Here is a 129336-nt window from a genome sequence, read left to right as displayed (position 1 = left end):
TTCTATATTCTAAGTGAAGGGAAGTGCCGTTTGCCATCCCCATCAAAATCCACCCAAATTTGGCCAAGTGATAAGCCTTTGGAGAATCTGAGTTTGCACACGCTCAGTAGGGCCTTTTTAATTCCCTGAAGTTTCTGTCCACACTGAGCATGCTCCAACCCCTCCCAGCTCCTAGAAGGGACTAGAGTGCCCATGGGCCCGCCCCACAGGGTGACTGAGCGTGCTCCAGTCTGGGGCTGAGCCAGATTTTCCCTGCAATTGTTACTCCTGTCTGCTGTGGTGCCAGGCAGCAGCACACAGAGCGGGGCACCTGGCTCTCCTGTGCACTCAGTGACCCCCTCAGGTGCTGTGGGGGAGGTGCAACCTGAGTCGACTGCAGTAGCAGGAGCAATGCAGGAGTGAGGACAGGTGTAGGGTGGGAGAGTGAAGAGGTAGGGGCTGTCTTGGGGGAGGCCCTGGGGGAGGAGGATGGGCAGGAACCAATGCAGCGGGAGGGGGGCTGGAGCCAGGGAAGTGAGGGGGTGGCGAAACAGGGCTAAAGGTGAGGGTGGGAGGTGTGGTGAGTCCCCTCAGGCATGCCGTGGCCTGGCTCAGAACTGGGCGATCATAGAGGCCAGTTCCAACCTGCTGAGGGGAAGCAGAAGAGGCTTGGAGTAGCATGGGATGGGTCTGTCCCACACACCCCCACCCCCCAGTCCACTGTTTTCTTCCTCTCGTATGAGGCCAGGGCAATAATCAGGATCGTTAACAGCCCCCCAAAATCATGGCCTTGATCCCTAGTGCCCCCTGCTGCCACCAGTGGGCCAGCTCCAGTGGCTGCCCCTGCCTTCACGGGGGATTGCTCAGCATGGCTCTGCCACCCCGGGCATAGCCTGGCTTCCTGCGCAGCCCCGAGCCTGAGCGGTGGAGCCTCCTTTGGACTCAGGGTTTCACCCCCTGCCGGGAGCAGGCGCAGCTGGGGCGAGAGCAGGGAATGGGCCCCATTTTGGGCTCAGCTGTTCCACACCCAGCCCTGGGGTTTAGCTTTAACCAGCCCTGCGGGAGGCAGAGAAGCCGCAGGTGGCATCGGCCAAAGGCCAGGGTTAAACATTAGCCCTGCAGTCTGCTCTGGCCTGGGGCTGCCAGGGCTGCCTGCTGGCTCCCCTGGGGAGCACAGTGCAAATGGCCCTTGCTCAGTACTTCAGAGGTGGTGTCTGCCAGCTGGAGACCAGGGGCGCCGCCAGCCTTTTCCTGGTGGGGAGCTGAGATGGGCTAGACAGAAGGGGGGGGACTGTGCCCCTCACCATGAGGCCCTGCCCCTCTCTGTGGCCCCACCCCCTGCTACTTCTCAAAAGGTCTCCCCTCCTCCTCCCCCCCCCCCCCCCGAAGGTCCTACCCCCTGGCCAGGTTAGAGGCTGGAAGCCAGAGCCAGGCAGTTTCGGGCGCTGGCTACTCGCAGCCAGTAGGAGCTGCCTGGGAAGGGCGACTCAGCTCTGGGGCCAGCAGAGCCCTCGAGGAGCAGCAACCACGAGGGGTGGGGCCCAGGAGCCCAGGCCAGAGTGGGTTAGTCCAGGCTGCTGTGGGGAGCCCCGGACCCTCCACCTGTCCTGGGCAGTGTACCCCAGCAGGCAGGGACAGGGGCCGGGGCCTACCCTCAGGCACACCAGCTCCCACACCCAGGCTTACTCCTTCGCTGCTGCTGGAGCTGGGTGCCCAGCCAGCAACCGCTGCTCTCTCTGCTCTGCCTTCAGAGCTGGGCGGCCAGAGAGCGGCAGCTGCTGCAGAGTGGCGGGGGGATATGCAAATTTTGCAGTGACTATAGCTCTAGCAAGTCCCCTTCCCCGCCCCTCACCTAGCCCTGCCCCTGCTGGAAACACTGTTGGACGTACAAACCTCATTGCGGAGCAGTCACTAGAGGGAGACACAGACCAGCACAGCGGTAACCTGGGGGATGGTAAACTCATCCCCATCATTGCATTATCTTCCTGGGGCTGGATGGGAGCTGGGGACCTGGAGGAGAAAGGCACTATGTCCCATTCCCCTGAGCCAACTAATCCCAGCCCCTGGGGGCCACATGGGATCCAGCACCCCCAAGAGGAAAAAGACACCGTAATTCCATTTCCCACCGCCGAGCCAGCCAGGCCCCTTCCCTCCGGGGCTGCATCAGAACACAGGAACAGCTAGACTGGATCAGAGCCAGTGCAGCTAGTCCAGTATCCTGTCTCGGACCGTGGCTAGCACCAGATGCATGAGTTTAACAGTCAGCACTCTGCATTCCCAGACACATTCACCTCTCCCTCCCACCTCTCCTAGCTGCTTTATTCATAGGAACGAAATGTCTCCTTCTACTAAACATCAAAGAAGATGAGTCATGTGGACTCCTCCCCCCAGCCAGAAAGGGGTGCTGCAGGGGTTACAGGGATATAGCAAATTGAGACAGAAAAACATTCCATCCCCCTATGCAAAAAATCCCATCTTTGCCTTCCCAGGAATCTGGCCTTGCTTCCTAGAAGCAGGAGACAAATGACAAGCTTGTGGGAATACCTCCATTCTAGAACCACCCCCATATGTGAAGAATCTGGTGGGAAATAGGTTTATTTCTATTTATTCTATTATGCTGAAGTTTGGATGCAAACTGGCAGCAAATATTTCACCACAATGAAAAACAGCTGGTCTTCACAAGCTTGAGCCTAAATCATCCATCGCTGCTGTTGAGCCCCTTGACTGAGCTGTCCCCCAGTATCTATGGCCACCCTCTGAAAAGGGGCCTCTATCGTAGGCAGCGGCCTCCTGGCTACTGCACATGTATCAGGGGCTTTTTCCAATCTTGCATAGGAATCACATATTATGCAGTATTCCTCAGCTGCCTCAGTTTCCCCATTTTCAGCTGCGGTCTTGACCAAAGCAATGAAGAGTTGTGCCTCAATTTCCCCTCTTTCAGCATCAATCTTGGCCGAAGCAATGCTGAGCTGTGCCTCAGTTTCCCCAAGGCTAACATAATCCTATCCCCTAAAGAATTTGGTTAAGGATCAGTGCTGGGATGCAGGAGGCCCAAGGTCAATTCCCTGCTCTGCCACAGATTCACTGTGTGACCTTGGTTAAGTCATTTCACCTCTTCAGACTTCACTTGCAAAATCAGGATAATGATGCAGCTTTGGTTGTTTCATCTGTTTAGACTACAAGCATTTCAGACAGGGACGGCCTATGACTCTGTGCCTGGGACAATGGGCCCCAATCTCGTTTACTATGTCCATGCAGAGTCCGGCAGAACAGGCCCTGATCTCCATGACTGTCTGTACAGCGTTCTGCACAATGGAGCCCTGATCTCAGCCAGAACCTCTAGGCACTGCCATAAATACAAATAGTAAGAATAATAGATTTAGAAGCCAGAAGGGATTGTTATGATCATCTGGTCACATGCATAACACAGGCTAGAATATCTTGCTGCAGAAGAAATCATTTATCTGCACTCCATGCAGAAACTGCTCTCTCCATGGGTAAGAATCAGCAATGTGTGTCAAACCCACTGCCTTTCAATATCTTCCAAGCTCTGAAAGGCCAACACACAATCCATTATCGCCACCAGTACAGGATACTCACTGTACACTGAGCCAGACCCCAATGGGATCATCATCAACCTCCATGCGCTCTGGATTGCACCATTAGTGTATTTCCTCTCTCAAAGATGAATCGGGGTTTGCCAAAGCCCAGAACTGTAGAGTCTGAGATGGAAAAGTCCCTTTACTTTCTAAAAACTAAACCAGACATACCCTGAGGCTTATCTTCCTGCGGAAACTGACCGGGATAGTGGAATAAACCATTCCAGAATATCTCCCCCTGTGGAGACCCTATTCCAGAACAAAACTAACTTTAATCCAGAATATTTACTCTGCTTTGGAAGTCACTTTTATTGTGGAATAGAGCAGCCACATGGGGACTTATTCTGGCAGACCTGTAGCAGAATCATTTATTCCACTGTTGCACGGCTGGTCAGTTTCCTTGGGTAGATAAATTTCCAATGGGATCAGAAAAGAGCAATTTTAAAGAAAGCCAGGTACTAGCGTGGGGGGGGGGGGCTCACCCAGCTGGGAGATTGAACCTGGATACAAGGCTACTGTCTCAGGGATGCTGCTTGCAGGGGTGGCCAACTGCTGCAGCCCAACTGGGATATGGGGCAAACTCATGAAACAAAGAACTGCTCTTTTCTAGCTAAGGTACTTATGCCCCCCTCCATAGTGTCTGAGTGCCTTCCAGTCCGTAATTGGCTGAGCAGGCTATATGCAGTATTGTGGCAGGCACGTTCGCCCCAGGATAAGAGAGACACAAAGTGTGTGAGGTAATCACTTTTATGAGGCCAGCTTCTGTTGGTGAAAGAGACAGGCTTTCGAGCGTATACAGGGAAGACCTGAAGCAGAGTTCTGTGGAGCTTGAAAGGTCATCTCTTTCTCCAACAGAAGTTGGTCCAATAAAAGATAATTACCCCATTCACTCTGTCACTCAGCTTGATGGCATCTCCAGTGTCTGTCTGTCTTGGAATCACACACCCCATCCATTCCAAACTCCCAGGGAATTTCTAGGCAGTGATGGGCAGAAAACTATTAAAATGCGGGGGTGGGGATCTGAAATGGGGGATCCACAGAGCCCCGGCATCTGATTAGCACAGCCACAGCATCAAGCACCTCTCCACTTGTCTGTAGCTCATACAGCTGGTTGACCGCGCCTTTAATACCAGCACACATAACAACACCCCCATCTCAGCTCAGCATAGCCTCCCACTAGAGTTTAACATGTTGACACCCTGGATGACTGAGTGCCCAATAATAATGGTGGGGAGGGCCAGAGGGAATGGGTGGGATGCAGGTAGCCCCTGGCATGGGACGTGGCGAGAGGAAATGAGGGATTCTGGCATGGGTGGAAGAGGGGAATTGGGATACACAGAACCCCTGGCTGGGGAGGAAAGAATTGAGGTACCCTGGTATGGTGCCCACAGATCCCCTAGCATGGGAGGGGCCCACACAGTAGCAGCTGCAAAGGGGTTAATGGGCATAAGCTCTGTGAGGAAGTTGCTGACTAGCAACAGCTGAGCTCACAGGCTGCTCCTGGAAGGAGAAGCCTCCTAGGGAGAGAGCAGCTGAGCTCCCAGGGCAGCAAGACCCTGGCCAGAACAGCATCTGAGCAAGGGCCCTCCCAGGGAGCTGGAACGGGCCCAGCCTGCAAGGGGCTGCGCGGCCAGGCGACCTGAACAGACTTGACATCAGCCTGAAGGTAGGAAGTGGCCGTGGGAAGTAGCAGTGAGTGGGATGGATGGAGCTGCTTACTCTAGGGTTCCTGGGCTGGAAGGAAGTGGGAGGCCTGGGTTCCCCCTGCCACTCCTGCAGGAAGGGGAGGGCACAGCTCTGCCACAAGGGAGCTCGAGGACTCTTGAGCCCTGGGTGGGGATGATGGCTCAGGCCCATTATTTTCTTGAGGAAGGGGCTGGGATAACTAGGATAGGGGGTCTCAACTGGAGGTGGGGGGAGTCACACCTGCCCTGCCCCCCCATATTGCTATATGGGAGGGGATGGATGGTCTAGTGGTTAAAACACTAGCCTGGGACTTGGTTCAATTCCCTGCTGTGCTGCAGACTCCCTGTGTGACCTGGGCAAGCTCTGTGCCTCAGTTTCCCAATCTGTGCAACAGGGATCACAGCACTGCCCTGCCTCCCGGGGAGGGAGCGTGATGGTTCATACGTCACAGATTGGGCGGTACTCCATTACTACGGTGATGGGGGTCTGATAAGGATGGTGTCACACACAGACAGGAGGCTTCTACCCCAGGAGCCTGGAGAGCAGCGGATGCTCTGCTCAGACCGGCCGAGCCAGGTGACTGCAGCATCGGCAATGGAGGATGCTGCGCGCTGGAGATTAGCTCGTTGGTGGAGTTAGAACCGGGGGGAAAGACACCATCTCTGAACTATGCAAGGTCCCCGCAATGGCAGCCCAGTGGGGAAAGGGCAGTACTAGAAGCAGCAAAGGGTATGCACCCCATAGGGCAAAGGGGAGCACATGGGACTGACACGAGCTCTGAGGTGTCAGAGCAGAAATACGGTGAGTCCGGGGGAACTGATGCCATCCACTCCATCCCCCACCCCAATCCCATTCCCCTTCTGGGGAAATGCTGGCGCACACCAAGGGAGCGAATCCAGATCAGTGCAGGGGTTGCAATGGGAGAATCCACTCTCAGGAGCCCTTCTCCCCCGGCCCCACCCCTGGCTGGGGCTCTCAGACCCCTGCCCCTCCAGCGGCTTTGCCACGGGCAGGGAAAGGAAGGAGACTACAAGCATGGAGATCTTCCCTGGGGCTGGGACCCAGCGGGGTGTGTGACAGCCGACACACTGGGCACTGCAGTGGGGTCCGCCGGAGCTAAAGGCACAGAGCCACTACAGCTGGAGCTCGAGATCTGGAACAGACTCCTAACCTCTCTGGATGAGCACCTGTCTCACCCTGCCCTCTGCTGGCTGGGATCACAACTGCTCTTCTACACGCTGGTGGGATTCTCCTTTAGCTCAGCAGCCTGGGCAGAAGGCTCTGCTCCAGCCCCGCTGACAGGCAGGGACACCTGGAAAGGGACACTAGGGGGCCACAGCCAGGTGACACTCTGTAGTGCAACAGCCAGCGGGAGGGCAGCATGGCAACCATGGGCCTCAGGACTGGCCCATGGGACGTAACCCATGAGGAGCAGCTTTGAGGGACCCAAGAGCTGATTCTCTCTAGGGGGCTGGGAGCTAGGGGTCTTGCCCCAGGCCTTGAGCCTGGTCTGTCTCCAGCACTGAGATCCCCATGGTCCACAAAAAGAGTTAGATCCCAGGGGGAAGTGCTGGAGCAATGGGGGGCAGTTGAGATGGAAGGCTGGCCCAGTGGTTACGACACTGGCTTTGAGGGGCCTGGATTCAAGTTCCAGCTTTCCCATGTGCTCCCTGGGTAACCTTGGGCAAATCATGTAGCCTCTGGGCCTCAATTGCCCCATCTGTACAATGGGGATCACAGCACTGCTCTGCCTCATGGGGAGCTGCGAGGGTCAATACGCTAAGGGGTGCACAGGTGGTAGCTTGTGTCAACTGAGTGCACTGCACCCTATGGGCTCCATGCATCCCTCCATCTCCCCACAGCTCCCTGCTGCCACCTGCCATCCCCCTCTATTGCAGGGACTCTCTGCAAACCCCCAGTCCCTGTGTGCCCCCATTCTCTCATGCTAGGGACTCCCTGTGCCCCCCACTGGCCCCTTCCCCTATATCAGGGCCACCCATCTCCTCCCCACCTCCCCATGCCAGGGTCTGTGTGCACCCATCCATTCCCATTTTCTTCAATATCAGGTTCCTCCAATCTCCACCCCACCAGGGATCCCAGGTACCCCTATAGAGGGGTTGCTCACCAGCCAGCGAGAGTGGCTGGAGCAGCCTCTTCAGCTCCAGCACCCCCTGGCAACAGTCACTGTTAGGCTGGGGAGTGGCACCTTCCCACGCCTCAGCCCTCTGGCCAGGTCCCATCCAGCCCCACTCCTTCAGGTGAATCAGTCCCTGAAGAGTGGACAAGTCTCTACCAGGAGTCTAGCTCAGTTGGACTCGCTGGTCAGTGCTTGTGGCATAAAGCAGGAGGGCTGAAGCCCAGACACGCAATCACGGAGTCAGTGAGGCTACAGGGCCTACCCTGGAGGAAGAGTGAGACCCCTTGAGGGTCTAACAAACTGAAGGGGTTCCTCCAAGAAACTGTTTAAAAGGTGCAATGTAGCACCAATCCTGTGGCAGTTGGTGTGAGCAGTGGGATACTGAATGTATCAGTAGTATTTTGCAATACTGACTTGCTGAAGTAAAAAACAAGGTTAGTCAAAGGAAAAAGCAAGAAAATGGCATATAACTATCTCCCTAAGAAGGACATCATAAACCTGTGCTGGGAGAGAGGGTTAAGCATTGGAAAGCTCAACAAGAAGCAACTGAGTGCATGGCTGGAGAAGGATGATTGGACCAAGAACCAGATTCCAGAGCCAGTTGAAGTTCTAAGGGGGTCCAAGATCAAGAAAGGCCACAGCAGCAGCAGGGCGGCTTCAAGACCTGATTCTCCTTTCAGCAGGGAACCTTCATGACCTGGTTCCCCATTAATAGACTTGAAGTGGTGAGAATTGGAGCTGGGAGCTAAGGATCTTCAAGTAGAGCGGCAGAGACTGGAGGACTGTGCAAGGGAGGGAGCTGACCAGAAGAAGCAGCAAAAACATGAAAAAGAACACAGAAGCATGAACTGGAGATGGAGAAATGGAAGTGGGGAAAGACCTCGGGATGCCAATCCTCAGGAAGTCTAGATACTAAACAGTTGCCCCAGTTTAAGGGGATGATATAGATGCCAAAATCACTGCCTTTGAGAAGCCTTGTGATTTGAACCAGGATGACCCTGCTTACCAGCTCCAATGTCTTACCCACTAACTCAGTACCAGGGTACAATGCAGACATGTGAGTAGCTTTGTCACCCCTGCCCTCTAACCTGGGGTGCCCTTTACACAACTTTGCTACTGTAGACTCCAGTCTGGACAACTCACAAACAACAAGTCACTCCCAGCTGTGTCTGTGTGTGGGCTGCAGCCAGCCAGCCACACATGGATGATGCTCTGGCTTTCACCAGCCTTGACTATATTTCAGGGTGACACTAGCATACCCCCAGTCCTAGATTTTCCCCAGAAACGTACATCCTGTGCTGCCCAGCCCTTTCCTGGCCAACACATGTTCACTTAAAGTCCATCATTTTATTCATAGAAATGATATGCACCCACCTGCTGTCCTAAATGGAGGTTCCCAAACACTTCTGTTTAGACACACTGGATTAGATAAAGCAAGTTTATTAGCTACAGAGGGAGAGAGCTTTGAAGTGAATACATAATGAAGCATAAAAGTCAGAAAGGGTTACAAGAAAAGTAAAGATAAAACACAACTAAAGCCTCCCTGAACGAACGACGTTAAATTCACAGCAAAATTTCTCTCACCACATGCTCTCAACAGTTTTACGGGCCAAACTTCCTAGGCCAAACCCTCTCTCCCCGCACAGGTTTATGATGTCCTTCTTAGGGAGATAGTTATATGCCATTTTCTTGCTTCTTCCTTTGACTAACCTTGTTTTTTACTTCAGCAAGTCAGTATTGCAAAATACTACTGATGCATTCAGTATCCCACTGCTAACACCAACTGCCACAGGTTTGGTGCTACATTGCACCTTTTAAACAGTTTCTTGGAGGAACCCCTTCAGTGTGTTAGACCCTCAAGGGGTCTCACTCTTCCTCCAGGGTAGGCCCTGTAGCCTCACTGACTCCGTGATTGCGTGTCTGGGCTTCTGTGTAACAGCTGCTTCCTTTGTTCCTTCTGGTGCAGCAAATCGATGGACAGAGTGAAAGGAAGGAGGAGTCCCTTGGGGTGTCTGCCCCCTTTTTTATAGTCCTGTCCCCACTTTGAGATGCATTTCCAGCTGGGAACAGGCGACAGGCAGCCTGTGTGGAGTGGAACCCCAGGCTGGTTCTTTGCTAAGATGTAGGGTTTTTGGTTTGGGGTTTTTTTGCCCCTGCCCCCTTTCCTGCCAAAGAATGGCCACTTAGCAGGTAATGGCCCTGCTTGTTGACACCAGGCTGAGGCATCAGTTTGTCCTTCCTCTCTGAGGAACTGGTTTGGCCACTCCCCAGAAGACTCTGGAAAACCTACTTCTAGTCATGATCTCTGCTTATGTTTAGAACTTCCCATAGAACGTGGCTATGTATATTTTGCCATGATGTTATTGATCAGCAAATTATGAGTTTTTTCACGGATACCTCTCACGGCATGCCTTTTACAATAGGGTGTGGACTCAGGGGTACAGTCTGTCTCACTCGGTTCCAAAGCAATACAGGTATACAGCCAAACGGATGGAATTGATAGTGGGGGCCATGAACAATTTGAAAAGACTCCACTGCTTAAATCTGAAATGACACCTGAGGCTTACAGGAAAAGGTTTGGAGTGTATGCAAAAGATCAAGGTTGTGACACATATGGAAGCCACCACCCTGATGGAAGAATGATGATGGGGCAAAGATGCAGGTGTCACTACACCGGAGGATCTGGGGAACAACTTTGTAAGATATGTCCCTACAAGCTTAAAACATGGTTAGCGGACAGAAAGCCTAAGGCTGTAGTGGGAGCAGAAGGTTAATGGGAAGACATTCATGGGCTGGAGGGACTGTGGGACAGAGAGAATCCTTGCTGGTGAAACCCCATCAAATCCTGAAAGGCAGGACAACCTGAAGGAAGGTTCCAAATGGGAAGCCATTGGCCCTACCTATGGCTGAGATCCCTTGGCAGACACAGGAAGGATCAGGGTGGCTGGTCTCCAGGACATCAGCTTTGACTTCCTTTTTGGGAATGAATGTGTCACTTTAAGATAAAATTCAGCCCCTCCTCCTGGACTAGCCCAGAGTCTGAACCAAGCAGACCGGAGGTGTTAGTGACAGTGCATATAGGGAGAAGGAGGAAAGGTTAAGGTCGGGAGACCCGTAAGCAGACGGCTGTATCCAAGTGGGGCAGAGGAATGGACCCAGCCATCTCCACACAGCAGATGTGAGTCACATGGGCTCAGGCACAACTTCCCTGAGGCCTGCTGCTGTGACCAAGGGAGCCAGCCTGGGGAAGCAGAGGCCAAGCTAGGTCTGGTGGTGGCTGAGGCCCTAGCTAAGTGTGGGAGGACGTGAGCAGGGCAGGACAACTGCCAGACACATTTGCCCTGCTCAGCAGGAAGAAGCCCCAGGGAAGGGTAAAGCAGCTGGACAGCAACTACTGGACTTGGACACAACTTGTCAGGGCATGGCCATGGACCTGATGGGTGCGCCTACCCAAGACAGTCTGAATCACAGCCCATCGGGGCTGGGGACCATAAGACAGGACTCTGTCCTGAGGGTGAGGGCAACAGGTTGACCCCACCAGACGCTCACGGGGTCACTTCCTAGCCAACCTAGGGGTCAGGACACCCCGGTCTGCAGCCAGGATGGCTGACCCATGGAGGAATGTGGGTTCCCTGCCCTCATCTTTCCCTGGAAAAAGACAGGGAGGAGGTAGTGGCAGGACTCAGTTTCAAACCCAAAGGGTCTGGGGTGGCCAAAGGGCTGGGGACCGCATGGAAATTTCCCATGTGCACCCTGCTCGTGTCATCGAACAGAACAGACCAAAGGGAGGGTGTGAAACAGCTCTGCCCTGTGCTGTGAAACCTGTACGCTTGGTTAGAAACTGTGCTGTACGCATCTCGCAAGTGCCAGGTAGAACTGCTACCATGGAAATGGGCATTATGCTAGGGCGTCTCCTAATAACCATGGTGGGCTCGAACCTCCCAGGTCAAAGGGTAAAGCCGTCTTGCTCAGTTCGGCCCCCAAGGGAGGAGAGCTGTGCTGAAGTGGAAATCTTCTGTAATATTTTTATGAATCTTGTGTGCCTCAGTTTCCCTCTGTACTGTGTTGCTAGCCAGTTTGGGAGTGGAGAGTTAAATCAGTTCTTGGGGGGGCTGTGTGGGGCAGGAGGGGAGTGTGTATGTGAGAGACTTGCTGTCTGGGCCGCAATGAATAGGTTCATCAGGAAACTGGTTGAAACTGACCCAGCTCAAGAGAGGGTCCTGAGAGACAATGGGAAGCCCTAAGGACTGGACACTGGACAGCAGGCAGGGCTGTGAATTCTGCATGTCCTTGCCTGGAGCCAAAGGATTGGGAGGTGACCAGTGGAGGACCAAGAGTGGGCTTCTGGAAGAACTTGGCCCTGACTAAGGACGCCAGAGAGACACAGTGCCTGAGATGGAATTTGCTACAGCAAGGCAGGTGGTTTGCTCGGGCTTGGCCAGAAGGATTGTGCTTTAACCTTCCTTTCTTTGGGCTACCCTCAGGACTTGGAAAGCTGTATGCCAGGGGACTAACCAACCCTGCCCTGGTTGGAAAAGCTGCCCCGTGTCACTGCAAATACCCGCTGGAGTGCATCAGGCCCTGGAGAGTTACACATCCCTAAGCGGACTTCTGGCTCAGTTGGCCTTGCTGGGCAGAGCTCCCCACATGAGGCAGGAGGGCTGGAGCCCAGAGGCAAGTGAGGGTGTGGCCGGCCCTGGAGGAAGAGTGGGACCCCCTTGGGGGCTTGGTCCACTGAGCAGAGTCCTCCAAAGCAGTGGTTCCCAATGTTTTTCTCTGCCATGGCATACCTTGATACCATCATATGACTCCTGTAACGTCAAGTTCATATGACTGTAGTGTAACGTTGCGTCTATCATAGGTCACTCTTAATTTTGAATCTTGAATATTCAGGAACCAACCCATAACGAGGCTAGTAGGGTTAAAATCCAAACAAACATGGTGGCTAGCATTAGATTGCGATCTGTCATTTGTGCCAGAATTAACATTTTCAGACAGTGGAAACTAACATTAAAGCTAAATATAAGAACTCTGGACATAAGCATGCTCAGTGGAGACAACAACACACCCTTGAGAATAATATTTTGGGATGACAAGCAATTAATAATTAATCATTTCTGGTCATTCCCAAAATAGTCTTCCCAAGTACATGTCACTTTCTCCACTGTTTTTAAATGTGATATAATTAATTATAATGCCGTTCCAGGTCTGGCTCGTTTCAGCTTTTACCCTAAGTCAAAAGTAAATATAAAATTTAGGCTTGAATTGTATGTCTTTTTTTATGTGCATCACCATCAAAGGCTCATTGCAGCACATTGCATTATTCAGGGCACGTCTGTCTGTGTTTACTTTTTCTCCCTCTTAGCCTCACTTTGGGGAATGGAATGTGACGCGTGCATAGTATTTGAAAGGGGCCTTGTCCCGGAGAGCAAACGTACAGACTGCCATCCAGCTCCGATGCTCATTGAAATACAAGGGAAGGTTTTTTATTCTTACGTGTAGTTTTTTAATAAATTCCACAGCCCGCCTATTGGGCTCCCAGCTGGGGTGCAGGGCCTGCCCTCGTCAGAGACTTAGCAGCCCCCCAATGGGGTTGCCAACTGGCATTCAGGCCCCTGCTCCCTGGCAGCGCACTGTGAGGGAGAGGGGCCAGCAGAGGGGCAGGCAGACCCGGTGGGAGGGGTCTTCTTAGAAAGGCCCATAAGGGAGTCGTGAGGGAACTTCCTGCTGGCGAAGAAGGGGGGTCACCAGTTGTCAAGAAGTGGGGATCCACTTGGAGCTGCTCGGGTCCCCTGGAGGCTGGAATGGCGATGGCGATGGGGGGTGAGGGCCTTGTTAGCGGGAGGACAACATCATCACAAACTCTGAGAGAGACACAACGTGGGACCTGGAGTGAGCAAACACCAGCGCCTCCCAATGCACATCCTGCACAGCACAGCCGGACTGCACTGTCCTGTGCTACCCCACACTGCATCCCACCCCCTAGACCGTAACCCGTGCCACAGCTCCCCCTACCAGGCTTCAGGATGCTGCTGCCCACCCCAAGCAGTGCATGTAGAGCTTCCACAGGAGGGGGCACAGGGCTGCAGGGGGGCTGTGAAGGGCAGGGTGAGGGCTTGGAGCAGCCAAAGGGCAGGAATCATGCCCCCCGGGAGACAGGATGCTGGGGGGAGATTGTCCCCTCCACCCCGCAGCCATCACTGCCGCTCCTCTCATTTGCCCCTCCCCAGTCCTAGCTTTGGCTCCCTCCCCTCCTCCATCCAATCCCAAAGGAGGCAGCTCTGCCCCCAGGCACCCTGTGAAAAAACAGCCCTCCTGGGGCTCTAGAAAGTGGGTCTGAGCCTCACCCTGTTCTGGAGGGGGTGGGGGGTGGCTCTTTAGCCCAGGGACCTAGACCCTATAGTTCTGGGTTAAGGGCCCAGCACACAACTAAACACAAGGGGGAGAGCACAGAGAGGACTGCGGGGGTGGGAGGGTGTCACAGGAAGACACTGGCAGGGAGAGAAGGGGGAGATCTCTGCAGGGATGAGTCCTTGCTGTGGGGGGGGGAGCAGAGGAGGTATCCCTAGGGCTCAGTGTGAAGGGAGGTGGGGGGTCTCTAGCACCAGTGGGTGGGAGGCAGGTTCCCAAAGGCCAGTGCAGTCAGTGGGGTGAGGGGAGTCCCTGGGGTCAATGGGTTCCCCAGGGGGTTGGTGGGGTGGGGGCTGCAGAGGGTCTCTCACCATCAAAGTCCACGTGGCCGTCCCCATTGAGGTCAACGTCGCGCAGGATCTCCTCCACCTCCGGCAGCGGGACCTGCTCCCCCAGCAGGGCCAGGAGGGCATCCTTCAGCTCCATGCTGCTGATCTCCCCGTCCCCGTTCCTGTCCAACTGGGGGCAGGGGGACAGAGAATGGGGTGAGCGTGGGACCGCCCGACTGGATGGGTGCAGCCACATCCCCACCTGCTCCCCCTCCCCCCTGTGCCCATGTTCCCCTACACCCCCATACCTCACGGAAGGCGATCTTGAGCTCACGCACCCCCACCATGTGGGCCGTCTCCTCCCGCAGTTTCGGCCCCATCATCTCCACAAAGTCCTCAAAGTCCACGCGCCCACCCACTGCGGGAGAGACAAGGAAATCAGTGCCCAGCCCCCGCAATGGGGAGGGGTCCCACGGAGGGAAGTCACATCAGGGGAGTGGGGTCTCTCTGGGACAGGGGCAGGTCTCACAGGGGGAAGCAGTGTGAGGGGAGGGGGCGTCTCTCTGGGGCAGGGGCAGGTCCTATGGTGGGGGAACAGTGCGAGGGAATGGGAGTCTCTCTGGGGCAGGGGCAGGGTCCCACGGGGAGACCAGTGTGAGGGGAGGGGTGTCTATCTGGGGCAGGGGCAGAGGCAGGGGCAGGTCCCATGGCGGGAGCAGTGAAAGGGGAGGTGGATCTCTCTGGAGTAGTGGCAGGTCCCACAGGCGGAGCAGTGTGAGGGGACAGGGGTTTCTCTGGGGCAGGGGTAGGGTCCCATGGGGCAGAGGAGTGTGAGGGGATGGGGGTCTCTCTGGGGCAGGGGAAGATCCCACAGGGGGGAGCAGTGTGAGGAGGGGGGTCTCTCTGGGGCAGGGGCAGGTCCCACAGGGGGGAGCAGTCTGAGGGGATGGGGGTCTCTCTCGGGGGCCAGTGCTGGGTCCCAAGGTGGGAGCAGTGTGAGTGGACGGGGGTCTCTCTGGGGCAGGGGCAGGTCCCACGGTGGGGAACAGTCTGAGGGGAGGGGGGTCTCTCTGGGGCAGGGGCAGGTCCCACAGAGGGAGCAGTGAGAAGGGGTCTCATGGGTGGGTGAGATGCAGTGCGGGGAGGGACCCCTGAGGGTACAGCCATTCCCCACACTCACTCCTCATCTTGATGTGCTGGGAGATCTCAATGAGCTCCATCTCAGTGGGCATGTAGCCCATGGTGCGCATGCAGGCGCCCAGGTCCTTGTAGCTCACAAAGCCATCCTGGTCCGTGTCGAACTCCTTGAAGGCGTCCAGCAGCTCTGCCAAGAGGAAGAGCCAGAGCCACCCTCAGCGCTGGGGTGCCTATCCCGGGCGTCCCCCTGGGGCTCCAGGGAAACCAGCCACAGTGGGGTGAGAACTGGGTCAGAACCAACCCGAACTGGCCATCGATGCATGGGGGTGACCCCTTCTTTGGCCGCTGCACTGATGCCACCCAGCGCCCAAGACCCTGCTGCCAGGACCCCCAGGGATGCACGGTGAGGGGTTCCACCACTAGCAGTGGTTCCAGCTGGGACGCCCCCTAGTGGTCGTTCTAATTGTAACGTGGGCAATGCCAGGTGGGATATGCTACCCAGAATCCTCTGCTGCAGGCTGGGCATGCCTAGGTTTGCCCAGAGACATTCTAGCCCAGGACAGGGTCACAACTGGGAGAGTCTACAAATAAATCCAGACCCACCCCCTCAGATTGGCAGGCACTGTGCCCTTCCTTGTGTCCCTGGCCATTGACCCAGAGGGGACTGGGCATGTCTGAGAGACAGGCACAATCTATTGCCCCACCTCTAAGAGGTCAAACAGACATGCCTGGGCCCCAGTGCCCCCCTTCCAGGGGCAGGCCCCCACTCCTGCCAACTCACCATCCAGTTCTACTGGGGAAAGATCTCTCTCCTGGGGGCAGAAAGAAGAGCAGGCAGTTAGACCCCAGGAACGTGGGGAGGACCCCCCTTAGATAGGCAGCCCCGGTACAGAGCTGTTGTCAGGGAAACCCTCCCCACAAAACCCACCCCTAGGAGCCATGCCAGCATGGCAAGCAGGGTCAGGAGCCAGGGCAGGAGATAGCAGGAAAGGGCTAACTGGGAAAAACTGCCCCCATCCCAGAGCAAGCAGGGATTGAACAAGGCAAGTGGGGGAGGGCAGAGGGTGGAGCAGCCCCAAAAAGCAAGCAGGGGTGGACGACAGGGGCTCCATGCCCAGGGTGTTTCCGTGGCTCCCAGGGATGCTGGGAGCTCAGTGCTAATGCCCCCAACTGCTGCCCTTTGTAACTCGATCCCCATCATCTTCCCCACTAGCCTTGAACAGCAGGGTCAGCGCAGCAGAGCCACACGCCCCCAGCCCCACAGCACAGCCAGCACCCCACGCCAGCCTGCCTCAGCCAACTGGCCCCCTAGCGCCTGAACCAGCCAGTGCCCCCGCCCCAGGCCCAGATCAGAGCTGGCGTCCCCTAGAGGGGAAAGGCCTTGTGTTCCATTCGCTGCCCCCTGAGCCAGGCAGTCCTCCCCCACTCCAGGGCCAGATCAGAGCCAGCATCCCTTAGAGGATTTTGGGCTCGGCAGTGATATTTTATTGGAGAAATGTGAGGAGGGGTCTCATCTCTTTGAGCACACACCTCATTGCAGAGAGGGGTGATGTGAAGGGTCCAGTGGGGGAGGGGAGGCGCGGGAGGTGCTGTCAGGGTGGCAACTTCATTTAGAAGCCACAGAAGCGGGTGAGAAATCCCAGCCAAAATTAACCTGCTGAAACTGGGATTAAGGAGATTGTGGGCAAAGCTGTGATCTCCAGCCCCAACCTGGTTCAACGGCCAGCTCCCAGTGCCCCCCACCCCACCCACACTCCAGCCCTCCAATGGTTCAACCCGTTCAACCCCTGCCCCACTCCCCCCAGCAGGGCCCTGCTCCCCACTCCATTGCCTGAGAGCCCCTACTCCCCCATCTCTGACTGGCCCCGGCACTGGCTGCCCCACGCCCAGGGATAATGGGATTGGCGGTCTCCCAGGAGGGAGCTGAGAAGGGGTTATTTATACCAGCTAATCGGGGTGACAGGGTGCAGGCAGCAGGGCCGTTGTTAAGCCCCAAGGGCGCCATGCCATGCTGCAGCCCACTGAGCTGCCTGGGGGACAGAGAAGGACCTGGAGGACTGGGCTCCATCCCTCCAGGCTCTTGGCCCCAGGGAATGATGGGCACCAGTGGGGCTGCCCCATTTCCCATCTGGGAGTGGGGACCCCTGGCCCACTGGTGCCTGCAGTGCCCCATTCTCCCCCACCCCTTGGGCCCTCTGAGCCTGCCCAGCGCCTCCCCGCTCTGGAGGAGCCTGGGGGCAGGGTGCCTGCCCCCCAGCACCGTTCTGGGCATCAGAAAGCTGTACGTGCTGCACAGCCACCCTGCCCTGCTGCCCCCATCCCACCCCAGCATGCCCCCACCATGATCGTGCCCACCCAGCCATGGTCCGCCCTCCCCACCCAAACAATCCAGCTAGCCATGCCTCATCTCACCCCAAAGAGCTCCCCAACCAACACCGTCCAACTGGCCATGCCCCCACTGCCTCCCTACTGCAGCTGCCTCTCCTCTCCCAGCCCACCCCCACACAGCACTCCCCACCCCACATGCCCAGCCCTTCTCACACCACAGCCTGTCCTCTCCATGCCCACACTTGCCGGGCACCTTTTTGCCCACATTTCCCCCTCTTCGTACCCATGATCCACCCTCTTCCCTCGAGCCCAGCCCCCCACAACAATCCATCCACTCCTCCTGCCCCCACACACCCATACCCCACCACCGCACCTGTATCTCTGCTCCTACCCCCTGTGCCTCCATGCCCTGCCCCATCCCACCCCCATGTCCTCATCCCACTCTGCCCCCACGTCCTGACCTCCTCAAATCCCCATGCTGTGCCCCATCACTGCTCCCACTCCCATGTACCCATCCCTGCCCCCAACCCAGTGCCCCATGCCCCACACCCAGCACTCGCATGCTCCACCCTGGAGCCCCATGCCTGACCCTACACCCAGAGCCCCCATGCCCACCCCTGAACGCCATGCCCCGCCTCAATGCCCCATGCCCTACCCTACACCCATGCCTCCCCGCGAAGCCCAATGCCTCACCTCAGTGCTCCATGCTCCACCCCACACCCAGCACACCCATGCCCCACCCTGGAGCCCCATGTTCTGCCCCACTCCCGGAACCCCTATGCCCTGCCCCACATCCAGCACCCTCATGCCCTGCCTCCCTGGTGCCCCATCCTGCTCTGCCCCCCCCATCTCCACCCAAGGCAAGCGCACCCTGCCGAAGACAGTGTTGAGGAAGGGCGAGTAGGCCTTGGTGGCGTCGGCATGGGCATCGGCGTGATGCTTCTTGCCATGCTTGCGCCCGTGGCTGGAGTGTGAGCTGCGACGCGACTCGGAGCCGGGGCTCTTGCTGGCTTTGGGCTCCTCCTCCTCCTTAGGGGGCGCCTGGCCCCCCTTATTCAGGTCCTGCCCCTCTCTGCATGTCTCCGACTCGACCTCGTCTAGCCGCTTGTGGGGCATGGGGCCGGGCACCGGGGCGCGGCAGCCAGCTCTGGGACAGGCAGCTCCAGGTCGGGCACAGAGCAAGCGGACGGGACAGCGGGGCCTTAAGAAGGAGTCAGAGAAATCCTCTTATTTTCCCACCCCCGCCCCCAGGAACACCAGGGCTGAGGGGCAAAGCCAATTAGCTGGGATTACAGGCAGGACACTGGCAGCTCAGCCGCTCCAGCACCAGCCCCACCTGTATGAATTGCTGCCCCCCACCAGTGCCCCCTGGCACCCCCCCAGCTCCCTGTCCCTCTCCACTGCCCCCCACGGCTCCCCCTCCTCTCCTCACCCCCCCCTGCCTCCCATGGCTCCCCTTCCTCTCACTACTGCCCCCCGATCCTCTCCCCTCCTCATCCCCACCGTTGCCCCCACAACTCTCCAGCTCTCCCTCCCCACTGCCCCCTCACACTCCCCCTCCCCTCACTACTGCCCTCCTACCCCCAGCTCCCCCTCCCCTCCACCCCCCAAAACTCCCCCTCCGGGCCCCCCCCCCATGGCTCGCCCTTCCCCCTGCTTCCTCTCCCTCACCATTGCACCACCCACAGCTCCCTGTCCTCTTCCCACTCTGCTCTCTGCCCAGCTCTCTGTCTCCTGCCCACTGCCCTCCTCCATGGCTCCCCTCCACACAGTTCACCTTCCCCTCAGCACTGCCTTCCCCCTGCACTCCCCCTGTTGTGCCCATCCCCACCACTTCTGCTGCCCCCTCTCCTCCCTCATTCTTCCCAGTTTTCACAGCCTGGCCTAGAAGCTCAACCCAACCCCACACACCCCTGGGCCACTACCCAGCCCTGCCTGGAGAAACTGGGGATCCGCTGCTGGGGCGGGCGGGGCTGGCAGTGCAGGCTCCTCCCCCTCCCTGGTGTCAGAGCACCCCCTGCTGGGGCGGGCCCCCTATGTTAGAGCCACTGCCTCTGGATACTCAATGGCAAATCCACTACAACCAAGATATTCTTACCACTTTGGGTAGGCATAGGACCCACAGTGCCCAATGCTCAAATGTATCTTGTGTCAGCAGCAAGGGGTGCAGAGGAACTCACTGGGGTCCTGCAGGTCTCTCACCTCTGGCGTCTGTCCCAAGGTCTGCAATAGTCTCTCACGTCGCTCTCCATCCCTGACCAGTAAAAATCCTTCCTTAACCTCTCATGAGTCCTCTGTGCTCCCACATGCCCAACCGAAGGGCAGTCATGCGCCTGAAACCATTAACCACCACCCCCACCAACCAGTGCCGGGCAGGCACAAGTCTGCTTGTAAGGTTTCAGAGGGCTTTTGTTGTTCCTCAGGAGCTTCCCTGTACAACCTTCCTGCCCCTTCAGAAACCCTTTCCCTGCTTCCCCTCCCTGGGGTTCGTGAGGGGTGGCCCCGGATGCTTTCTAGAGTGGGGGCCACTCTCTGCTCCAGGCTGGCAGCTGCTAGCTGGGACAGTGTCTTCAGTTTATAGGGTTTAACTCCCCTGCCCAGGCCTGAGGTCAAGCTACTTTCCTCTGCTACGTGGCAGTTATAGTTGGTGTCGGCCTCTCCCACACCTGAAAGCACACTGCTTTCTCCTGCTGAGCTGGCTCTGGCTGTGCCCTCCCCACCCCGCCCAGTGGTTTCTTGGTCTTTACCATTTCCTTCTGGGATCAGAACATTGCATTTTTGCAGCAGGTTATCGCATTAACAGCTTTCGTCAGCGTTCAGCCATCCTTTCCCACCGGCCATTCTCTTTGAACACAATCCGGCACCCCCGCTTTTAAGGTACCCACCAAACCGTCTCACTCCAAACAAGAGCAGTGGAAACTACCTCAAAGTAGGGGGACCATGAGTACCCGAACTGTGGCCCCGCCCCCTCCTGCCGGGCACTATCCCTTCTCCCCAAGCCCCGTCCTTGTGCCACCCCATCTTCCCAAGCCCCCAGCCTCCACTTGCTCCTCTCCGCCCCCTTCCACTCCCCATCACTCCCCCTTATGGTTGGTAACAAGTGATGGGTCCATAGCCTCCTGACCCCCGTGATTCCAAATGCACTTTAGCAAAAGGCACAGGAGTTTTCTATTGTCCCAGTGCCACGAGATCTATCTTTCCTCCCTGCAGCTTGTCACAGTCCCTGACCATCTTTTCTCTGACCAGAGAATTCTGGGCCCCACTGTCTCCACCCTCGGCATTCTTTACCATTCACCTTTCATAAACTCCAGTGGTGGAGACCTCACAAAATTAATCAGGCATCCCTCAAGCACCTCTGTGTTAATGACAGCTGTACTAACCTGGGCTGAACAGGACATAGTGTAACACAGAGACCTGGTTGCGGTTCAAACGCAGTGTCAGCGACTCTTGGCACACCTGATATGCTCGCTACACCTAACGCACGGTTGTCACGCTATAGAGCCAAAAGGTGGCATGTACGATATCAATGGAAAAACAAACAGCTCACTGGTCATTAATATCCTTGGGTGATGTATGCCTGGGTCTGTAGAAAGAGTTATAAATATAGGCCAGAATTATGTTCTTAAAATGTGTTTGGCAAGCAATGCATAAGCCCAGTCTGCCCTGGACAAAGAAATGGGTATTTGTTTGTCTAACCAACCTCATCCTCAGGCAGAGTCAACGAAGGCACCTTTACATAAAAGGTAAACAAAGCCATCAACCTAGCGAGTGGGGGAGATAGCATCTTAGCTGTAAAGACAGAGGGTCCGGACCTCAAATGAATCAGCTGATTGTTAACAATATTACTGTATTATGAAAAGGTATCAACAAAGGTCTTTTATGAAAGCTAATGACACACTAGTGATTAATATCATTGTGAGATGTTGGTATTAACACTCTATGGGGAATTATGGATGCTCACGGATATCATGCTTTAAAATCTGAGACCTGATAAAAGGAGAAACATGTTTTCTCCCAGACAGTGGGAAAGGCAGCTGGCTACCTGTCACCAAGAAAATTAAGCAATATATGACCAAAAGCAATGAAAGCCCAATTTACATATGAGCCAGCAGGGGGATGGGGAAACCACAGAAAGAGAAGAACAGCATGAGGACATCCTGAGCCTGGGGAGAAAACAATGAGTTTAGGAAGATCTAAGGAGACAGAAGAAGCCAACATTGCATCCACCACTGGACAGACACAAGGGGCCAGAGCTCTTGCAAGCTGAGAAAGATGGGCCCTTCAACCAAAGGGGTTGACATCCCTGGGAATTGAACATAGGTGAGAAACCTGCTTAGGCAAAGATCTTTCATCTAGTAAGACAAGGGACACCAGCCCCTTGTACTTCTGTGGAAGGTCCTGACAGAGAGAGAGAGAGAGAGAGAGAGAGAGAGAGAGAGAGTCAGCCGTGGCTGGACAGAAAAAGATTGGTAAGAATACACCATGAACCAAAGCTGTAGCTCGTTAAGTCTTAGCCACTGGAAAGTGTATTTTACTTTTATTTGCTTGTAGCCACTTTGTCTTTATCCCTTGTATCTTAACTCATGGAAACCCTCTGTCTCTTTGTTAATTAACTTGCTTTACTTGTAATTTGAACAAATCCTGAGCTGTGTTTGAATTGAAGTGATTGCTAACGCCAGTTAAAGAACTAAGCTGAGCTTTTGTCTCACTAAAGGAGCACTGGACCTTCTTACTCCTCGGAGTGTTCCAGGAGAGGGCTGGACATTTCAGGGCAGATGGTTTGGGGGAAATTCGGGACTGGGAGGTGTTGGGGTCACCCTGCAAGTAGTAACCAAGACTGGTGGAGACCAGGGTGGGGCTATTGTGTTGTAGACAGGCTGCCGGAGCCAGAGCGCTGAACAGGGTGGCACATCATAGACACTCAGGGAACTGCATGCTGGCAGCCGAGCATTTAAGCAGAGCAGGGTTACAGGGCATGCAGTGACAACTTCTCGCTAGCCTGGGTTGAACCCACAAATATGACAAAGGGCTTAGTTTCTTTTCACTTAGAGCAAGTGTGTCTTATGCGCTCAGTCACCCCCATAGGTAACACATTCCCTCATACAGCGGGTCTGCGAGTGAGATTCCCAATGTGAGTGTCTGGGCTCCCAACCATGCTTCTTTTTCCCAGAGTTAAACCGGGCTCCCACCTTTCCACTGGGCTACTGCCCTTCCCTTTGCAGTTTGCACTCTCCAGATGCTCTAGCTTGCACATAATCGTCAGTGAGATTGGCTGCTTTTTGGGTAGAATCCAGCAACTTATCCCAAATGGCTTGCCTGATCTCTTCAGAACAACATGCTCAGGGACTGATTTAACTGATTAACTGATTTAACTGGGAATTGGTCCTGCTTCGAGCAGGGGGTTGGACTAGATGACCTTCAGGGGTCCCTTCCAACCCTGATATTCTATGATTCTATGACTGTTCCTGGGTGAAGAGATCAAACAGTTGGTCCTAATTCTCTGCCCCTGTCCCCTTGGCCCGTTTTCTCATCAAATCACACAATTTATACACACATTCCCTATAACTCATCTTGTCATTCATTCTGAGGCCTCAGCATTTCATCTAAACGCTTCAGGAGTAATTCACATCCTTTGCAATGCACTCTTTTTAAATTTATCATATTTCAAAGCCTGGTCAATTGGCATTTCATTAAATACATCCAATGCTTTACCCGAGAGCTTAGTAATCAACGTTGTGTTGTTCTTCTGCTCTGGAACTTTATGAACCTCACAGAGCCTTTTGAAAGTGGTAAGGAATTCCTTAATAGGGTCTACTCCTCTGTATGCAGGGCACAGCTTATCCCAGCTGGGTGTCCCTTGGGGAGAGAGAATACCTGTGGGTTGGGGGATCTGTCCACGCCTTTCCTTCTCTTTCAGCTCCATGGCTTATTGGTGGGCAGCCACTTCAAGTACCAGGGCCCACCAATGTGCTTCTTTGGCTCTTCACTCCACTTCCCATTTTGGGTATTCACACTTGCTTTCTCATTGTTCAAATTCCCATTCTGGTGTCCTCATGCTGCTTCTCAGCATCTCTTGTCAGAGCTTCTTCCTCCTTCTCCAGACCAGCTAGCTCTAACTCTGCAGTTGTTTCACTGTCACTCATTTGAAACTTCCTTTGTTCTATTTCCACACCCGAAATAAACAGAAAATAACCAAACTGTAACTGTTCTTTGATTTGTACTTGGGCATCACTGTTTTACAAAAAAATGGCCAAACAGACCAATGATCCATCTAGACCAATATCCTGTCTGCCAACAGTGGCCAATGCCAGGTGCCCTGGAGGGAATGAACAGAACAGGGCAATTATCCAGTGAGCCATCCGCTGTCATCCAGTCCCAGCTTTTGGCAGTCAGAGGCTAGGGACACTCAGAGCACTGGGTTGCACTTCTGCCCATCCTGGCTTATAGCCATTGATGGACCTATTCTCCATGAACTTCTCTAGTTCTTTTTTGAACCCCATTATAGTTTTGGCTTTCACAACATCCCCTGGCAATGAGTTCCACAGGTTGACTGTGCACTGTGTGAAGAAATTCTTCCTTTTGTTTGTTTTAAACCTGCAGCCTAGTAATTTCAGAGGGGGAAATTGCTGAAATTCATTGGTATGTTATGGGAAAGTATAAATAGCACATTCTTATTTACTTTCTCCACACCAGTCATAATTTTATAGACCTTTATCATCTCCCCTGTTAGTCATCTCTTTTCCAAGCTTCACAGTCCCAGTCTTTTCCATCTCTCCTCATACGGAAGCTGTTCTAGACCCCTTATCATTTTTGTTGCCCTTCTCTGTACATTTCCCAATTCTAACATCGTTTTTGGGATGGAGTGACCAGACCTGCACGCAGTATTCAAGGTGTGGGAACACCATGGATTTTACCAGTGCTTGAAGTGCAAACCCCAGTCAGATAGCAAGCTGTGTGTGTAAATCTTGTTTGACTACACAAGTGTGATACTTGGGGGTTCAATCCAGATCAGTAAGGGGTTTTGTCACCCCCTGCCCTGTAACTCTGGGTGCCTCTGTGTTGTGCAGCTTTGAATCAGTGCCCTGACACCAGCAATGGGTATAACCAGGGCCTCCTGCACATCCTCTCTAAGGGGACATCCTCTTCCCCACAGCCCCACAGCATTCTCCACTATGGGGTTCAGGGGGCCCTGGAGCAAGGAGGGGGCAGGATCTCTCTCAGGCCCCACCTCCCCAGACTGTGTTTAATGAGCTGCAGGAGTGGATTTACCATGAAACAACCCATGCGGTGGCATGGGGCCCCCAACAATAGGGGGCTCCCAAAATGCAGGACAAATCTTATCTGACAACCTGCCCTAGCGGTGCAGTAGGGCTCAGGCAGGCAGGCTGCCTGCATGCCATGGCCGGTGGCCCCACGCCGCTCCTGGAAGTGGCTGGATCCTGGCATGTCTCTGCACGCCCCAGGCAGCACACGGAGACCCGCTGCCCCCCTCCCCCAAGGGGTGTGCAGAGACGTGCCAGCAGCAGGGCTAAGGCAGCTCTCTGCCTGCTCTGCCTCCCTCCCTCCATGCCGCGCTGCTTCCGGAAGCAGCTGGCACATCCCTGCGGCCCCTGGGGTTGGGGGGTGTCTTCATGTGCTGCCCCGCCCCGAGTGCCAACTCCGCAGCTCCCATTGGCTGGGAACTGTGGCCAATGGGAGATGCAGGGGTGGCGCCTGCGGGCAGCGGCATGCGGAGACCCCCCGGCACCTCCCCGCCCGCACCTAGGAGCCGCTGCCAGAGGGGAGTGAGTGCCGGTCACTTTGGGAGCCATGCCGCCCGAGGTAAGCACCGCCCACCTACACCCCTCCTGCACCCCAAACCCCTGTCCCGGCCCCGAGCCTGCACTCCGCACCCAAACTTCCTCCCAGAACTCAACTCCTCACCCCTCCTGCACCCATACTCCCTGCCCCAGCCCAGAGCTCGCACCCCTCAGCAACAGACCTCCCTGGGTGATGGGGCCAACCCTGCAAGAACCTCTCAGCTGGGGTCTAACTGTGCCCTGGGGGTTACGGCAGTAGATTGGGCTTCAGGAGGCCTGGGTTCAAGCCCAGCTCAGCCAAAAACTCCCTGTGGGACCTTGGGTAGGTCCCTGTATCTCTCTAGGCCTCAGTTCTCCAGCTGCACAGAGGGAGCCAGGGCTGCTGTGGGTATGGCAAGTAGCTCACTAGATCAGTGGTTCTCAACCTATTTACCATCATGGGCCACATATACAGCTCTCTAGGTGTTATGTGGACCACTTCCACACAACATATATACTATCTGTATGGCCTGGAGGATGTCACATGGGCTGTGGCTGTGTGTGAGTTGAGAACCACTGCACTAGATACTACTATCAGCCTGGCCCTTCCAGTAGGGTAGGGCTTAGCATATTGCAGTTGGGGTCTAGCGAGCCTCCCTCACCTTGCTGTCTGCTCTGCTCTCATCATGCCCACGGTTTCCTGGCTGGAGGCCCCAGAGGGTTCTGGATCTGTGCCCATGGGGTCCCTTACTCTGCAGATGCCCGATAAGGAGCTGCTGCCTTACTATCTCGGGTGGCAGCTACCCTCTCTCCTGAGCTTAGCATATTCCCCTCTGAGCCACAGTAATAAGGGGAAACCAGTAACAGATAAAGCCAGGGTGTTGTGGGGCTCCTTCCTCTTGCACATCTGATAAACCCTGCTAGTACTTGTTCTAGGTGGCTGCTAAGCTGTTCACAGCCCCGGTTATCTGGCCTTAACAGATCTTGGCTTTTTCTGTTGAGTTGAATTTTTGACTGGGGTAGGAGATGCCAGATGGTCTGGCTAGGGAGAGGGGCTGTGACCAGAGTCCCAGGGGAGCCAACTGAATTAGGGTGAACTGCAAAGAATGGGGCAGACAATCCCCAAAGCTGGTGGATATTCCAATACTTAGATTTACCAAACCAGCACAAAACAGCTTCTATAATACCTCACTGGTTACCCAGAAGCCAACAACACAGTTCCCTTAAAGTAACCCAGCCTCAGGCCTCCACCTAGAGACCCAAAGTCAGGTATGATGAGGATTTCTGAAAATCTTATTCATCATATAAAAATGTTCTACCAATCCCAAAGGATCAGACACATTACTTCCCAGGTTAATGTATATTCCAGCTCTTACCCAAATACCTGCTACAGCCAATTCTTATTAACTAAACTAAAATTTATTAAAAAAGAAAAGAGAGTATGGTTAAAAGATCAGTATACATACAGACATGAGTACAGTTCTTGAGATTCCAATTCATAGCAGAGATGGTGAGCTTTGTAGTTGCAAAGAGTTCTTTCAGAATTAGTCCATAGGTTATAGTCCAGTGTTTATATTCAAGGTGGTCCAGTCAGGACTGGGATCTCAGTCCTTGGGATTGGTACAACTTTTTTATATGATGAATAAGATTTTCAGTAATCCTCATCATATTTGACTTAGTTCTGTCTCATTATCTTTCCTTTTTTAATAGTTCCTAACATTCTGTTAGCTTTTTCTATTGCTGCTAAGTGGCTTAATGGCAGGAGTATTTAAATACACCCAGAACTGAGAGTCATTGTGTTACCCCTCTTCCTCAGCAACAGTGAGCTTTTCTGGCAATGAGACCATGTGTCATCTCCCAGCCTGTCTGCTCTACCAGCAAACTTGTTGAGAGGCTGCCAGTCCAAACCTTGCCTTGCTGGTAACAATCAGTGCAACAGCTATAAAACTATAGAACTATAAAATCATGGATAGGTTAGCTGGGGACTATAAAATCATGGAGCAGGTCCTCAAAGAAACCATTTTGAAGCACTTGGAGGAGAGGAAGGTGATCAGGAACAGTCAACATGGATTAACCAAGGGCAAGTCATGCCTGACCAACCTGATTGCCTTCTGTGATGAGACAACTGGCTCTGTGGATGAGGGGAAAGCGTTGGATGTGATATATCTTGACTTTAGCAAAGCTTTTGACACGGTCTCCCACAGTATTCTTGCCAGCAAGTTAAAGAGTATGGACTGGATGAATGGACTATAAGGTGGATAGAAAGCTGGCTAGATTGTCGGACTCAACAGGTAGTGATCAACCGCTCAATATCTAGTTGGCAGCCAGTATCAAACGGAGTGCCCGAAGGGTCGGTCCGGGGGCCAGTTTTGTTCAACATCTTCATTAATGATCTGGATGATGGGATGAATTGCACCCTCAGTAAGTTCACGGATGACACTAAGCTGGGGGGAGAGGTAGGTACCTAGGTGTCCACAGTGACCTAGAAAAATTGGAAGATTGGGCCAAAAGAAATCTAATTAAGTTCAACAAGGACAAGTGCAGAGTCCTGCACTTAGGAAGGAAGAATCCCATGCACCGCTACAGGCTGGGGACCAACTGGCTAAGCAGCAGTTCTGCAGAAAAGGACCTGGGGATTACAGTGGACGAGAAGCTGGATATGAGTCAGCAGTGTGTCCTTGTTGCCAAGAAGGCTAATGGCATATTGGGCTGCATTAGTATGAGCATTGCCAGCAGATTGAGGGAAGTGATTATTCCCCCCTATTCAGCACTGATGAGGCCACATCTGGAGTACTGCATCCAGTTCTGGGCCCCCCGCTAAAGAAATGATGTGGACAAATTGGAGAGAGTCCAGTGGAGGGCAACGAAAATGATTAGGAGGCTGGGGCACATGACTTATGAGGAGAGGCTGCGGGAACTGGGCTTGTTTAGTCTGCGGAAGAGAAGAGTGAGGGGGGATTTGATAGCTGCCTTCAACTACCTGAAAGGGGGTTCCAAAGAGGATGGAGCTCAGCTGTTCTCAGTGGTAGCAGATGACAGAACAAGGAGCAATGGTCTCAAGTTGCAGTGGGGGACGTCTAGGTTGGATATTAGGAAACACTGTTTCACTAGGAGGGTGGTGAAGCACTGGAATGGGTTCCCTAGGGAGGTGGTGGAATCTCCATCCTTAGAGGTTTTTAAGGCCCAGCTTGACCAAGCCCTGGCTGGGATGATTTAGTTGGGGTTGGTCCTGCTTTGAGCAGGGGATTGGACTAGATGACTTCCTGAGGTCTCTTCCAACCCTAATCTTCTATGATTCTGTGACTCACATCTACATTGGTACAATAGCCCTGAGATGGTTTATGGGAAAACAAAGATTAAGTTAAAGAACAGAGGGTTAAGTCAGGGGTTCCCACTCTGTGGGATGCGACACAGTCCCGGGAGGTCTGCCGGCAAGGGTGGAGAAGGGGGATGGGGCATGTAGGGGCATTTCTCCCCCTCCAAATACCCTGGCCCTTCAGCACAGCTCCAGGGCACACAGCTCCGTCCACCTGCCCTGCCTGACAGAGGCTGCCTGAAGACCATGTGGGGGGGAGTTTGAGGGGGACTGCCTGGAAGAAAGGGATTTTTTGGGGTGGGAAGCTGGAATCGGAGGAGCAGCAGAGGTGCAGCTGGAAGGTTTCCTCCTCCCTTCCTCAGCATCTGGCTTGCAGGTAGCAGGGATGGGGAGTGGCTATTTTGCAGTGGGGAGAATCGGGGATCCCCCTACTCATGCACCAAGCTGTCCCCTCCATCTCGGTTGCCAGCGTCAGGGTGTGGGTGTGATGTTTTGAAGTGGGGGGGGGGTCAGGTATCCCCTTCCCCAGGGCACTGACCTGTCTTCTTCCCCCCTCCCATCTCTGCTGTCCGTGCTAGGAGCCACCCACCCTTCCATTGCAGGGTTCCCTCCCCAGCCATCCATCTCTTGCCAGGGTGGGGCATCCTTAGCCTGTTCTCCTTCCTGGTGCAACAACATGTTTTAGTGAAGCTGGATTTTCAGCACCAGCAGCTATCAAAAAGGTGACCAAGCAATGCTGAAAATTGAAGAGGCAATCAGGTTGAGCCTCACTAACCCTCGTCCCTGGCTGAAAAAACCTGTGCGAGGAGAGACTGGCACGTCCACCCTATTAAGAAGACTCCTGGTCCGTGAGTTATTTTTTACTTTTATTGACAATATTTGATTCTTTTCTAATTAGCAAAGAGAAGGGCTGGGTCTTTACTTACACACTAAAAAAAATTGAGCACACCTTCTAGTGTGCAGAGTTGGACAACGCTTTTGTTTTAAAAATCAACAAATAATTACACAATGTGTTTTGTTAACCATGTTGTTAACATTGTTTGGTTGCTTATTGTTCAGTTTGGTACAAACTTGTGTTTCTCCTGTTTGAACACCACATTCTGCACTCAACTGTTTTTTTTAAAGTGTAGTTGACTAAACTGGTTTCAAAGATCTTGACGCATTTCTCAGAGGCATATTACTAGGGACTTCTCTCATTACAAGTGCTTGCATTCAAATGAAGAGGAAACAGGTACATGGTTTAGTTACAGCAGGGATCAGCATCCTTTGGCATGCGTCCCCTCAGGGAAATCCGCTGGCGGGCCGGGACGGTTTGTTTACCTGCAGCGTCCACAGGTTTGGCCCATCACAGCTCCCACTGGCTGCAGTTCACCGTTCCAGACCAATGGGGGCTACGGGAAGCGGCATGGTCCGAGGGATGTGTTGTCGCTGCTTCCCGTAGCCCCCATTGGCCTGGAACGGCGAACCGAGGCCAGTGGGAGCTGCGATCGGCCAAACCTGCAGACGCAGCAGGTAAACAAATCGTCCCAGCCCACCAGCGGATTTTCCTGATGGGCCGCGTGCCAAAGGTTGCCGATCCCTGAATTACAGTGTGAAAGTAATAATTAACACTCATAATTTCACTTGAGAAGTGCTAATAAGTGAGCTGCAGGGAGAGAGGGCCCGTGCCTGCCAATGGTGTGTGTGGGGGGGGGAGCATGAGAGCAGCCAGTTTCAGCGGTGTCACTGAGCATGCTCAGTCTGCATTAGCCTGCTCAGTACAAGCCAAGCAGCAAACCAAGGAGGGGAAACGTGACCCCACATGCCCCCCACACATGTCACCATGCCTACTGCAGTTGTACCGGTGGGCATCAGGGGAAAAAGTTTGGGAGCCCTGCTTTAAGTGATACTACACAAGAGGAAAAGACAGGGCATGGGTACAAAAAAACTAAACCAAACCCGCTTCCTAGGGTCCAAACCTTTGTTTTAGCCAGTCACAACCTTTGTCTAAGGAGTTTTCTTACTCACACCAGGTTGCCAGCATCTCTAGCCCCACAAGCTAGCAGCTCCAACTTTCACAGGCTCTAAAGGCGCTTTACCCTACGTCTCCAAAGTGATGGATAACTAGGAGGTCTCTCCCCTTCTTTTTCTAGTCCAGTAGACATTTGACAAGTATTCTTTGGAGGATTTTCTCTCCTGCTGTGTGTGTCTTCCTTTGGATTTCCCATCCCCCTGCTGTCTCATATGTAATTGGGGCTTCCATTGTTTAGGGTCCAGAGTGCCCCGTGTCTATTAAGGACAGGGAGACAGCTGCCTTCCCTGCCTGCCTGGGGGGAAATCTGTTTCTCCCTTTGTTTGGTCACAGACTTTAAAGCTTAATGTCCGTGAGTATCCATGATTCAGCATGCAGGGATATTACAGACTGTGACCCAAGGTGCCCAGGGTAGCCCAAACTGAAAATGCCAGGGTCAGGGCAGACAGCCAAAACTGATGGTTAACAGTGATGTTAGATTCACCAACCAGTCACAAACTGCTCCTGATCCCCCACACTGGTTATCAAGAAGCTGAAAAAAAGAAATCACAGAGCCCCCTTTATTGCATTCCAGTTCTTTGGCTCCCAACCAGCACACAGATCTGGTAAAGCGAGAAGTTACTTAAAACTTTATTCATTATACAAAATGTTCTTCTGATCCCGAAAGGGCAAGCTGCATTACCAGATCAATACTAGTTTGGATCTTACCCAAAATACCATGCTGCCAGCCAATCCTTTAGTGTCTAAAACTAAAGGTTTTATTATAAAAGAAAAGAACGAGAAGAGAGTTGTTAAATGGTCAAAGAAATCAGATACATACATATGACTTCAGAGTCCATGTATCAGGTTCTTAGCAGCATTGGTGAGTTTGCTGACTTGTAAAGTCCCTCTGGAACACATCCAAAGCTTGGATGGGTCTATCAGTCCTTTGTCCAAAACTTCAGTTTGTAGAGAAGTGGCTCCAGAGGTGAGACGCAGGATTGAAAACAAAATGGATGTGATGCAGCTGCCTTTTTATATCCTTTGTTATGTGGCTTGTACATCCTTTGTCCCAAACACAAGCTCACAGCATATGGGCATGGAAAAGTATTTGCAGTTCCCTGTCCACAGGCATGTCCCTACATGTCCTGCTGACTCATAGGCTTGATGGGCCATCAAGCAGGTTGGATAGTCCTGATGCAAATCTGTCTGGGAGTGTCACCCAGATATACACCACAAGTTTGAGATATCAATAAAGCACACATATTTGCACGCACGATACAAAGATGATACATACATATAAACAAGCTTATCATATTTAACAAATTGTACCTTTTCCTCTGATCACTTACATCGCCTATCCGGTATAAGATTCATTGCGATTTTGTGATACTGGCATTGATAATATTATAAATGGTTACCCACATTCCATAGAGTGTCACACAGACATCTCACAGTTATATTAAACACCAGGGTGTCCCCGGCTTTCCTAAAAGACCTTACTCACTACACTTTTATAAGTACAGTGATATTGTAGGCAACCAGTTGATTCAATTGCTTATTCTTTGAGGTTTAGATCCCCGCTGGGGTGTCTTGACCCTGATTGTCACTTACCCTTTTATGTCATGATAACTGGAGACAATAGAAGCCACCGCCCAAGGCAATCAGCCACCAGAAAGAGCCTGAACTGAGTTAAGCTGTGTGGTTGAAAGGGTTTCCCTGGCTGGGATTGACAGCAAATGCAGGGGCTAGGGCAGGAGTGAGCAAACTACGGCCTGCGGGCTGGATCTAGCCGCTCAGGCCTTTGGATCTGTTCCGTGGGATTGCCACTCTTGTGGTGCCGCAGGCCCCGCGCTGCTCCCGGAAGTGGCTGGGGGAAGGGGGGCAGCAGACTCCAAACGCTGCCCTGGCCTGTGGGTACCTACCCCCGCAGCTCCCATTGGCCAGGAATGGGGAACCGCAGCCATTGGGAGCTTCGGGGGAGGTACCCACAGGCGAGAGCAGCACGCAGAGCCTGCTGTCCTCCTTCCCCCAGGGGCTACAGGGACATGGCGCTGTCCACTTCCCAGAGTGGCACGGGCCCGGGGACAGGGCAGGCAGGCAGGGAGCCTGCCCTGGCCCTGGTGCACGCCACTGCCACCCTGGAGCTACTCCAGGTAAGTGGCACCTGGCCAGAGCCTGAACCCCTCCTGCACCCCGCACCCCAACCCCCTGTCCTGAGCCCCCTGCCTGCATCCCAACCCCCTGCTGCACCCCACACCACTCCTGCACCCCAAGCCCCTGCCCTGAGCCCCCTCCCACACTCTGCACCCCTCCCTGCACCACTGCCCTGAGCCCCCTCCCACACTGTGCAGCCCCTCCTGTACCCCAACACCTTTTCCTGAGCCCCCTCCCACACTGTGCAGCCCCTCCTGTACCCCAACACCTTTTCCTGAGCCCCCTCATACACTCCACACCCCTCCTCTGCCCCAACCCCTTGCCCTGAGCCCCTTCCTACACACTGCACTCCCTCCCACACCCCAACCTCCTGCCCCAGCCCTACATTCATGGCCCTGCAAGGAGTTGTGAGCGTAGCCATGACGGGCTGAGCTCCTTGGGGCACAGGACCAGCTGGAGAGGCAGGCTTCAGGATTTCTGAGCAAGGAAACGATCAGCGGCTGATTGTTCCTGTTGGTGCAGGGGCACAGGACTGTGTGGGAGTATTCAGTAGATAAACAGGACTGCACCACGGAAATGCAGTTGGAAATAACCCTGCAAGGCCCCAAATACTGGGGGGTGGAGCAAACTCTAGGACAAACCTGGTCTCATTGCACTGCTGTCCCCCCGCCTGCAGCTGCGGTGTCTAACAGGCACTAATCGAGGGTCCTGTGGGCTGAGCTGCCCTTTGATTGCTCAATTCACAAACCCACCTGTTCCCCACTGGGATCTGATTCTCAGAAATGCTCCCTCTTCCTTTAACCCAAACCCACATTTTCCTCCCCCAAAAACCCCAACTCGGCCGGCCTCTCTCCATCACTGGTTGCTGAGCAACATGTTTTTTCTCCTCCTTTTCTCCCTTTGCTCTTGGCCCACAGTTCAGATCACTGTGCTCCCCGGGCCAGGGCCAGCTCCTTTGTTTAACCCCACACTGATCACCTGGAGTTGACCCCTGGCAGCTGATGAAAACCTTCTGCCCTGATTTTGCCCTAGGCTTTGTAGCCGGACAGCATTTGCAGCTGCGGTTTCCCACTCTCGTTGGTCCGCAGTTTTGTCTAACCACATGCCTGCTACGTGACACAGACAGAGCTGGGCAGCAAATCTTAACTCACCTCCCTCAGGACCCCCAAAGGAGAGGAGAGGAGGGGGCAGCAGACCGGGGGCAGCACCTCCAGGATCCATCTGAGATCAGTCCCCACCCCCGTGCTGGGTCCAGCCATCCTGTGAGACACAGCCACTGCCCCAAAGAGCTTATAGTCTAAACAGACCAGCCAGAAACAGGGCGGGAGAGGAAACTGAGGTGCAGGGCAGGGAAGTGACTTGATCATATTTACCCAGTAGGCCTTGGGCAGAGCAGGTCTCCTGGCTCCCAGTCCAGTGCTCTATCCACTAGGCCACACTGCCTCTTAACTCATGTTATTCCCCAACTCTCCCAGCCAAGGCACTTGGTCCCAACAGCCTGTCCCTGCTGACATGCACTCCTAACCCCGTGAATTCCCCACCCCGGGCTGGCAGGTGCCCTGTCCTGTCCACAGGGGCCATCCTTGGACTTTCACTTGACGGAGTCTGCAGCCATGGATGAAGCTAGCTGGGCAGGTGAGGACAGGCTCTAAGGCCGGATGTCATCTCTTCCCAATCCAATTGGTCCCAAGGGGTCTGTGGCTTGGGGCTGGGGCCTGGAGGCGGGCTGCAGCAAGCGCTAGCTGGACTGCCCCCGGTTGAATGATATCTGCCTCCCCACCCCACTGGCTTGCATCATGTGCCTCTACCCCCCACCCCTCCCCTGCTGCTTCCTCCCTTGCCACCAGTATAAATCAGCTTCCTGCTCCTACTGGCTCTCATCCGTCTCCAGAGACGGGGCAGCGATTGGACACCAGGCGGGGGCTCGCTTCATCCTAACCCCTGCCTGAATCTCACTGCAGACACTTCGGGTAGGTCCTACTTTATCCCCCCTTCCCGTGGGTGACCTCCCAGCCTTTGGTGGCAGCTTGCAGGGGGGTATTGAGACTAACGCTTCATGAATGGCACTAATTAGCTGGCACCAGACCCTGCCTGGCTGGCTCTGCAGCCTGGTCCTGCTCTGATGGGCTGGCCATGACCAGAGACTGTGTGACTGATGCCCAGGTGGCCCTGCCCATGGTCTCCATCTCTAGGCCGGACGGTGCATCTTGGCATCGGTGGGCACTTGGCTCCGTGCCAGCATCAGGGGGGAAAATATCTTCTCCCAGCCTCAGAGTCAGGACTTGGGGAGAGCCCTGGCCCAGGAGACAAGTTCTTCTGGGTCTCAGCCCTTTGGTGCCAGTCTGGGCAGAGGGGCACTGGGGGCAGAGCCCAAGCCCCAGTGCCATGAGCTGCGTGTCATGGCAATGTCCATGCCCACCAGGCTGTGGCTGTGTGCCGTGGTGGTCAGAGGGAGCCATCCCTTCCCTCCCTGGCTCTAGGCAGAGTCTCTCTTTCTCCCTGCCACTCCATCCCTACCCCCTCCAGTCCTGTCCCTTTCCCCAGGGGCAGTTATGGGGCCTGATTCCCCATGGGGTGACCCTGGAACAGGGCAGGCAGGCAGCACAGGGGGACAATGACTGGTGTGGGTGCAGGGATGGATAGCAGCCACCCTCCTGGGCAAACCGTCTGCTGAGCTGGCCCCCTTTCCCAGAGGAGGGGAGCAGTAGGGTCTGGGTTCCTGATTGCCCCCCTGCAGGGGTATCGGGGAGGTGCTAAGGGGTCATTAACCCCAGTAACTTCCATGGGGCGGCTCTGATAGGGCATAGGGTGAGGCCTCCGGGGCATGTTCTGTGAGCTGGGGGTGGGGGGGCAGATGGCAAGAAGCGGTCCCCAGGCCTGGCACAGATGGGCCCTCCACCCAGATGCAGTGAGGAATGAGCGGGCACTGGGTAGCCGGGGCTGGTGCCCTCAGCAGCAGCTGCAATGTCAATCAGACCTGCCCCACCCCCTCTCTGGGAGAAGCAGGATGGGCTGAGAGTGGGTGCGGGGAGAGCGGACCCAGCCGCAGACCGAGGGAAAGGGATAGCGAGATGTGGGAGAGGAATCCCCATCCCGACCCCTCCTGCTCTGGCTCAGGAAGGTGGCCCCGCCCCGAGATGGGGAACCCCTGCAAGCCACCCTTTGGCACCCTCCCCATCCAGAAGCTTGTGCCTCCTGCTGCTGCAGACCTCCCACTGCGGGCACAGGAGACCTCACTCAGCACAGGGGCAGGGCAGCCCCTGCTGTCCAGAGGGGGAAACTGATGCACAGTGCTCATCCCGCACATAAGCAGCAGAGCTGGGGATAGGACCCAGGAGTCCTGACCACACCCTCCCCCCACTCCTAACACCACAGTTTGCTCACTATTAGTGGCGAGGTCTCTCTGTTCTCCATACCCTGGGCACCCCCTCACTGGGCCAATCCCTGATTGGTAGGTCTATGCTGCCCCCAGTGGGAGGGAGGGAGGGGTCAGAACCATTCTGTACTGTCCAGTTTTGAGGTAATTAGAGCAGCCCTGAGGCTGCACAGCCTGGCATACCTAGGGCAGGTCTCAGATCAGGGCCCCGATGTGCCAGGGGCTGCACAGGGTGAGAGACACTCCCTGCCCCAAAGAGCTCATGGCTTAACTAGACAAAGGACGGCTCATCATTCCCTATGGTTGCCTGTGAGAGAGGCAGGCATTGAAGCCAGATCTCCTGGGTCCCAGTGTCTCAGCCACAAGCCCAGCTTCCCCATCACGCTGTCTGGAATGGCTTATGAGACTGTGAGTGCCAACCTCAGGGCAGGCTGTCAAACACAGAGCAGACACCCCAGACTGGTGGAGTGTCTATCATTAGATTTCACCAGCCAAGTTCCAGATGCAGTCTCCTGGATCACTATACCAGTCTTACCTCGGAGTCACAGACAGTCCCTCAGACTCTCCACTCTATCTTGCCACTCAGACAAACTGGGCTTAGTGATAAATGGTCACTAACACCAAAAATCACAGGTTGCTCCCAGTCCCAAGAGACTGGTCACTTACCCCAGATCAATTGGTACCGTAGGTCTTACACCAAAGACAACGCCCTATAGTAAACTATCTAAAGGTTTATCAACTAGGAAAGAAATAAGGGAGTTATTTACAGGTTCAAGCAAAGCAGATGTAAGCAGAGTCTGAATGAGCTCTCCCCTGACATCTAGTGGTGAACTGTGGAAAAAGAGTTCAGAAGCAGATCTCGTTTGCATGGACACACCCACCCTGCCTTGGTGCTCAGCATGATGGGATTGCTTGTGCAAATGATCATTTGTGGCTAGTGTTGGATCCGCAGTCTCCTTGTTATTGGGGCATGAGTAATAAAGGGTTGTTATCCTTGTTGTGTGAACCTAGGACAGCAGAACTATACCTGGCATACTCCGATGGAGGTTGGCCATCCCTGGTCTAATACTTAAACCTAGGTATCAGTGATTTCAGCTCTGCAGCCTGCAGTAAGACTCTCTAAATCAGCTCTTTTATCATACCATGGAGAGAAAGAAGGACAAATGATTTCTACACCCCTTAACCAGAATCCAGCATGTACAATCTCGCTGCCGCCGAGAGCTAGAGAGATCCAGAGGGGTCTCCCCCCACTGCTGGGATACAGGGCCTCCGAGGGGTTCAGATTAGAAAGATCAGTCACTGCCTTGGGGAGAAATACCTCGATCAGCTGCCAGGCAGGCAGACATGAGTCTGTCTAAACATGGAAGGAGGCACTGAGGAGAAACTGAGTCTCCAAACTAGGCTCTGCACACAGTGAGGCCCAGGGTTCCATATGTGCAGTGGCAGGGAGTTCGACAGGACCCATTCACAGTGCCGTCATCCTATGGGAGCATGGCCGCTTTGAGTGAGCATCTCCCTGGGATCCCCACGGGGACATATCCCGTGGGTAATGCATTTACAGCTATCTGTGTGGCTGTACAGCCAGGCAGCTATGCTCCAGTTGGAACCTTTTCAGATCAGCCCCCAGCCAAAATAAGACAGGCTGCAACGTCCCTAGGCTAGGACAACCTCTGCTGGCCAGGGAGCAATTTGGCCAACATGGCTATTTGAGTACCACAAAGAGAGGGCTGTGGGTTGGCAAAGCAGCCCAGTGGATCAGGACTCAAGAGGGCAGGGCTCCATTCCCATCTCTGCCACCAAATCAGTGGGTGATCTCGGGTAAGTCATTTCCCACCTCTCTGTGCCTCAGTTTCCCCTCTCCAACTGTGTCTGTCTGCGTTGTTTAAATTGAGAGTTTTTAAGGGCAGGGACTGGCCATCTGCACAGTGCCTGGTTCAGTGGGGTGCAGATCTCAGCTGGAGTGCTAGCACGATGCTATTGACAAGCATTCCTAATCCCGACTGCTACTCTGTAGGGACCCCAAAGGGACTGGCAAACCGGCTAATCCCACAGGCATCAGAGCAACAAGGGTGGCACTGTTGGACAGAAACCCCTGTGGTGCCAAAGCTATACAGGATCCATGACAGGAGCAGCTGGCTTTAATGAAGCAGCCAGGAATAGGACCCAGGAGTCCTGATCTCCCCCACCCCCAACACTCCCTTCTCAGAACATGTGCCAGCCTCTCCCTGACAGTGAGTTGGGGAAAATTCCCCCTGGAGACAAGGGTGTGATTACTGTTCCTAGCACTTGGAGAGCCTGTGAGAGACAGGCCCTCCTGCAAAGAGCTGTCAAGGTATATAGACTCAGAGTGATGAAGGGAAACTGAGGCACCAGGGGGAAGTTATTTGCTTAAGGTCACCCAGACCAGTGGCAGAACTAGGTCTCCACCTGGTGCTCTAGCCACTGGACCATGCTTCCCCTGCAGGAGAGGAAGCTGGCAGTGCCCATGTCCTAGGGGCAATGGCTGGGTGAGAGGCCCTGCCCTGATTCCTTCCATGTCCCTTCCATTGGCAGGCTGGCCCGCCTGGTGCTGCCCATGCTGAGACTGCTTGGAGGGGTGGATGGAGCCATTTAACACCTCGCACGCCAATGGGACGGAACCCTTTATACCGGCATCATGGCGAGCAGCCTTCCTGATCGGCACGCTGGGCATCGGGCTGCCAGCCAACACCTTCATCATCTGGCTGACAGGGTGGCGGCTGCAGCGCCGGGGCCTGTCCGTCTTCATCCTAAGCCTTGCCACCTCTGACTTCCTCTTCCTCTCCGTCACGGTCACGCAGATCATGGAGACCCTGCAGGGCGACAGCTGGGTGCTGGGCGCCCCCATGTGCCGCCTGCGCCACTTCCTCTATGACTTGAGCTACCACTGCAGCCTCTTCCTGCTGGCCGCCCTCAGCGTGGACCGCTGCCTGCTGGTGCTGCTGCCCCTCTGGTACCACTGCCACCGCCCCCTGCGTCTCTCCAGCTACATCTGCCTTGGTGCCTGGCTGGTGGCCGCCCTGCTCAGCATCAAGGGCTTTATCTTCGCCGACGTCGTCCTGTGGCCGGACGGCGTGCTCGCCTGCAGCAACATCCGAGGCAAATACGAATGGCCCCTGCGCCTGCTAGAGGTGCTGCTAGAGGGACTCTTCCCCTTCACCATCATGGTGATCACCCATGCTGCCACCTTGGCCCGCACCTTCCGGCGCCACACTCGGCCCCCCAGCCAGTTCTACCGCATCGTGGCCGCCACCCTGTCGGCCTATGTGCTGCTCAACCTCCCTTTCCAGATCATCCAGCTGCTCTTCCTGGCCTCCTGGGAGCACGAGGAGTTCAACAGTCGCATCTTCCCCTTCATGGTCTACTTCGGCTACCTGATCAACCTCAACAGCAGCATCAATCCTCTCATCTACATCTTCTTCGGCTCCAACGTCTGCATGGGCTGCAGCCGCTACACAACCTCCTCCCTTGCCACGGCCCTCACCAAGGAGCAAGGGAAGAGTCCTGGGGACACACCCAGCAAGTCCTTCTCAGCCTAGCCCTGCCAGCAAGGCTAAGCTCCATGGCCCAGCCCCTGCTCTGGCACAGCTCCAGTCACCAGTTGAGTGGTCACTGGCTCCCCTGACAGGGCCTGGCCACAAGGAGGGGGGTCTGTGCACAATTGTAGGTTTACTATGTAAATGGATACAAGGTGGGGCTTGGTCAGGGACAACCAGCTCCAGGTAGCCACCAGGGGAAGTCACACCAGTGCTAAGGCCCAGTTTGCCCCCATATTTTCCCAACCTAGACAAGCTCCAGCGGGGACAGATCCTCAGCAGATGCAAACCAGGCCCAGCTCCACGTGCAGGTCAATGACCTGGGAACACCAGGCCCTAGGCAAGGCAATGTAAACACTGACGTGGCTGCAGCTGCCAACCCATAGGTGCCAGGAAACACTGCGGGGAAGGGGACTCTGCCCCTTTGGGACTATTTGTGCCTGGCAATCTTGCCTTTAGGTGTGCCTCCCAGATCACTGTGTTTTAATACAGTGGCTGTTCTGCACACTACAGCTAGCTACCCAGCACTGAGGGTACAGGTGCCCCCCTAACTCTGTCCCCTAGGGCCCCTGCAGCCTGACCATTCTGACCTGCCGAAAGCAGGCCCAGTCTCCTCTTCGCACACATGACTATGACACAGAAGCTGCAGTCCAGGTGTATGCGGGGGATGGAATTAGAACCACACACCTGAATGGTCAGAATTAAGGCCATGGGGCTGCCCTGGGGATCCCCACCTTCCCACACCCACCAGGGGGCAGGTACTGCTCCCCCCTACCGCTTCATGGGGGCAGGACACCCCATAGAGGGCCACACCCCACGGCTTTAATTCTGACCCCTTGGGCCTGTGGTTCTTTAATTCTGACCTTCTGAGCTGGGGGGGGCCACACACACACAGCTCCTCCTCAGTTGCCTCCAGCAGGGTGTCCAGTGTGTGGGCCTGGCTGCCCACCAGCACCTCCTGCTAGGGACTCAGAGCCACCTTTTGCCCTCATCAGGAGGGAGTGGGGTAGAAGAGGTGCCCTGGAGATGCGCTGAGCTCATGTCAGCCTAGGGGCTCTCAGGTGAGTGACCGCAGGTAGGGACATGGGGGATCAAGGGGAGAAGGGTTCCCCCTGCTGAGTAATCTCAGCCACACTGACACAGGGGTAGGGGGCTGAAAGCTGCATCACAAGGTGTTGGAGGGGGAAGTGATTTTCTCCTACCCCCAGCCAGGGGCACGCCCACATTTCCAGGGAGCTAAGTGCATGGCAAAAGGGGGATCCATCCGGGGCCTTGGGATCCAGACTCCAGTTAGTGTGTATCTGCCCAGTGACCCCAGTAGGAAGAGAGAGGAGCTGCAAATTCATTCCTGGAGTGAAGAATGAGGAAGCAGGACAAGAACTCCCCTTTCCCACGCAGGCCACTGGCAGAAGTGATTGAACCCGTGACCTTGGGAGCTAAAAACATAAGCCTCTACTGCTTGAACTAATCTCCCTGCTCTGGGAGTGGATGGGTCACTACAAAAAGTAATTTTCCCTCCCTTGGTATTCACCCCTTCTTGTCAACTGTTGAGAATAGGCCACTTCCACCTTAATTGAATTGGCTCGTTAGCACTGACCCCCCCCACCACCACTTGGTAAGGCAACTCCCATCTTTTCATGTGCTATAATATATATTCTGCTTATTGTATTTTTCACTCCCTGCATCTGATGACGTGGGTTTTAGCCCACAAAAGCTTATGCCCCAATCAGTTTGTCTCTAAGGTGCCACAAGGACTCCTCCTTGTTTCTGCTGATTCAGACTAACGCAGCTACCGCTCAGGAACTTGCCCCTGCTCTGTTAGCTACAGGTGGAGCAGGCCCAGCAAGCTGTAGCGAAGACCCAGGCACCCCAGCAAGAGCAGAGCACCAGGCAGAACGAGCCTGAGTGACAATAGCTCCCCTCAGTCCGATTCCACTCCCCTCCTTGGGGCCGCATTCTGCCCCCACAGGCCACTGGTCACCTCCTACAGTCGCAGTTGCTGGTTCTTTACGGGCCCCTCTCAGGGCTCCTTTTACCCAGCGGTGCCAGGTTAGGGTGGGGACCTCATCTGTGTGTGCCTTCTGGGCTGCAAGGAGAGTGTGATCACCCATTCATTGTATTTGCTGTGCTGCCATGTCCAGCACCAGTGGATTTGGTGGCCATGTGGCTTGGGGTGGCCTGTACAGATGCTGCTTGGCTACCTGCTGCACCCCATATGCTAGCAAGCTTTTGCTCTGCTCTAAGGCCGCTGCGCCAGTCCAGCTAGGGACAGGGAAGTGTTAAAGCTGCTGTCACCCCATGAGAGGAACATCCTGGCCCGGGGAGCATGTCTGACAGCCCACTGCGGGTCTGCCCTCTGTTGGCCCAGGCTCCGCGAGGGGTGCTGAGACAGACCTGTGGCCGTACGTCCTGCACACTCAGCGCCCTCCCCAGCCCCACACATGTGTGTTTGTGTGATGTCGCTTGTCCTCTGGTTTTATTAAATGTGTTCCTGGAGAGGGCGTTCTGTGCTTCTTTGGGGACCCCTGCAAAGGGGCATGGAGAGCCGTATATCTGGATGGGAGCTGGTGTCCCCTGGAGGGGAAAAGCCCCGTGTCCCATTCCTTGCCCCGCTGAGCCAGCCAGTCTCCCGCCCTGGGGCCAGATCAGGGCCTCCCCCGCCAGAGGGAAAGGCCCCATGTCCCATTCCCTGGTCCCGGGAGCCAGCCAGACCCCGCCACCCGCTGGCCTCTCTCTCCCGCTGGTTTGACCGGGGGAGCCCAGAAGAGGGTGCTCCATCTCCTCAGTCCCCGGGAGGGGGGTCACAGCAGTCAGGCCCAGCCCCGCATGGGTGTCTGAGATGACAGGATCCATCCTCACCTCCCTCTGGCTCCCCTGAACTGGCCCATCCATGTGACCCATCACTCCCGGTCCTGACCCATTTCCCCCCGGCACCGTCCTGGCCCATCCCCCCCGTTGGCCCATCCCCATTCCCCGCCCCCCCAACCCCCTTTGGCCCATCCCCCCATGTTGGCCCATCCCCATTTCCCCCCCCTTCCCCCGCTGGCCCATCCCCACCCTGGAGCTGACCCCCCCGCGGCCCGGGGCGGGCCGATCTCGGCGCAGCCAGTCCCAGGCCTGGCCCGGCCCGGCCCACGCAGGTGAAGGGAGCGGCCTCCCCCGCTACTTCCTGCCGGCCCGGCGCGGCGCCTCCATCCGCCCGGCAGCGGCCCCGACCGCCAGCGCCAGCACGGCCGGTGAGTGCGGCCCCCTGGTGGGGGGGGCGCCGGGGGCCCAGCCCCGGGCTGCGGGGTCTCGCTCACGCTCCGGGCCGGGCCGGGCCGGGCCGCCGGCGTTGGTGTCCGTGCGGCGGGGTGTACGGGGAAGTGGGAAATGAAAATCCTGCGGGGAAATGGTGAAATCGGGGGGCAGGTTATAGTGTGCTTCCCACCCCCCCCCGCCCCGCCTTCTGTTTCGGCCCTCTGCCCTGAGCAGAGTTCATGGTATTTTGCCCTCCCGTCTCTAAGATGTGCCCCCGCCCCCGCCCGGCTGGCTCTGGGGCGTGTCTGATTCCCAGGGCATCGGTTTCTGCTCCGGGTGGGAATCGGGGGTGATCCCCCCTGCTCGAGAAGTGCGGGGCCGGGCTTCCCCCCGGCTGAATCCGGAGTGATCCTGCCTGGGGCCTCACCCCTGGGTGGTTCTGGGGCCAAGCTGACCCCTCTTTTTAGGGGGGCTGTTGAACGTGTGTGGGGGGGGGGGGTCTGAGCTGCATTTGGCCATCCCCATGGCATCTGACCCCCAATCAAAGAATATCAGGGTTGGAAGGGACCTCAGGAGGTCATCTAGTCCAACCCCCTGCTCAAAGCAGGACCAACCCCAACTAAATCATCCCAGCCAGGGCTTTGTCAAACCTGACCTTAAAAACTTCTAAGGAAGGAGATTCCACCAGCTCCCTGGGGAACCCATTCCAGTGCTTCACCACCCTCCTAGTGAAATAGTGTTTCCTAATATCCAACCTAGACGTCCCCCACTGCAACTTGAGACCATTGCTCCTTGTTATGTCATCTGCCACCACTGAGAACAACCGAGCTCCATCCTCTTTAAAACCCCCCTTCAGGTTGTTGAAGGCTGCTATCAAATCCCCCCTTGCTCATGTAGCCTCTGTGCAATGGGAAATACCACCCCGCCATCCCTGTTGATTTCCTCACCCAGGTCCTGTATCCTACCTTTTGTTCTGCCCCTAGGCACTGGAGGCCTTCAGGCCAGACCCTCTCTTGCCTCAGTTTCCTGATCCATTGGGGCTAATGATCCTGCCCTCACCCACCCACTCTAGAGTGCTGTGAGCCCAATACTCTGAGCAGGGACACCCACCCCCATGGCCCATTGGGCACCCTGGGCATTTAGATGAGAATGCTGTCCAAGAGGGGTGTTTGGTTTGTGTGATCTGAAATGGGATGGGGGGGGACATAGGCTGTGACCCTGGAAACCCCTGGACCATCTTCCTCTGCATCAGCATCTTGCTGAGAAGCCCCCAGCAGAGGGTGATCTAGCCAGGGGGAATGACCCTCTCCCCCCCAAAAACACCTCCTTCACCAAGATTGGAATTTAACCAGGGGGCTGTGAAGGGACCCATGTCTGTTTGTGCTGGGGACAGCGTGTCTGAGCCCTTTGCCCGCAAACCTAAAGATGATGCTTGGCTCATTGAATGGGGGAGCTGGTTGAGGGCTTCACCTTGTAAACAGAGCCCCTGGAAGGCTGGGTTTCAGCCCGAACCCAACAGGCCCCTTTGTCCTGCGAAGCTCGGGCTGATAAGGGAGGAATTCTGGGTTATTTTGTGGGGAGGTCTTGCCCTTTCCCATGAGCCTCATGCTCCTGGCTGTGCCCCAAGTGGTAGGATTGATGCTTCCCCGACATCCTGCAGATCAGAGTCGGGGGGGAGCCAGCCCCTACAGCCCGCACAAGGCTCCAGCAGCAGTTTCTAGGAGACCTTGTCTCCACTTCCCAATCCCGCCATGCTGTGGCACTGAATACTTCGTTCACTTCCTGCCCTAAACTCTTGTATAACATGGCTGTGCAGTTACAGCTGCCATGCTCCACCCCCGAGGCAGTTGCATCCTGGCATTGAGCAAGGGATCCTGTATATAAAGCAGTTGCGCTCCACCGCAGAGACAGCTGCCACTCAGCGTTGGATGAGGGGTCCTGTGCGTATTAAATCAGCTAGCGTGTCCCACCCAAGAAGTCGCTGCATTTCAGGCCTGGCCTCTCTGACTCTTGCCCCCCCAGCCATGTCGTTCAGGAAGGTTGTGCGTCAGAGCAAGTTCCGCCATGTCTTCGGGCAGCCCGTCAAGAACGACCAGTGCTACGATGACATCCGCGTCTCCCGCGTCACCTGGGACAGCAGCTTCTGTGCAGTCAACCCCAAGTTCGTGGCTGTGATCGTGGAGGCCAGTGGGGGAGGAGCCTTTATGGTGCTACCAGTGCTCAAGGTGACTGGGGTAGCGGGGGGCAGGAGCTGAGTCCTACCAGCTCATTGCACTGGTGATACTAATGTGCTTTGAGCCTCAGGCGAGATGGGAATGGGGAGAGCTGTGGTTAGCCTTGGGGTAGAGAATGGGTCTGTGTGAGGGTCTATTCCCTCCCTCCCCCCCCCCCCCCCCCCCAGTGCTGCTTCCACCTGGCAATAAGGGGGACAGTGTAGTTGGGAAGGTGATGTCCTGGAATTTTGTAGTTCACAGATGTAATGAGTTTGTTCTCAACTGCATCACATGTGCATCCCTGAAAATATGCCCCTACACCCCCCCCCCCCCCAAAAAAAATCAACAGGATTGCAAGTGTATATAGGAGGAGCCCAGGGCTGGGATAGAAGGGAGCTGCGGGTTGGGACGGAGGGGCATTGGCAGAGCTGTGGGGGGAGCCCACAGCTGGAATAGCAGGGGAATGCGGGTCAGGATGAAGGGGCTCCGGCTGTAGATTGGGGAGGAATCTCCTGTGACTCTGCCCCTTCTCCCCCAGACAGGGCGCATTGATAAGTCATACCCCACGGTGTGTGGGCACACGGGCCCTGTCCTGGACATCGACTGGTGCCCGCACAGTGACCGTGTCATCGCCAGCGGCTCTGAGGACTGCACCGTCATGGTGAGAGGGCTGGGTGCAGGGGTGGCCGTATGTGGGGGAAGGAGTTGGGGCAGGGGCAGCCAGCTCTGTCTGGATTCGGTGTAATTAGCAATCTCTCTCCTCCCCATGTGTGTCAGGGTATGCCCATGGTGGCAGGTGGAGCAGATGCCCTGTGTCAGCCAAGAAGGTTCTCTGATGGGGTGAGGGGGCACAGTGGGGTGGGCTCTCTGGGGGGGGGGAACAGGCCCCCCTCTAACCTATGTGCCCTGACAGGTCTGGCAGATCCCAGAGAATGGACTAACACAGCCCTTGACAGAGCCTGTGGTAGCTCTGGAGGGGCACTCGAAGCGCGTGGGCATCGTCACCTGGCACCCGACCGCCCGCAATGTCCTCCTCAGCGCAGGTACAGCCTCCCCCTCCCCATGATTCTGTGGGGGGGCGGGGGCAGGGCAGGGTCCTGGCAGGGGGGCAGACGGGGCTATATGTGGAGGGCTCTGTACCAGATGACTGGTGAATAGTTAATGTAAAGCCTTTTTTGTTTGTTTGCTTTGGTTTTAAATGGCTCTGAAGCAATAAACCTAACTTCAATCCCAAGAAAATTAGTAAAGGGCAGGATTATCAGATGCATAGATGAGCACGATATGTTGGGGAGAGTCAACACGTTTTTTGTAAATGGAAATGATGCCTCACCAATCTACTAGAATTCTTAGGGGCTGGGGTGTCAACAATCGTGGATAAGGGTGGTCTAGTGGACTTGAACTTTCAGAAAGCCTTTGTCAGAAGTCTCTCACCAAAGGCTCCTAAGCAAACTGAGCAGTCATGGGATAAGAGGGAAGGTCCTCATGGATCTGGAACTGGTTAAAAGAGAGGAAGTAAAGGGTAGGAATAAATGGTCAGTTTTCACGGTGAAGAACACTGAGCAGCAGGGCCCTCCATGCATCTGTACTGTGTCCAGTGCTGTTCAACATGTTCATAAGTGATCTGGAAAAAAAGAAAAGGAGTACTTGTGGCACCTTAGAGACTAACCAACTGATTTGAGCATGAGCTTTCGTGAGCTACAGCATCGGATACATCTGATGAAGTGAGCTGTAGCTCACAAAAGCTTATGCTCAAATAAATTGGTTAGTCGCTAAGGTGCCACAAGTACTCCTTTTCTTTTTGCGAATACAGACTAACACGGCTGCTACTCTGAAACCTAGAAAAAGAGAGAAACTGAGGTGGCAAAGTGTGCAGACAATACAACATTACTCAAGATAGTTAAGTCTCAGGCAGACTGGGAAGAGTTACAAAGGGATCTCTCAAAACTGGCTGACTGGGCAACAAAATGGCAGATGAAATTCAATGTTGATAAATGCAAAGTAACGCCCATTGGAAAACATATTAACTATACATACAAAATGACAGCGTCTAAATTAGCTGTTACCACTCGAGAGAGATCTTGGGGTCATTGTGGATAGTTCTCTGAAAACATCCACTCAATGTGCAGCAGCAGTCAAAAAAAGCAAACAGATTATCAGGAACCATTAGGAAAGGGATAGATAATAAGACAGAAAATATCATAACGCCTCTATTTAAATCCGTGGTATGTCCACACTACAAATACTGCGTGCAGCTCTGGTCTCCCCATTCCAAAAAAAAATATTAGAAATGGGAAAGATACAGAGAAAGGCAACAAAAATAATGAGGAATCTGGACCAGCTTCCCTATAAGGAGAGATCGAAAAGAGATAGCTAAGGGGGGATATGATAGTGGTCTATTAAATCATTAATGGTGTGGAGAATCGGGAAGTGTTACCAACTCCTTCACATAACACAAGAGCCAGTGGTCACCCAGTGAAATTAAGAGGTAGCAGGTTTAAAACAAACATAAGGAAGTGCTTCACACAACGCAGTCAAACCTGTGGAACTCATTGCCAGGAGATGGTGTGAAGGCCAAAAGTATAGGTCCATCAATGGCTATTAGCCAAGACAGTCAGGGACACAACCCCATGCTCAGAGTGTCCCTAAACCTCTGAGTGCCAGAAGCTGGCACTGGATGACAGGGGATGGACGCCTCAATAATTTCCCTGTTCTGTTCAGTCCCTCTGAAGCATCTGGCCATGGCTAGGATACTGGGCTAGATGGACCATTGGTCTGACCCAGTGGCCATTCTTATACTATCTGGAGTGGGGAGGGGCAAGGGGGATTACCCCCTTCTCTACTACCACCACCACCACCCCCGCTGTGATAATGTGGTGATCGTGTGGAACGTGGGCATAGCCGAGGGGTTGGGGGAGTTGTCTCTCGGGGTCGGGGTGTGATGGGCTGACTTACGAGGAGAGGCTGAGGGAACTGGGATTGTTTAGTCTGTAGAAGAGAAGAATGAGGGGGGATTGGATAGCTGCTTTCAACTACCTGAAAGGGGGTTCCAAAGAGCATGGATCTAGACTGTTCTCAGTGGTAGCTGATGACAGAACAAGGAGTAATGGTCTCCAGTTGCAGTGGGGGAAGTTTAGATTGCATATTAGGAAAAACTTTTTCACTAGGAGAGTGGGGAAGCACGGGAATGCGTTACCTAGGGAGGTGTTGGAATCTCCTTCCTTTGAGATTTTTAAGATTAGGCTTGACCAAGCCCTGGCTGGGATGATTTAGTTGGTGCTAGTCCTGCTTTGAGCAGGGGGTTGGACTAATGACCTCCTGAGGTCCCTTCCAACCCTGATATTCTATGATTCTGTGACTGGTCCCCCCAGGCTGTGATAACGTGGTGATCATGTGAAACGTGGGCATGGCCAAGGAGTTGGGGGTAGGGAGTGGAGGGTTGAGGGAGCTGTCCCTCGGGGTCAGGGTGTGATGGACCAGTCCCCCCAGGTTGTGATAACGTGGTGATCGTGTGGAACGTGGGCACGGCCGAGGAGCTGTACCACCTGGACAGCATGCACCCCGACCTCATCTACAACGTCAGCTGGAGCCACAACGGGAGCCTCTTCTGCTCCGCCTGCAAGGACAAGAGCGTGCGCATCGTGGATCCCCGCCGAGGGGTGGTCGTGGCGGTACGGACCCCTCTGGGGCCCCCCAGCATGGGCTGCAGATGGTGGGACAGACCCACCCTGGACCCCAGACCCCCAGCTCCAAATGATGGCCCCTGGGTTCTTCCCTATCCTGGCAGCATTGCATGGGTTCCCCTCCCCTCCTGTGCTCTGCAGACCCATTCTGCCCCCTAGCTGAGTGTGGGGCCCAGAGGTGCCCTGGCGTGGGGGCAGGGTGTTAGAAGTCTGATCTGGGGAGTGGGGGGTATTTAAAGGCACCAGCTGCTCCCATCAGTGCTGATGTGGGGGTAAGTTTGTCCCTTCCGCCTGGTGGGTGGGGGGTGTGTGAACCTGACTCCTTTACCCCAGTGGAGTTGAAGTTCCAGGGGGGTGGTAGCGGCCCCAGGACCCTTCTTGCCATGCAGCACTTGGCGTGGGGGTGGGGAAGCTAGTGGTTGGGAGGGGGGCAGTGTGTCAGTCCGTCCCTCACCCTGCTGTCCTTCCCCTACTCCTCCAGGAGAAGGAGCGTGCACACGAGGGAGCGCGGCCCATGCGTGCCATCTTCCTGGCTGATGGCAAGATCTTCACCACAGGCTTCAGCCGCATGAGCGAGCGGCAGCTGGCGCTCTGGGACCCGGTGAGCTGTGGGCTTTGGGGATACAGGGGGCAGGCGTGCCCAGGAGGGTCCCCTGGGATGGGAGGTATGCCAGTTTGCCCCCAACAGGGCTGCATGGCACCGCCCCAGTGCAGAGTAGTGATGTCCTGGCCTCCCTGCAAGGCCCTGGATTGCTGACCCAGGATCTCCCACTACCAGCAAGGCCAGGAGCCAGTCTTGCCCGCCCACATCCACTTGGGGCCAGGGATCCATCGTTGGCAGCTGTACTGGAGGAGAATAACGCTGGAGAGGGGCAGCTGGGCTCCCTGGTGGCTGCTGCCTCTGCTGGCTTCCCCCAGTCTGTCCTCCATGAGGGTGAGATCCCAGAGGTGGATTCTTCTTGACCCCAGACCTACAGACATGCTTCAGGGCTAATATCCTGGCTTTGGCAGGGCGGAGGGTTCTCCGGATGGGCAGGATCTGGGTGCGGGGCCTATCCTCTCCATCACCAACTCCTCTCCTCCCTTCCCCATCCCACTGCAGGAGAACCTGGAAGAGCCCATGGCGCTGCAGGAGCTGGACTCCAGCAATGGAGCCCTGCTGCCCTTCTATGACCCCGATACCAATGTCATCTATGTCTGCGGCAAGGTAGGGGTTCAACCATCGGGGGGAGGTCCTTCCCCTGCTGACCCCAGGCTAATGCTGTTAGGAGCAGCCTGTGGCCACACATGGAAGGGGCTGGTACCAGCTTGTGCTGATCCACACAGGGCGAGGATGGGTGGGGGCAGGTGGCACTGCCAGTGTCCATGGGGATTCCGTGGTGTGATGATGCCCATGTGCCACCCCCCATTTCTCTCTGCCTCCCTCTTCCCCCACAGGGGGACTCAAGCATCCGGTACTTTGAGATCACAGAGGAGCCACCCTACATCCACTTCCTGAACACCTTCACCAGCAAGGAACCCCAGCGCGGCATGGGCTGGATGCCGAAGCGGGGTCTGGACGTCAGCAAGTGTGAGATTGCCAGGTGCGGGCTCCTGAAACGGGGCATGTGGGGTGGGGCTGGCACTGATAGAGGGATTGGGGGTGACTGGCGGGCGGGGGATGGGGGGCAGTGATCCTGGATGTTGGGTGGGGGGGAGGTTTTTTAGGGGGGGCAGTGATCCTGGAGATGGGGGTAATCTAGAGGTGATGGGGGGGTGACTTCTGTTCCGCTAACTCCTATGCTCCCCAACTGTGCAGGTTTTACAAGCTTCATGAGCGCAAGTGTGAGCCCATCATCATGACAGTGCCAAGGAAGGTGAGTGCCTGGCACAGCAGAGGGAGGGAGGTTCTGTGTGTGGGGGGTCAAACTTTGGGTGGGGGGCATCCCTGTTCTGTGCCCCTCCTTGGTAGCAGGGCATGTGCAGAGCAGTGGCTGCAGCATGTCCGGTTGGAACGCTGCTGCTGCCCCTCAGAGGAAGGAGCTAACTCCCCCCCCCAACAAAGCTCCTTTCCAAGCCAGCGTCTTGGAGTTGGGAATCCCCAGCCTCAGCTCTTGCTGGCCATGGGGCTGCCCATAGTAGGGGGGCTGCCTCCTCCCCAGTGGCTGGGAGTTCCACAGGCTGGTGCTGCATGGCTGACCCCATGTGCGTGTCTCCCTTGCAGTCGGACCTGTTCCAGGACGACCTGTACCCAGACACGGCTGGGCCAGATGCAGCCATGGAGGCTGAGGAATGGGTGGCCGGGAAGACAGCAGGCCCTGTGCTGATCTCGCTACGCGAAGCCTACGTGCCCAGCAAGCAGCGGGACCTGAAAGTCAGCAAGAAGAACGTGCTGCATGAGAGCCGCCCAGCTCCCATCTCCAGCACCGGCAGTGCCACGCGCCTCAGTGCCACGGCTGCGCCTGCCGCGGTGCCCAGCATCAGCATCAGCACCGCCCCCGGGGTATGTACAGCATCCCACTGCTCTCCTCACCTGGGTTTGAGCCTGCTCAGCCCCACCCTGTGACACAGGTGGGAGGAGGAGCCTGTGCTGCCTGGCCCCGCTCTGTGGTGCTGCGGCTGCACCGCTGACCCGGGGCTGGGGCCGCTCCAGCCGCGATGCTGGGCCTGCGCCTTCAGAGGTGGGTCAGGCCCGGCGGGGCGGCTGGCCGGTGCTTTGGGGGTTGGGGCGCTAGCTTGGGGCAGGGGCCAGCGGCCACGGTGGGGGCTGGGCTCTGGTGGGTGCCGAAGGGGTGGAGCCTCAGGTGGGTAGGGCTGGGGGGCTAGCCTCCCCAAGTCAGTGGTTCACCCACCGTCCATGGGGTGGGGGGCCTGGGCTTTGACCCCATGGTTGATGGTCTGTCTGCAGGGTGGCGGGCGGGTGGGGGCCTGGGCTCTGGCCCTGTGGCTGATGGTCGGTCCGTCTGTCTGCAGGGTGGCGGGCGGCTGGAGGAGGTGCTGCAGGAGCTGCAGGCGCTGCGGCTGCAGGTGAAGGAGCAGGGCGAGCGCATCAGCAGGCTGGAGGAACAGCTGAGCCGCATCGAGAACGGGGATGTCTAGGGTGGCTGGTGAGGGGGAGGGGCACGGCACCACCTTCAAAGGGATTGCATAAACCAGGGTTTTGACTCTTCACCTCGGATCTGCCAGTAACCCCCCTCCCGAGGTGAGGGGGGCCCTGGGCCCCACTCCCACCTCTCCCCTTCCTGCTCTGCCGTGGAGAAACTTTTCCCTTTTCTATATGGCTGACCAAAACACCCCACCTCTTAACGGAGTGGGTGGTTCGTGTGCCCCCCCTCCCCCCTTGCCTTAGGCAGCGTTGCCCTCTCCTGGAAGCTCCTCTCACTCTGGGCAGGGTCACTCACCCCAAGAAGCTGATGTGCTGAGGGGTGGCTTCCTGCCTCTGTCTGCCCCTGGTGGGGAATGGTGCTGGGTTCAGCTCTGTCCTTTTCTTCCCAGCCCTATGCAGGGGCCCCTCTCTGCCTGCGCAACCCCCTCCTCTCCCAGCACAGGTCCTGGCTTTAGAGGAGCCAAACACTAAGCTCCACCTCCATCCACACCCCTGCTGCTGGCCGAGGTTGGGTGCAGCCTGGCCCCGCCCCCCTCTTCCTGTGCCCATGGGAACACAGGGGGCAAGATCGGTGGGTCGCTGTGCTCAGCTTTCCCCTTTAAATCAGACTTGGGTCTGCAGCTGCCACCACCATGCCAGTGCAGTGGGGTTGGAGTAGGGCACATCCCTGGTTTTATGTGACTGTGCCCTCTTTAATAGCCACGGGGGGGCAGTCATAGGAGGGACCATTCAGACCCAGCAAAGTGGCTTCTGCCTAGACGCAAATAAGGAAAAGAGAAAAACCACATGCAGAGCCCTGTGCAGGGCCAGATCTATATTTTCATTCCAAATAAAAGGTCTTTATAATAAACCCTTGGGCTGGGCGTGTCTTACTGTGCGCCTGTGGGCCCCATGCTCCAGCCACTGCACCGGGGGGCTGGGCACCAAGAGCTGCAGCAGCTAACCAGGGCCCCGCAGGGAAACTGGGGCAGAGCGGGAGATAAGCAGGAGAGCTGGCTCAGGGGCAGACAGTGGGTATATACAAGACAGGAGGGGAGACCTTTGTACCAGCAGTGGGCACCTGATCCCCTGGGAAGGCAGCACCCAAATAGCTGTGCTGAAAAGAAATGGTTTGCTTTGCCCATTTGGGCATCTGTAACTCACTGCCAGTGGACAGCACTAAAGTGCTTAGCCTGCTGCAAGGGCCTGCTCCACTGGAGAATGAAAACAGGCAGTGCGTTGCCAGAGGCAGCCCCCCTCCTGCCACAGGCGCAGGTGGTAGCGGGGAGTGCGGGGGAACTAGAGCCTTCCTGCGGGGCTGATTATCCCAGCAGTGCCCACCTGGGGGCGTGGGGCTCCTGGGGGGGCAGCCAAGCAGGGAGGCTGCAGCAGGTGCCTCCTGATTTCATTTGTTGCTCTGGCTGGGCTGTTCCCCAGTCCCTGGGAGCTCTGGCACCATTTTCCCCCTTTGGCTGACTCGTGTCTGTTGCAGGGAGAGCTCAGCTCCAGCCCTGGGGCAGATCTAGCCCCCAGGGCAGTGTGCCCCCACCAATGCGGCTGGCAGAGATGCAGTGGCTGGCAACCATGTCATCCCCCTTTCTTCCCCCTCAGGGCCATGAGAACAAGGGGAAGAGATGGTTTCCTACCCGCATGTTGAGCTCAGGGTCCTTCCTGTCACAGGCGCAGGCAGGGCCTTGCGGGGGAGACAGGAAACCAGTGGTTGGGGCTAATGAGCTGATACGGCAGCAGGGCTGGGGCAGGCAGGAAAGGAGGCTGCAGTGAGCACAGTGTGGTGCTGGGAGGTGAATTCAGGGCCCAGCTGCTCAGCCCTGAGCAGGGTCTCTAAGCAGTAGCCCATGCCTCCCTTGCAGCCATCTTACTTCCCCAGTGCAGCTACAGTTGTTTAACCCCCTGGGCAAGTCTGTCCTGTCCCTCTCCTGGACCTGTTAGAGGATAACAGCTTTCTACTGCTATCTGCGCCTGTTCTGTGCCCAGGGGAAGAGATGTGTGGTGGTGGTTTGACCGGCCTGAGAGAGGAAAAAGAGGAAATGAGCATCAGCCCCCAGCTGCTGTCTGTGGGCACCATCTGCCTTGCGCTCCCTACCTGTGGGAGCCGTTGAGCCGGAGGGGAGCCTGTGTGTGTGAGCTGATGGGATGGATATGGGATGATTGTGGGTAGTTGAGCCCCCACTTCCCCCAATTCCTGGAGAAGTTTCCTGTGCTCCACCCCAGCAATTTCCCATAGGCAGCACCTGGACGATCCTGGGCTTCCTCTGTGCCCTGCCTGTCTGCAGCTCCACCTTCTCCACATGGGCCAGGTTGGGCTGACAGAGGGCACAGCAAGTGGGTTGTACCCCATCCCCTACCAGTCACTGGTTCGAATCCCGCCCCGCTCGGGTGGTAGTGGAGTGCCCCTCTACTGGCTTTTGGACTACCTCCTTATGATGAGTTGGGTAGGCCTCAGTTCCCACACCCTCAGCCACTGCCCAAATGGGCAAAAATGCCAAGGACCAAGCCCCCTTGCCCGAATCTTGGGCAGGGAGAGTTGGCTGCCTGCTCTGGAGGTGAATGAAACCTGTGGCCTATAAACAGTTGAGGGCTCGATGCAAATCAGCTGATTAATTTGCATAAAGTGCCCCCCCGCCCGATGGGGGCTGCACAGTCCTCGGCTGCTGTTGCAGCTGCTCCCCAGTGCAGCGGGCTGGATGGGCTGGCAGGAAACGCCCGCCCACGGCTGCGCGTCTCTGTTGCTCCCCGCCAGTCGCACAGTCCCCCACCCTGCCGGGAGCTGCCAGCTGCCATCATCTCGCAATGGTAAGGGCCCTCTCTGGGGGCTGAACCCCCCACCACCACCCCCAGGGCAGGAGGGGGGGGAACTCCCCCTCTCTATCCCGGGCAGATGGGAAGCTAGAAGTTAGATAAGGTTAATGGGCTTCTTCCCCTGGCTCTGCCCTGGGCACCAGGCTGGGCCAGGTATGTTTGGAGGGAAACTAGGCAGGGGGCTGGTTTCAAGCCAGGATGTGAATGGCCTGGGGGGGCGTGGGGGGAGGGTAGAGATGCATGACACACACCGCCACCATCACCCCACCCCCCCACCCCCCAACTGGGAACTCAACAGGGGCAGGGACTGGCCTGGGTCTGTATTGGCAACAGGTGGGGTGGGGCCCTCCCCATACAGAAGCATTGGCAAAGGGGCACGGTGGCTGCCACCTGATGGCCTCATGCCCCAAAGGGGAGGCCTGGCTGGAGCTGGAACTCTAGGGCAGTGGGATGGAGTATGGGGTATCCTAACCCCTCCCCCACCCCTGCCCAGGCCCTGCTCCCAAGGTCTGACACTCAGCCCAAAATTTGCCCCCCCCTTTCCCACCTAGGTGAAGGGACCATGTACCGGGGGGGTTGCCTGTGCCTTTACTGTGCCTCAGTTTCCCCTCTGTAAAATGGGAAGGAGATCTGTTCTTGGGTCTGTGGAGGAACCAGCTGAGTAATGGCCACTGCTGACCCTGCCATTCCCTGTGCCTCACCACAGGCAAAACCATGGGCAGATGGGCAAAGGCTGCTAGGAAAACCCCATCCAGAACAGCACGGGCTGCTCTGCTAACACCAACAGGCTCCCACAAAACCCACTGCTCCCTCCCCTCCCCTCCCTTGATCACTGGTCTGCTCCTCTTCCTCCTTCCCTGGGTCTCTATTCACTGCCCCTCCCCTTGAGAGCTGCTGCCAGCCCTCAGGAGCTGCTCTGGAAGTGGGGGGGGTGGGGGGGAGACGCTGTAATCCATAGCCCTGAAACATGAGGGGAAGGTGCTGGTGCTTGTGTGGTGCCCCCTAGCTTTGACTAGAGGCGTGCAGTCTCTGTGCGGAGGAGGGGTTGTATTGGATGGGGGGGGTTAGTTGGAGCAGCTTGGCAGGTTGTGATCTGAGGTACCCTGAGCCCTGCTCCCCCCCTCCAATGTATGTGATCCCAGGACAGAGGCGCCTGTGGTGCATGAAGGCACCAGTCTGCTGCTTTCAGGGCTGAGTTCTGCAGTAGCCGGGCAGCGGGGTGTCTTGCCCTGGGACGTGGCCACGCTGTGGTGCCATAGATGCTTCAGGGGAATGGGCCAGGCGGGGAGATAACAGCCCTAGCATAGCTCAGCAGTGGCCAGGGTGGGCAGCTCCTAGTCGCTGTCGCAAAGAGAAGCTGTTGGCCTGAAGCCCAACGAGCGCCGACCTGAGATGGGCGAGCGCCAGGCGGGGGTGCTGGGGCGTTGCTCAGAAGGCAGCTAGGTGGTTGCATGGTAGAGAGGCGGGTAACTTGGAGCTTCTGCTCCTGGTTGGCAGCGGGTGAAGTTTCGTCTCCCCCTGCCCAGGCAGACCACGAGCCAGCACAGGGCACCCAGCTCTCGGCTTGACAGCCTTCGGGCCATTTCCAGTCCATGGTCTGTAAAGACTCCATTTCTCAGCAGCCCAGCGCAGTTCTCCTCCTCCCCTCGCCCCCCCCCCCCCCCCCGGTGCTGCAATGAGTTAGTGCTGGTGCCGCCCCTGCCTCTCGGGCTGGCCGCATGCCTACTCCACCTGGCCCAGCAAAGGCCCGAGCCACCTAAGACAGGAGAGAGCCCCAGCCAGACTTGCCTGCCCCAGTGAAGACAGGGCTGCTGTTCAGTGAAAGCAGAAGTGGAGCAGGGCAAAGATCAATTGCCCCCTCTGCCAAAGTTCCTGCTAGCCCAGCCTTAGGCTTCCCCCATGCGCAAGGCAGCTGCCCACGAGAGAGCTGGAGGCAGAGAGGCTTAGACAGCCTGAGGCATAGGGGCAGTGGAAGCTAAAGTGATAAAGCCCCATTAGAGGTAGGCCTTCTAGGCCCACAAGCGTTACAACAGACCCCCTGCAGCCCATTCTGCTCCAAGGGGCAGCCCCACCTCCTCTCCTGGCCTCCCCCACAGCCCTCAGTGTTAGGGGCTCCTGGGGCAGCTGCCCCTGCCCCCATCCCAAGCAGCTCAGCTTTTGGCCCTGCTCCCTTCCAGCCAGCTGGGATCTCCTGCCCCTCTGGGCACTGGCCAGGGCCCCGTGGGGCTGGCTGAGCCCCCGTGGCTGACAGTGCGGTGGGCTTAGGGGCCATGGGAGCTCAGCAGAGCAGCTGCTGGGTGACCATCCAGTCCCACCGGGCCTCTCAGCCCCTGCACTGTTGGGAGCCCCACAGGCCCAGCACGGGTCAGGAGGGGGAGCGGACCCCACAAACACACACACACCACACCCCACACACACACCCCCTTCCCTACTGCTCCATTTCATTGCAAGGAGTTCTCCCAAGGATAAATGACTACAAGTAGCAGGGGGACTACATCAAACCCCCACGCAAGAGGCTCAGACTAAATGTACATCACAAAGCCAGTCAAGGACCAGACGAACAGCCCATGGCAAAACAGCAGAGTCAAGGAGGTGTTAGCAGCAAAGAGGCATCCTTTATGTCAAACCCTAGTGAGGCTAACAGGAACGAGAAAAGCGTTAAGTGTGAAAGTGTAGCTAGGCAGGCCAAAAATTGAGCCACAGCTTGCTAAAGAAGCAAAAAATAACAGCATGCTTTTTTTTTTAAGTATGTCAGAAGCAGGAAGCCTGCAAAACAGTCAGGAGATGATAAAGGTGCTAAAGGAGAACTCAAGGAAGACAAGGCCATTGCAGAGAAGCTAAATGAATTCTTTGCATCAGCCTTCACTTCAGAGGATGTGGGGGATATCGTCCCATCCTACCCTGAAAGCTAGCCTTTTGGGGGGGAAATCTGAAGTACTGTCCCAAATTGATGTGTCAGTAGAAAAGGTTTTGGAACAAATTGATAAATTAAACAGTAATATGTCCCCAGGACTGGATCTTATTCACCCAAGAGTTCTGAAGGAACTCAAATATGAAATTGCACAACTACTAACTGTGGTATTGCTTCAATCAGCCTCTGTACCAGATGACTGGAGGATAATTAATGTAATACCAATTTTTAAAAGGGTTACAGAGGCAATCCTGGCAATTACTGGCCAGTAAGCCTAACTTCAGTATCGGGTAAATTGGTTGAATCTATAGTAAAGAACAGAATTATTGGTAGAGTCAACACAGCTTCTGTAAAGGGAAATCATGCCTTACCAATCTATTAGAATTCTTTGAGGGTGTCAACAAATATGTGGATGAGGGTGATTCTTGGACTTGGACTTTCAGAAAGTTTTTGACAAGGTCCCTCACCAAAGGCTCCTAAGCAAACCAAGCAGTCATGGGATAAGAGGGAAGGTCTTCTCATGGATCAGTAACTGGCTAAAAGACAGGAAACAAAGGGTAGGAATAAATGGTCAGTTTTCAGAATGAAGAGAGGTAAATAGCAGGGCCCCTGGGGATCTGTATTGGAACCAGTGCTGTTCAACATATTCATAAATGATCTGAAAAAGAAAGTGAACAGTGAGGTGGCAAAATCTGCAGATGATACAAAGTTATTTGAGATAGTTAAGTCCAAAGCAGACTGTGCACAGTTACAAAGGGATCTCACAAAACTGGGTAGCGACTGGGCAACAAAATGGCAGATGAACTTCAGTGTTGACAAGTGCAAAGTAATGCACACTGGAAAAAAATAATCCTGACTAGACATACAAAATGATGGGAGTCTAAATTAGCTGTTACCATTCAAAAATGATCTTGGAGTCATTGTGGACAATTATCTGAAAACACCTGCTCAATGCACAGCAGTGGTCAAAAAGGCTAACAATGCTAGGAACCAGTAGGAAAAGGATAGATATTAAAACTGAAAATATCATAATTACTATATAAATCCATGGTACACCCACAAATCTCAGAAATGATCTGGTTGAACTGGAAAACGTTCAGAGAAGGGCAACAAAAGATGATGGAGGGTCTGGAACAGGTTCCGTATGAGGAAAGACTAAAAAGTCGGCGGCTGTTCTGCTTAGGAAAGAGACGACTAAGAGGGGATATGATAGAGGTCTAGAAAATGAACGATGTGGAGAAAGTGAATAGAAAAATGTTATTTATCCTTTCCTACAATACAAGAACCAGGGGTCACCCAATGAAATTAATAGGCAGTAAGCTTAAAACAAACAAAAGGAAGCACTTCTTCAAACAATGCACAGTCAACCTGTGGAACTCATTGCCAGGGGATGTTGAGAAGGCCAAATGTATAACTAGGTTAAAAAAATAATTAGATAAGTTCATGGAGAATAGGTCCATCAATGGCTATTAGCCAAGAGGGTCACAGATGCATTCCCATTCTCTGGGTGTCCCTAAACCTCTGACTGCCAGAAGCTGGGACTGGACGACAGGGGATGGTTCACTCAACAATTGCCCTGTTCTGTTCAGTTCCTCTGATGCATCTGGCCCTGGCCACTGTTGACAGACAGGATACTGGGCTAGATGGACCATAGCCTGACCCACTATGGTAGCTCTTTATGTTCCTATTCCTTGCTCCTCAGAGCCCCCTGGCAACATGGGTGACCCTGTGCCGGCTGGCAGGGCCCTGCCTGGCTGGCTATAGTTCTGGGAAGGGCTGCTCTCTGGGGCAGGGACAAGTGGGGCCCCAGCCCTGCAGTGGTCAGCACTCTGGCCTGCTACTCTAGGGAGTCAGGCTTGGCTCACACTGAGAGGCTGAGTTTGCTGAGCTGGGCCCAGTGCCAGCCCAGGGGGCTAGAGCTCGGAACAAGTGGGGGCTGGGCCCTGCAGCTGCTGCCAGCTGCAAAGCCACCTCTCGCACCACTGCTGTCACCGGCCTGACCGCAGCTTCCTGTTACCCTTGTCAGCCGGGTGAGGCCTGCACCCCCAGGAGCCACCCACACAGGCCATGTAGCATGTGATACACACCACCCGCTGTCCACCCATCCCCGACACACGGCAGGGTGGGGAAGCCACACCAGAGCGAGACTCTCAGCCCCTGCAGGGCACTGAGAATGAGCTGAGCAGAAACCGCTCCCCTCCCCTGACACACACGGCCTGGCAACCGACTGCGAGGGGCGCGAGACCCGACAATGCACCATCCAGGCCCGCGCCCATCACCTGAGGGTGGGGGGGATAAGGCACCCCCCACACACACACACGTAAACACACTCACACACACACACCCCTGCCTAACTCCCCACCTAGTGCCAACCTGCAGCCACCTGCACCCAACTCTCCTCAGCCCTGCTAATGCCCCCCCAGTGCCAACCAAAGGCCCCTGTAAGCCGCGTGCTCCCCCAGTGCCAACCAAAGGCCCCTGTGAGCCGCGTGCCCCCCCAGTGCCAACCAAAGGCCCCTGTGAGCCGCGTGCCCCCCCAGTGCCAACCAAAGGTCCCTGTGAGCCGCGTGCCCCCCCCAGTGCTAACCAAAGGCCCCTGTAAGTCGCGTGCCCCCCCCGTGCCAACCAAAGGCCCCTGTAAGTCGCGTGGCCCCCCCCCGTGCCAACCAAAGGCCCCTGTAAGCCACATGGCCGCACAGCAGCCTAATTAGCGCTCAGGAAACCCCCAGCCCCGGACCTGCTGTGGCTAGGGGAGGGTTGATCCAAACCTGCAACAGCTGGGGCGCCCCTCCCCAGCCCCAACTCAGCCCCAGACCTGCCGCAGCCCTCCTCGCTCGGCCCAAACCCAACCCCCAGCCTGAACCTGCCACGGCCCAGGGAGGGGCGCCTCTCCCCCACAGCCCAGGTGCTGCTGTGGGACAGAGAGAGCAGGGGGGAGTCCTCTCTCCCTGCCATAGCCCCGGAGCACCTTCCTGCACCCAAAACCCCTCACCCCGGCCCTGCTCCAGAGCCCGCACCCTCCCCTGCAACCTTCTGCCCCAACCCTGAGCCCCCTCCCACACTCAGAACCCCTTGGTCCCCCCACCCCCACCACATGAATTTGTTATGTGCACCACATCACCTCCATATTGGTGCACATAACGTAAGATGGGTGGGAAAAATTAGAGGGAACACTGCTGCCAACCCACAGCCCCCTGCACCCACCTTGGGCTCCCCACATATACACCCTAATGACCCCCCCCCAGTGCCAACACACAGCCCCCTGCACCCAGTCCTGGTCTGCCTGCACACACCCAGCCTAATGGGTTCGCTGGGAGCCTCCCAGAATCAGGCTCTAGCTCCTGGAGGCTACTGAAGCCAAATCAGGAGATTTTTGGCCCCTAAAAGTCCAGCTGCACAACGGGGCTAAGGCAGGCTCCCTGCCTACCCTGGGTCTGCACCTTCCCAGAAGTGGCCAGCACATCTCTGTGGCCCCTTGGGAAGGAGATCAGGGGGGCTGTCCCTGTGCTGCCCGCTCCCCGAGTGCTGACACCGCATCTCCCATTGGCTGGGAACTGCGGCCAATGGGAGCTGCAGGGGCAGTGCCTGCAGGCAGAGGAAGCATGCGGAGCCCCCTGCCCACCCCACAGGGGCCACAGAGACATGCCAGCTGCTTCTGGGAGCAGCTCGGGGCCAGAGCAGGCAGGGAGCCTGCCTTAGTCCTGCTGCGCCACTGACAGGGAGCCTTCTGACAAGGTAAGCGCTGCCTGGCCGGAGCCTGCATTTCTCACCCCCTCTCACACCCCAACCTCCTGCCTCAGCCCTGAGCCCCCTCCCGCACCCAAACTCCCTCCCAGAGCCCACACACCCTCCTGCACACCAACCCCCTGCCCCAGCCTAGAACCTCCTCCTGCATCCAAACTCCCTCCCAGAGCCCGCATCCCTCACTCCCTCCTGCCCCCCAACCTCCTGCCCCAGCCCAGTGAATGTGAGAGAGGGCTGGGGAGAGCGAGGGACAAAGGGAGGGTGGATGGAGTGCCTGGGGCAGGGTGGGGAAGGGGTGGGGAAGGGGTTGTTTGGGTTTGTGTGATTAGACAGTTGGCAACCCTACCCTCCAGTGTCAACCCACAGCCCCCCACACCCAAACCTGACCTCCCCCTCAGCTCTGCCTAACATCCCCCCATGCTATCCACAGCCCCCTGCACCCAACCCTGGGCTTCCCACCTCAGCCCTGCCTAATGCCCCCCAGTGCCAACCTGCAGCCCCCTGCACCCAACCCTGAGCTCCCCACATATACACCCTGTCTAACGCCCCCCCCCCCAGTGCCGACCCGCAGCCCTGTGCACCCAACTCTGAACTCACCACACCCTAACACCCCACTCCATCCCCAGCACCCACCTTGGGCTCCCCCACCTCAGCCCTGCCTAATGCCCCCCCAGTGCCAATCTGCAGGCCCTGCACCCAACCCTAGGCTCCCCACAAACACCCTGCCCAACACCCCCAGCCCTTGTTAATCTAAGCTGAGATTCCCTCAGTACTTCAATCAAAAACACTGTTTTAAGTAAAATATAAACCAGATTTATTTACTACAGAAAGATAGATTTAAATGATTATAAGTAACAGGCATAGAGATCAAAGTTGAATACATAAGAAATAAAAAAATCTCACAGTCTAAATTCTACAGAGTAAACAAGATTTGAATCAAGCAGTTTCTCACCCCACTGGACGTTTCAGGCAGTTTACAGTTTTTATTACACGGGGGAATTTGCTTCCCAGCCTGGGACCAATCACCCCCGTTCAAAGACTTTGCTTTCCAAACGAGCTTCCAGGTGTTGCGATGTGGGAGGAGAGAGGCCAAGTGGTGATGTCATTGACCCTCACTTAGACTTTCTCTCCAGGTGCTAGAAAGATCCTTGCTGCGACATTGCGGTTAGGCAGCCCCCATTGCGTACGTGCCCTCTCTGAGGAGGCTCTGGGAGAGTGGATTCTTCTTGGTGTGCCATCAACTCGTATCTGGCTGGTCCTGATGTAAATTTGTCGTCAGTTGCTCCTTTGTTGCCACTGAAAGGCTGGCTGTGTGCGTGTCCCGCTTACCACATATTTCAGTACCAAACATACAGTAATACTTCATAACTTCACATGCCATGATAGTACAGACAATCCAACCGAATAGCAATGTTCAATGGATCAAGACTTTATAAATGATACCGCAAAAGGCATACCTTTTCTAAAATATCACAATCACCACACAGTGGTGAATATGGGGGTCCAGGGTGCTACTTTGAGGTAGTTTCCCCTTCCACACAGTAGAACAGGTTTATTATGGTTTCTCTGCTCTAACAAGCTCCAAGTCTGTTTATAGGTATGAGCTGAAAAGCAGCATTACCACAGAGCTTCTTAACACATGGTTTGATCTTATTTACCACTCTGAGCATGTTCAAAAGCTTTTCCCAAAAATCATGCATATTGCACCTTTTCATCAAGCTTACCATCAGCCCCAAATTCTTTATCACAAGGTTTACCATTAGCATCAAAATTTTTATCAGGAGGTTTAAGAGCAGCACCAAACCCTTTATCACAGATGGGCGTTTACAAGTAGCTTTGTCATATCCTGCCCTCTATTTAGACAGTCTGGTTTGTTCAACACCCATTGTGTCTTTCAACTCCTTCCTGAACCTTAGCATGTGTTCAGTTACTGGCTTTTCTTTCTCTTCAGTATGGGTTCTCAATCCATTCATATCTTCGGGGCTTTAGAATCATAGAATATCAGGGTTGGAAGGGACCTCAGGAGGTCATCTAGTCCAACCCCCTGCTCAAAGCAGGACCAATCCCCAACTAAATCATCCAGCCAGGGCTTTGTCAAGCCTGACCTTAAAAACTTTTAAGGAAGCAAATTCCACCACCTCCCTAGGTAACGCATTCCAGTGTTTCACCACGCTCCGAGTGAAAAAGTTTTTCCTAATATCCAACCTAAACCTCCCCCACTGCAACTTGAGACCGTTACTCCTCATTCTGTCATCTGCTATCACCGAGAACAGTCTAGATCCATCCTCTTTGGAACCCCCTTTCAGGTATTGAAAGCAGCTATCAAATCCCCCCTCATTCTTCTCTTCCGCAGACTAAACAATCCCAGTTCCCTCAGCCTCTCCTCATAAGTCATGTGTTCCAGTCCCCTAATCATTTTTGTTGCCCTCCGCTGGACTCTTTCCAATTTTTCCACATCCTTCTTGTAGTGTGGGGCCCAAAACTGGACACAGTACTCCAGATGAGGCCTCACCAATGTCGAATAGAGGGGAACGACCACGTCCCTCAATCTGCTGGAAATGCCCCTACTTATATATCCCAAAATGCCATTGGCCTTCTTGGAACAACGTCACACTGTTGATTCATATCCAACTACTTGTCCACTGTAACCCCTACGTCCTTTTCTGCAGAATTGCTGCCGAACCATTCGGTCCCTAGTCTGTAGCGGTGCGTGGGATTCTTCCGTCCTAAGTGCAGGGCTCTGCACTTGTCCTTGTTGAACCTCATCAGATTTCTTTTGGCCCAATCCTCTAATTTGTCTAGGACCCTCTGTAGCCTATCCCTACCCTCCAGCGTATCTACCTCTCCTCCCAGTTTAGTGTCACCTGCAAACTTTCTGAGGGTGCAATCCACACCATCCTCCAGATCATTAATGAAGATACTGTACAAAACCGGCCCCAGGACCGACCTTTGGGGCACTCCACTTGATACCAGCTGCCAACTAGACATGGAGCCATTGATCACTACCCTTTGAGCCCGACAATCTAGCCAGCTTTCTATCCATCTTATCATCCATTCATCCAGCCCATACTTCTTTAATTTGCTAGCAAGAATACTGTGGGAGACCATGTCAAAAGCTTTATTAAAGTCAAGGAACAACACATCCACCGCTTTCCCCTCATCCACAGAGCCAGTTATCTCGTCATAGAAGGCAATTAGATTAGTCAGGCATGACTTGCCCTTGGTGAATCCATGCTGACTGTTCCTGATCACTTTCCTCTCCTCTAAGTGCTTCAGAACTGATTCCTTGAGGACCTGCTCCATGATTTTTCCAGGGACTGAGGTGAGGCTGACTGGCCTGTAGTTCCCAGGATCCTCCTTCTTCCCTTTTTTAAAGATGAGCACTACATTAGCCTTTTTCCAGTCGTCCAGGACCTCCCCCAATCGCCAGGAGTTTTCAAAGATAATGGCCAATGGCTCTGCAATCACATCTGCCAACTCCTTTAGCACTCTCGGATGCAACGCATCCGGCCCCATGGACTTGTGCTCGTCCAGCTTTTCTAAATAGTCCCGAACCACTTCTTTCTCCGCAGAGGTCTGGTCACCTCCTCCCCATGCTGTGCTGCCCAGTGCAGTAGTCTGGGAGCTGACCTGGTTCGTGAAGACAGAGGCAAAAAAAGCATTAGCTTTTTCCACATCCTTTGTCACTAGGTTGCCTCCCTCATTCAACAAGGGGCCCTTTGCCTTGACTTTCTTCTTGTTGCTAACATACCTGAAAAAACCCTTGTTGTTACTCTTAACATCTCTTGCTAGCTGCAAGTCCAGGTGTGATTTGGCCTTCCTGATTTCACTCCTGCATGCCCGAACAATATTTTTATACCTTCCCTGCTCATTTGTCCAATCTTCCACTTCTTGTAAGCTTCTTTTTTGTGTTCAAGATCAGCAAGGATTTCACTGTTAAGCCAAGCTGGTCGCCTGCCATATTTACTGTTCTTTCTACACTTCGGGATGGTTTGTCCCTGTAACCTCAATAAGGATTCTTTAAAATACAGCCAGCTCTCCTGGACTCCTTTCCCCCTCATGTGATTCTCCCAGGGAATCCTGCCCATCAGTTCCCTGAGGTTGTCAAAGTCTGCTTTTCTGCAGTCCAGGGTCCGTATTCTGCTGCTCTCCTTTCTTTCCTGTGTCAGGATCCTGAACTCGACCATCTCATGGTCACTGCCTCCCAGGTTCCCATCCACTTTGGTACTCCACAGTCTGGTGAGGTAAGGATGTAAGGGGATTCTGCATTTTGGCTGGTCCTGTGTCAGCTGTCTCCCAACCTCAATATGTCCATATGCAAGAAATCCATCTCCTCTTCTGGTTTAAAAACATGCAAACTGGATGAGATGGCATCTCTATCTGATGGCTTTGAGCAGACCCAGACATCTATTCAGAGTGAAAGGAAAAGGAGGAGTTGTAGCACCTTAGAGACTAACAAATATATTTGAGCAAAAGCTTTCTTGGGCTAAAGCCCACTTCATCAGATGCATGCAGTGGAAAATACAGTAGGAAGATGTACACACAGAGAACATGAAAAAATGTGGGTTGCCCTACCAACTCTTAACGAGATCCACTGATTATCACTACAAAAGTTTTTTTTTCTCCTGCTGATAATAGCCCACCTTAATTGATTGGTCCCGTTAAGAGTTGGTATGGCAAACCCATTTGTCATGTTCTCTATCTTCCTACTGTATTGCAAACAAATAGATAATGATGTGAAGAGTGTAAAATGGTTGGGTTTCTACAATTTCCAGTTCTTGTAGCTCCCTTTAGCCTAGGAATGGACTAAGGTTAAGAGATTTTCTCTGTGCTCATTTTAAATTTGCTTCCAGTCTGAGTAGTATAACTCACCATATAACTACAGGTTTCAGAGTAATAGCTGTGTTCGTCTGTATCAGCAGAAGGAGTGAGGAGTGCTTGTGGCACTTTCGAGACTAGCAGGTTTGTTGGGCATAGGCTTTCATGGGCTGGGGCCTGCTTCATCGGATGCATGCATTGGAAAATACAGTAGGAAGATAGATATATACAGAGAACATGAAAAAATGGGGGTTGCCATACCAACTCTTAAAGAGACCAATCAATTAAGGTGGGCTATTATCAGCAGGAGAAAAAGAACTTTTGCAGTGATAATTGAATGAGCTTGTTAAGAGTTGGTATGGCAACCCCCATTTTTCATGTGTTCTCTCTCTCTCTCTCTCTGTTTATAATCTTCCTACTGTATTTTCCACTGCATGCACCTGATGAAGTGGGTTTTAGCCCAAGAAAGCTTATGCTCAATTAAATTTGTTAGTCTCTAAGGTGCCACGAGTCCTCCTTTTCTTTTTGCGGATACAGACTAACATGGCTGCTACTCTGAAACCTATTCAGAGTAAGTCACAGAAAGGGTTGGGGTGGAGGGTTTAAACCTTGGTGGGATGGGAGAATCCCATTTTGCCCCTGGGAAGAAAGTGGGAGGCTGGGCACTCACCACCCCAAAACAATTCTTCTAATCCCCATCCCAAACCTTCAGTGAAACTAGACGAGCCCAAAAGGTGCTATCATAGTAATTCCACTGATCACCTGAGAAATGAGTGCCCTGTGCGGGGAGGAAGCAGGCAGCAAGGAGCCCTTGTTGATGCTGCTGTCCTCCACACAGGAGCCTCTGGGGCACCTGGCTCTTTTCACACTGATTTTATGGGACTGGCCTCTGCAGACGCAGGCGTGGAACACATAAAGGTTGTCAAAATTAATGGCAGGGAAAATGTAGGATGGGAAGATACAGGTGCAGAGATTTCCGTGGTTAATTTGAATGTAATTCGAGATGATAAGACATTGCCAGGACAGATGGCAGAGCTTTTATTAGTAGGAGGTTTCTAGACTCTTGTGCCTTTGGCTATAAGGCACATTGAAACTGATGGGTTAGAAAGTGCATTAAAGGTGGGAGTAGTGGATGATATCCCCATTGACATGGTTACTGGCAATGATTTTTTCCATATAGCTCAGATTGTTGTAGCCTGGAACAAGAAGGAATATTTTGCTGGGTCCCCAGGGGGAAAGGGTATAGTCCCAGAACCTGCTGAAGGAAAGGGAGAAAATCTCTTTGAATCCTCTGTAGCAAAGGGAAGTAATATGATTCATGGGGGGTTTTTTGGGAGGGGGGATTGAGACCAGCTCCTGCACCACAGCTGAAGGCAGCACCTCTTCAGGAAGGGAGAGGGGTGGAATGCCTGGCACTGAGAAAACTGTTCCAGCCATTAGCTGTGAGCCCTTTGCAGCTATACAAGGGATAGATTCTGCTCTAGAGAGCTTAGAGAGATGTGTCCAAGAGGGGATGCCAGAGAAGGAAAATGGGGAAAGAATAGTGGGAGCACATGGATATTGCCTCACTGGTCACTTGAGAGAGGATGCCCAGGACTGAGTGGCTGATTCAGCATCTGTGCACCCAGGCATGCTGCCTGTAACTTAGGTTCAAAGAGGGGACTGTGTAACTGGCCTTTCAGAGCATAGCAGTCACATAGCTAATTTCTCAGGGAAAGGGGTGATGGAGGTACTCCAATCCAGGTCCCAGTTTTTTAGGACACCCATTTTAGGACATTTTAGGACACCCTAAAGCATCCTGAATTGGCATTTCATTGGAGTATTAAGAGCTTTACCAGTTAACTTTTCAATTGGGGACGGGGGACAGACTTTCTTGTGATCAGGAATCACATGAGCTGCACACAGGCTCTCAAAAGTAGTAAAATATTCTGTGATATCACCCATCTCCTTATGTGCAGTACATAACTGCTCCCATTTGTGGATTTTGGGAGAGATGGGAATCAGTGGGGTTAGATGATTCTGGTTCTGCTTTTCTAGCAAGTCCAGTTGGAGTTTTCAATCTCTAGCCTTCCTCAGCCTCCTTGTTTTTCAGCTCTAGAGTTCCTTGATGTCCTGTGTCCCCTCTGGCAGCCTGTTTCCCTTTCTCCTTTATCTCCGGTTCTTTCATTTTCAACCGATGCTCAGTTTCTCTCTTTTTCTGCTACCTGTAGTCTGTACAGCTCTAACCTGGCAACTGTATCACTCACTCATTTTTATGCCTTTCTGCTCCTATTTCCCTTTCCCAAAATATGCAAACACAAAATAATAAACTTGTAATTCTTTCTTGACCGCATAAAGTCTCACTTAAAATCTCTACACCAGTGTCAGAAGTGCAAATCTTGGTCAGAATAAGCTGTGCATTTCATCCTGCTCATTGTGTCACAGAGACAGGATTCCTGGGGTATAACCTGGAACTTTAGGACCACTGTGCCCCCTTAACTCTATAACCTGGGCTGTTTCTCACAAGGCTATGCCAGTGACAAGCAGCAAACCCCTCCACTTACTGTGACCACTCAGCCAACAGCACGTTTTGCTCATCCAGCTAAACTGTATGAATGCTCTCTAAGTCACTCATGAATTGTACAAATCACCCTAGCCTCCAGCTTGCACCCCAGAAATATAGCATCTTACACTGCTCAAGACTTCCTTGGACAGTGCAAGCCCATTAATTAGCTTGCCACTCCAACAAAGGGTAGTGGATATGCACCAGCCCGTTAACCTGAGATTCCCCCAGCACTTCAACCAAAAACACACTGTTTTAGGTAAAATCTAAAACAGATTTATTTACTACAGAAAGATTTAAGTGATTATAAGAAGCAGGCACAGAAATCAAAGTTGGTTATGTAAGAAATAAAAAAACCTCGCAGTCTAAATTCTACAGACTAAGCAAGATTCGAATCAAGCAGTTTCTCACCCCACTGGATGTTTCAGGCAGTTTACAGTTTTTATTACACAGGGGGAATTTGCTTGCTAGCCTGGGATCAATTTCCCCCATTCAAAGACTTTGCTTTAAAAATGATCTTCCAGGTGTTGAGAGGGGGGAGGAAAGAGGCCAAGTGGTGATGTCATTGACCCTCACTTAGACTTTCTCTCCAGGTGCTAGAAAGATCCTTGCTGTGACATGGAAGTTAGACAGCACCCATTGCATATGTGCCCTCTCTGAGGCATGTCTGGGAGAGTGAATTCTTGACAGGACCAGCCAGACATGTCTTGGTGGCCTGATGTAAATCTGTCTTGTCAGTTTCTCCTTTGTTACCACTGAAAGGCTGGCTGTGCACATGTTCCACTTACCACATATTTCAGTACCAAACATATAGCAATACTTCATAACTTCACATGCCATGATAGTACAGACAATCCAACTGAATAGCAATGTTTAATGGAACAATGATACTTCACAAGGTGTACTTTGCATAAAATATACCACAATCATATCCCAGTAGTGAATATGGAGTCCAGGGTGCTGTGTTACAGCAGCACAAAGCGATTGTGTTGAGCATGGGGAAGGGGAATCCATGCAGTACGAAGGTTCCAGGCATGCCCACAAGCCTGGCACACCTGCAGGCAGTCATTAATCTCCTCGCCTTCCCCTCCTCCCCCAGCACTCCGCCATCCATGCCCCACAGGGGCTGCTCTCTGCAGGGCCGGTACTCCTGCTGCTTCCGGGAGCCGTGCTGGCCTCAGGCTCCAATCCAGACAGCAACTCCGTGACTGTGGTCCTCCTGGTCTTCCTGCTCCTGCTGCTGCTCCTGGTGCTGGCCCTGGCCTGGCGCAAGTTGAGCCATGATTCAGATGGCAGATATCACCCACGCCACCTGTGCCAGCCACACCGCCTGCTGGCAGCCCTGGCCAGGCACTGGCATGAGCTGCGAGGGCAGGTGCCCCCTGAGAGGCACTGGCAAGGCGAGGACGAGGACGAGGAGACCCTTCAGCGGGATGAAGAGGAAGGTGGAGGAGGGCAGGAGCAGCAGAGTGAGGAGGAGGGCACTGCTGTGCCAGAGGGGACCCCACCCAGCGACGCCGCCGGGGGAGCCCTGGAAGAGGCAGGGGAAGCAGATGGCGCCAGCGCTGGGGGCCTGCTCAGTGACCTGCACTCCTTCTCCGGGACGGCAGCCTGGGAGGACAGCACAGCGGAGGGAGGCAGCCGCCAGCATGTCACTGCCCTCTAGAGGAGCTGAGGGAAGGACACGGACTACAGGGGGGACTGCAGCCCCCCACTTGCTCACTGGGGAGCAGCTAGAGTTGAACAACTGCTCCCAGCCCACCCCCCCAAAGAAGCTCTCCCCTCCCTGCAGAGCTCTCCACCCCTTGCCATGGGGCTGCAATGGGGCCCCCTGCACCCCACCTCTCCCCCCCCCCCCACCACCCTCACAGCTGGAGAGCCAGCCAAAGCAAGGCAGGGAGCGCCCCCCCCCCCCAGACTCTGCATTGACTCTAGCACCCCTCCCCTCCCCCCACTGCCTGCACCAGGATATGGGGTGTGACACTGTGGCATGAGCTCCCCACTGGGGAGCTGCTGATTGGCCCACAGGCAGCGCTACAGGCACCAATAAAGGGGCAGCATTGCTCACAACCTGGCACACTCTGCAGCTTCATTTACCCCAGCGGGGAACGCAGGGGGTGGGGCTGCATGGGGGGGCACAGAACCCGCTGTGAACCACACCCCTGGAAGAAGGGGGAGGGAGAGTAACCCCAGCCTTCTGGCCTTAAGGAGGGCTCTCCAGGCCCCCCTGCCCCACAACATGATGGGAGAAGAGTATGAGGCTCTCCCACTGGACAATCCCCCGCACTGGCTACGCACCAGCTGGAGTGACCCCCACCCCCAAACACCATGGAGCAGCGGGCAAGGGGGTGGTGGCAAACTACCTCCCCTCCCCCAGCAACAAGAAGGGACGGCCACAGCACAGCCATACCCAGGCTTTAATTGGCACAGACCCAGCTGCAGAGAGGGGCTGCCTGCCCCGCAACCCACACACGGTGACATGGAGTACAGCAGACAAGCCAGCAACCCTCCTACCCAGAGGAGGCAGAGCGTGGTCGCTTCCCTAATACTCAGTACCCCACTGCCCCCCACACCCCATGCCTCTCCAGGCTCTGCTCCCCCACATACCCTGCCCCCCCCTTTCTCTGCTCCCCCAGGGTTCTGAGCCTCACCCCCCACACTGCCCCACCCCATCACCCTAACCCCCACCACACTCTGCACGATGCCCTTCTTCACACAGGCCCCCCCAGCCATGCTCTGCTCCCTCCCCAGCACACACTGACCCCCCCCCGACAACGCCCCTGCCATGCTCTACCCTGCATCCTCTGCTCTCCTCTAGCACTGACCCCCTCAAACCCAAAACATGATTTGTAGCAATAAAAACAGAGCACCAAGGAAAGGTTAAAAGCCCCGTGGGTGGGACCTGCAGCCCAGGGCCCATGGGGCCGCTCAGGACACGCCCAGCAGCCCCTGCCCTCCACAGCTGGGGCTGCCCCACCCTCTGGAATTGCAGCCCCGACAAAGCATCTCCTCCTGAGTCCATCCAGGCTGGGGGCTCCCGATACCTCCCAGCCCCACTCAGCTGTCGGGGGCTATGTCCACTCCATGGGTCACCGACAGGCTGGGCACCTCCATGGGGAGCCTCCCACTGGCCCAAGCTGAGTCTCCTGCCCAAGCAGGGGCACCATGCCTGCCACAAGCTACCTTGCCACCCGGCCCCGGCCCCCCTTCTGCTTCTTGGTGCCTGTTGATGTCTTGATAGGAAGGGGGGCCGTGCCCTCTGGTGGAGGCGGCAGCAGCGGCAGCCCTAGCTCCATGGGCTCCACCGCCAGGCTGGGCTTGAAGGCCTCGAAGGGAGAGAACTTCAACGGGCTGAAAGCAACAAGGAAACTGTGAGACCCCCACAGAGAGAGAGTGAGCCGGCCCCATCCCAACCCCCACAGGTGGCCAGGCCTGGGAACCCTGCAATCAACAGCCCCACGCCCCAATCCACAGCCCCCGTCCCACCCTCTCCTCGGGAACATTGTGATCAACAACCCCAGGTCTTGGCACTACCTCCCTGCCCACCCAGATCCACAGCTCCAAATGGCAACACCATACAGAAAGAGGTGTATCTACTGCTGGGAAAGCCCAGGAAGGGGATGCTAGAGCCACTGCCCCCTAGAGGGGAAAGACCCCATATCCCACTCCCCATCCCTGAGTCAACCAGTTCCCCTAGGCTGGCGCCAGATCAGAGCCAGCGCCCCCTAGAGGGGAAAGGAGCCCTGCCTGTTGGTCACCTCGTTTGGAAGTGCCCCATGCCGTACCTGACAGGCGTTCTGGGGCTGCTGTTGAGGCGGCGAGGGGAGCGCACCTTTGGCTGGAAGGAGAAGCCCTCCTTAATGCTCTCCAGCACCGACGGGGCCACATACGTGAAGCCCTGCAGAGAGCATGGAGGTCAGAGCAGCAGGGATGCCACAGTGCAAGCTCCACCCCCTCCGAGGTGTCAGAGGGCCCCCTGCTGGGGAGGGCAGGGTTGGGCTGTGCCAGCTGCACCCCCTCCCAGCTGAGACAGCACCCCCTCCTGGGAGTCCTTACCAGGAAGGCCTGGTTGGCACTCTCACTAATGGAGGCATCGTCAGGGCTGTCCACGGGCGTCTGACGAGTGAAGCGGGTGTCGAACTGGCTGACGTCGTCATCCGATTGCTGCAGGGCAGGAGGGAGGGGGACAAAGAGGGGTCAACCCAGAACGGGAGGGGCAGCCTGGCATCAGCGCCATTTGCCAGCGGGGAGGATGGCAACCAGGCTTGCCACATAAAGGATCTGGCTTCCCCTTTGCCATCCAGGTTTTCCTCCCCGAGGGGGCTGGGAGCTGCAGGGACATCTGGGTCCCATTCTCCAACACTGTCTCGGTCTCCCTCCCGCAATCCTGGGAAGGCTGGGCTGCAAGGAGCCCTAGGTGTGAGTGCTCTGCACTGCCACCCAGGTGAGGGTGCTGGGAGCTGCGAGGTGAGACATCTATTGCCATATGGGAGAGAGCAAGGCAGGCCTGTGCTGGGCTCAGCCCAGGCTGGGCTGGGCAGGGCAAGCAAGGAGCAATGGGTTGGCTCTCTCCTGCCATTGATGAGTGGCTCAGGGCGAGGGCAGGGCAGTACCAGGCAGGGCCTGAAGGGTGGGTCCAGCTTGCGCGCCAGCAGCTCATCCCAGTTGACGTGGCGGAAAAATGGCTGCTTCTGTAGGGACAGACATACAGGCAGGAGGTCAGAAGCCCAGCAGCTGCTCCCCCTCCCCTGTTGCCCAGCATCTGCCCAGCTCAGGCCTGTGCCCTCCCCTGGGCTCCCCATGCAGACGCCCTCTGGTGCGGGGAGTCCTAGGCCCAGGAAGGCTATGGCAAGGCTTGGCACAGCCTCCACCCCCTGCCTAGAGCCATGGCACATGGAAGGGAGCCGCCTCCTGCCACTGACTCCGGTGTGCCCATGGGTGCAGGTAGGGGAGAGAATCCCCCTTTCAGAGCGCTGTGTACTGCCCCTCCTCCACCTCCAGAAGGCACCCTCCTACCCCACCTACCTGCACATCGGCTGCGTCGCCCGTCCCGCCCCCAATCCTCTGGCTGGGGTTTCTCTTGAGGAACTGAAAAGAGAGAACGGAGTCAGGCCACCCCTCAGGGAGCACGGCCTGGCAGACATGGGGTGGGGGGCACTGTTTATATACACACACACACACACACTAAAGGGTTCCTCCCTGCCCCCACCCTGATTCCACATCTAGTGGCAGCCATTTTGGTGAAACCCACACAAAAGCCCTGATCCAAGATCATGCCCTTCTGGTTCTGGGGCTGACAGGTCGGCAGCTGTGAGGAGCGGAAGGGAAGGAGATGGCAACAGCGTCAGACAGGGGCAGGTGCCAGTAACCATCTGGGGGCAGTGGCACCTCCTCATACAGGTCAGGAGCGTGAGGGGCAGCATCCTAATGGGGGGGGAGGGAGGAGGGCACATGCAAGCAGTACCTTCTTGAGTAGATCGCGGGCGTCGGGGGTCAGGTAAGGCGGCAGCACCAGCTTCCCCTTGAGGATCTTGTCAATGGTTTTCTTCCGGTTCTCAGACGTAAAGGGCGGCTGCAAAGGAAGCACAGAGGGGGCTGAGCACCACGAAAAAGCGGGGGTCATGCTGGGAGAGGGGCATGATTCAGCATACCTCAGTGGGGCACAAGGGCCACTGAACCTAGTGCAGAACAAAGGTCTGGGCTGGGGTGGAGGGTGCAGAGTGAGGGACCGCGCTGGGGTGAGGGAAGGTGCCCTTTGGTGCAAAGGCTCATGGGACAGAGCAACAGCCAGGCCCAGCACTGTACCTGGAGAAAGGGAAAACCCTCAGCCTGCGGCTCCGGCCCCCCACCCCCATGTTAACAGCACAAGCAGAACTTGCCGATCCAGTGAGCATGTCGTACATCAAGGCCCCAAGGCTCCACCAGTCCACGGCCCGGTTGTGTCCACTCCGCATCAGGATCTCTGGAGCCCTAGGGGTGGCACAGACACCCTGAGCTGCTGGGCCAGCCACTGACCACCCCAAGGCCCCTAGGGGAGCAGTGCGAGGGGAAGGGCAGTGTCTCTGGGGCCGGGTCACACGGGGGAGTAGTGTGAGGGGAGGTGGGTGTCTCTGGGGCACCTACATGTACTCAATGGTCCCACAGAAGGTGTGGGTGACGGCTCCCTCATGGATCGACTCCTTGCACAGTCCGAAGTCCGTCAGCTTGATGTGCCCTGAGAGAGATGAGACCCCGTGGGTCAGACCTCCGGAGCCAGAGCTCTCTGGGCCCCACATCCAACCCCGCCGCCCCCGGGCTCCATACCTTGGCTATTCAACATGATGTTCTCTGGCTTCAGGTCCCGGTAGATGATGCCGTTGCAGTGCAGGTGGCCCAGGGCCAGCGTGATCTCGCTCAGGTAGAAGCTGCGGCACAAGAAGGAATGAAGCAGTCAGTACCACCTGAACACCCGCAGCTCGCGGGGGCGCTGCTCCCTGATGTGCCAGCCATGCAGCTCCCCCAGCAGAAGCAGCAGCTGACATGCCCAGTCAAACCAGGGGGATGGCTCCCACCATGCAGAAGAACTGGGCACTGCCCAGGGGAGCCAGTCAGGTCCTGGGAAATACTGTGGGCACCCCCATGGCACAAGAACCTCTTCACTACTCACAGACCAGTACAGCCCCCCTCTCCCAGGCTGGCTGGGCCCCAGCTGGCATTCCCTCTCTGCCTTCCTGTGCCCTCTCTCCTGCTTAGCTCTGCACCTGTGCATCCCATACCCGCCTCTCCTTGCTGGGACCCCCATGCTCCCCCCAGCCCATCTCTACCTCCTCCCAGCCCTTGCTTGTCTCCCGCTGGAGGAGGTTGGCTGCCATTTGAACCAGTAGCGACTGCCACTTTGTAACCAAGGATTGTGGCATTGACCATGGTGTCAGCAGGTCACAGTGAGCCTCAGGCTGCCCCTGGCAGTGTGCACAACGTGGGACGCTGAGCTGTGCCAGTTACTACGTATTGCAACCTGCTCCCATTCTCTGCTGCACACAAGCCCCTGCCTCCCTCAGGTTCTGGCGCCAGCAGGTTGGCTCTGCCTTGGTGCTCTGGCACGGGAGCACTGTCTGGCTTTAAACACAGCTCTGCACTCGGAACCAACTCAGTGATCCCTCTGAAGAGCCGCAGTCTGTGGTGTGTTTACACAATGGGAGCAGGTCGTTTCCACACAGACTTTGGTCAACACAGCAAGGGCGGGACGGGCACTGGGCTGGAGTTTAGGAGTCTACAAAAACAATCACAACACAGCCAGAGCACTGGCGGGTTGAGGGGGTGGGTTCTGTGCTCCCAGCTACTCCAGTCACTGACCATGCTGTGTCCTCCAGGAAAATGCCCTCACGCTCCAGCTGCATGAAGAGCTCTCCACCTGTAGACCCAAAACAAAGAGGTACCTGAGCTCCCCACACAGGTCCTGGCTCCTGCCCCACATCCCCCCACACCCAGAGAGGTCATGAGAGTAGAGAGGGGCCAGCTCTGGCCAGATTGCAGGCCGACAGCACTATACAGTCTCCAACAATACTGTGCTCACATAGGTCACTCACATGAAGCCTGCTCTCTCCCCTAGCCCTTGCTAGGGCCAAACCCTCCCAAGCCACCCCTGACCTCAGCCCTGCCCCATACCACTCAAGCACTCAAGGATGAGGTAGAGCTTGCCACCCGTCTGGAAGGCGTAGATCAGGTCCACGATGAAGGGGTGTTTGATGGCCTCCAGGATGTTCCTCTCAGCCTTGGTGTGAGCTGTGTCCTTGGCGTTGCAGGCGATCTTGGCCTGGGGGGAGACAGACAGAGAGAGGGGCATTAGGGTGCCAACAGGGGACATCTCCAAGCTCAGAAGCAGAAGGGCTGGCCAGCTAGTTACCTTCTTCAGGACTTTCATGGCAAAGATCTTCCCAGCGTTGGTCCCCTGCACCTTCCGCACCTGGAACACCTGTGAGGGAAGAGAGGGGACTTTAGGGAGGGCGGTTGTACAGCTAGATCCCCACTGCCGTGCCAACGACAGGCAGGCAGCTTCCTCCAGCAACTCAGGGGACCATCTGGGAAGAGATGCCCCGATGGAAACAACATGACAGTATTCAGAAATGCAGCCACAGGGCCTTATGGGAGTTGTAGCTCAGCTGTCTCATGCAGCCCCTCTGTAAGCCAAGCTCCCCAATCACACTTACTTTCCCATGATGCACTGGGGCCATGCGAGAGCCACTTGGTGCCGCCTGTCCTTCGCAATAATTGAGTTCATGATGCATCCTGGGAGAGGTAGTCCAGCTAAGGAGCCAGGGCCAGGAGGCATTTGAAGTACATTACCCATGTGGCACTACAATGGTGTGTCAGAATTGAAATTTCTGACCAGTTCTCTCCACCAGACAAGTTACCCCCAAAACAGAGCCCTAGAGCAGGCCCTGGCAAGGGTCCCAGCACCCAATCCTTCCCTCCCACCCTTCTCGTTCTCCTCCATAGGGGTTTCTGCTAGCAGGGGTCCAGGAGAGAAACAGGGGTGAGTCAGTCCCACAGTGGCATCCCCCAGTACAGACGGGTGTGTGCATAGGGAGGCACACACCCTTGCCCCCCACAGCTGGCCCCATCAGTCCGATTCCCCTGGCCCTTCCCTACCTTGCCGTAGCCACCCTTGCCCAGGACACGCAGCAGCTCGAAGCAGTGTGGCCCAATGCGCTCAGGGCCATTGTTGACGCTGCTCTCTGAGATCTCGATCTCCTCATAGTGCCCCACCGGCCTGAGGGAGATGGGCAGAGATGTGAGCAGGGAGCACATGCTGGAGACGCCGTAGGGAACAGGGAGGAAGAGCCACCCAGGGAGAGGACATACTGGACCAGTGATCAGCTGGGGGAAAGCCCCTGGGAATAGGGCAGGTTCTGGCTCCTGAGTGCCCACTCCCTCAGCTCAGGAAGGCTGGTTCGATTCATCAGCTCCCCAAAGAAAGAATGACATTTGTCGAAAGCCCCTGCCCCCACCCAGCCCCTTCCCTGGGCTACTTACTCCAGGCCATTCCCCCGCAGCTCCAAATCCATCTCCTAGGACAGAGGAGGGGAAATCAGACAAGCACACACTGACAATCCCCACAAGAACAAGGGGTCACAGGGACAGTCTGCCAAGGGGCACAGGGGCTAGGGGCACCAGAACTAGGATCAGGCACTTGGAGTGTAAGGGGGCACCAGGGCTAGGAGCAGGCAGCCAGGGGTTGGGCACGGGGCAGAGGGGTGAGGTGTGTACCAGGGCTAGGAGCAGACTGCCTAAGACTGCCAATGGGGTGTGGGGCACCAGTTTTCATGTCTGGCTGCTGGGAGGAGCCAGGCTTAAGGTCAGGCTGTGGAACAGCAAGGGGACAGGGAGACGACAGCCTCCCCAGGGGCAGGGTAAGGCGCTAGTTTCGCTGGGGTGTTATTAGTCATGGGTAACAAGGACGCTCCGTGATTGGAGTGCAGTCACCTTCTAAGGACATTGCTCATCATGCTGCCCAGAGTCACAGACTGTGGGGAGGTGGGACAAGACGCAGGGGGCCGAATCACTCACGCCCCTTCCTTGTGGAGCGTGGAAGAAAATCACATGCTACCTGGACACTGGAAGCAAGAGCAGAGGGAAGTGCTAAGGGGGGAGCGGGGGATAGGGGAGCACAAAAGCCCAGCGGGTGGGGAGGGGGGACTTCATATGGGGAACAGGTAGCAGGGTTGAGAAGCAGATTAGGGTGTCCTAGGGGGATATGGGGGTGTCCTGGGGGGAGCTGAGGAGCAGGTTGGGGGACCAGAGGTTCAGGCAGGGGATACATGGGTGCCCTGGAGGGCAAGTGGGGGGCCCTGGGAGACCAGTGTGGGGGGCCCAGCAGGGAAAAGATGGGGGCCCTGGGGGGCAGGTGGGGGGGGCCCGGGCCGAGGCTCTGTCCACCCCCCGCTCTCACCGCCCCCAGCTCGGGCTCCTCCCCGTCGCTCCCCTCCTCGGTCTCCAGGTCGATGTCGAACACCCCGGCCATGGCGCCGGCGGCAGCAGCGACGGCCCCGAGTTCCCCCAGCCAGGCCCCGCCCCCTCCTGCCCGGTGGCGCGTCACAGGCCTGCGCCCGCCACCGTCCCGGACCCCGAGCGCCGCGTGATGACGTCACCCAGGCTTCTGGGCCCCGGAGTCCCCGTTCGCGGAGGGGCTCGGGAAGGGAACGAGGAGCCTTGGGCAGCGCGGCGGCGAACGGGCTGCAGCGCGGGTCATCGGGCGCGCGGCATGGAGCCTGCCGGAGGGAGAGCGAGAGCGAGACACGTCCAGAGGCCGCGAACCGGCGGAGCAAGAGGCGGGTTGACTCCGATGCGCTATTGTCAACGGCAGGAAAAAACCTTTGGTCGGGAAGGGACCCAGCCGCGGGGGCCTCTGGGAAACGTGGCCCCGGGGTCGGAGCAGATGTATCCGTGCCCCTCCCGCCCCCTCCCGGGCTCCCCCCGCCCCCTCCCCTGTGAGTCCCTTCCCGCGGGGGCCCCTCTTGCCTCCCCCCGGGGCCTCCCCCCCGGCCCCGCCACGCCCCCTCCCTGGGCGGGGCTCGCCTTGTTTTCCAGGCACGCCCCGGCCGGGACCCCGGCCGCCGGGGGCGGGGGAGTCACACGCCTGTCTGGCCCCACGGCACCCTGCTCCCCACATGCCGGGGGTCCTGTAACACGGGCTGGATTAACTCTCCTGTGGGGCCCCTGGGGTTTGGGGTGCGGGAGGGGGCTCGGCTGGGACAGGAGGTTGGGGGGCAGGTGGGGTCCGGGAGGGAGTTTGGGTGCGGGAGGGGGCTCGGCTGGGACAGGAGGTTGGGGGGCAGGTGGGGTCTGGGAGGGAGTTTGGGTGCGGGAGGGGGCTCGGCTGGGTCAGGTGGTTGGGGGGCAGGTGGGGTCCGAGTGGGAGTTTGGGTGCGGGAGGGGGCTCAGCTGGGACAGGAGGTTGGGGGGCAGGTGGGGTCCGAGTGGGAGTTTGGGTGTGGGAGGGGGCTCGGGTAGAGAGTTGAGGTCTCGGGTGCAGGTTCTGGCTAGGAGGCGCTTACCTTGGGCTGCTCCTGGTCGGTGGTGCAGCATGGCTAAGGCAAGATGTCCAGGAGTCCAGGAGAGCTGGCTGTATTTCAAGGAATCCCTGTTGAGGTTACAGGGACAAACCATCCCGATGAGTCGAAAGAATAGTAAATATGGCAGGCGACCAGCTTGGCTTAATGGTGAAATCTTAGCGGATCTTAAACATAAAAAAGAAGCTTACAAGAAGTGGAAGGTTGGACATATGACCAGGGAAGAGTATAAAAATATTGCTAGGGCATGTAGGAATGTTATCAGGAGGGCCAAATCGCACCTGGAGCTGCAGCTAGCGAGAGATGTTAAGAGTAACAAGAAGGGTTTCTTCAGGTATGTTGGCAACAAGAAGAAAGCCAAGGAATGTGTGGGCCCCTTACTGAATGAGGGAGGCAAACTAGTGACAGAGGATGTGGAAAAAGCTAATGTACTCAATGCTTTTTTTGCCTCTGTTTTCACTAACAAGGTCAGCTCCCAGACTGCTACGCTGGGCATCACAAAATGGGGAAGAGATGGCCAGCCCTCTGTGGAGATAGAGGTGGTTAGGGACTTTTTAGAAAAGCTGGACGTGCACAAGTCCATGGGGCCGGACGAGTTGCATCCGAGAGTGCTGAAGGAACTGGCGGCTGTGATTGCAGAGCCATTGGCCATTATCTTTGAAAACTCGTGGCGAACCGGGGAAGTCCCGGATGACTGGAAAAAGGCTAATGTAGTGCCAATCTTTAAAAAAGGGAAGAAGGAGGATCCTGGGAACTACAGGCCAGTCAGCCTCACTTCAGTCCCTGGAAAAATCATGGAGCAGGTCCTCAAAGAATCAATCCTGAAGCACTTACATGAGAGGAAAGTGATCAGGAACAGCCAGCATGGATTCACCAAGGGAAGGTCATGCCTGACTAATCTAATCGCCTTCTATGATGAGATTACTGGTTCTGTGGATGAAGGGAAAGCAGTGGATGTATTGTTTCTTGACTTTAGCAAAGCTTTTGACACGGTCTCCCACAGTATTCTTGTCAGCAAGTTAAGGAAGTATGGGCTGGATGAATGCACTACAAGGTGGGTAGAAAGCTGGCTAGATTGTCGGGCTCAACGGGTAGTGATCAATGGCTCCATGTCTAGTTGGCAGCCGGTATCAAGTGGTGTGCCCCAAGGGTCGGTCCTGGGGCCGGTTTTGTTCAATATCTTCATAAATGATCTGGAGGATGGTGTGGATTGCACTCTCAGCAAATTTGCGGATGATACTAAACTGGGAGGAGTGGTAGATACGCTGGAGGGGAGGGATAGGATACAGAAGGACCTAGACAAATTGGAGGATTGGGCCAAAAGAAATCTGATGAGGTTCAATAAGGATAAGTGCAGGGTCCTGCACTTAGGACAGAAGAACCCAATGCACAGCTACAGACTAGGGACCGAATGTCTAGGCAGCAGTTCTGCGGAAAAGGACCTAGGGGTGACAGTGGACGAGAAGCTGGATATGAGTCAGCAGTGTGCCCTTGTTGCCAAGAAGGCCAATGGCATTTTGGGATGTATAAGTAGGGGCATAGCGAGCAGATCGAGGGACGTGATCGTTCCCCTCTATTCGACATTGGTGAGGCCTCATCTGGAGTACTGTGTCCAGTTTTGGGCCCCACACTTCAAGAAGGATGTGGATAAATTGGAGAGAGTCCAGCGAAGGGCAACAAAAATGATTAGGGGTCTGGAACATATGAGTTATGAGGAGAGGCTGAGGGAGCTGGGATTGTTTAGCCTGCAGAAGAGAAGAATGAGGGGGGATTTGATAGCTGTTTTCAACTACCTGAAAGGGGGTTCCAAAGAGGATGGCTCTAGACTGTTCTCAATGGTATCAGATGACAGAACGAGGAGTAATGGTCTCAAGTTACAGTGGGGGAGGTTTAGATTGGATATTAGGAAAAACTTTTTCACTAAGAGGGTAGTGAAACACTGGAATGCGTTACCTAGGGAGGTGGTAGAATCTCCTTCCTTAGAGGTTTTTAAGGTCAGGCTTGACAAAGCCCTGGCTGGGATGATTTAACTGGGAATTGGTCCTGCTTTGAGCAGGGGGTTGGACTAGATGACCTTCTGGGGTCCCTTCCAACCCTTATATTCTATGATTCTATGATTCTAAGATCCCTGTCTCCCATGGCTCCACGCTGCTCTGCTCCCCAAGGTGGCCGGCATGTGTGCTCTGCATGGTGCCAATGGGAGCTGCAGAGCCGGTGCTGGGGGCAGGGGCAGCGTGCAGAGATTCCCTCATTGCCGCTCCCCTCGGGGTGTTCTAAGACTCGGGTACCGGTGTCAGGCCCATGGCATGGAGACTTGCCACGGGCGGGATGAAAAGAAGCCATGGACTGCATCCGGCCCTGCAGGGCCCCCGCCTTAGCCCGAGGCCGTGGGCTGCAGCATCTAAAGCCCCTGCATTAATCTGGCCCTGCCTGTAACAACAACAGACAGCCTGAGTGCCAATGCTGTGAGGCCTGCCGATCTAGCCCGGCAAAATCCAGGGCCAGGGCCATCCTTAGGCATACGCAGAATACACAGCTGCGTAGGGCACCATGTAATTTGTGGGGCACCAAATTTCGTGATGCCCTAAGCAGCTGTATGCGGCTCTGGCTCCAGTGGCCAGCCCCATCCCCCAGTCAGCCCCCCTGCTCCGCCCCCACCCTGCCCCCATTCGACCCCAAGCCCCTGCCCCACCCCGCTCCACCTCTTGCCGCCCCTGGTCTGCCCCCACCGCGCCCCCATTCCACCCTTCCCCCAAACCCCCTCCCCCGAATGACGCAGCCCACGGGATTAGCGGGGGTACTGGAGCTGGCAGAAGGGGTTGGTCCTGCCCCTGCACACACCAGCGGCAGCAGCGGGAAGCAGAGCGACCTGGCACCAGCCTGCTCCGCTCTGCCAGCTCCCAGCCACATTGCTCCGCTTCCCGCCACTGGTGAGTGCGGGGGTGGGCCTGACCCCTTCCTCCAAGCCCCCTCCCTCAAGCGACAGGGCTGGGAGCTGGGGGAGCAGAGCGGGCTGGGGCTGAGTCGCTTTGCTTTCTGCTGCCACCAGTGAGTGTGGGGGGGCCCCGACTCCTGCTGCCGGTGCCAGGCCCCCTGCTCATCCCCCATGCTGCTCTGGGCCCCCCACAGCTCCTGCCCCCATGGCCCTGCAGCCCTTGAGCACAGTCACCCCCCCCCATGGAGGGGCTGGCCCCCCAGTGGAGCAGCCACTTCCCCCACGGGGGGGGGGTAGTTGCTCGGGCTACGTAGGGCACTGCCATAGGTAGGGATGGCCCTGGCCAGGGCCCAGAGGTGTCTAAGCGAGGGGTAACTGTGATGTTCCCCATGGTACAGTCTGGGTCTGAACAGCTCTGCTCTCTCAACTCTCCAACCTGGGATGCTTTGCTGTGAGAACAACCACTCCCGGTCTGCTCACGCACAGCCTCAAGCATGTAAAATCACTCCCTGATGAATTATATGAGAGCTTCTAGCCAGCCGCTTCTGAATTATATTACAGAGAGACACCAGTAAATTCCCAGTCTCAGATTTGTCCCCAGAAATGTGCATCTTGTACTGCCCAGCTCTTTCCTTCTGGGCAGTTCAAGCTCACAGAAAGTCTGTTATTTCATTCATAGAAAATGATATGCACAAACCCTCTTATCTCAAATGGAGTTTCCCAAACTGTTCAAACACACGCTGGTTTAGATAAAACAATGAAGCAAGTTTATTAACTACAGGAAGATAGATTAGTGATAAGTGATGAGGCATAAAAGTAAGAACTGGTTACAAAGCAATAAAAGGTAAAACACAAACTAATATGTAACTTAACAAGCAAAGTGAATTTAAAGCAAAAGATTTCTCTCACCGTATGCTTACAGCAGTCTGGTTGGATTCCTTCAGCGAGGACCCTCCCCCAGTTCAATGATGCTTCTTTTGTCTTTTAAGCATTATTGATAGAGATGAGGGGAGAGAGGTGATTTGAAGCCTCTGTTCCTTTTTTTTATATCTTTTCCTCCTCTTTGAGAATCATCTCCAGCTGGGGTTCAGGCGACAGCCAGGCTGTTTGTCAAGATGTAAATTTTTCACTCACACCTTTCTTCCTACCGAAGAATGGCTGATTTAACTAGGTGATAGTCCATTTGATTGTGTATACTATCATTATATGTGAAGTTATGAAGTTTTGCTATGTGTGTGGTACTGAAATGTGTTATGAGGTTGGGAGAAGCCCACAGCCATCCTTTCAATGGCAACAAAGGAGCTGCTAGTAAGACAGATTTACATTAGAACCAGCCCGTCAGTTGTTGATGACTCCTCAGAGAGGCATGTATGCAATGGGGGCTGCTTAGCACCCAAGTCACAGCCAGGATCTTTCTAGCCCCTGGAGAGAAAGTATAAGTGAGGATTGCTGACATCACTGCTTGGCCACTCTGCTCCCCCATAGAATCATAGGACTGGAAGGGATCTTGAGAGGTCATCTAGTCCAGTCCCCTGCACTTATTGCAGGACTAAGTATTATCTAGACCAGTGGTTCTCAAACTAGGGCCGCTGCTTGTTCGGGGAAAGCCCCTGGTGGGCCAGGCTGGTTTGTTTACCTGCTGCATCTGCCGGTTTGGCCGAACGGAGCTCCCACTGGCCGCGGTTCGCCATTCCAGGCCAATGGGGGCTGCAGGAAGTGGCGCAGGCCGAGGGATGTGCTGGCCACCCTTCCTGCAGCCCCCATTGGCCTGGAGCAGCGAACCGCGGCCAGTGGGAGCCACGATCAGCTGAACGTGCGGACATGGCAGGTAAACAAACCGTCCCGTCCCCGTCAGGGGCTTTCCCTAAACAAGTGGCGGCCCTAGTTTGAGAACCACTGATCTAGACCATCCCTGACAGATGTTTGTCCAACCTGCTCTTAAAAAGCCAACGGGAGGGCTAGAACTTTTTAAAATTGGGAAAAAACTTTTCCTTTGTCTGTCTGTCTGTTCTCTCGGGAGAGGAGACACAGAGCAGCAGTGCTGTAAGAAGCTTGCCCCAGGTATGAAAAAAATCATCAGATCATACCTAGAACTACTCATTTGAAACCCCAGATATGTAAGTAAATCAGGAAATATCTAGGAAGACATGATTAGGTTTATCTCTTATTTCTGTAAGGCTTGTGGATTCCTCCGTGCTAACCTCCAAATGCTTTTGTTTTGCTGGTAACCATTAAGCTGGACCTCAAGAAAACCATTCTTGATGCTTAATTATTATATTTGCTCTTTTTAAATCTAGCAATATCCTAAGTTCCAGATGTATTTTCCTTCTTTTTGTTTTTAATAAAATATACCTTTTTAAAGAACAGAATTGGGTTTTTGTGTCCTAAGAGGTTTGTGCAGATGTTGTGTAATTAGCTTGTGGCAACTGCTGATTTCCTTTGTCTTCTTTCTCAGCTCATCCCCGGAGGGGGCGGGTAAAAGAGCTTGAAGGTACCCCCCAGGGAGGAATTCCCAAGTGTGCCTTCCTGGGTTCAAAGGGGTTTTTTTGCATTTGGGTGGTGGCAGCATATACCCAGGTCAGATAGAAGCTGTAACCCTGCGGATTTAATACAAGCCTGGAGTGGCCAGTATTAATTTTTAGAATCCTTGCGGGCCCCCACCCCTTGCACTCGAAGTGCCAGAGTGGGGAATCTGGATATCCCACAACCTCCCTAGGCAATTTAGTCCAGTGCTTAAGTACCCTGAGAAGTTAGGAAGTTTTTCCTAATGTCCAATCTAAACCACCCTTGATGCAATATAAGCCCATTGATTCTTGTCCTATCCTCAGAGGTTAAGGCGAGGTTAAAACAACCTTTTATTTACCTGAAAACTGTTATCATGTCCCCTCTCAGTCTTCTCTTCTCCAGACTAAACAAACCCAATTTTTTTCAATCTTTCCTCATAAATCCTGTTTTCTAGACCTTTAATCACTTTTGTTGCTCGTCTGGACTGTCTCCAATTTGTCCACATCCCTCCTGAAATGCGGTGCTCAAATGTTTGCTTTTTTTGCTTCAGTGTTATACTGTTGACTCATATTTACGTTGTGATCCACTATGACTCCAGATGCCTTTCTGTAGTACTCTTTCCTAGGGAGTCATTTCCCATTTGGTGTGTGTGCAAATGATTGTTCCTTCCTAAGTGGAGTTCTTTGCATTTGTCCTTATTGAATTTCATCCTATTTACTTCAGACCATTCCTCCAGTTTCTCCAGATCATTCTGAATTTTAATCCTATCCTCCAAAGCACTTGCAACCCCTCCCAGCTTGGTATCATCCACAAACATTATAAATGTATTCTCTATGCCATTATCTAAACCAGGGGTGGGCAAACTTTTTGGCCGAGGGCCACATCGGGGTGCGAAACTGTATGGAGGGCCAAGTAGGGAAGGCTGGGCCCCCCAAACAGCCTGGCCCCTGCCCCCTATTCACCCTCTCCCCCTTCCCTCCCCCTGACTGCCCCTCTCAGAACCTCCAACCCATCCATCCCCCTCTGCTCGTTGTCCCCTCACTGCCCCCTCCCAGGACCCCCTGCCCCAAACCGTCCCCCCAGGACCCCACCGCCATCCAACCCTCCTGCTACCTGTCCCCTGACTGCCCCCCGACCCCTATCCACACCCCTGCCCTCTGACAGGCCCCCCCAGAACTCCCACCCCCTATCCAACCCTCCCTGCTCACTGTCCCTGGACTGCCCTGACCCCCATCCACACCCCCGCTCCAACAGGCCCTCCGGGACTCCCACGCCCTATCCAACCCCCCCTGTTTCCCTTCCCCTGACCGCCCACCCTGCCAAACCTCTGCCCCATCCAACCGTCCCCTGCCCCCCAGGACCTCCTACCCCTTATCCAACCTCACCCCCTGCCGCTGCCGCTGCTCCCTTACCATGCCGCTCAGAGCAGCCGGAGCTTGCAGCCCTGCTGCCCGGACGGAGCCAACCACGCTGCCCGCATGGTGAGCTGAGGCTGCGGGGGAACATCAGGGGAGGGGTCGGGGGCTAACCTCCCTGGCTAGGAGCTCAAGGGCCAGGTAGGACAGTCCCGCAGGCCGTAGTTGACCCACCTCTGATCTAAACCATCTCAACACCTGGAAGACTGTCTGGAAGACACAGACTTTGAGAGGAAATGCAGCCTGTATACAAAGAACTGTAAGCTGCCTATAACCTCTCTTAGGGTGAGAAACTGCTTGATTCAAATCTTGCTTAGTCTGTAGAATTCAGAGTGAGTTTATTTTTATTTCCTATGTAACTAACTTTAATGTCTATGCCTACTACATATAATCACTTAAAATCTCTTTCTACAGTTGTTAAATCTGTTTCCTATTTCACTTAAAACTGTGTTTTTGGTCGAAGTTCTCAGAGAATCTCAGCTCAGGTTAATAAGGGCTGTTGCATGTCCACTACCCTTTGTTGGAGTGGCGAACTAATTAATGAGCTTGCACTGTCCAAGGGAGTTTTGAGCATTGTAAGACGGTATATTTCTGGGGTGCAAGACTCGGGGCTGGGGTGATTTGCTGGTGCCTCTCTCTGTTTAATTGATGAGTAGCTTGGAGAGCCTTCATGCAATTTAACTGGGTGTGGGGGGCCACATGCTGATGGCTGAGTGATCACAGTGCCTAGAGGGTTTTTCTGTTTGTCACAGGCATAGCATTGTGAGAGACAGCCCAGGCTGGAGAGTGAGACGGGCACAGCAGTTCCAGGTTGTACTCCAGGAGTCCCATCACAGTGGCACAGTAAGGAGGGTGAAAAGCACAGCTTCTTGTTCTGATCGAGATTTGCACTTCATACATTGGTGTCGATATTTTAAGTGAGGCTTTAAGTGGGTTGCCTGAACACAGTCAAGAAAGAGTTACAAGTTTGTTATTTTCTGTTTGCTTATTTTGGGAAAGAGAAATAGCAGCAGAAAGGCATAAAAATGAGTGAGAGTGATGAAGTTGCAAAGTTAGAGCTGTACAGGCTGCAGGTAGCAGAAAAACAAAAAAGAGCACCAATGAATCTTGGAGCTAAAGCAGGTGGATACAGAGAGAGAGGCGGGCAGAAAGGAAGCAGTGCACGAACGAGTACTAGAACTGCAAGCCAAAGAAGCTGAGGAAATGGAAAAAGAGCAGAGGCACCAATTGGACTTGCTAGAAAAGGAGAATCAGAGCCATCCCACCCTAATGATTCCCATTTCTCCAAAAATCCACAAATGGGACCAGTTATGTCCTATATATAAAGAGACAGGTGATGTCACAGAATAGTTTACTACTTTTGAGAGTCTGTGTGAAGCTCATGTGATTCCTGATGACAAGAAAATCCCCACCCTGATTGCAAAATTAACTCGTGAAGCTCTGAATATACCCAATGAAATGCCAATTCAGGATACTTTAGATTACTGTAAATTCAAAGAAACAGGTTTGAAATGATTTCAGATAGGGTGACATTTAGAAACTTAAGACAAATGCTGGTATGAGTCATGGGGAATCTAATGGGAAAATGGGTGAGGGGGAAAGGTGTTGAAAGTTTTGAACAAATGTTTGACCTTGTTGCTCAGGAGCATTTCCTAGGCATATATAAAGATGATGTCAAACAGCGTCTATAGGATAAACACGTGCAAACTGTGGATGAGATGGCATCTCTATCTTATAGCCCTGAGCAGACCCAGGCATCTACTCAGAGTAAGTCACAGAAAGGGGGGTTTAAACCTGGTGGGAAGGGAGAGTCCTGTTTTACCTCTGGGAAGCACAAGGATGGCTGGGCACTCACTTCCTCAGAACCATTCCTCTATTCCACATCCCAAACCTCCTGTGAAAATAGAAGAGACCAAAAGATGCTGTCACTGTAATTCCATCGATCACCTGCTGGGAGGAAGAAGGCAACAAGTAGCCCATGTTAATGCTGCTGTCCTCAGCACAGGAGCCTCTGAGGCGCCTGACACTTGTAATATTGGTTCTGTGGGATTAGCCTCTGCAGAAGCAGGCATGGAACACATAAAGGTTGTCCAAATTAATGGCAGGGAATATCAGGGATGGGAAGATACAGGTGCAGAGGTTTCTGTGATTAAGCAGAGTGTAATTCAAGAAGGTGACGCATTGCCAGGACTAATGGCAGAGCTTTTATTAGTAGGAGGTTTCAGGATTCTTGTGCCTTTCGCCAGAATGTGCATAGAAACTGATGGGTTAGAAAGTGAATTAAAGGTGGGGGTAGCAGACGATATCCCCACAGACATGCTTATGGGAAATGATTTTTTCCCTGTAGCTCAGGCTGTTAAGGTGTCTGCCTGCAGCAGGAAGGAATATTATGCTGGGGCCCCAGAGGGAAAGGGTAAAGTCCCAAAAACTGCTGAAGGAAAGGGAGAAAGTCTCTTTGATTTTTCTGCAGCAAAGGGAAGAGCTGCTGGGAAAAGGTGCATCTGACCAAAGAGTAGACACTCTGAACCCAGAGAGGACAGATCACAACCATCTAGGAAAAGGAGGCTGGGAAGGTCCTAATGCTGGGAGTGGAGAACACAGGGTAACCTCAAGAGTGGAGATGGATTTCTTGTATATAGACAGTCCTGGCGTTGGGAGGCAGCTCCACACAGGGCCAGCCAATATGCAGACTCTCCCGACAGCCATACCTCACCAGACGCTGGGGTACTAAAGCCCAAAAGATACGATTGGATTGAAAACCTATACTGAAGGGAAAGAAAAGCCAGTAACTGAACATATGCTAAGGTTCAGGAAGGAGTTGAAAAACACAATTGGTATTGAACAAACCAGACTGTCTAAACAGAAGGCATAGTATGACAAAGATACTTGTAAATGCCCATCTGTGATACAGGGTGGATGCTACAGTTAAATCTCATGATAAAAATGTGGATGCTAATAGTAAACCTGATGACAAAGAATTTGGGGCTGATGGTAAACCTAATGAAAAGGTGCAATATGCATGATTTTGGGGGAAAGTTTTTGAACATGCTTGGAGTGGTAAATAAGAACACACCCTGTGTTAAGAAGCCCTATGATAATGCTGCTTTTCAGCTAATACCTATAAACAGAGTTGGAGCTTCTCACACCAGAGAAACCATAGTAAACCTTGGTTGCTGTATGGAAGGGGAAACCTAGGCATACCACCAGGGGTGGCAGGTTTGTATAATTTTTAGTGGTGCCCAGAACAGGTGCAGGAGGGGGTTTGGGGTGCAGGCTCTGGGACGAAGTTTGCATATGGGAGGAGTGCGGGCTCTGGGATGGAGTTTGGATAATGGGTGCAGGCTCTGGGCTGGGACAGGGGGTTGGGGTGCAGGATGGGGTGCAGGCTCAGAGGGAGTTTGGGGTGCATGCTCTGGGAGACAGTTTGGGTGCAGGAGGGATGCAGGCTCTGGGAGGAGGGCTGGGTGCGGGCTCTGGGCTGGCACAGAGGGTTGGGGTGTGGGAAGGGGTGTAGGGCGTGGTGCTGGGCCAAGGATGAGGAATTTGGGGTGCAGCAGGCAGGCTACCCTGGGGCTGGGGTGGGGAGCCAGAGAGGACTCCCCCCCAGCCCTCTCCCTGTTGGCACCAGCAATCTCCGAGGGGGGGGCCCTCCTGGCATGACACTCAATCCCCCTCAGGCTGCTGCTCAGGAGATCCAGCCAGGATAAGCCACCCCCCCCCCCACCCCCCGAGCTGAATCGGAGTCACCTACTGGGGGGGGTTGCCATGCACCTCCCCCCTCTGCAGGTGCAGCAGCCGCCTCAGCCTGCTCCTGGTGCCACTCCCTTGTGGCCAGCGAGGAAGAGCAGCGCAGAGCTGCCCGGGACAGCTGCCCGCTGTCGAGGGCAGGCAGGGACACTCGGGGGAGGCATGTGGGGGCGGCAGGTGGGGCCGGGGGACACTCCAGGGCAGGCACATGGGGGTGATAGGCAGTGATAGGACACAAATTTGCTGGAGTGCAGGCACCACAGGCCTATACAACTTGCTCTACCTGCATACCACTTCATTGCTTTGATGGCTAAATGTCTACACTTTAGAAAACTTTAATATCTACATTGAATTAACACCAATTGGAGAAGCAGAAGGGTTAAAAATGCTGCGAACATACAACTAGATGCTTTTTAGCAACTCCAAGAAAGCACACTTGCTAACTTTTGACATCACTAAACAGATCCACAAAGCGTTAAAAGGTACACAGACCTTTGCAAGAGCATATGGGTAACACTACAATGTTTAGCAACACTTGGGAGTTACATTGTCAAAACCTAAAGAAGAACCTTGACACACTGCTTTGCATTAGTCAGTGACTAATACTCTGGCAGTAAACTAAGGGGGGAGGTGTGGCACACTGTACCTCAAAATAGCACCTTGAACCCCCATATTCACGACTGTGATGTTTTGTACGAAGTATGCCTTATGAGGTATCAGTTAAGAAGAATTGATCTGTTGAACATTAATATCTTGTTGAATTGTGTGTACTATCACTGTATGTGAAGTTATGAAGTTTTGCTATGGGCGTAGTACTGAAATATGTTGTGAGGTTAGGAGACGCCCACAGCCAGCCTTTCAGTGGTATCAAAGAAGCAGCTAGTGAGATGGATTTACATCAGGACCAGCCAGACAGGAGCTGATGGCCCATCAAGAAGAAGCCACTCTCCCAGAGCCTCTTCAGAGAGGGCACATACACAATGGGGGCTGCCTAACCTTAATGTCACAGCAAGGATCTTTCTAGCACCTGGAGAGAAAGTCTAAGTGAGGGTTGATGACATCACCACTTGGCCTCTGTCCTCCCCATCTCATCACCTGAAAGATCGTCTGGAAGACAAAGACTTTGAACCGAGGAGATTGGTTCCAGGCTGAGAGGGAATGCAGCCTGTGTATTAAGAACTGTAAGCTGTCTGGTACATCTATTACAGTGAGAAACTGCTTGAATCAGATCTTGCTCAGTCTGTAGAATTTAGAGTGAGTTTATTTTCATATGTGATCTCTATGTCTACTACTTATAATCACTTAAAATCTGTCTTTCTGTAGTTAATAATCTGTTTCCTCTTTTACCTAAAAGCATGTGGTTTTGGTCGAAGTGCTCAGAGAATCTCAACTCAGGTTAACAAGGGCTGTTGCGTGTCCACTACCCTTTGTTGGAGTGGCAAACTAATTAATGAGCTTGCACTATCCAAGGGATTCTTGAGCATTGTAAGACGTGTATTTCTGGGGTGCAAGGCTTAGGGCTGGGGTGATTGGTGATGCCTCTCTGTATAATTGATGAGTAGCTTGGAGAGCCTTCATGCAATTTAACTGGGTGTGGGTGTCCACATGCTGATGGCTGAGTGATCACAGTGCCTGGAGGGGTGTGCTGTTTGTCACCAGCATTGCATTGTAAGAGACAGCCCAGGCTGGAGAGTTAAAGGGGCAGAGAGGTCCCACAGTTCCAGGCTGTACCCCAGGGGTCCAGTCACAATACCCCACAAGGCCTACTTCATATAAGATTTATCATAGTCCTATAGAAGTGGTGAACATAAGGGTGCAGACTCTCACAGTAAAACACCCAGATTGGGGCTGCATGAGGCTTGGAGACTAATCCCCTGTATGAGCATCATGGCTCTCCCAGCTCCTACTGACTCCAACTGGTAGGTTAGGGGCTCAGTCCCTCTAACTCTCAGGGCTGGGAAGGGTGGGTCTGTCAGTCCAGCCAACTCTATCTCCCCCTCACTGCCCCTAGCTTGGTCTTGTCCCCTTTCCTTCGACCCTGACCACACTCCCCTTGCTTTGGGACCAGGGGCAGCCTTTTGAGGGACGTTGCTCATTGCACTGCCTGGGATCACAGACTGGCTGCATGGGGGACTGTGCTGTCATGGGGATGGACCCACAGGAACAATGGGTCACTCATCCCCATTCCGGGGGGGGGGGGGTGGGAGAGGCCTGCATACACTGCCCCTGCACCACTCCCTTGCCTTCACTTCCCTGGGGTCCAGTTGCACCATCATCTAAATGTAGTCATGAGGGTGCAGTCCCCTGTACCAACTGTGATTTCCCAGTAGGGCCAGCTGTATTCAGGCCTTTGGGACCTAAACCAGCCTTTCGCGAAACACAGCATCACTTCATCTCAACAGCAGGAACCCTGCACGATAAGAGAGGATTAAAGCAACACAGGTCCTCCCCTTATCCAGATGAAGGACTTGTCTAGGGAATGAGCAAATCAGGAACAGTTAGACAGCCTTTGATGAACTCCATGCATGAACACTCGTGCTGGAATTATGGAACGTGTTCCTGCTTAGTTTATCCCACACAGGGAGTTGATCAGGAATAGATATTGCACTTTAAATTCACACTTTACCTTAATCTAAGTCAGCTTTCAAGTGGAGGCAAGCTCTGAGAGGCTTAACTTAACCAGACACCCCAACTTTAGATCTGGAGATGGGGCAGTCTGTTTCCCTATAATCCTGTCTCTCTCTCGTCTCCTGCCAGCTGAGGCAGATCTTACCCCTCTCCAAGTTCCTTTGTCTGTCCCAGCCATCCCGGACCCAGTCAATCCAGGAAGGGTAGGGATAGACTTCCCAGCAGTTGTTCTTTGCATTGTCTTTTCACCATTAGTAAATGGGGGGAGGAGAGGGGGATTCTCTCCAGCTCAGTATTTACCTGTCGGGATGGGACATCAAGCACAGCCAGTGCTGGAGAATTCTCGAAAGATGTGGCCGCTCATATAACAGCAGCCACTGCCATGTTACTGCAGGCCCTTCGGCTCCTCTTTGGAGATGCCAGGACATCAAGCTTGCTGCGTAGCTGCAGATCTATAAAATCCCAGTTCCGCTAACTCTGCTCTACAGCAGTGAAATGTGGGTGCTGAGGAAGGCTGAAGAGCAGCAGAATGATTTTCATTGTTTCCATCGGCTGCTCCATAGCAGCAAGACAAGATCAACAATAAGGAAATTCATAGTCGAACCCAAGCAACTGCCTCTATCAGCACAGGTTTCACTTTCCTGGTGCAGACATGCTCTTAGGATGGAGGATGAGTAAATTACAAAACGTGTTTACTCAGGAGAGCTGCTACATTGACAGTGATCACATGGGTGCCAAAAGCTTTGTTGGCATGACAAGATTGCCAGTGATGGACATAAATGAAAGATCTTAAGGAGCAGATTGATCTGCGTAGCACGTGATCTGCAAGGAGGCCACATCCCTGGGGATTTGCCAAGGTGATGATGTGAGGACTCTATGAGGTGTTTGCTTCTCTTGGAATGAACCACCTTTGTAATCCCAGTGAGTAACATACAATTGAATGAACAGAGGTACGTATAATATTCATAAAATAATACAGTCATCTTCCCGGGGAGGCCACAGCACCAGAGAAATCTCCCCTCCTATTCCTATCCCACAATTACTAGCTATGCTACACCCTAGCAATTTGGTGGCAGAGAATTTCATGGGGGATGATCAGAGCTCAGTTCACTCTGTGCCACTCTCCTCACCCCCCTCTGGCACCCTTCCTCCCTGTCTCTCTCCTTTTCATGATCTTTAATCTGACCCACCCCCCTCCTGCCTCTCCCTGTAACTGGATCTCAGCCTGGCAAGGGCACTGGAGAGCCAGCCACATGATACTGTGGGGCTAATGGCAAGAACAGCTGGTGTCCTTAGGAATCCACTGAGTAAGACAGTTCTGGGCAAAGCAGATCCTGCTGCTTGCGGGGGAGGGGGGTGTCTGCTCCTCCCTCTTCTCTTTAATCCTTCCCCTGGCGCATATGGGGCAAGTTTCCCGGGGAAGCTGGGGGATCTGCCCCCCTTTTAGGAGATTAGCAATCTGTCTAGAAGATATGCTGTAAATCAGATTGTAAGAGAAGATCTAGGACCTGTGTTAGGAGGAGGTGGGGGAGGTCAAGCGAGATGGCCTATTCTGGCCTAGGAGTCTGTGATTCCCCCTACTCATTACCTTGCTTCATGGGCCACAGGGAGACCAGAATTACCAGCATGCTTATACCACTCACGGCTCTGTGTTATGGCACTGACTGGCCCAGCCTCATTCTTCAGGGTTATACTTAGAGGCATTTTCAGCAGATGCCACCATTACACACTCTTCAGTAAGCAAGCAAGTTTTGACTCTTAGGAAGACGTACTGGGTGGTTGGTTGTTTTGGGTTCTGCAATGTTCTGGTAGGCAGTGATCCTGGGGGTGAGGGAGCTGCCTGAGAGGTGGGAAAGTTTGCTGTCTGCCTTGGGCTTTAACTAGAGTCAGTTTCTGGAGGCAGAGTTGATCCTTGTGAACCAGGCACTGGGGTAGGGCTGAGCCACATGGAAGCACGGATTGTCCTGTGTGCTGTTTGACCACCTCTGTTTCAGGACTCGTGTATGTAAATAAAGTGAGTTACCTTAGACTCTATCCATACTTCACATCACTGATTTCTCTTCTGCTGGGAAGATGATCTGCAAGGTCTCAGAGGTCAGCTGCCCCTAGCAAAAGAGCTATGCTGGTGCCAGGACTAGGTCACTGATGTCAGAAGGGGCAGAGATACCGTACAAAACAGTGTAGTCCTTTAGAGGAGGATTTGTGGCTGGGACAGAGCAGGATATGTTAGGGTTGGAGCTAGCATGAGCACTGACTGGTAAGAGAGAGCATCCAGTGCTGAGCCTCCACCCTGCTCCCCACAGCACAGTGTGTATGTCCCCCCCACACACATACACTGGGGCATTGGGGTCAGCACAGACTTCTGGGGACAGCGCCTCCTAGCACCATGCTGGTTCAGCAGAAGGGGAAAAAATGAGATGGGATCCACCACCCCTAGCCAGATCTCAGTCTCCTCTGCCTCTCATCACACGGGGTTAGGGAGGCTCTGTGTCCCACAGCTCCAAAGCCTTGGTCCTGTCATTAGGAGTGTCACCAAAAACCTGCTCATGAAACCTGCTCTGCACTGGGCTGGGCGCTGCAGGATGCTGTTGAAACAGGGATGCAAGACCATGCTGGGCTCTGGATGTGCAGCCTCCTCTCCCTATGGGCCACCTCTGCCCAGTGCTAGAGCCAATGCCCTTCTTGCCCCTTTGGGCCACTGCTCTGCAGGGGAAGGAGGTACGTTTAAGGTGTTGGGCATTCCCCAAAGCTGGGCATGGGGTGGCTCCCTGCTTCTGTCGCCATCCTGCTAGCATGTGAGGGGTGGTCTTAAAGCAGCAGGCTCCCCCACATCCTTCCCCAGCTGCGGGGCAGGACTCCAAATGACATGGTCTAGGTAGCCTGCCCTTAACACCCACCATACCTGGTGGCAGGTGCAGGGGGATCCAGGCTCGGGGGGGGGGGGGGGAGGGAGGAAGAGCCCCAGGGCAGCAGTGATGCAGGGAAGGATTAGGTGAGTTTGGCTTTCCTGCCCCCCCCCCACACACACACACTTCCATCCTGCTTGCGGGGGCTCCCCAGAGTTGAACCAATGGTGTTGCAGGCCCCATGCCCAGGGGGATGCCTCTGGGAAGTGAAGAGCATCCTGGGGAACCTAGCAATGCCTGGGTATGGAGGTGAAGCTGGCATGACCTGGGGTTCTGCCAACGACTGGTGAAGGCCAATGGGATGTGGATGGTGCTGCTTGCTGGCCTCCTGGCTGGGGAGCAAACGGAAGTGTGAGGATTGGGTGCCACGCAGGCACTGGGGAGACGGGCATCAGAGCTGACAGCAGTCCCCCATGCAGAGATCTGTGCCAGGGCCCCTGCTTGGCAAGGTCTTGAGAGATGAGCCCAGTTCTCCACTGCAGAGCTTTGCACTGTCCTCTGACCCATCCTGCATCAGAGCCAGATTACTGGGCTGGATGGGTCCACGGGTCTGATCTCGGGTTGTGGGGGGCAGATATACAGGGCTGGCTGGGCCCATGGGTCTGATCTGGGGCAGTAATTTCTTCACTCCAAACTGGTCAGAACCCCAGCATTTTAGGCAGCTGAGTCTGAATCCCAGGGCCCTGGCTCAGGCCCCTCTAGGCAATAGCTGGGGAGGGGGCTGGATGGGCTGATGCTCTCTTAGTCCCACATGCTGTTTGTCCCTGAAATGCCAGAATCTTGGCCTCAGAAAAGGGCAAGTCTGGGGGCAGGGAAGGGGCCTGCGAGGGATCCCAAAGCACAAAGTGACTTGCTCATTGTTCAGAATGGAGCTGGGGCACCCCAGGCTGCCCTCCATTTTAGAGTGGGCTCCAAGAGGTTTGCTGAGCTGGGAGAGGAGGCCCAGGAGGTGGATGGGCACTATGGGCTCTGTCTATCTGCAGCAGCTGCTGGAAAAGGTAGGGCCACAGAGGCCAGGAAGGTGACCCCTTAGCAGAGCTGGCCTGGAGAAGCCATCATCATCTTCTCTGCTGCGGCTCCTCCAGTTGAGACCCAGGAGGGGGAGACTCTGGGGTGGAGGGAGCTGGGGCCCAGGTAGCCCCAGGGCAATGGTGCTGTGGCTGAGTTGCTGGGACGGACCCTGCAGACAGGAGGGGCACAGGGAGACAGCTGACGATGCCTCATTTCTCTGCCACTGGCTCCCTCCATGTCCTGCTCTTCCTTGGCTGCTGGATCTTCTTCCAACCCTGCTGCAGCTCAGGGTGCCAATAATGCCTCAGGGACCTGCATATTTGCACATGGCATTTTATTGGGGAGGGACTACTTTGTCCGTCTGCTGCCGGTTACAGAGGCGGCAGAAGGACACAGAGGTGGGGAGTGTCACGAGGAACTCCAGCCAATGCTGACAGGGGGATGGGCTTGCTAATGCCCCTGTCCTTGGGTACCCTGGCATGGGATGCCATGGCTACAAGCACCATGGTAATGTCACTTCCCATCTCCCACCCACCTCCCTCTTCCCTGGTTCAGGGCCTCTGCCCCTTTAAGACATCACAATTTCCAGATGCTCCTCCCCTCATTGATGATGTCATCATCCCCAATGACCTCACAATCTCTTGCTGTGACATCAATAACACCAGTCATGAGGAAGCAGCAGGAATCCATGGGCTCTTAAAGAGGATGAGAACCTGACCAAGCTTCCTTTAGACCTGAGTCTTGCTTCCTTCTACTTCTGCTAATTTGTTACTGTAAGGTCACGGGGGCTGCACACACTGGTTTGTTATTACGGAAGTCTCTCTGGGTGCCATGCGCTGGTTTGTTATTGGAGAGTCACTCACGAACACTAGGGCTATGCACGCTGGTATGTTAATATTGTAGGGTCTCTCAAGGTGCTGCACGCTGGTTTGCTTCTATAGGATAATTTAAGGATGCTAGGATCTGTGCTTTCTGGTTTGATATTATTGTAGGGTCACTTAGGGATGCCAGGGCTGTGCATGCTGGTTTGTTGTTATTGAAGGGTCACTCGGGCTGCTGTGCACTGGTTTGTTATTGTAGGATCACTTGGGGACACTAAGACTATGTGCAATGGTTTGTTATTATTGTAGGGTCTCTCAGGGCATTGGTTTGCTTATTATAGGGTCACTTATGGATGCTAAGGGCTATGCACACTGGTTCGTTATTGTAGGGGCACTCCGAGGCACTGGGGCTCCACACGCTGGTTTGTTATTGTAGGGGCACTGGGGCTCCACACGCTGGTTTGTTATTGTAGGGGCACTCAGAAGCACTGGGGCTCCACGCGCTGGTTTGTTATTGTAGGGGCACTCAGAAGCACTGGGGCTCCACGCGCTGGTTTGTTATTGTAGGGTCACTGGGGCTCCACGCGCTGGTTTGTTATTGTAGGGTCACTGGGGCTCCACGCGCTGGTTTGTTATTGTAGGGGCACTCAGAAGCACTGGGGCTCCACGCGCTGGTTTGTTATTGTAGGGGCACTGGGGCTCCACACGCTGGTTTGTTATTGTAGGGGCACTCAGAAGCACTGGGGCTCCACGCGCTGGTTTGTTATTGTAGGGGCACTCAGAAGCACTGGGGCTCCACGCGCTGGTTTGTTATTGTAGGGGCACTCAGAAGCACTGGGGCTCCACGCGCTGGTTTGTTATTGTAGGGGCACTCAGAAGCACTGGGGCTGTGCATCCACAGCCCTCAAAACTGCTGGAGGGTTGTGCCTGCTTTGTTAGTGTAAGTTTTTTGTCCTTCCCTGGGACCAGGCATGCTAGTTAGTTAGCACAGGGCTGCTCTGGAGCCCTGTTTTTGCTCGTTAGCATGGCTAGGGTTCCCGCATCAGTGCAGGCTGTTCAAGCGCTGGGGCTGCAGGCTCAAGCGGGTCAGTTCAATGTCTCAGGTTCAGTGGGTTTGTAGGTTTCCTAGTGAGAAGTTTGTATAGGGCATGTGTTATCGCAGGGTCTGTGCTAGGACTTGGCCCACAATTGTTTGTTATTGTAGGGTTGCTGACAAGCATGGGAGGGACTGCATGCGGTGGTTTGTTGTTATCTGGTAGGTTGCTGACGAGCACGTGAGCGGGTTGCATAGGGTGGTTTGCTATCAGTAGGGTTGAGCACCGGAGGGGTTGTGTACTGTGGTTTGTTATTGTAGGGTTGCTGAGGAGGTAGCATACAGTGATTTGCTAAGGTAGGGTGGCTGAGGAGCAGAGTGGTGGGGGGTAGGGAACATGTGTACAGTGGTTTGTTAGTGGAGGGCCACTTGTAGCCTTAAGTCTCCACTCCTGGAGGCTCCAGCCCCTCAATCCTTCCCCTCCTCCCCACCATGGGTGAACAGATGCCAGAGCTGAGCTCGTGCCCAGGAGATTAGGGTCCGCGACCTACAGCCCTTCCCAGGGCTGGTGGGCTTGGTAGCGGGAGCCAACTGGAGGATCTCAGTGGGGAAGAAGGGTTTAGGGAAGAGTCTGCAGAGAGGGTGGGGGATCCCTCCAGGGATAGGACAGTTCAGCTGAGGGAGGAGAACTAGAGGATCAGGACAGGGCAGCTGGGGGGAGGGTGGGGGAGCTGGAGGAGCCCCAGAGGGAGCAGAACAGACGCCATACTGATGCAATCCCATGTCACGCACACATTGGTAAGAGCCACGCCTGCCTGAGACGACACTAGGGACCCCCAGCTCCCTCCTGGGGGGAAAGGGGCAGCTGCTGGGAAAAAACAACAACACTGGGATACAGAGGAGCCACGTAATGCAAGCGCCAGTGCCCCAGCTGGTGGGAATACACCAGGAAGGATGAGGCCGGGGGCTCCTCCAGGACCGGATTTGAGCCCAGCAGGCCCTAGGGAGAATGGGGGGAACAGGACAGAAGCAGCAGGGTGGCCCCCTCCCCGGGGGCTCCCTGGGTGCTATTTGAAGTGAGAGAGGAAGTGGGTGACAGGATAGTGGGGTGAGTCGATGCCCAGCACCTGGCAGACACCCAGCACCTTGAGGCAAGCCTCGCGGCGGCTGGGGCTGGCACAGGCCACGTTGCAGTAGGGCTCTTCATATTCACGGGTGACCAACTCATCCTCCAGCAGGTTGAGGCGGATGATGCCGCGCTCGTGCAGGGCCTGCAATGTCTCCACACTGGCTGTGGACTTGAGGGCCTTCAGGTGCTGTGACACCACGCACATGACGCCCACCAGGTGGGTGCGGGGCTGGGCATGGGTGGGCAGCAGCGGGGGCACCCCACAGGCAACCATGACAGAGGCGAGCATGATGTCCACCCCGTAGATCTCCTGGATCCAGTCGCGCAGGTAGAAGCCTCCCATGCGGGGGTTGATCTCAATGAGCTTGGGCCCAGCTGCCGTCAACTTTAGCTCCACGTTGAAAACGCCATTGGTCAGGCCGCAGCCCAAGCAGCACCGGTAGGCGGCGCGCACCAGCTGGGCCTCGCAGTCGGGCGCCAGGCAGGTGGGCATGCTGGCTGCTGTCTCGGTGAAGTGGGGCACACGGGTGGGCCCGTTGTCGGAGACGAAGGCGGCCAGCATGCGCCCATCATAAATCACAATATCCACGTCGTGCTCTGTGCCGGAGACATACTCCATCAGCAGCATGGCATTGCCCCAGCCCAGCCCGATGCCTGGGTGATCCGTATCCTCCCGCAAGTCCCGTGAGATCTTCTCAAAGTGCAGGTGGCATTGCTGCACATTCTCTACCAGCTTGACCCCCACGGCACCCGCCCCATACTCTAGCTTCATGACACCGGGGAAGGAGAGATGGCGGGCAGCCCGCTCCACGTCAGCGTGGCTCTCCAGGTGGCAGCAGGGAACGGCATAGAGCGCCTCTGAGGCCCAGCCAAGTGGGGCTTCCTTGCGCCGGCGCAGCAGGTGTTGGTGGGTGCGGCTCTTCTGCTTGGCCACCCGCATGGCTGCCACCGGGCTGCAGCGCAGGCCCAGCTGCTCACACACGAGGGCCGTCAGCACCATGCAGTCGTCCCAGTAGGAGAGGCAGCCGTCCAGGTGCAGGCCCCGCTCCCGCACCAGCCCCACCAGCCGCTGGGCATGCTCCTCATCCCGCCTGTGCTCCGTGGTGTCGTAGTGGATGAAGGTCTGCACCAGCTGCGAGGCAAAGTGGTTGGGGTCTGACTCCACCAGGTGAATCTGGAGCGGGGGGTGGGGGGCACAGAGAAGGGGGGCGGGGGAGAGATGCAGAGAAGTGGGAGAGAGACCAAAAAGGGGTCACTAAGGACTGGGGCAGGCTCCATGCCCTCCCCGCCAGGCGCCGCAAAAATGGGACTGTCCTTGGGGACGGATCCACACCCCACGGTGGGATGCAAATAGGGCGTTCCACTCATATCCAGAACCCCGGTGTGGGAGAGATGGAATTGTCCACGTGCGTCCAGACCCCATGTGGGGCAGGAGATGGAGGAAAGGTCCAAGCATTTCTATGAAGGGAGATGGGATGGGTCCATGTGTGCCCATGCCCCCGAGGGGTGTGGGAAGGAGATGGAATAGTCTATGTGCATCCAGGGAGGGAGATGGAATAGTTCACTCACACCCATGGCCCCATGAAGTGGGGAGAAGAAACAGAACGGTCCATTCACAACCAGGCCCCATGGGGTAGGGGGAAGAAACTGAATGGTCTACTCACACCCAGGTTCCATATGGTAGAGGGGAGGAAATGGACCAGTTCACTCCTGCCCAGGCACCATTCAGTGCGGGGAGGGGGAGAAGATGGAATAGTCCACTTACACCCAGGATGAGTGGGGGGATATGGAATGGCCCATTTGTGTCAGGATGGAATGATCCACTCGTGCCCAGGAGGGGTGGGGTAGACTGGGAATGGTCCACTTATGCCCAGGCCCCATGGGGTGGGGAGGAGGAGACGGTGTGGTCACGGGCCTCATGTGCCCGCCCCCATGGGGCATTCCTGGACCCCAAGGCAAGAGGAGATGGGATGTTCCATCCAGGTTGAGGGGGCGAGTGCATCTGCATGCTAAACGCTTTCCAAGAACAAACCCGGCATGGTTGCGTCCAGTTTTGTGCAGGGGCTTTGGGAAGGGACCAGCCGCCAGAGGGGCGGGGCCAGCACTGACACAAAAGGGCACCCCAACCTGCCTGGGCTGAGTGCCACCCTGGACACAGAGGACCAAATCCCAGCCTGGAACCAACCTGGAGCTGCTGCCAAGAAAGTGGGGCTGGGGGAGTACACAGGAGTGCTCACAGCCTAGGAAACTGCACTCAGCATCAGTGGCAGGGCTGTGCCATGGGATTCCTTTCTCACACCTCTGAGCAGAGTCAATTTGCTTGGGATTTGGGGGGGAGGGGTGTTCCTGAGAGAGCAGTTAGCTGGCCTCATGAGATCTAACTCCAGGAGCTAACAATGTCAAGGCTGGCAGGTGTTAACTCCAGAGCCTAATGCTTGTGGAAAATTTAAAGACAGCAGCACTATTAACTATTCCACTGCTGATCAATTTTCCAGGAACGTTCTGCTATTCCAGAGCTGTGGGCAGAATTGCCCACCTTTTCCCCCCCTCCACTGGGGCTGGAGATGGGCCAGACCACTTGCTCCTGTCTCCCACAGTGGTGTGACATTGGGCTGGGATACAGACCGTTCCATTACCCAGATTGCAGCAACCATCACAGACTGTATTTGCCTCAATTCAGTGTCTGGGCTGGGACCTGGTTCTCCTCTGTCTGGGGTCAAGCACTCATCTCCCCTTCCCCACACCACTCCTGCCCCTTCTCTAGTATTCCTTCGCCAGCTGACGTTCAAGCCCACGTCCCCATGTGCCCAGACGGCCTCAAAGCAGAGGCATGAGAGGGCACGGTGAAGGGAAGGGAGAGCAAGAGCTGTAGGCTACATGAATGGTCCCAGTGATTTAGAACGGAGAGGTTCGGGGGCGGAGGAGATGAGACACCCATGGCTCAGTGACCTGAGGCTGTGGGCCGGACTGGCAATGGATGGACAGCCAGGGGTCAGAGTTAAGGTGATTTTCTCATCCAGAGATCTTATGGGGCTCCCTGGTGTGCCCCTTGATGCATTACCACCCCCTCAGCAAAGAGAGGTCTGAGCTGTAGCCCTAGGGGATAGATCTGGAGTAGCTACCTGCACAAAGGTAACCATGGTTAACACTGGCTTATGTCCCTTCCAGGAGCTGCCCAGCTGCCAGGACTTTTGATTCTGCACACAATGGACACGGGAAGCTCAGCACCCCATAGATCCTGCCCCCAATCACTCCCCACATTGCCCCAGTGCCAGACCTCCAGCACCCACCCTGACAAGGGTCAGCACAGACGGGACAATAATCCCCAGCTCACCCTCGGAGAAGCACTTTCCCATCCACCTGTGACCTGGGCTGCGGCAGCCCCCTAGCAAAGGCTCAGGTGCGGTTTCTGTCCAGCTGGGATACAGGAGGGAGCCCCTTTGTGGCTGGGATGTGGGGAAGACTCAGGGGAGTCTCCCTAGAGCTGGGATATCAGAGAGGGCTGGCTGGGATACAGGGGAGGAAATGAGGAGCACTCCCATGGCTGGGATGTGGGGGAGGGGCAGAGAGGACTCCCCCTGCAGCTGGGGGTGGAGGGTGCATCCCCAACCTCCTCCGTTCGCTCTCTCTTCCCTGATGCAGGTTATGCCATGTTGGGTCGGACCCATGGCTAAGGACAGCCATCTCCCTCAGCTCCACTCCATGGCGGAGGGTGGGGGCTGTGCTGGGCAGCGTGGGGCCCGGTTTCCGCATCTTACTTTTAGCCCGTAGGCCCTGGCCGCCTCCCAGACGAACTTTTTGCTGACTCCTCCTGCCCCGATAACCAACACGTGCTTGCCCTCCATGAGGTGGCACTGCGCACGCCGCAACATCGTCTCCACCAGAGGGCGCGAGGACTCGCCTGCCGGCACCCCCACCGCCTGACTCATGGACTCGAAGAGCCCGCAGGTCTCCAGGCAGAGCTGAGAATTCATCTCCAGGGCCATCAGCTGCAGCACCTGCTCTGACGAGGTCAGGAGAAAATCCACACCTGCAATGGGAAATGGCCAAGTCAAGGGAACAGCCAGGATGGGTGTGCAATAGCAGTCAGGCCAAACTGGAGAGCACAAGAATTCAAAGGTTTCAGAGGAACAGCCGTGTTAGTCTGTATTCGCAAAAAGAAAAGGAGTACTTGTGGCACCTTAGAGACTAACCAATTTATTTGAGCATGAGCTTCATGCTCAAATAAATTGGTTAGTCTCTAAGGTGCCACAAGTACTCCTTTTCTTTTCAAGAATTCAAAGACCCTGACCAGAGGCCCCCACAGGAATTGCAGGAGATGCTGAATCAAGCAAATTCATAGATTCCAAGGTCAAAAGGGATCCCTGTGATCATCTAGTCTGACCTCTGGTACAGCACAGGCCACAGAGCTTCCCTGAGCTAATTCCGGTTTAGAATGAGAGCAGATCTTTCACAGAAGCATCCAATCTTGATTTAAAAATTGCCAGCGGTGGAGAATCCACCACAGCCCTGGTTAGGGTGCCTTCTGGCCTTAAACGCTATGAAAATAAAAGGGGTAGAGAAGGCAGGCCAGGAAATCTCTCCTTTCCCCCTCTCTCATTATACAGGCAAAGATTGATGAACCTGAAAGGTGGCAAATTCATAACTGATCCAAGGAAAATACTCATTCTCAGTTGCCCTGTGGGACTCATTGCCACAAGGTCTCAGTGTGTCCAAAAGCTTAACAGGCAGGGCCGTCGTTACCCATATGCAAAGCACGAAGCTGCGTAGGGCACCAGGAAATTTGGGGCACCAAATCTCCTGGTGACCTGCGCAGCCCATGCTGCTCCAGCCTCTGCTTGAGCTCTTCCGCAGGCCCCTGCCCCTGCTCTGCCTTCCCCCACTTCCCCTGGGCCCCTGCCCCTTCTGTGCCCCAGCCCCCCCACACCAGCACTCACCGATGGTGTGGCTGAGGCTGGGTCGTTGTACTCCCGCTGCTGGTAACTCACCGGCTGCGGGAGTGCAGCGACCTGGCCTCAGCCACGCCACCGGTGAGTGCTGGGGGGTGGTTCCCCCCTACCTCCCAAGCCAGCCCTGCCCCCGTGGGGGGGGGAGACCATGTAGAGCCCCAGAATTGCTAGGGACAGCCCTGCTAACAGGATTTGTAGAAAGAGGCCTGGACATTTACCCGGCTGAGGAGACCATCCAGAGTTATGTTAAAAGGAAAATTTTAAAGTCTAACTCCTTAGAAAGTTTCACGGGGTGGGTTATTCCAGAACAACCCCCTAGGACAGGGGTTCTCAACCCTTTTTCTTTCTGAGGCTCCCCTCCCAATACTATAAAAACTCCACGGCCCAGCTGTGCCACAACAACTGTTTTTCTGCATATAAAAGCCAGGGTCGGCGTTAGGGGGTAGCAAGCAGGGCAATTGTCTGGGGCCCCACACCACAGAGGCCACTGTGAAGCTAAGTTGCTCAGGCTTTGGCTTCAGCCCTGGGTGGTGGGGCACCAGTCCCATGCAGCTGGACTTCAGCTTTCTGCCCCGGGCCCGAATGAGTCTAATGCTGGTCATGCTTGGTGAACCCCCTGAAATCTGTTCACAGCCCCCTAGTTGAGAACCACTGCCCTAGGAGGCTCCTTCTCCGGCTGCTTCATGGCAAGGTGCATGGGTATTGTTGGAGATGGGATACCAGGCTAGATGGGCCCCTGCTCTGGACATGCATGTGTGGCTACAGGCCTTTCTGAAGGTCCCAGCTGGTCAGTGACTCCCTGCCCGTGAAGTTGCTATCCTCCCCTCGTCCTGCCAAGGGCAGCAGCGCCCTGACCCTTTAACAGACCATGGGCCAAAGAACTAGGGCCAGGTCCCTACCCCAGCCAGGCACTTCATGCTGGGGCAGCTGAGGGCAACTTTGGCCTGCAAGGGGGAGGCTCTCTGCTGGGGCTGAGCCAACACAGCCAACTTTGCCCTACACCGCCCATTAAGGGGTGCACTGGGAGGGAGCACCTGCTCTGGATCCTCCCTGGCCGGATGAATAATGATCAAGACTCTGTGACTCCCCCTAAATAGTTAATGGCAACGATTGACAGGGCAGCTCACCAATCACATCAGTCTGGGCCCGTCGGCCCCCCCGCTGCTCCACCGACAGCCCCGCCTCCAGCTCCAGGAAAGCTGACATGGCTGCCTCAGCCTTGTGCTTGACCTGGGCACGGATGGCCGCGAGCTGGGCCTCATCTGTCACCCCCTGCTGCCGCAGGCTGCTCTCCAGGCTCTGGGGCACTGTGGCCTGGTGTTTCAGGGGCTTATCAGCCCGTCCCACACCGCACACCACCTGGGGGGGGGACAAAACCAGCGCCATGAAAACCCCGCATCTCCCCCCCCGCCACCACATGCAGTGGGAGCTGACTGTGAGGTCATCCAGAGAACAAGCTTGGTACTAACCAATCAGATCCTTCGCATGTCTCACGGTTCCAAGAGCCCTGATTTGTGGAAGCTCTTTTCTCCTGCTCAGGAAATGGAATGTACCATGTGCGAGGGTGGGCAGAGGGGGAACATGAGAGAAAATAAACCCAGCCCAGTCCAGTGCCACACGCTGCAGACAGGACAAAGGTGAGCTTATCACCTTTGACCTCCACCTGGCCTGGGTTCAAAGGTCACAAGTGACGATGATAAGATTTTTCATTTTGAGACTTTTGCAGATCATATTAAATTCATGACTAACTTGGTCCAAAAAACAATGTAAGGTTCCATATAACTTTACCCATTGCCCTGAGCCAGCCAGTCACCCACATGGGCCAGATCGGAGTCAGCACCTCTTAGAGAGGAAAGGCTCCATGCCCCATTCCCTGGCTTCTGAGCCAGGCATGCCCCCCATCCTTGGACCAGATTGGAGATGGTGCCCCCTAGAGGTGAAAAGTACCATCTCCCATTCCTCACCCTTCCCAGCTAGCCAGTCCCACCCCCTTGGCCTGGATCAGAGCCAGCACCCCCTAGAGGGGAAAGGCCCCATACCACATTTGCTTACACCCGGGGCTGCCTCTGTATTTGTCTCTGGTCAGGGCATGAGTGATCCCCAGCTTCTCACCGTATCAATCATTGCCCTATTCCGAGGCTAAGTGGGGGCATGGGGCCCAGCCAGCTGCATTGGCAGGGCGGGGTGAGGGGCACGTATTCACGGCTGCCCCGTTACCTGGCTCAGCAGAGGCTGGTCACCCCAGGATCTGCAGACGACAGTGCAGATCCGGATCGCCAGGTCAGGCCTCGGAGATGTGCTGCCTGGGAGGGGCAAGGTGATGAGGAAGGGTCAGAGGGGCAGGAAAGGAAAGAGGGAGTCAGGGGAGAAAAAGACAGAGGGAAATGGGAGAGAGAGAGATGGAGAAAGAAATCGGGGGATGAAGAGAGGGGAGAAAAAAGAGATGAGGGTGGAGAAAACAAAGGGAAGGTATGGAGGGGACAGAAGAGAAACAAATGAAGGGTGCAGGAATGGAGCGGGGCGGAAGGAGACAGAAAGAAGCAGCAAGGGGGGCAGAGAAAGAAATGGCATCGGGATTCATGCAAATCAGCTGCACAGAGTGGTGCCCTCCGTCCTGAGGGATTCTGGGATTCTGGTAGGGCCACCACCCACTGAATGTATGGCAGCTGTCCCCCACTGCCCCAGGGGATACTGGGATTCCAATATGACAGTGGCTCCCCCTGCCCTGGGGCAATATGGCAGTGGCAGCCACCCCAATGAGTTGGGGGCACTGTTCCCTCTAAGCTGTGCGCGTGTGCACGCGCACACAGATCCTAAACCCCGTGCACTCGGTAAAACACCACGCACACAACAATTTGCACAGAAGCACAACAATTTGCACAGAAGAAATTTTTTGCACACACAGCCTGTCAAAAATTAGAGAGAACATTGGCTGGGGGATTCCCAATATGGCACGTGCCCCTTCCCTCCTCATGTCCCAGGCTAACTCAACTGCATCCTGTTTTTTTCCCTCCAGATCTTGCCCCATGACGCCATCTCCAAAGGCTGGGCCAGGGTGGGAATGGGGGTGGGCTCAGTGCATCATGGTGGCTGCAGGGGCAGGTGATGAGGCGTGAGCCTCTCTGGCCAGGGGGGTCCCTTACTTGGGGATGTGCGGTTGGGGGATTTGGGCTGGGTGAGGCAGGCGGTGGGGATGAAGGCCTCCAGCAGGGCGCTCTCCTCCTCCTCCAGGGTTTCCAGCAGTGCCAGCATGGCTTGGAGCACGGCAGCCTGCTCCACCTTGGCATGGAAGGTCACAGCATGGGCCCCACTCCAGCGCCAGCCCGATGGCTTCACCACCACCTGCAGGGGGCGACAGCACACTGCTCAGTGGAGCCAACCAGGCACAGCCACTGCCCCCATCCCTACCCATAGGGTTTCCCTCTCTCCCTTCCCCATGGATCTCCCCCTCTTACAGTGCCCCCTTCCTCAGCTGTAGGGCCCCCCATAGACCTCCCCTTCTGGCTGTGGGTCCCACCTCCCCACAGGCTCACGTGACTGTAGGGCTTCCCCCGACTCCTGGCTGTATGCTCCACTCCCAGCAAGCTCACCTGACTGCAGCCCCCTCCCACCCCACAGGCTCACCTGACTGCAGGGCCCTGCCCCCGGCCCCGGCAGGCTCACCTGGCTGTAGGGCTCCATGGCGTTGCCCTTCAGGAAGGCCTCAATCTCCTCCTGGATGAGGTTCTCCTGGCCCTCCTTGCCACTGAGCTCCACCATGCGGACGGCGTGCTCAGCAGTGACGTCCCGCAGTGGGCGCAGCCGCTTGAAGGTGAAGGCCAGCGTGGGTGGCACCCCCACCTGGGCCCGCTGGTCCAGCAGCTGGCGCGTCAGCAGCTTGTCCTCCAGAAGGCGGGCCAGCTCCCCCGAGCCCGCCGTGGGGCAATCCAGGTCACGCGCCAGCTCCCCCGCTGACTGCCCATGCTCCTTGCATGGCCCGAAGGAGCCCATGAAGTAGGTGACGCGGCGCGGGGGCGAGAACTCGTCCAGGCACGTGCGCCCACCCAGCTCGAAGGAGACAGCCTTGGAGACCAGCAGGGACGACTCGCCAGGGTGCTGCTCAGAGGGCACCTTGGCCAGCCAGCTGGGCGACAGGCACAGCAGCATGTTACCTGGGGGGGGCGGGGGAGATGTGGAAAGATAGGGAAGGGCAAGGAAATACAGAGAAATGGGGAATAGAGAAATAGAGAGATGGGGAAGGGGGAGGTCCGTGGTGAAGGAGGGGGGAAAGCAAGGAGGAGGGGGCAGAGAGGATGACAATCTGTTACCATTACATCACCAGCAGCCAATCAGAAAGCTGCTATTTATACAGCAATTAACAGACTTTCCTCTACTGGGATTTCGTCTCCTCTCCCTACACCTCACAAGGTAGGAAGGTGCCAGCCTATTTTGTACTTAGGAACTCAGTAGGGGGCACTCTCCCCATGCACTCACTGCTGCCCCAATGCCCCAGCACTGCATTATGAGGTACTATGCTGCAGGTAGCAGGGCAGGGTGCTCAATAGGGGGTGCTCTGCCTTTGCAGTCTATGCCCCCAATGCCACAGTGCAGAACTAGAGGGGGCTATGCTGTAGAAAGTGGAGGACATTCTCCCCTTGTACTCAGCATTAACCCCTACTAGAGGGCACTGTACTCCTGGTGCTGGTGTCACCTTAAATAAGAGACACAAACCAAGATCTTTAACCACTTGTGCCGTTCCAACATGCCGGAGGAGTCAAACTCCCTTCATTGCATTCTAGGCTTCCCCTGCGGCTCTTGTCCTGCTGTAGAGTGACTCAACAGCTGCCACACCCCAGAGGTGGCTGCACTGCAGGGCCAGGAGAGGGACCCCCTGGACGGCGTTTGTCAAGCTGCTGGATTCTCCCCGAGGAAGGACCTTGGAGCTCTCCTTATCAATGACTGATGGGGCTGAGCTGCCATTGTATTTTCCCGCAGAGCTCCCACCCAGCTCCCACCCAGGGCTCCGGCTTCCTGCCAAGAGTAAGCAGCTTTAACAAAGGCAGGAATCATTCCAGGGCCAAAGGGAAACTTAAGCTGCTTGGCTACAGTTCCCAGCACCCAGCGAGGGAGACCGGGCAGGCAAATGCCAGGAATGTGGAACAACTGCTGGAAGCCCTCCACTTAGGCCCGGGCTGGAGTCCTTCAGCCCAGGGACCTTGCTAGGATAAGGTTACAGCTGAGAGGAGAGGCCAGGATAGCCCCAAGTACACTGCCAGAGCCAGTCAGGGGCATAACAATCCTCAGCCTGCACGGAGAGCTAGGGACTGCCACACTACGGTTACGCTTCCTCCTGCTCCCCCATTCCCCTCTGCTCCAATCCACCCGACGCCAGCTCCTCCCCCAGACTCAGCCCCCACATATCAGCCCTTCCCCCTCCCCATACACCAGCCCTTCTCCATCCACCCCACATACAGGGCGGCTTCTCCCTCACCCCCCACATACCAGCCCCTCCCCCTCCCTCTGTCTGATCTGTCCCCACCACACATACACACCAGCCTCTCCTCCTACCTACCTCCCATATTAAGCCCTCCCCCTATTCACCCCCACACAAAGACTACTCCCTATCTACCCTTATCCACCCCCTGCCCATATCCACTCCCCCTTTACTCCTATTCATTACCCCCCCACCACTCTGGCCGATATAGCCCCTAGCCCCCTCTGATCCTAGATACCCTCCAGTTCCTCTGACCACCTCTCCCCCTATGCTGCCCTTGCCCTGCTCCTCCCCCCTTTGATTCCAATCAGTTTCCTCCCACCCCTTTACTGGGGAGAGGGGTCATTGAGAGTGCAGGAGAGAGAGTCAGTTCTGGTGCCTGGCACCACCACAGCCAGGAGCAGCAATGGCTGGGAAAGTCCTGCTCAGTTCCTGGCATCCCCGGGCTGGAGCATGCCCAGTCGTTCTGTGGGGCTGGCACACGTGCAGCCTGGCCTGATCTCGGAGTGGACGGGATGGGGATGCTCAGTGAGGACAGAGTCCTCAGAGGATTTAGCTGCCCAAATCCTTCCCGAGCACATGCACACTCCGATTTTTCAAAGGCTGATAACTTGGCCAAATTTGGTTGCCTTCCCACAGGGCCAGCAAAAGGCAAGTCCCTGACACCAGGGCGACCTGCCCCTCCCTGCCCCCCCCCCCCCCCCCAATTTCTAGTCCTAGCTCCAGGGCCATCCATAGACATTTTGGTGTCCTACGCAAGCACCCCCAAGTGTGGGGGGAGGCATCCCCAGGCCTCTGCGGGGGGGGGGGCAGGAGCAGGCTTGGGGGGCAGAGGGGAAACTGCCCCCCAGCACGAGCAAGAGCAGCAGAGCGGGTTGGGGCCTAGTCGTTTCATTTCCTGCCGCCCGGTGAGTGCAGGGCAGGTCCGACCCCATACTCACGGGGTGGCGGGAAGTGGAGTGACCCGGCTCCAGCCCACTCCACTCTGCTCCCCTGGCTCCCAGCCTTGGGACTTGGGAGCAGGGGGGAACCGGCCCCAGCACTCACCGATGGCATGGCTGGGAGCCAGCAAAGCAGAGTGGGCTGGGGCCGGGTCACTCCACTTCCCGGTGAGCGCAGGGCACCCGACTCCTTCTGCAGTCCCCGGGGATGTAGCTTAGGGGAAGGGGTGGAGTGGGGACGGAGCAGGAGAGGCGGGGGCTTTGGGGAAGGGGTGAAGTGGGGGCAGGGGCTGGGACCAAGCAGGGGCAGGAAGAAGCGGCGCTGGGGCGGAGCAGGGGCGGGGATCATGGGGAAGAGGCGGAGCAGGGGTGGGGGCAGCTTTCCTGGGTGGCTCAGCCGGGGAATCGGGCTGGCTGCTGGAGCAGCACGCAGCTGCGTAGGGCACCAGGAAATTTGGGGCAATTGCCCCAAATTTCCTGGTGCCCTACACAGCTGCGTACTTTGCGTATGGGTAAGGACGGCCCTGCCTAGCTCCAAAGCTGGGGGTGGGGGGCTAGAACATTTCAGAAAAACGGCAGGAAGAATTTTTTTTCACAACTTGTTTCCCCCTCCCAGAAACAGCTAAACCATTTGGGCTAAAATTTCCTCCCAAAAAAACAGCCTGAAGCAGACACCCAGCATGGGAAAGTTCTGCCCCAACAGTTAAAGCTGGGCAAAGTTAGAAGCAACTGAAAACAGGGTCTTAGAATGGAAAGTATCAGGCAAACTTTATAGGCAAGCGCTACCTGCTCCCAGGCCCTTGGCTGGGTCTTACGTAGATGGGCTGTCCCAACTCAGACCTGATCCAACCATGTCACTGTCTGCAGCGCCCCCAGGGCTAGGAACCCTCTTCACCAGCCAGATCACTGGGCCCTGCTTGTGGGGAGGGGGGGAATCAGGAAGTGAGGCAACCAAGGTGGGGGAGGAGCCGCCTGAGCAGCCAGTGGAACTATTTTCTCAGGCAGATTAACGTGTATCTCTGAGGGCTGTGGATGCACCCCTGGAACAGGTCCTTGCTGACTCAGAAATGCCATTTAAATAGAGAGATCCTGGTATTCAGCGCTCCTCCTTTGCATCCTCTCTGGGCCTGCACAGTCTATAAGCTCCACAGGGGCAGGCAGGGGAGCTGGAGTCAGGATTCCCCCCTAGGAGGGGATAAACTCTCCTCAAAGCTCGCACGGTTTGCAAATTGCAGTTAAGGGACAGAGCATCTATTTGCATACCTCTCCTGTATATATTTCCCTAAAACCCCACCCCTCGCAAACAGTGTGTCTATGACTTTTTTCTGAACTGATTTTTACACCCTAATCTGTGTGCATGTACATGCACATACTGGTTTATATGTCCAGTTATAAAAGGTAATATATATTTTTCCTTTAGCATTTATCCCAAGTGCACTGCCCCGGACACATTGCTGCTTATTTCTGCTGCCACCTAACACTTAAAAGTAGAACTGGACAAACTGTTTCGGCTGCAAATTTTTTCACCCAAAATTGCAGATTTAGGTCAACATTTTGCAGATGTGTAAAATTCACCTAATTGTTCTGGTCAAAAATCCTCCCTCCCCTGCTCAAAATTCCAAAACAATCAAAATGTTTTGATTTTTTTTTTTTATTAAATCACTTTTTGTTCAGAAATGCACTTTGATTTTCTTAGCTCAGCAGTTTGAGCATTGGCCTGCTAAACCCAAGGTTGTGAGTTCAATCCTTGAGGGGGCCATTTAGGGATCTGGGCCAAAAATTGGGGATTGGTCCTGCTTTGAGCAGGGGGTTGGACTAGATGACCTCCTGAGGTCCCTTCCAACCCTGAGATTCTATGATTTGGCCCCAAACTAAATTTTTTATATATTAGTTTATTGAATGTTTCAGATTTTTTTTCCATATCAGCCAGCGAATGGAAAAATTTGTTATTCACAGAGCTCTGTTGAAGAGCCTTTGTTTCCTTTCATAAACCAAACAATAAATAAGGAAATTTCTAGATTAAAAAATGTTGCTAACCCAGAATTTGGATGGTAAATAGATCCAGTTGATTTAAACGGTGTTATTAGAACATCGTAGTTCAAATTTCTTTTTAAGTTGGGAAGTCAGGAAATTGGAAGGGTCAAGGAACATATTAAAAAGTCAATTCATAAATGTCTTGGTTACTGTTCACCTGTCCCTATACCTTGACTCTACTCCCAATGTAGATTGGGGGTTAGCAGGCAGGTATAAGGGGCAGAGTTAGGCTCAGGGGATGGTGGTCAGGATGTGATACTAGAATCTGGGCTGAATTCTGACTGTACCCCATAGTCTTCACAGAGATTGTTATGGTATGGGTAGGGCACAACAAAGATGTGTTTTACGCAAGATGGGTCATGTGAAATATCATTGGAAATGTTATGACATACTGCATATGATTATCCTATTTGTATGCAAGTATCATTTTTGTATCTAAAGTTAGGAATATTGATTATATATCTGTTCTACAAAAGCGTTTACACCTGGGGAATGCCCATTAGACAGAATACAATCAGTCTAGCTGGCTCCTTGTGAGGAAAAGCCATTAGAAAGAACAAAAGGTCTCAGAAGATGTTTATCACCCACAGACAAGTCTTCCTGGGGATGCTACAAACAACCTCTGACTCATGGCTGCTTTTGACACTGCAGGGTCATGTGATCAGGTTATCTGGTACTGGATTCCATGATAGTGCTAAAGGAGTTGGCAGATGTGATTGCAGAGCCATTGGCCATTATCTTTGAAAACTCCTGGCGGTCCCGGACGACTGGAAAAAGGCTAATGTAGTGCCCACCTTTAAAAAAGGGAAGAAGGAGGATCCCGGGAACTACAGGCCAGTCAACCTCACCTCAGTCCCTGGAAAAATCATGGAGCAGGTCCTCAAGGTATCAATTCTGAAGCACTTAGAGGAGAGAAGAGTGATTGGGAGCAGTCAGCATGGATTCACCAAGGGCAAGTCATGCCTGACTAATCTAATTGCCTTCTATGATGAGATAACTGGCTCTGTGGATGAGGGGAAAGCAGTGGACATGTTGTTCCTTGACTTTAGCAAAGCTTTTGACACGGTCTCCCACAGTATGCTTGCCAGCAAGTTAAAGAAGTATGGGCTGCATGAATGGACAATAAGGTGGATAGAAAGCTGGCTAGATTGTCGGGCTCAACGGGTAGTGATCAATGGCTCCATGTCTAGTTGGCAGCCGGTGTCAAGTGGAGTGCCCCAGGGGTCGGTCCTGGGGCCGGTTTTGTTCAATATCTTCATAAATGATCTGGAGGATGGTGTGGATTGCACTCTCAGCAAATTTGCAGATGACACTAAACTGGGAGGAGTGGTAGATACGCTGGAGGGTAGGGATAGGATACAGAGGGCCCTAGACAAATTAGAGGATTGGGCCAAAAGAAATCTGATGAGGTTCAACAAGGACAAGTGCAGGGCAACTGCACTTAGGACGGAAGAATCCCATGCACTGCTACAGACTAGGGACCAAATGGCTAGGTAGCAGTTCTGCAGAAAAGGACCTAGGGATTACAGTGGACGAGAAGCTGGATATGAGTCAACAGTGTGCCCTTGTTGCCAAGAAGGCCAATGGCATTTTGGGATGTATCAGTAGGGGCATTGCCAGCAGATCGAGGGACGTGATCGTTCCCCTCTGTTCGACATTGGTGAGGCCTCATCTGGAGTACTGTGTCCAGTTTTGGGCCCCACACTACAAGAAGGATGTGGAAAAATTGGAAAGAGTCCAGCAGAGGGCAACAAAAATGATTAGGGGACTGGAACACATGACTTATGAGGCGAGGCTGAGGGAACTGGGATTGTTTAGTCTGCGGAAGAGAAGAACGAGGGGGGATTTGATAGCTGCTTTCAACTACCTGAAAGGGGGTTCCAAAGAGGATGGATCTAGACTGTTCTCAGTGGTAGCTGATGACAGAACAAGGAGTAATGGTCTCAAGTTGCAGTGGGGGAGGTTTAGGTTGGATATTAGGAAAATCTTTTTCACTCGGAGGGTGGTGAAACACTGGAATGCGTTACCTAGGGAGGTGGTGGAATCTCCTTCCTTAGATATTTTTAAGGTCAGGCTTGACAAAGCCCTGGCTGGGATGATTTAGTTGGGGATTGGTCCTGCTTTGAGCAGGGGGTTGGACTAGATGACCTCCTGAGGTCCCTTCCAACCCTGATAGTCTATGATTCTTCCACGGGGGTGGGGGAAACCACACTGGAAACCAAAGGATCCCTGTCATATGTAAAACCTATTTAAGGCAGGGGAGTGATATACTCAGGATGGTTCTTCACTGAATCCCCGCCCAGGATGAATGCTGGTAAGATCTAAGAAAAAAAGACTGGCGTGGGGAGGAGAAGGACTGAGCCCAGGCTGGAAAAGTGTCTGGCCTGTGAAAGAAATACCTCGAGTTTTAAGCTGCAAGCAAGAGCAGCTTGCCTTCAAGAATTTCTGCAATCTGCCTAAAACAACATTTAGGGTGAGAAATTAAAACAACGCGGAGTCCGGTGGCATCTTAAAGGCTAACAGATTTATTTGGACATAAGCTTTTGTGGGTAAAAACCCACTTCTTCAGATGCATGGAGTGGGTTTTTACCCACAAAAGCTTATGCCCAAATAAGTCTGTTAATCTTTAAGGTTCCACCGGACTCCGCGTTGTTTTTGAGGATACAGACTAACACGGCTACCCCCGATACTTGGTGAGAAATTACTACTTGTAACCAGTTTATTTAATATCTTAAGCTTAGTTTGCATGTTTGTTTTATTTGCTTGGTAATCTGCTTTGATCTGTTTCCTATCCCTTATAATCACTTAAAATCTATCTTTTGTAGTTAATAAACTTGGTTTTGTTTTCTCTGAAACCAGTTTGTTGAATTCATAACTGGAGGGAAAAAGCTGTGCATATCTTCCTCCACATTGAAGGAGGGGGTGAATTTCAATGACCTTATGTAACCCACACACCTCCTGGGTGTGGTATTCTATAGTGGCACTGAGACTACTTAGAGAGCAATTACAGCCTTAATTTCAGCCTTAGCTAACAGTCAGTTTAGTTCATGCGGTAGAGGCTCATGAACTAAGGTCCAGAGGTCCCAGGTTTGATCCCACCCACTGGGGTCTGTCAGCATTACACTTACGTTGCATAGTTCTCTGTGCAGCATAAGACAATACAACTTTGGGTTTACACTCCAGAGGGGGCGTACCCTTGAGTGCTGGGCAATTCCCTAGCTGAGCTGATCTCAGTGTCTGTGTTTTTCTGAAGCTAGGTGTTTCCCTATCTGTGTGTGTGCTGGAGGAGGCTTGAAGGCCTGGCTCAGCAGGACAGTAAGGGAGCCCATGCTAGTGGGTTGGGTGAGCTCAGTGGTACCCAGTACATCAGGTGGCACCCCAGACGGGGCGGGCCGGCAGGGAGGGGGAACCCGTCACACTGACATTTTCAAGTAAATAATAGGTTGTTACACAAAGGAGGGTGAAAAAACTTATTCTCCTTAACCTTGGATAGGACAAGAAGCAATGGGCTTAAATTGCAGCAAGGTTGGACATTAGGAAAAACTTCCTAACTGTCAGGGTAGTTAAGCACTGGAACAAATTGCCTAGGGAAGTTGTGGAATCTCCGTCATTGGAGGTTTTAAAGAGCAGGTTAGACAAACAGCTGTCAGGAATGGTCTAGTTATTAGTCCTGCTGCGAGTGCAGGGGCCTAGACTAGATGATCTACTGAGGTCCCTTCCAGTTCTACACTTCTGTGATTCTTCTATGATTTTGGGTTTCTGTGATAACGCTGTAACATCCTATGTTTTATTACAGTTCCCTGTGCTGTGCCAGGGTTGGTCCCAACTGAGCAAATCAGCCTGGGTATTCAGGGCAAACAGGGCACTGAATTCCCACCCATTCCTTGATTTAGGGGGAGGAGGAACTCACAGCACATGGGCAGTGCAGGGATACAGGATGTGGCACTCACCTGGGCACTGGGAGCTACCCTCCAGCAGCACAGACAGGTACGAGGTCGGGGATCCCAGGATGCAGATGGTCACATCCCCCGAGCTGAACCCTAAGAGACACAGGGGAGGAATTAACCACTTATTCCCGCCAACGGCACTGTGCTGCCCTCTAGGCCTTGGTGCTAAGGGATGCCATGTGGCTGCCCTCCATACCCAGCCATGCTCCATCTCCTAGCCTCGTGCTAAGGGCAGTGGTGCTGGAACTAGGTGTGCTGGGGGTGCCCCAGCCCCTCATATACAGGATTTACAAAACCATGGGTTAAGGGGTGCCATGTGGCTGTCCTTCATACCCCAGCCATGCCCCATCTCCCAGTCTATGCTAGGGGGTGCTGTGCTGCTGCCCTCCTTACCCTGACCATGCCCCACCTCTCAGCCCAGCACTAGAGGGCGCTGTGCCCCCAGATCCCCCTGGGTTGATGCCACAAGAGGGATTTCTGTAAGGCAGTGCTGTAGCCCCAGCATGCGAGTGGTGGCACCCTGGGTGGGCTGGCATGCACCTGTTCTGGGCTCCTTGGTGCGGTCGACTGTCTCTGGCAGCCCCTCCTGCTGCAAGGTGCATTGCAGCAGGTTGTAGTAGTAAGTAGTCCAGGCATGTGCCTGGGTGTCCTCTGGAGAGGACTTGCAGTCCAGAGACACGTCCTGATGCCAGGAAGGACACGGGGGACTGAGTGATGGCAGGGGCTCTTGCTCAGCCCAGTCCAGCTCCTTCAGGATCAGGGGCTGATCCACATTGATTTGATCCAGAGACAGCTGCAACAGAGATGGGGATGGGAGTGTGAATCCTGATGCTAGTGCCCTGGGGCACAGATCCCCCTGGGGGCGGGGCTGGGAGTGTGAATGCTGGTGCCCCAGGGCATGGATCCTGTGTAGGGGCAGCATGGCTCTGGCTGGGGGGTAAAGCCCCACAGGGTGGGCGAGGCAGGTGCCAGTTGCCCAGGGGCAGCAGAGGCCTGGGGCGGGGGCTGGTTTTCAAACAAAGCATCTCTTTTTCCTCCCCAAAGGGGGCGGGTCACGTGGGGCCGGAGCTAAGCAGCTTGAGAAGCAAGGCTGTAAACAGATCAATCTGCCTGGGTCAGTGAGCTCAGGGAGGGAGGCAGGAGTAGAAGTAGGGAGAAGGGGAGAGATTTCTTCCTCCTGCTGGGACGCCCGACCCCCTCCTCCACCACACACCCAGTGCAAGACCTCGCCAGAGCTGTTGTGCAACAGTGCCCTGGCACGGCACAGCTAGGGCTCCAGTGCTGCAAACTTCCCCACAGCAGTACCCTGACCGACCCTGGTGCTGTGATCTTCCCCACAACAGTACCTGGCAGTGCCCAACCAGACCCTGGTGCTGCAAACTTCCCCACAGCAGTGCCCAGCCAGCAGTATGGCTAGAAGACTCCCACAGTTATGGTAATTTGCAGGAGTCTCCCAGTGTCTGAGGGAATCGGACACCATTTTCCCCCTTATTAGCACCAGTACAGCAGGGCTTGCTTCAGACCTCCCTCCTCCCCAGCTGGACACCCCCCCACACCCCCACTTCCCTGCCTCCCTGAGTCCAAATCCCTCTGCTAAGTTCCTGGGGCCGAGGACACTGGCTCCCACTTGGGACTAGAGGGCCCGGAAGTGGTTCCTGGGGACTTGAGGCAGGGCAGGGGGCTGGATGGGGAACAGCAGCGGGACAAACTCACCATCCTGCCAGCAAAGAAGCTGCAAGAGAAAAAAAAAAGAAGAGAGAGAAAGAGAGAGGCACCAGTTGCAGGTTTCCGTGGGCAATGGGGAGCAGCCTGTCACCCCATCTTCCATCCACAGGGGGCGCCAGTTGCATGCTCTGCTCACCCCTCCTCCAGCATTAACTGCACCCACACAGCCGGTGCAGTTCCAGCATCAGGCTCCTGCGCCCACCGCTGAATACCTGAATAGCACTGCTGGGATAGCAGGGGCTGTCAGTCAAGGTTGAGGGGCACCAAAAGAGCTCTGTGTGTGGGGAGCCCAGGGCTGGGATAGCAGGGGGGCTGTGGTTGGGACTGAGGTGAGATGGGGAACCCAGGGCTGGGATAGCAGGGGCTGCGGGTCAGGATTAAGGGACATTAGCAGAGCGGTGAGCTTTGTGACCCCCGGGGCGTTTTAGCTGAGCTGGCCCTGCTCTGAGGGTCAGTGATGGGGGCAGTTTGGCCAGGGGGTCCCCTCCTGTCTGGGCTCATGTCCCAGGCAGTCTCTGAGTCCTGCCCCAGATGCTCATTGTGCAGTTCCTCCTAGCCGCAGAGCTGAGACATTCCCAGCTCCAAGGACAGAGGCTGGTTAAGGTAATCCCCCAAACCTCTAGTGCTGGCTCAGCAGGGACTACAGGGCCCCGCCCCTAGCCCCACTAGCTCAGAGCTCCCTGCTTCTGGGATGCTGCTGAGAACCAGTATCCCCAGGCTGCAGGATCCCAAGAACCCAGGAGTCCGACAAAGAGGACACCCAGCTGACAAGGCAGGATCGTTCCTCATGGGAGTAGGGCTAGGCTGGGGCTTCGAACTCTTCCCTTGGGACAGGGCGGAGGAGCCGTGAGAACAAGAGGTTGAATTTATAGCACGTCCCTCACTTTCCTGAGCCAGCAACAGAACCCAGGGGTCCCAAGCCTTGGCCATCAGCCCATCCCTCCTCTTTATCTGTTCTCCAGCAGCTGCCATTCCCTTGCCCTCCCCAGCAAAGCTATTCCAGGGCAAACTTCTCCCCCTCACTCCCTCCTGTCCCTGGTGGTGAGAGTCAGCTGAGCTGTCATGTGTAGCTCCTGGGCCAACCGACTGGTCACTGTGGAGCTCTTCTCAGACTGTCCCTGCCCTTCACGCGCCAGGCACCACCCCCAGGGCTCTGGACTGGAGCTGGTACACTTGGAGTGCATTGCTTCAGAGAGCGGGGCGGGGGATGCAGTAGTGGGGTGCTCTCCCTTTGCAGGCAGTGCCCGCTCCCAATGCCCCAGTGGAGCACTAGGGGGCACTGTGCCATGAGATGCTTCCTTTTGATCATATACCACAGCCCTGTCCCCTGGGGGGGTCAAAAGTCCCATTTGGACACAAGTTGAGGTGTCCTGGGCAATTCCATTCTGCCTCCACGATCCCCCCACAATCCATCCCAGATGGTCTCTCTCCACTGCCTCTTCTGCACAGGTGTGCAGTGGCACTTTGGGGTATTAATCAGCACCAGGCCCCACCCCAGAGGCAGCTGCACCTCAGCACACGTAAGGCATTCCCTCTATACACAGCTGCCAGGCTCCATCCTAGAGATGGCTGCATTACAGCATCTAGTGAGGGACCCCTGCCATGCTCATAACACACCTCAGAGGGTATAAGGGGGTGAAGCCACGGCCACAGGGGCACAGGCATACCCAAGGTGACCCTTCCACCCCCAATGAGATTAACAGGGACATGCAGCTCTGCCAGGGGAGGGTGGGAATCTCATTACTGGACACCCCCTCCCTTCCTCCATCTGTCTCATTCCCTTGCTCCCTGCCCGAGAAAACAATCACCGGGGAAAGGGATGAAAAATGGATTATGTGAAATTAAATGAGGGGCAGAAACAGCCCCTGCCCAGGAAGGGGCTGAGGGGACACTGGGAGCAGAGCAGGACAGGGAGGAGTAGGGCAGAGTCAGCCCCTCCCCGGTGGGACTGGACAGGAGGGGCTCGGGGGGGGGGGGCGTGGGAGGCAGGATATTACCCCTCTCCTCTATGGGGTCCATGGAGCCAGTCAGTGCAGCAAGGACAAGATGTGGATGGACGGATTCCTGGCCAGATGGACACGGCATCCCTAGCCAGGCCCTGCGCTCCCCATCCTTACTCCCTGGGGCCTGTGAGAGGCCAGGGCTGTGAGGGGAGCTTTAGGGAAAGCACCCCGGGAGCTGGGATTGCTCTGAGGATATGAGAACCCCTAAGCTGGAATAGCACGCCCCAGCCCCAACCCCCGCCTGGTTTAGCAACATCGGAGTAAGAGGCAGGGCCTGGAATTGGGAGGATCCCTCCAGCACACAGCTATCTCTATGCACTCCCAGTCTGGCTCTATGTGCAGGCAGGACGGGCACCGCACAGGGGCTGCATAGCTTCCGGAGAATCCCCATCAGTTGGTCAATCTCTGCCTCTCTGCCTATGCAGACCCTCAGCCCTACCATGTGCCTTTCCCTCACTTCCAATCACTCCCACGCCAAGTGCCACAGCACCAGGAGGGTCCTGCCAGCCAAGCGAGAGCAGGCCCCACCGATAAGTGGGCCACGGGGGGGGGGCAGTGACACCCCATCCTGGGCAGGTTGTGTCCTCCCCCGCTGGACAGAGGCCCGACCCGGTGACTCTTGGACAGCCCCTGGCACAGCTTGCCATGCCCATGAAGCCACCTGGGACTCTGCCCAACGGCAGCGGGGATGTTAAAGTGCCTCTCACTCTGGTATCAGAGTCCTGGGCAGCCTTGATTTGTGTGGAGCCCCATGAGCCAGTGATGGTGTGGTGCCAATCAACATCAGTCCACCAGAGCCAGTGGAGCCAGATCCCCAGCCGGCATCAAAATCAGCATCACTCCACTTGAGTCTGTGCCCACTTGCAGCAGCTGACGCTCTGGCCCCACATGTTACAAAAAAATAAACCCCGCTTCCGTGTCACCAACGCCACCTGGAATCACTCCTGGGGCGCAAGTGTGCAGGCTCCCCTCTCCCTCCCCTCCAATCTGTGGTCACCCAGCGCTGGGACAATGACACTTTCCCCTTTGTCTAGAGTCCCTTTCCCTCCCTGCTTCCCTGTGCTGCAGTGTTTGGGTTGCAAGGCAGTAGGAGGGCAGGGGATTACAAATTCATCTCACATAACTGGTGGAACTGGAGCTTAATTATAGGAAACAAGACACATTATTCTGGCGGGAAGGACGGGTTTGTGCTGAAGGGGTAAGGACGCAGGACACCTGGGTTTAAAGCCCAGCACTGTTACTGCCTCCCTTTTATGACCTTAAGCAAGCCGTGCCTTGGTTTCCCCATCCGCAACACAGAGATAATGATCCTTTATTTCAATTGTAAGCACGTCAAGGCAGGGAGGGGCTGTCTCTCATTTTGTGTCTGTGCAGTGCCCGGCATGATGACGGAGCCCCAACCTCGGTGACTTTACATCCATGTGCAGCACCTGATGCGACAGGGCCCCAATCTCAGTTGAAGCGCATATGTGCTACCATCATACAAATAATACATTGACCTAGAAAAGCATTTTGTTTGTTCTGTAAAGAAAATTTGCATTGGACATCAAATTGTAGCCCACGCCTGACTTTAAAGAGCATCCAATTTAGAACTGGAGTTTGAGATGTTCGAAGTCAAGCCAGGAATAAGCCGCGTAAATTCTGAGAGCTTCCCTGGGAGCTGGATGGCTAAAGACATTAGTCAGCTTTGGAAACCACAAGCTTGACTTCAAAACAAGCTCTTTTTTTTATCATCACAAACCCTGATGCCAAGGGCTAGGAAGAAATGGCTGTGATTCTATCACCCTTTAGGGTTATAAAGATTTCCCAAATTCCAATAGAGGGGATAATACTTAGACATTATAATTTAAGGCAGTGTTTCTCAGGGACAGGAGCGCACTCTATGGGGGAGCACAGAGAGCTAACCAGGAGCCCGGGGTGTGGGTGGGGCAGGGGGAGGGTTATGACAGACCTCAATTGTTCCCCAGTGTTCCAAAATTCATTTAATAGAGAAGTCTCCAGCTGCTGTGGGTGGGAAGAAAGCCTAAATGTGGCCCAAGGAGAAATGACACCTCAGCAACTGCCTGAGTTTGCACAGAGCCTGAGATAGTAGCTCTGAGAGCTGCGAACTGCCCCCAGTGTGACTGATACAGCAGTGTTTACCTGAGTCCGCACAGAGCCTGAGACAATAGCCCTAAACTGTGTGACCCACCCCTGTGACTGATGTAGCAGTGTTTGCCTGAGTCCGCAGACAGTAACTCCGAGAGGCATGTCATGTCCCACTCATTTCATGAGCTGCTAACTCAGAGGACACTTTCAATGTTGATCCTTTTGTGGCAGCTTCCTGGACCCGGGGTGCTGCTTGCAGCATCTGGGTAACATTGATTTAAGGCAAGGAGAGTAATGACAAAATGCTGCATGGCTACACTGACTTGTTTTCCACCCAAGGCCTGTCTGCCTGCATCTTCCAGCCCCATTCTGGGCTCTCCCAGCGAATCCCTCATTAATACACTCCCTGGTCAGTCGGGGTCACTCTTCATGCCAGGGCTGCCCCTGTGGATCAGAGATGCTTTTACATTTAGCGGCCCAGTGGAGATGGGGGTGACTCAGCAATCCCAGAGCCAAGGCACAGGCGTGTGGAGCTGAGAGGTGCGGGGTGATGGTTTGCACGCCCATCCCACAACTGCAAGCTCCTCTTCATGGGTAGAGCTCTGAGGCAGAGGAAGGGATCTGCCAGTCCAGAGCTCATGACAGAATGAGGGACAGGACTTTGTTCCTAGCCTCTGTCCTACCCCAACATCTTCAGACAGATGCAATCTGCACCTATGTGCAGCTCTAGTGCTGTTATTAGAGAGAGCCACCGAAAGACAAGCAAGGAACACAGGGACTGGATGCGACAAATCCCTATGGGCACCCGCCGATCCCCACCTAGGGCCCATGCAAGGATGTTTCGCCTCCTAGGCGCCCCCCCTGCGACAGTTCCCCACCGCCCTCTCTCTCTCTCCCTCCCCTCGCCGGGGAGCCGCGTGCGGCAACTCCCCTCCCCAGCTCACCTCTGCTCCGCCTCCTCCCGGAGCAGGCCCCCCCTTCTCCCGCCTCCCAGGCTTGGGGCGCCAATCAGCTGTTTGGCGCTGAAGCCTGGGCCGGAGAGACGCAGAGCGGGGTGGTCCTCACGGGAGGAGGCGAATCAGAGGCGGGGGAGGGAGCGGTTCCCCTGGGCGCCACCCCACCCCGGTTACTTGCTGCAGGCGGCCCTCCCCGCGGCCCCCTGCCCCCAGCTCAGCTCCGCTCCACCGCCTCCCCAGAGCGCGCTTTTGGCCGCCCCCAACCACTTGGTGCCCTAGGCGACCGCGTAGTGGTTGCACCAGCCCTGTCCCCACCTGGTGTCAATCAGCAAGGCGCCATTGAAATCCGTGCTGATCTCTGTGTCAACCATGCACCTGTCTCAGGGGAGGTGCACAGAGAGAACAGCACCCCCCAGAAACGGCCCGACCTGTCAGAATGTCCGCTCCGCTGGGGCCCGGCCCCAGGGACCCCCGCGCAGCTGCGCGCCACATTCTCCACAGGGGTCAGTGTGGCGATGTTGCGGGAGGGGCATCCCCTGGGGATGCAGCGGGGGACCTGGGAAGCTGCCAGGCCGCAAGTCCCCGGGCTCACTGCTCCCGCCGGCCCCGGCCTAGCCCTGCACCTGCTCCCGACGGGGCCAGCGCCGGCATGGCTCAGGAGCCCCGACCGCCGCCACGGGCTGGCGCTCCCTGACACTGCGCCTGCCCTGCGCCCCTCCAGCCGGCCCGTCTCGCCCCGCGTGGGCTGGGCTGGGGAGGCGACCCAGGCAGCCCCGTGCCGGGATGCTGCCTGGGACCGCAGCCCCTAGCCCCCCGCAGCCTCGGCTTCCCCGCAGCCCCCAGCCCAGTTCCCCGTTGCCACCAGCCCCCTCAGCTCCCCTCATCCCCCAGCCCAGCAGCCGGGGCACCACGATCCACAGACAAAGCGGCTCCGACCGGTGCCTCTCTCCGGGTGCGGTGCTCGGACACCCCGGGCTCGGGCCGGAGGCTCTGACCTACCCCCGGGCAGCAGCGGCTCCCGATCGGTGGCGTCTGGCTGGCGGCAGGAAAGAGGCGGCTGTGAACGTCCAGGGATTAAGGCAGACGGGCTTTATATAGAAACCCAGCTGGGGCATGCCCAGTGCGGAGCACCCGGCTGGGGAGCGGGAGCGAGTGTGCCGGGGGGCCGCGCCGGCTATTGCCACGGAGCGCGGGCTGTGAGTGCGGGGCTGCAGCGTGTGTCCCAAGGAAGGAATGCGCGAGGGGGCAGAGTGAGTCCCAGGGAATGCGTGTGCAAGAGGGGCACAAGGCCAGCCCGGACCTGCCCACGCCCCACCCCCATCATGCCCCCTTCCCTGCCACCGCATCCTCCATAAACACAGAGCAGTCACTGCCCAAAAGCTTTACCACCGCAGGGCAAGGTGTCGAGCAGTGCCCTGCACCCCTCCAGAACATCAAATCCACCTCTGCTGAAACCATTGCAGGACTCAGGAACATCCAGTCCTGCTACCTTAACTCGGGGGCAGCGTTAGATGCTTGCAACTCATGCAATCGTAGGGGTCCCTGAGGCAGCGAGGGGCCCCCTGGAGACCAAGATGCTGCCTGCTGGGCATCAGTTGCTCCGTCCTGCTCAGTGCCATACAGGGCTCAAAATGTCACCCTCTGCACAGCATGACTTCACATGCACTGTGTGTGCAAGGTCACTGATAGGGCCCCCCCCCCCAGTTCAGCTTTGGAGGAGTCCCACGGGACAAACACCACCCCTGCCTTAACTCTGCCCTCTGTGAGTGACCCCCTAACCCACCCCTCACAGACATGGCATACTCTGCCCTTCAGCTGAGACTGCCTGCTGCCTGGATAGGCCACAGCAGAGAGCAGGAGAAACTGACAGACCATGTTCTCACTAAGGAAAGAATCCCAGTTAGGCTGGGTTTAATGAGCACCAACTGGCTACCCCAGCTATCCCCAGCCACTGCACTGGCCACCCCAGAGCTGCCAGGTGGTCCCACTCCTTGACCTAAGGATTCCCTCTGGACCATCACCTCCTCTGAGCCCTGGCATCTCTACTTCAGAGCCCGCAGCAAGAAGAGACCATTGTGCTCCTTTCCTCGCACAGCCCCCAGAGCTCAGCCCAGAAATGAGTGGTGGGGCACATGAGCCCATGGGTGCCCACGCCCTTCTCGCGTATTCAGCTGCTGCTCCTAACACAGTGCAGGGCAGCTGTGGTGCATGCAGACCAATGAAAGAATACAGTTCTGTGGGACACAGCACACCACCCAGACTGGCACATCTCCTCAGACAGTCCTCCTGGCCACACCACACTGACAGTCTATGTCCCCACTACCTCCTGCCACAGCACTGAGGGGCAGAGGTAAGGTTGTGGGGCAGAGCTGGGGTTTACCTTACCTCTGAATTTCCTGCTGTCAGAGGAATAAATGTAGGTGCAGTAGATGTTCTGCAAGGATAAGAGATGCTCCTTCCATTCCTGCTCTTATCCATCCATCCATCCATGGAGAGGAGAGCACACTCATAAAACGTGCAGCTGACACCAGGCTGGGAGGGGCTGCAAGTATTTTGGAGGGCAGGATTAGAATTCAAAACAACCTGGACAAATCGGAGAATCAACAAGCTGAAACTCAAGAAACACAAGTACATCACTTAGGAAGGAAAAATCAGATGTACAGCTACAAAATGGGGAATAACTGGCTAGTCGGTGGTGCTGCTGAAAAGGGTCTGGGGGTAACAGTGGATCACAGCTTGAATATGAATCAAGAGTGTGATGCAGTGCAAAAAAGGCTAATATTCTGTGGCATATTAAGAGGAAGGTTGTATGTAGGAGACAGGAGGTAACTGTCCCCTCTATTCTGCTGTAGGACACTGTTGAGGCCTCCGCTGGAGTGCTGTATCCAGTTCTGGGTGCCACACTTTGGAAAAGATGTGGACAAATTGGAGAGATGCCAAGGGAGAGCAACAAAAATGATAAAAGGTTTAGAAAACCTGACCTATCAGGAAAGGTTAAAAAAACTGGGCATGTATAGTGTTGAGGAAAGAAGACTGAAGGGGGATCTGACAACAGTCTTCAAATCTGTTAAGGGCTGTTCTAAAGAGGATGGGGATCAATCGTTCTCCATGTCCACTGAAGGTAGGAAAAGAACTAATGGGCTTAATCTGTAGCAGGGGAGATTTAAGTTAGATATTAGGAAAAACTTTCGAACTATAAAGGTAGTTCAACTCTGGAACAGGTCACCAAAGGAGGCTGTGGAATCCTCATCACTGGAGGTTTTCAAGAACAGGTGGGACAAACCCCTGCCAGGGATGGTCTAGGTTTACTTGGTCCTGCCCCAACGCAGGGGGCTGCACTAGACGAATTCTTGAGGTCCCTTCCAGCCCTACATTTCTGATTCAATTATCTCTAAAGCAGTTTGTTCCATCTGCCCCTCTGTTTCTGCTTCCATCCACCCCTTAAGCAGGTCCTTGATTCCATCCCTCCTGTCCCCACTCTTTCTGCTTCCATGTATCCATCCCTGTACACGCACATCTGTCCAGCAGGGTGCCCATCACCCTGGTATTAGGCAGGAGGAAAGTTTGGAAAGTAGTTTGGAAAGTTGGCAGGTGAGATGCTTTGCTCAGGTTTCTGCTTTTAAGTGGCCTTCATGCTCTCTGACCAGCAGGTGGTTTAGCTGAGTGACTGTGACGTTATTGACATGAACTGTGACCGTATAGATCATTGTTGCAACCAAGGTCCTATAGTTGCACCAAATCTTGTACAAAGGAAGGTCAAGAAGGTGTCTATGAAAAGGTTGTAATTTGTGGGTTATGATTAGGCTGTCTGTATGTGTGCATCATTTTTGTATTTGAAGTTATGAATATTTGGCTATGTACTTGTATCTCAATGTGTTTGATTCCAAGGGCTTGGCTTCACTTGCAAGTTAGAGTACATTAAGTCAGCCCTGGGACACTCCTGAGGTGTCCACACTGGTAAGGCACATAGAGTGCCCAGACTCCGCAGCTTGAGCACCCCTGGTACTCCACCTGCACAAGAAGCATAACGCTTGCTGCACCCCAGCTGGAGCGCCACAGCGCCAATGTGGACACCCTGGTCTATTAATGCTCTCTGATCGGCATCCAGAAGTGTCCCACAATGCCTGTTCTAGCCACCCTGGTATCACTTTGAACTCTACTGCCCTGCCCCCACGTGACCAACCGTCAGACCTGCTCTTTAAATTCTCTGGGAATTTTGAAAATCCCCTTCCTGTTTCCTCAGCAAGGCATGGAGTGCTCTCAGCGAATATTTCAAGGTGGCCATACCTCCACATGCCAGGCAATCCCCAGTATGGAGCAATGGCGAGGTGCTGGACCTCATCAGTGTTTAGGGGGAGGAAGCTGTCCAACCCCAGCTGCGCTCCAGTTGTAGGAGCAGATATCAGATGGGCAGATATCAAGGGCCATGATGGAAAGGGGCCATGACCAAGACACACAGCAGTGCAGGGTTAAAGTGAAGGAGCTGCGGAATGCCTACCAAAAAGCACGGGAGGCAAACCACTGTTCCAGTGCTGCCCCCATGATCTGCCATTTCTATAAAGAGCTGGACGCAATACTTGGGGGCGACCCCACCTCTACTCTGAAGACCACCACGGACACCTCAGAGGCTGTAGCAGCACAGAGTTCAACAAGGCAGGAGGAGGAAAGTGGGAGCAAGGGTGCTGACGTGGAGGGGAACTGCCTGGCATCCCTAGATGCATGCAGCCAGGAGCTGTTTTCAAGCCATGAGGAAGATAGCCAGTTGCAGTGGCGGTGCTTGGGGAAGAACAAACAGCGGAGGAGGTGCCTGGTAAGTGGCTTTTATTTTGGGAAAGAAGTTATTTGGTGTGGGCTCTTGAGGCGAGAAGGGTTAGGGCTGCATGCATGCCTAGATGCGGAATAGGGCATTGATGTGATCTCTCACATCGCGGTAATTGTCCTCAGTGATCTCTTCAAAGGTCTCATACAGAAGCTGGTTCCTTGGCAAGCTACTGTGCTCCTTGTCCCAGTAAGGCTAACGTGTCCGCGCCACTGTGTCGTGAGGGGCGGAGGGACCATTGCTGCACATAGGCAAGCTACATAAGGGCCAGGGCAGAAGCCACATTGTAGTAGAAGACCCTCTCTTGCTTCCCAGGTCACCCTCAGGAGCGAGATATCTTCCAGGATGAACTCATCCTGTGGAAAATGTGGGGACAGTGTTCAGGCACAGAACCCCAGAGGACAGTACATCCATGAACAATCAGTCCCCCTTGACCCTGTGTCACAGAGTGTGGGGGAGTCAGGGCCCTGCACC

The 129336-nt window shown here is 55.0% G+C and overlaps 6 protein-coding genes across 12 annotated transcripts; 3 read left to right on the top strand and 3 right to left on the bottom strand.

Annotated features, from left to right (window-relative positions):
* Window positions 1-12871: 12871 nt before the first annotated feature.
* CABP4 (calcium binding protein 4) lies at window positions 12872-32448 on the bottom strand. 2 transcript variants are annotated; one of them, XM_048855793.2, is made up of 9 exons: window positions 31472-32448; window positions 20927-21129; window positions 19645-19800; window positions 18417-18747; window positions 16000-16030; window positions 15262-15405; window positions 14390-14499; window positions 14124-14271; window positions 12872-13265 (listed from the first exon to the last, which is right to left on the bottom strand). In XM_048855793.2, exons 4-9 carry the CDS (start codon window positions 18660-18662, stop codon window positions 13237-13239), a joined length of 708 nt encoding a protein of 235 aa, XP_048711750.1. In that variant the 5' UTR covers window positions 18663-18747; window positions 19645-19800; window positions 20927-21129; window positions 31472-32448; the 3' UTR covers window positions 12872-13236. The 2 variants fall into 2 exon arrangements, with proteins under 2 accessions (XP_048711750.1, XP_074985342.1); XM_075129241.1 differs by lacking the exon at window positions 20927-21129.
* A 2226-nt stretch (window positions 32449-34674) lies between these two features.
* On the top strand, window positions 34675-42213 carry GPR152 (G protein-coupled receptor 152). Its single transcript, XM_048855792.2, has 2 exons — window positions 34675-34757; window positions 38717-42213. Exon 2 carries the CDS (start codon window positions 38764-38766, stop codon window positions 39718-39720), a length of 957 nt encoding a protein of 318 aa, XP_048711749.2. The 5' UTR covers window positions 34675-34757; window positions 38717-38763; the 3' UTR covers window positions 39721-42213.
* Window positions 42214-42784: 571 nt separating this feature from the next.
* Window positions 42785-52785, top strand: CORO1B (coronin 1B). Its single transcript, XM_048855783.2, has 11 exons — window positions 42785-42953; window positions 44980-45182; window positions 45709-45831; window positions 46084-46213; window positions 48657-48838; window positions 49332-49451; window positions 49953-50057; window positions 50288-50433; window positions 50649-50706; window positions 51054-51332; window positions 51803-52785. Exons 2-11 carry the CDS (start codon window positions 44982-44984, stop codon window positions 51926-51928), a joined length of 1470 nt encoding a protein of 489 aa, XP_048711740.1. The 5' UTR covers window positions 42785-42953; window positions 44980-44981; the 3' UTR covers window positions 51929-52785.
* Window positions 52786-54591: 1806 nt separating this feature from the next.
* Window positions 54592-70826, top strand: PTPRCAP (protein tyrosine phosphatase receptor type C associated protein). The gene is made up of 2 exons (XM_048855795.2): window positions 54592-54728; window positions 69849-70826. Exons 1-2 carry the CDS (start codon window positions 54726-54728, stop codon window positions 70413-70415), a joined length of 570 nt encoding a protein of 189 aa, XP_048711752.2. The 5' UTR covers window positions 54592-54725; the 3' UTR covers window positions 70416-70826.
* Window positions 70827-71522: 696 nt separating this feature from the next.
* Window positions 71523-78800, bottom strand: RPS6KB2 (ribosomal protein S6 kinase B2). Of its 4 annotated transcripts, XM_048855784.2 has the most exons (15): window positions 78678-78794; window positions 77762-77796; window positions 77378-77498; window positions 76632-76700; window positions 76394-76541; window positions 76082-76139; window positions 75053-75153; window positions 74873-74963; window positions 74629-74719; window positions 74214-74321; window positions 73775-73837; window positions 73363-73440; window positions 72806-72913; window positions 72535-72647; window positions 71523-72100 (listed from the first exon to the last, which is right to left on the bottom strand). In XM_048855784.2, the coding sequence occupies exons 1-15, from the start codon at window positions 78747-78749 to the stop codon at window positions 71929-71931; spliced, it is 1428 nt and encodes a 475-aa protein (XP_048711741.2). In that variant the 5' UTR covers window positions 78750-78794; the 3' UTR covers window positions 71523-71928. The 4 variants fall into 4 exon arrangements, with proteins under 4 accessions (XP_048711741.2, XP_074985339.1, XP_074985340.1 ...); XM_075129238.1 differs by lacking the exon at window positions 72535-72647 and having other exon boundaries at window positions 78678-78797; XM_075129239.1 differs by lacking the exons at window positions 72535-72647; window positions 78678-78794 and adding an exon at window positions 78212-78342.
* Window positions 78801-97261: 18461 nt separating this feature from the next.
* CARNS1 (carnosine synthase 1) lies at window positions 97262-126449 on the bottom strand. Of its 3 annotated transcripts, none has more exons than XM_075129236.1 (11): window positions 126429-126449; window positions 118985-119003; window positions 117812-118064; window positions 117275-117364; window positions 108540-109027; window positions 108020-108218; window positions 107094-107179; window positions 106004-106235; window positions 103686-103957; window positions 103050-103124; window positions 97262-101101 (listed from the first exon to the last, which is right to left on the bottom strand). In XM_075129236.1, exons 2-11 carry the CDS (start codon window positions 118985-118987, stop codon window positions 99866-99868), a joined length of 2934 nt encoding a protein of 977 aa, XP_074985337.1. In that variant the 5' UTR covers window positions 118988-119003; window positions 126429-126449; the 3' UTR covers window positions 97262-99865. The 3 variants fall into 3 exon arrangements, with proteins under 3 accessions (XP_074985337.1, XP_048710684.2, XP_048710685.2); XM_048854727.2 differs by lacking the exon at window positions 126429-126449 and adding an exon at window positions 125043-125274; XM_048854728.2 differs by lacking the exons at window positions 103050-103124; window positions 126429-126449 and adding an exon at window positions 125043-125274.
* Window positions 126450-129336: the final 2887 nt, after the last annotated feature.

This window comes from Caretta caretta, chromosome 6, assembly GCF_965140235.1.
Source record: "Caretta caretta isolate rCarCar2 chromosome 6, rCarCar1.hap1, whole genome shotgun sequence".
Classification (NCBI taxonomy): Eukaryota; Metazoa; Chordata; order Testudines; family Cheloniidae; genus Caretta; species Caretta caretta.
The sequence above is the reverse complement of the archived record's forward strand: the minus strand, read 5'-3'. Positions and strand labels throughout refer to the sequence as shown.

Coding starts and splice junctions, on each gene's coding strand:
- CORO1B (XM_048855783.2), top strand. CDS start 44,982: ATGTCGTTCAGGAAGGTTGTGCGTCAGAGCAAGTTCCGCCATGTCTTC. Junction 48,839..49,331: donor GCCGAGGGGTGGTCGTGGCG/GTACGGACCCCT, acceptor CTACTCCTCCAG/GAGAAGGAGCGTGCACACGA. Junction 49,452..49,952: donor AGCTGGCGCTCTGGGACCCG/GTGAGCTGTGGG, acceptor ATCCCACTGCAG/GAGAACCTGGAAGAGCCCAT.
- RPS6KB2 (XM_075129238.1), bottom strand. CDS start 78,749: ATGGCCGGGGTGTTCGACATCGACCTGGAGACCGAGGAGGGGAGCGAC. Junction 76,542..76,631: donor CCATGAAAGTCCTGAAGAAG/GTAACTAGCTGG, acceptor GTCTCCCCCCAG/GCCAAGATCGCCTGCAACGC. Junction 74,964..75,052: donor CATCATGTTGAATAGCCAAG/GTATGGAGCCCG, acceptor CATCTCTCTCAG/GGCACATCAAGCTGACGGAC.
- GPR152 (XM_048855792.2), top strand. CDS start 38,764: ATGGAGCCATTTAACACCTCGCACGCCAATGGGACGGAACCCTTTATA.
- CABP4 (XM_048855793.2), bottom strand. CDS start 18,662: ATGCCCCACAAGCGGCTAGACGAGGTCGAGTCGGAGACATGCAGAGAG. Junction 15,406..15,999: donor TTCCCCAGTAGAACTGGATG/GTGAGTTGGCAG, acceptor TCCTCTTGGCAG/AGCTGCTGGACGCCTTCAAG. Junction 14,272..14,389: donor TCAAGATCGCCTTCCGTGAG/GTATGGGGGTGT, acceptor CCCTGCCCCCAG/TTGGACAGGAACGGGGACGG.
- CARNS1 (XM_048854727.2), bottom strand. CDS start 125,158: ATGCCCCAGCTGGGTTTCTATATAAAGCCCGTCTGCCTTAATCCCTGG. Junction 109,028..117,274: donor GGGTAGCTCCCAGTGCCCAG/GTGAGTGCCACA, acceptor CGCCCCCCCCAG/GTAACATGCTGCTGTGCCTG. Junction 101,102..103,049: donor CCATGGTTACCTTTGTGCAG/GTAGCTACTCCA, acceptor CCCCCGCTCCAG/ATTCACCTGGTGGAGTCAGA.